This window comes from Acipenser ruthenus, chromosome 6 (assembly GCF_902713425.1).
Source record: "Acipenser ruthenus chromosome 6, fAciRut3.2 maternal haplotype, whole genome shotgun sequence".
Lineage (NCBI taxonomy): Eukaryota > Metazoa > Chordata > Actinopteri > Acipenseriformes > Acipenseridae > Acipenser > Acipenser ruthenus.
The window spans coordinates 5,863,762-6,007,940 of record NC_081194.1 but is presented as its reverse complement, the minus strand read 5'-3'; the positions used below and the strand labels follow the sequence as shown (position 1 = coordinate 6,007,940).

The 144,179-nt window shown below is 38.5% G+C and overlaps 3 protein-coding genes across 4 annotated transcripts in view; all 3 read left to right on the top strand.

Moving 5' to 3' along the window:
• The first annotated feature begins 13,508 nt into the window (after positions 1–13,508).
• Positions 13,509–17,878, top strand: LOC117411502 (T-box transcription factor T-like). The gene is made up of 8 exons (XM_059024852.1): positions 13,509–13,838; positions 14,390–14,654; positions 15,026–15,160; positions 15,287–15,348; positions 15,460–15,521; positions 15,643–15,819; positions 16,465–16,597; positions 16,939–17,878. The coding sequence occupies exons 1-8, from the start codon at positions 13,606–13,608 to the stop codon at positions 17,204–17,206; spliced, it is 1,335 nt and encodes a 444-aa protein (XP_058880835.1). The 5' UTR covers positions 13,509–13,605; the 3' UTR covers positions 17,207–17,878.
• Positions 17,879–42,679: 24,801 nt separating this feature from the next.
• Positions 42,680–140,536, top strand: LOC117411341 (cAMP and cAMP-inhibited cGMP 3',5'-cyclic phosphodiesterase 10A-like). Of its 2 annotated transcripts, none has more exons than XM_034018707.3 (22): positions 42,680–43,891; positions 88,276–88,404; positions 105,866–105,894; positions 108,029–108,149; positions 109,335–109,384; positions 110,685–110,825; positions 111,294–111,449; positions 114,274–114,324; positions 116,414–116,472; positions 118,290–118,341; positions 119,785–119,927; positions 121,025–121,117; positions 121,642–121,828; positions 124,099–124,241; positions 130,027–130,110; positions 131,337–131,487; positions 134,211–134,366; positions 136,177–136,349; positions 136,645–136,756; positions 137,057–137,137; positions 137,725–137,813; positions 138,323–140,536. In XM_034018707.3, exons 1-22 carry the CDS (start codon positions 43,810–43,812, stop codon positions 138,438–138,440), a joined length of 2,400 nt encoding a protein of 799 aa, XP_033874598.2. In that variant the 5' UTR covers positions 42,680–43,809; the 3' UTR covers positions 138,441–140,536. The 2 variants fall into 2 exon arrangements, with proteins under 2 accessions (XP_033874598.2, XP_033874595.3); XM_034018704.3 differs by lacking the exon at positions 42,680–43,891 and adding an exon at positions 69,796–70,610.
• Positions 140,537–144,026: 3,490 nt separating this feature from the next.
• Positions 144,027–144,179, top strand: part of LOC117411282 (myeloid-associated differentiation marker-like protein 2) — a 1,779-nt gene continuing 1,626 nt past the window's right edge. Inside the window, exon 1 of the mRNA XM_034018567.3 lies at positions 144,027–144,179. This exon is cut by the window's right edge and continues 572 nt beyond it. Within this exon, the coding sequence (XP_033874458.1) occupies positions 144,033–144,179 (147 nt within the window). The 5' untranslated portion in view covers positions 144,027–144,032.

Sequence of the window (144,179 nt, the reverse complement as noted above, 5' to 3'; positions counted from 1 at the left end):
GCAGTTTTTTCTTCTCACACAAAGTTTAGCAACCATTGAATTCTAAGTCATTTTAATCATCTCTTCTATTCATGCTGTGCAGGTAAAATCTGAGTAATACATAAATGCAGTAATGAGAAATGACAAAAAACTTAAACTCCCAAGTAACATTTTGTTTCTTCTGCTGTATTTTATTATTATTATTATTATTTCAGTCCACCGGTTGAAATGTATTTAGAATGGTTCCTTTGTTGAACGATAGTGAAACTTACTGAACAGTTTTCTGTTCTGGAAACCAGCTGCATCATCAATCACTTTGTTCATCTCCTTTAACATGTCGTTTACTGTCATTTTGCTCTGGCTTATTAATAGAATGCTCTTTCAGAAGAAGCAGCCTTTGAATGCACCACCCCTCATCAGAGCAAACACAAGAAGGAGCAAGACCAAACTGAGCAGATGTTTCCCAAGGTAAGTGTCAAACCATAGACGGTGCAATCCCTTCTTTTAACTGGCATTCTCAGCGGCAAACACACCTCCCTGGTCTGGGAATAATCCCTCTTTTCCTCCTTGGCTAATTGCCTGGTGTCAATTTAAGATGAGAGGTGTCTGAAAGCCACTTTCCTCTGTTTTACAGCTCACAGGAGGAGGTTTCCTATACGAATAACATAAAATAATACAGCACGTCCTGTTAAAGCAACAGGGCCAAGTCCAGCCTGTGCAGACTATGTATTTGTTTTAAACCTTTATTTTACTAGGTAAGCACATCAAGAATAAAATCTCTTTTACAAGTGCAACCTAGCCAAGAAAGACAGCAGCAACAGAATAAAACATGGTACAAAAACATAGATACAAAAAATAAAATACTTAAGACACAAACAAATCATGATAATACAGTCAAGAATCAGTGAAACAGTCAAAAACAAATAGTAACAGTAACAAGTCTACTCCACTACTTAAAACATGCACAAGTAGATAATCGTGCAGCTTACTCTTAAATTGTACTAAAGTTATTCGGGACTGCAACTTAAGTTTAGATTGTAAATCATTCCAAGACCAAGGAGCAAAATAGGCAAATGATCTTTTAGCAGCCTCTGTACGCACTTTAGGAACCGTAATATTAAAAAAATGTATGCGATCTAATACTGTAGTTATAAAAAGCGACTATAAAAGTATTCATTTATATATGGAGGTAATTTGCAAAGCCTTATATAACAGAATATACCAGTGCTTCAACCTTACCCACCCTTTGCTTCCTTTACAGCTTGCAGTCTTGCAGTATTTTGCAGTATTTTGAAACCAGTTCCTGGCATCTTTCCAGAGATATTTTTGCCCATTCTTCAACACATACAGCTTTGAGTTCTGCAATCGACTTTGGTTTCCTTTTTGCAACAGCAGGCTTCATGTCAATCCACAACATCTCGATAGGATTCAAGTCTGGGGACTGAGATGACCAATCCGTAACTGTAATCTTCCTTTTTTCAGAAATTCCTTTGTAGACTTCGCAGAATGCTTAGGGTCATTATCCTGCTGGAATACAAACTTCCATCCAATAAGCCTTCTAGCACTGGGTATCAAATGAGAGTGCAAAAATTATTGATATTTTGCATTTTTGTTGGTTTTTTAAATCACAAATTTCCAATTTATTTTTCAGCACTTGATAATTTAAGAGCTTTGTGACGGTGGTCCACTATGAAAGGCTCTGTATAAAATAAAGAGTAATTGATTGAATTATGTATTTATTTATTCTATAATTGTCATCAGGTGTTGATTTTCAATCATAATAATTGTCAATAATTAGCAACGAATGGGTTTCATACAAAATGGATTTCATATGTTGATTGCCCAAATACTTTTGTCGAAATATGAAATTAGTTTTTGCATGTTATTTTTCATTTTATGCATGTTATGTAATGATTTGTTGTTTATTATAAAGCTGGATCTCTGCTTTAATTTATATCTTTCAGCAGAACAATCAGAAATTATAGAAATCACTTTCTTTGTGGGTTTAATCTTTTTTAACTGTCTGCGACTGTACATGGACCCCATACCTGCATCTCAGAAGAAACTGAGGATCTAAAAATTTCTATCTGACTTACTGTTTGTCATAGTTTCGGTTTTGCGTACTTAAGCATCCTATAGAAAGAAATTAATTGCATATAATTTGAAGAGCAAGCAGAATAAAATAAGTGTGGTGGAGGAAAATGAGCCCAAGAGGCTGTGTGTGGCAGAGCATGTGCTGAAAGGCATCTTGGGATTGCGGGGGTAATGGGGGCTCTTTTTCTCACACCTCGCTGTTAGAGTCAATCTGGGCAAACAGAAACTGGGGAACATTAGAGACCGCGGCGAGGTTGGTAAACACTAGCGAGACTGCTGGTCAGCGAGGCTGGCGATGGCATTGCTCACTGGCGGGTTAGCACACAGCTCCAGGATCCTTGCAGTAGGCTGCCCAGGAAAAATATATAGAAGACATCATAACTTTAATAAACATCCATCATGCACTGACAAGACATGTTTTAGGTGCCAAGGCCCTTTCACAAAACCTAGCTTTGTATAAATTTGGGAAACACTGAGACCAGGTTCAACAAAGTGCTATAAACCAGCAGAGCTGAGTTTGGAGAAATAAGTAACTGCCGTCCAATGCTAAACTGGCTGGTATGTCTGGGTCACTGTAGTGTCACTTCATGATTCCTTACCTGTGTACCGTGTTTTTTTTTCTGAATATAGAACATATCAAAAATGCCTTCTCTAGTTAACTAGACTGTGTTACTAGACTGTGTTAGTCTTAGCAATGACCATATCACCTGTAACTAGTTCTGCGGTAGTTTATTAGAGAAAGAAGATTGTTTATGAAATAAAATATAATTTTTAAAAAATTAAATTTTGCCCCTGAACAAGTTATTTATGTGGTAGCGACTTTGACACGAAACGTTGCTTTTGTTGTATATTGGTTGAGTAAATTGTTTCTCAGACAAGTGAACATTTGTAGCTTTATTTAAATCCTAAAAGATTTTGTGAAATACTACTGAACTATTAAGTGCTGCAGTGTAAATCTTCCCATATAATAATAATAATAATAATAATAATAATAATAATAATAATAATAATAATAATAATAATATATTCTGGACACAGAGTGGACATTGTCTTTAAATCAATCCATCACACCAATGCATGTTGAAATAATGTCCCCCGATCCACTTTCTGAACACTACCTTGTCATTTAAACTCCATTGTTAGGATCTCTCCGGGGGGTGGTAGAACACCGAGCAGAAATGAAATCCCACACCGCTGCTTTCCACACCTTCCCCTGGTGGCTCACTGGAGCTTTATGGGGATGATCAGGCAGGTTTGACACCGTGAGGCACAGGCCAGGACAGCAGCTGCAGAGAGCAATCCAGGGAGGAAGCAGAATCAGGAGCAATGGCTTCACCTTTGATGTTTACAACAACCCTGCCTGTTCGCTACTTCCTCTGTACCTAATTAGCTCCTGCTCCAGGTATCCTCAGACACAGGCCTCCTTGAGAGAGAGGTGCAAGGGTGCCGCACTGTACTTCATGAATGTCCTCATAATAATAACACAAGACAGTGTTGGCTGAAGTGGCAGTGTCTGAGGACTGGAAGGGGATTTTAATTTGTGAATTGCAATGAGGCATTATGTTAATTATTAAAGTTAATTTAACAAAAAAAAATTAAGTTGTGTAACAGGATTATTTTCTATTCACAAAACAGGAGTTAATCGAAGACTGATTGGAAAATATAGCCCAATGTTCTGATTGCAAACATCAGACAATCCACTGTGCATTTCCACAACAGTGCCAATTATGAGATTCAGTTCAATCTAGAAGCAGGTGATCGTCAAATGACCCTCTCTACTTAAAAATTCTCTCTTAGTCCACTATACATTTTACAGTACGTTTAAACTACAAAAAGTCATTTGAACCTTGTTGTAGGTAGGTAGTGTTTCTCAAGTCAAAATTGACTTTGATTCCCTCTCTGTACAGTACTTGTATTGTTAGATTGGTTGCCTTTGACACAGTTAACCGTGGCACCTGTCTAGATTGACTCAAGTGCTCTGCTGGTATCTCAGTCCAGCCATGTGGTACAGTAGGCGGGAGTAATTCACTGTGACAAGGCTTCAAGCGAGAGGAAGCTGTACCTTCAGGAATGTAAGCAAACAGAAGCAAGGTCTGAATTTGGATGGATAAAAAGGAAACTTGTCACCCAATAATCGTATGATGGTATACAATAGCAAATGACGCCCCTGGACTGAAGCAATCTCTATTCATCCTCAAAGCAGAGAAGCATAAACATTGGTTACGTAAGCTTTCTTACACTGTGTGTCTGCTGTTTAAAAAACAAATTAAATGAAGAAATAAATAAAGTAATGTGAAGGGAGAGCTGGTCTTCTTCTTGTGACATGTAATATCTCTCTTTGACCAAAGCACCCGAAGTGAATGTTGTGAACTATCATTCCAACTGTTCTTTGGAATTAAGCGTGACTCAAACCTGCCCATGAATGACCCCCCTGTTAGGGTGGTGAGGGAGCAGAGTGGTGTCCATGCATTCTCCAATTCTCAATCTCTCGCTCTCTGAGAAGCTGGAGAGGTGCCCAGTGCCAATAGTGATGCATTATGAGGTGAGAAAAATACCTTGTATTGTTTAAAATTGATTAAAGAAATGTAGTTCATTAGCTCACTGTGCCATCCAAACTGGATTACCTCCTAAAACTAAATGAATAAAATACACACATTTTATGTATTTAATAATACCTTCCTTACCTATTACACATGTATTGATTGATTGATTGATTGATTGATTTTCACTGCAATTACAGGTCCCAACATTTTCAACCCTTCAGCCAAGTTTAAGGAAGTACAAGACAGCCTCCTTTCATCTCAATGATGTGTACTGGAGCTCCTTCAGTCCCCCTTCAGGAGGTGGCCAAGGTGTCAAAGCTGAGCTCAGCCACAGAAACTAAGGGTTAAAAGACAGAACTTCTTTTATCATGGTAATACTAATGATGCCCAAAAGAAAGGACCTGAGCATTAACCTGGGTTAGATTGCCCGCTGTAGAATAAACTGCTTCCTGCTTGAAAGATCTGAGCTTGAACTACAAAGCCAAGTCCGTCTCTCACCAAGTATAAGTGCCGTCCATACCAACACTAACCTATGTAGAGACGATATCTAACATACAGCTTTGGTTTAAAATGCCATTACAAAACAGTTATTTTCTGTCATTTTTGTGATACACAGCTATGTAAGGAGTCATGTTGTATGAATTGCATGCATAGTGGATAAACAGTGAGGACCAGCACTGGTTAATTTGAAGTATTCTGTATGTACTAGTTAGCATTGCATATGGAAACTAAACTGTGTGAGTGAAATATAAAATATAATAAATGTATAAACAGACATGCTAAACTCAACAGAAGATTCGCTTCACAACAAATTAATAGGGTGTGAAAAGTTAGCTTACAGGTTACGTACAAAAACCGGCCCAAAAAAAACAAATAAAACCCCTTCTAAAGCTAAAGCTTTCTTTTCGATGTTATTTATTTTTTATTTTTTTAAAGTTTTTAGACATTTTTTGTATTCCCAGGTTAGCCGTGTTTAAAAAGCATGTTTTCTTATTTGGTTGACATAATCATTTTGTCACAATCCAATGACTGAAGTGCTTTTTCTTGTCCTGTACCAGCAGAAGTGTTCTGCACCAGTTCAGAAGTTTAGCCAAAGAGAAGCAAATCTCAGAAAGCTGCACCAGATGTACAACCTGTTACCAATATGGCATAATCCAGGTGGTAAGAGCATTTATAACACTAGAAGAATCACAGCTAGTTGTGGAAGGTGCTGCTGCTGGTGCCACAGCTCCTGCAATTGTTGCCCAATCAGGTCCTTTCTGGGTGGTGTGATCATGCGAAGACCATGTCAGTGTTGAGGGTAGCCCAAGCACTGCTCTCCTGAACAGTGTTGTGCTACAAGAAACTTTAATGTAATGGGCTTGCAAGTATCCAAATGTTGTTCCTTAATAGTTTTTAATTAGTATTTTATATTTTATGAAGCTAATAATGATTTGATACTAAAACTTCGTATTTGTTTTGTTTTCTGATTCCCAAACCACACCATAAAGACTCTGCTCAGCTGTATAGGCTACATGCTGCTGAATGATGAGAGAAATACCTTAGAGCAACAGGGACGTGGATGTTAAACTTTGATGCACCCTGATTTGCAATAATGAGTGTGGCCATTCCAAAGCCTTACTGCGGGAGAAAGTCATTCACCACTTTACTGGCCAATTCAGGCCTGCTGGTATTAGCATCTGAATTGCCGACTTGTCGTCGTTTTGACTGAAAGGACAGATGCCCCCCTTTGTTGTAACAATTAGAGCCCTTTAATCAGCTGCATCAGACAGGGAAATGACATCGAAGAGAAAAGTGTGTTCATCTGACTGTAATGCAAATGGAGGCGTTTTCTCATGAATTTAGCTTAAAGACTTAATATCCTCAGCATGTGTACAAGCACTGAGCAGGCATCTTATTAGTCATATCTTATTTCTTCTATCCTGGCAAACAGCTTGGCAGTTCAGGTGTATGACTATATAAAGTGCATGACCTCCTGCCTGTTTGATCAATTTTAAATATAACTACATATCTTACTTCAGAGGCCCAGAAACAAGTAATGTCAACTGTTACTATCTTCCAGAGGCTTCGGTAGTACAAACAAAAATATAACAAGGCAATACGACTACATTTTCTGCATCAGTTATACATATACAGTTTGTAAAGTGTTTTTGAGTGTATTATTAAAAATAGAATCCTTTGCAAAAGTGTTTTCTGTGTGGGACTGTATTAGAGACTGTCTTGCTGTATGTTCAGTGAGTGATTACCCCTTTTTTCTTTCTTCTGAATTTGTTTTTCTATGTTTGGTGCTACCATGGGCAGACTGCTGCATAGAAACGGGCAGTTTACAGGCTTTGAAGAGAAGTGCAATGTCCACAATCTGGCCAGTAATCAGACTTTTAGTTTAAATCATGTGTATGGCTCAGTGTAGTGCCCTGAAGGACAAGCTTGTATTGGTTTCAAAAAGGTTAGAATCCGTACTGCAGGGTGAATTTAGTTGAGGATATTAAATAATGCTACCTAATTGAATTGAACAAATGCAATAGATGCAATTAATGGTAAAATAAAACTGATAATGCAGTTTATTAACTTGAATGCTGGTTTTAAACTCTTGGTATTTACAGTATGTTGTGTATCTCTTCCAATATACGCAAACACTAACTTTTACAATATTCTAAAAAACGTACTATTGCAAAAAAGTAAATGTTTTGTTTCCCGATGATAATTAAATAATGGGGACACTGAAGGACAGTTCAGCTGGTGAGCCCTCCCTGCCTGAGCTGTGTGGTTCTCTTCATCTGGAGAATCCTTTCCAGCCTGCTGCCCCTCTAAGATTTGCCAGAGTAATCGTGTTTTGGTAAGTGCAACTGTTCTGTCTTTATCTAATATTTACTTGACATTTAATACACTTTTCAGTGCTAATGTGGCTCATAACACGCTCATATAATCTAACAAGATAATAACAACCAACAGGGAACAAGAAAATCCATTTCCATAATGTATGTAAACCATGGGCCAAAAATGGTCCTTACTATTCTGAATCTTAATTGATTTGTTTTACCAACTATGTTGTCTCTTTTAGAAAGCCAAGCAGGCCAGCAAGTTTTTTGATTAACTACACCAGCATGGGCTCCTGTGATGCCAAAGAAGAGTGAACATCACCAGATGTAGTATCTGTGGCCTCAGCCAATGCAGACGTGCCCATGCATATTCAGCTGTAAGTTTAATTAGCTCAAATAAAAATACAAAGCTCAAATAAATACATTTTAAAAATATAAGAAACACTGGTAACGACTAACAGGTACCAATTCCAGAAATCAGATTATCAGACTTTGCACAGCCTAGCGCAGCCCAATTCCTTTTAAAACCACAGTGGAGTGTATTAATAGCCAGTGTTTTTGTCTCATTTATGGCCAGAGGCAAAAAAGTTTCTAATTGTGCAAGCATCTGGAGCGGTCCTAGGATTGATTACAGCAATGGGTAATCCTTATGGTGTTAATGAACAATTTCTGTAATGAACAATTTCTGTATACAGTACTGCATTCTTGAACAAAAGACTCCACTGTGCCATATACAAGAAAAATATCATTATACAATACATGTTTAGATACATTTCAATTGTATAGTTTCTTCTTACAATACAACTATAAGTTCATAGCTTAGTATTAAATTATATAAGATTACTAAACTTCAGAATGGGTAAAAAAAAAACTGTTTATTTTATATACAAAATGAAAATGTGGGTTTCATTTCAACTCTAAACCCATTAATTATTATTGAAAATACAACAAAAAATTATTTTTTTAATAGTGTCTATAACCCATTCATATACTGTCTATCTTTCAGTTCTTACTTAACATTTTACTTGTTAATAAATACAGTTATAGACAAATACATCTGCTTTTGTTACTATTCATCAGACTGAATCTGATAATCAGGTAAATTACATATTTTGCTTTCTGTCTCAGCATACAGTAATTGGTTATTTTTGTATGTTTAAGTTAAGGAATGTCTCTTGGTTATCTTATTCCATTGCACATTCCACTTCACTTCTGCCCAGTAAAGAAAATCTTCCAGCCCTGGTTTAGTTCTAAAGGGAATAAAAAAAAATAAAGAGTTGCTTACTGTCAGCCAAGCATATTAAACTTCTCTTGATTTAACATTGTGCTGTGCTGTATACATGTACAGAGACCAACCTGCAAGATTATTGCTGTTCTTTATGGATAACTGAAGATTCTGAAAAACAAACAAGGGGAAAACCTTGAAGTACAGTAGGCTACTGAAATAGCCTACTCTAATGCCAGGTTACACTGCTGTGTGGTGAACGTTTCACTGCATAAATAACATGCACACTTAACTTAATGTGGAGTGTTACTGTATATAGAAATTGTGTATAGTTAGTTACAGCTACTTTAAACCAGTCTTTCTCTTCTATTTCACATACAAACGATTACCGACTCTCTGATATTTCAATTGATCAATATTACCTATAATTATATATGTGTGTGTGTGTGTGTGTGTGTGTGTGTGTGTGTTTACGATGATACTTCACGTGGTTATTATACTTTACCTGATTAAGACAACCAACCATCTGTTTCACAGCTTTAAGAGAGGAACGAATCTGCTGTAGAGCCTGCAGCTCCTGCTGTAAAAGAAAATAATACTGTAATACCTGTTAGGTCTGGATCCCAATATAGCCTAACGCTATCCTTATTCCTTAATCAAAGAAGATGGGGTCAAATATATGCACTATTACAAAATGTGCAAAACACTGCACTTATATTACATTGTATCAAATCACCGAATTATACATGCAGCGTAGGTATGACCAACACACATTTGATGAGATTAAGAAAAAAAGCATGCACAATAAATATACAATATATTTAAAAAGTTGCATCAAAAAAATGTGTTAATTTACAATAAAGTAAATGTCCACGCCATTACAACATTTCATAAGCAGAAATATGTGGACAGCCTCAAATGAACTGTAGCAAAATGAAAACGGTAGATACTGTGGGCTACTCGAGTCATATACTTGAAGTTCCATTTTTTAAATTATTAGTCTATCAAAAAAATGTTTTCACTATAAAAAGTTAGCTATCCTCGGTTCAGCTGTGTAAAGACTACCGATGGCCCCGTGAGCGGTCGATAACATAGGTTTTGGTTGAGTGCTCAGAATTTAAAAATCGGCATACAACAATCAAACACATTCACGCTTTTACCGTACATTTATATATTCAGTGTGGAATCTTCACGTGTCTTTCAATAACCACAAAATAAATGATTTGTATACAGTATTTTTATTTTTATTTATTTTTCATCTCAAGGTAACTTCTGAAACATCCTGAACTGTACTCGTACATCACAGGCCTGGAATATGCACACGACCTATCGTGTATTCACTGGTTTAGGCCGCCTACCTGCAGATGCTGTAGCTCTCCATCAGCTAGTGCCGATGTAGTTGTACCGCTTTGTCTCTTTTTAAAGTTAGACATGTTGTTATAAGTTTAGTTTTTAGATTACAATTGCACTAACGCCTTTTATCAGAAATGCTTTATATCCCCATCCAGTATTATTGAAAAATCCGCGCCTGTTGCCTATTTCCAGACTTTACGAGCCGAGCTACGAAAGCATCGAATTGTCAAAAGCAGAGACATGGATATTTAAAGAGACAGGCGCGTTTTTTGTAGTACAGCAGCATCATAAGTAACATGTTCAATATTATTATTATTATTATTATTATTATTATTATTATTATTATTATTATTATTATTACTTCTTCACCTACTATTGTATATATCTTTTGAAACATACCTAACGTTATTTCTGGGGACAATGTAAACACTATAAAACGTATGGCAATGCTTGTCAAATTAGATAGCATTGCTCGTATTTAAAAAAAAAAAAAAAGCATGTCTACATTATTTACCAAGTACTTAACCAGTTTAAAAGTGAATTGAATAATTGATTACTAATATGCTATATTTTCTGCACTATTTATTGACAATGTCAATACAGAGCATGTTTAATAAAAGTTTGCTAAATGAATGCGATTCATTCTGGTCTATATTTGTGGTTTGTTATTCTGTTTAAAGTCTTGATAAAAATCACATGAATATATACTGATGAACAAGAAGGGGTATTAAATCGATGGGTTATATAAATAGAACCAACAGGGATTCTATAATGATGCTTAATAACGAAAATCCCATTTACAATGAAGAGGCAGAGGAGGTTCGTCTACACGCTCAATTTAGAATGCATTAGATTAACTATTCCCTATATTGTCTTTTGAGACACTCCTAATATGTGAGGTCTATAATATACCATTGTTATCTGATCAGTCAGTCGATCCCATAACTTATCTAATGAACCGAAATTAAACATCAACACACAACGTGCCACGCGCCACAAAGATGTTGACGCGCATGTAGAAAAATTATTATTATTATTATTATTATTATTATTATTATTATTATTATTTTTATTTTATTTTATTTTATTTTATTTTATTTTGAGTTTCGATTTAAACGAAAAAGATGCAGTTGATTCAAAATAATTTGTAGAATATTATTATAGTCCTATTACATGCATGTGTAACACCTCCCCGGTACGGGAGTGTACGGAAACAGCACAACATGTCTTAAATTTTAAAAATCTGAATGTAGAGCGACTACGCCAGTTCAGTGCGAGAATCACAGAACAAATTATAGGATACCTTCAGATCCTTTTAATTCAGACAACGGATCTAAAATGGCAAGAACAAGGTCGCCAAGAAAATCACACAAATACTCCAGTATAGGTTGGTTTATTATAAATCCATAGCAACACGTTGTTTTAAATGTACTTGTGCAATAAGATTTTTAAAAAGTATTTATTGCACGCGCTCTCTTTATAAAACATATTCATTAACAATATTCGACAATAGGTTTATCTTTTTCTCTTTTTTATGACGTCTTAACGATTCAGCAGGCTTTACAAATTAAAATGGTATATAGCCAACTTATTTTTATTCTTAAAACAAATTAAAACAATAGGGCCTACCTATAAAAACGTCAATTTTGTTTAAACTATAATGCATATACATTATTAACATTATTATTATTATCTTGTTGTTGTTATTATTGCGTGTGAGCCATGTAAAAAATACATTTGTTTGTGTGTATTGTTTTTAGAAAATTATATATTGTATCATTTTGATTTACTATAAACCAGAATTGTATTCCTAAAGTTTAATACCAGTCTATTTATTCTACTCCCAGTTTATATTACATTAAAAATTAAGAACACAATCAATAATATAAATATCACCTTGGCTCCACGATAATATATAATCCGTGATCGTAAAGTCATAGTTCAGAGATTACATTACCCCTTAAATGTTTATTTTATTTTATTTTATTTCACAAAGCCCAGTATAGCCATATGAAATATGTGCAATGGATCTATAATTATATGATGTGTAATTGATCCTAACCTCTCTAATCACTCGATCGACCGTGTTTCACAACGCCACAAAGCATTTCTCCTGCCCGGTCACCGATTTCACGCCTTTCTTATTATTTTATATACGGTATATATTTCTCCTCAAAATGGTATACAAACTTCACATACATTTATCAGTGGCATAATTTAAGAGCTCCACATTGTAAAACCAATATTGAAGAAGTCAAATGTATTCATACAGGCCTACCCTTTAGTATTTAGAATGTAGGCCTACCGTTTATTTGATAGAATTGTGCGTCCAACAAATAAGATACGGTTTTACTGTGTTGTACCTTAGTAGTTTTTTAAATTTTATTTTATAAAAAATGATGCAAATGATTGATATAACCGGCCCTTGCCTCTTCTTTTACCCCATGCTTACAGTTCTGATGTAATTACTGTTCAGCATAGCACAGCATGGATAATAAGATGCTATGCAGGTTACTGTTTTGAGGGAAAGAGTTACACTGAACGATTTCCAGCTCGTTGTCACCTCTTCTCCGATACGACGAGTCACAAAGAAATGAAGCCCAATAATCAACTTGACTCGGCTCTACGTACAGCCACCTGGGATATCACGCCGAATAAACTAAAACCGAACTGGCCTCCGACTCTCCGTCAGTGGAATTTTTAAACCCATCAGAGACAGCTAAAGGCACACAATAATTCCAGTACAAACGACATTCTCTATCTAATAGAATACTAACACAACAAGAATACCTGTAGCGCCTAATAACGTAAACAATAATTTTCATTAGTAAATTATGTATATCCTTACTCTCTGTTTTATTATTATTATTATTATTATTATTATTATTATTATTATTATTATTATTATTATTAGTTTGTTCTAGTTGTGTTTTATTATTGGGCTACTCATACTTGAAGTTCCATTTGTTTCATTTTTAGTCTATCAAATATTTTCTTCACTGAAAAACCAAAAATAAGATGTTGGCTACTTTTAAACATTAGTATGCCTCATAACCTTTTTGTCAAATGAATAATAATAATAATAATAATAATAATAATAATAATAATAATAATAATAATAATAATAATACGTGTTAGGCCTGTTTTTGATTTTCCCGGGACTGTGTTTATTTAGTGTTGTTTTGGGTTTTCATGCCTTCTGAGGCTGTATAAATCCAACAAGCCGTTTCCTTATTGCAGCTACGGGCTTTGATAGGTGTAAACATTTGCAGATTTAAATAAAATAGCTCTATTTCAACATGCCAAGCAATTAACTTCAGAGACTTCGCTCATATTGAGTGATATGGCCGCCTCTGACCAATTCAGACCGAGGATTTCACATCAAAGCAAGCTCCAGCCAACCAGAGTCCTCCTAAAATAGTTTCTGACGTCATCGGGGAAGCCGAGTACTATTTATTGGCCTAATCGAGGTAATGACCATCAGTAACAACTTCATAGACCATTGGGTGCTATAGGATTGGATTGACCGCACTTTACCAAGCATTGAATCCCCAAAGTGAGGAAAGACTTGAAATAAAGTAACCACAATTTCATGGGTCTTTTGGAGAACTTTGACAGAATGACCACCACAGCGACAGAAAACCCAGGGAAGAGTGTCCAGTATAGAGTGGATCATCTTCTGAGCGCCGTGGAAAATGAACTGCAGGCTGGCAGCGAAAAGGGAGACCCCACTGAGCGAGAGCTCAAAGTCTGCCTGGACGAAAATGAACTGTGGCACAAGTTTAAGGAACTCACGAACGAGATGATCGTCACCAAGAATGGAAGGTATGAACATGTGCCTTTACAGTAATAACGCGGGTGCGAACCACAAAGCATTGTTCTAGTAATGTATGTAAATAGTAAGTTGTTTATGCCTATATGAAAAAAAATGCCTTTCCAACTTAACAGTAAAACAGTATGTGAACTAAAATTATTTATTATTTTTACGATTTGTGTATTTTAGCAGAGTACCATGGTCTAATTTTTTGGGGAAATAAATATTACGCTTGGATATATATATATATATATATATATATATATATATATATATATATATATATATATATATATATATATTCAGTTAGATTTTTCTAGATAACTCAAATACAGCTATGATCATTGATTTAGGAGAAATACGTTTTCCACTTATTAAGAAGTGCTTGCAACTCGAGGTAGAAATGTTGAGCTGAATATGATCAACGTGCGTGGGAGGGTCCGTGGTGATTTGCTTCACATGGATTCGAAGTAAAATGTCATTTCATTTGAATGACTGGGAATCGCGATGCTGTGTGTAAGCGTAATACCAGAGCCTTATCTCTTGTGATTGTGTTCCACAGGAGAATGTTTCCCGTTCTGAAGGGGAACGTGTCTGGCCTCGACCCCAACGCCATGTATTCATTCCTGTTGGATTTCGTGGCTGCCGACAATCACAGGTGGAAGTACGTGAACGGGGAGTGGGTTCCGGGGGGTAAACCTGAACCGCAGGCCCCGAGCTGCGTCTACATTCACCCAGACTCCCCCAACTTCGGAGCCCACTGGATGAAAGCACCCGTCTCCTTCAGCAAAGTAAAACTCACCAACAAACTCAACGGCGGTGGACAGGTGAGCGACGTTTCTTCATATTCTAGAAATGTGTAACCTTATTTGAATGTCATTTGTTGAAAATAAAAAAAACGTTTTCTTTTTATAATTCCTTATTATTATTATTATTATTATTATTATTATTTATTATTATTATTATTATTATTTATTTTTTAAATATATATTTATTTAATTTATTTAATTAACCAGGATATTTACCCATCGGAACAGAGGCTGCATTTCAATGGGGGTCCTAACTGTTTTAGAAATAAAAAATATTACTGATGTTATAAAAAGAGGGTGCTTTTCATAGTGAGTTTACTGTAAGCTATCTGTTAACATTAAAGCGATGCATCATGCTGTACTAAAGACATGCCTCATTAATTCCACAGATCATGCTGAACTCTCTTCACAAGTATGAGCCCAGGATCCACATCGTGAGGGTTGGAGGTCCACAGCGCATGATTACCAGCCATTCCTTCCCAGAAACACAGTTTATCGCAGTGACAGCATACCAGAACGAAGAGGTAGAGTAAGAGCCACAAACCCAAACTATTTAAATATTTACAATATACTTTCATACTGTTATATCCTATTAAAATGTCATGCAAAATTACAAAGTCAACTTTTAACCCATTTTTGTTTTTCTGCAGGTCACAGCACTCAAAATAAAATACAACCCATTTGCAAAAGCCTTCCTTGATGCCAAAGAAAGGTACGTTTCTGTGCTATTTATATCTATAAAAATAAAAGTTTGACTGTGTTGTTCAGTTATTTTATTCGCAGAAGTATTATTTGTTTCTTACATGTTATTTTCTTCCTGCAGGATTGATCACAAAGATGTCCTGGATGATGTAGGGGACAATCAGCAGTCAGGGTATTCACAGTGTAAGCAATTTACCTTACTTGTTAAAACTGCAATACTGCAATTTGTTTCATAGTGATGCAATGTATTAAAAGCCTGTACTGTACTAAACACTCCCCCCCCCCCCCCCCCCCCCCCCCCCAGTAGGTGGATGGTTCATTCCTGGCACAGGTAGCTTGTGCCCGCCTGCAAACCCTCACCCCCAGTTTGGAGGGCCTCTGACCCTCTCATCCTCACACGGCTGCGACCGCTACTCAACCCTAAGGACCCACCGTTCAGCCCCCTACCCCAGCCCCTACACTCACCGCAACAACTCCCCAAGTAAGTCAAACAGCAGGCTGCGGGCCTGGGTTTAACACAGACACATTGTCCCTTTAGTGTCCGGCACAGACTAGCAGCGCGTGTCAGACATGCTTCACTCCTGTACCTCTTACTAAAGTCAAACCAGGGATCTAGCAGCCAGGGAGACAAGAAGGCTCTCTTGCAAAGGGAAAGCAGTGTGCTCCTAAATCGATTTAAAATGGGTTCATTTGGATCAGTACATCAGCGTTGAAAGAAGATTGAAGATATTTATTGAACTGAATTTGTTGTGTACTGTTTACAGCAGCTAAAAACATTCCCACCTGCTTTCCAATGAATGTTAGATGCAGTGTTAGAACGAAATAGGCATCCGATTGTGTGCCACCTGCTATTAACTGTATTTGACTGGGTCCTGACTAGTTTGGCAAAGCCTTACTTTAAGTAAGATTGATATAACTTTACAGAAATTGCGTTTGTTTACTGTATTTATTTGATAAGAATAAATACAGTTTTTTTTAGCTGTGTTTTTTTTTTTTTAATTCTGAAATTGTTTACTGAAAGAGCTCAAATACAGTAATGGTAAAATGGATACCTGTAACTCCCAATATGAAACAGAAGCAGTGAATGTAAAGATTTTATCTATGTGGTTGTGCGTGTGTTTTGCAGCAGGTTACACAGACAACTCCTCCGCCTGCCTCTCCATGCTGCAGACCCATGACAACTGGTCCAGTCTGCCGGTTCCCACACACTCCAGCATGCTGCCCATGTCACACAGCACTGGCACTGCCCCCAGCTCTGGGTACGTCTGTTTAGTGCCCCTTCACACTGAATTTTAACTGGCACTTTCAATAGGGCTTGTTTAGAGGCTTTATAGCGATGCGTTTTGCAAAGAACAGTAAGCTTACAGGAAATTATTTGTTTCAGGTTTAAAATGTACTGAGAATCTTTGTGCTTTAAGGATATAGTCTTACGCCCTCTTAAAGTATACTTCCATTTTTATTAAAATATTGTTTTAGTAAATTATCATACAATGACAAACACAACAAAGTAGCTATTACATTGTAATAATAATGTTTTACATGAATTAGGGTTAAAACGGAACTGTGGGTTTTTAAATATTTTTTTGCTCTCTGTTTACAGCCAGTACCCGAGCTTGTGGTCGGTCAGTAACAGCTCCATCACCCCAGTTTCCCAGTCTGGGGGCATGTCGAACGGACTGGGTTCCCAGTTCCTCCGTGGCTCCACGGCGCACTACCCGTCTCTCTCTCACTCCGTTCCCACCTCCTCCGGATCGCCGCTGTACGACAACGGAGCTCCGGCAGACCTGCACGACACGCAGTACGACACCTCATCGGCACACGCCAGGCTAGCCACCACATGGACCCCCATCACCCCTCCTTCCATGTAATACAGCACGCTGTGTGTGGAGAAGCAGGACAGCCCATTGTGAGCCACCTCAAAACTCTACTTTCATCTAGTTTATTCTGTTGTGGCAAAAGGAGCTGGCCACGCAGGTCAAGAGGCCTCCAATGGTATTTGCCAACATTTTATGTAAATATAGAGTCAAATAAATACAAATAGGTACTGCAGGCGGTAAAATTGTTATTTTCATCCTGTCAGTTTTATGTTGGGAGGCAGCAGGTATATCATTGTGCACACTTTTGGTCAAATATTTGTATTGCTATATATTTATAAAAATGTAAATAAGCACAATCTGTTTGTGGTTTAGTATAGTCGGTTATATTATTTAAGACTATAGAAAACACAAACACAGTTAGCATGTAATAATAGTTTCATGAGAATTTATTTTATCATCGAGTCATGCTGATATTGATACTATAGAGTTTGCTATAGCAAACATTGTACAACTGCCATGGTGTAACAGTAACATTTTTAGCAGAGCATTGTATGTTGCCTGTACAGTTCCCCTTTCTTCCCCCTTGTTAATATTGTAAATATTAATATAATCGTGTATTTTATTTTCACCTCATATCTGGGGTTACTGTGTAAATGTTTTACATTTGGAGTATGTTTCAATTATTCTGTAGAAAAAATAATAAACTAAAAAGTGTTTAATGTATTTGCATTACAATGTTTTGTTTTTTTGTTAAATTGTTCAGTTTTGTTGAAGAAAAGTCTGCATTCGTTTTTATTTGCTTTCTCATTTCACAGCTGGTATGTATTGCCTTACATCTTTTTTAAATAGAGGTTTTGTGTTTAACACATTTCAGATACATTACTAAACTTGAGGGTTGCCTTGCCACCAAACTTCGTGTCTAAAAACCGGAGTTCAGGTACCTCCACACAACAACATCCTGCCTCCCGGGAGAATTAATGACATGGGACGGGTGGTCTTTGAAATCCCGGGCACAATTATCTATGGGTAAGGGCTAACTGCTGTAAGCCTCAAGTCATTAAACACGTGAAGTGGTTAGGCTTCTTTGAATACAATTGTCCAATGTGCCTACTTTATTTTCAACTACAGCAGTTCCTAACAAAGGGACCACATATGTTAAAGCAGAGTCAATGAGAAATGTACACACAGTACAGTAAAACATACTGTACCTGTGTATATACCCATAGGATAGCCAGAGTCACTATGACACACCCTGTGGAATCCCCAGAGAAGATAGCCAACGTCACACTGACTGGATACAATCACTGTATGACACCCTGCACACCACAATGTGGTGCCTATGAACTAATCTTATTAGCTACAGGACAGTATGGTGCAATCTAGTATTGAAACAATCACATATAGATTTCATATCCTATTACATGTCACCTGCTTTTGCTTGCATTGTGTTGTAATCCAGCCAAGAATCAGAGCATTAAACCTTATTGAAGAGATGAAATAATATGACATTTAGGGTCACTGGACAGAAGCCTGCTGCACTGGGAACTACAATCCTGCAGAAACTGTCAGTGATTTATCTCAGAGAGCCAACAAATTGCTGTGCAAAGCCGTAGTGTTGTCTGAAGCCATTAGCTGCTGTGTTTGAGGGAGAGGCTGAGGGGTCACAGCTGTTTTTTGTGGATAGCAGAGCAGGCACAAAAAGCACACAGACTTTGTTTCTCATCTGGAGGGAATGTTCTCTCTTCCAGTCCCTTCAATAATAGGGTGCCATACATCATCTCCACCAATCAACCTCCGACTCCAAGGGCACCAACAGGCTTTGTGTAGCAAAGAGAGAGACAAGGAGACAGAGAGAGCAGGCACATTTAATACACAGAACCAGGGAGAACCGCAATCAGACTGAAATATGGGCTGTCTGAATAAAAAGGTCAGGAGAGCGGCAAAGGTGAAATCAGCTATGCTGTTTATCTTCAGAGGGAATACAGTATTACCCAGAATGCCTCTTTCCTTATTCAGCTGCTTGCATTGGTGTAGCAGTATTACCCAGAATGCCCCTCTTTCTGTAGCAGTATTACCAGCTTGCTGACTTACTGAATTCAACCCACAGATCTTGGGTCTCTGAGGGAGTATCCCAAAATGATCAAATATACATACTGTCTAAAACATGGGCTACTGGGCTAAAACAGACACTTCATGCATGACTCAGCGGTTGTTTTTGTAGTAATACTAAAAGCAACTTTGAAAATTCAATGACAAACATTTTGATACACTGAAAAAGTCTTACAGCTGAAACATCTGTTATTGAAAGGTTTATTTTAGTATTACCACTGGTAAGACAGACACATACGCTGGATTTATTTAAAGAACCATGTTTTATGAAATAACTTAATATAACATTGTTTTGTAACATAATTCCCAGTTGCTGGAATTGGGAGATGAAATCACGCTGTCAAGGCAATCATCTCTTTCCAGCCCTCGAACCTAATCAAGCTACTAAACCCTGGAGGCTAAGCCCAGTGTGAGCATCTCCACCTGCGCTGGTGGGGCATCTGACCAGTAAGGTCGCTGAAGTGTTATGAGGTGAACTAACCCAAGCCTATTTTACTACCTAACCCTTTGTGAGTGCAAAGGCCAATGTAGCACTCCTGTCCCTGTGGACTCCCAGCCAATATCAGCAAAGTACAATAGGATTATTAGACAAATGTGGTGAATAGCAGCATTGCATTCAGTCTAAGATTTACTAAATGAATTTATCAGCTTACTGTCCTTTTAGGAATACGTTAGGAAAGTGCTACCTGCACTTAACAGACCCATTGCCGGTTGTAAATGTAATCACAGGGCTTCCTGTGTAGAAGGCCTTGTCTCTTTTTTTGTGTCAATTTATCTTTAGAGAGTGTGAATACAGAGTAAGATTCACATTGGTTATGATTAAAAATCAAGTCATTGGTGTTTGGCTGCTGACAGTGTGTTGAAAAACGGATTTGACATTTTCCTGGCATCAGTAAAGGATAAACTGTGCAGGTCCATGTATGAGAAGTAAATGAAAGGTTTATTTGATTAATTTTTTTCTGAGATGGAACTGACCTGCAGCATGTCGATTCTTTTTACCTTCAGTTTCCATTCCTCACCTGTAGAGGGGCCCTTTGTAGTTTCAAAAACTAGTGTTGATCCTCTTAAAATGTATCAGTGGTTGTACTTCATTAAATCATGGGAACACCCCTATTATACTGTTTAGTACACAGAGAGTTGCTCAGGATGGTTTGTCATAGAGGATGGGGCCACTCTTTTAGGAACATCCGTCACATTGCTTTCACAAGCTGGCGTTTTCTCATCCTAGTTAATCCCAGGGTCTAGCTCAATAACCTGAGCTCTGTGTACTTTCTTCTTATGAGTAAATTCTGCTACATAGGTGAGGAATTACATCCCTGTCAAGTGTCTGCAATCCCAGAGACTGAGCTGTGACTGGGAGAAGCTCTACGAATTCCAGCCAGGACTCTTCACAGCCAAATAGAAAAAAACAAAAATGATGTCGATTAACCTTTGCAGATGATCCTGTCCGAGGATTTAATTCACACGTACACAAAACCAGCTGAGTCTTTTTAATTGAATAATAATTTCTCCACATTTGCCTGCCAACAAGCATTTGGATATAATTGTTGTTTGTACAGCGATGGAACTTCTTTGATAGGTTTACTTTTTACCCTTTTAAATAAATTCTCTCTTTTCCACCACATTCACCACATTGATGGGTCTACAGGTATAGTCAAAATTGTTGCATCACCCTATACAACTAATTAATTTTGCTTCATAAAGTCAAATGAAACCTGCTGAATAATGTTAAATTAACATATTGAATTACATACAATGTTGTAGTTTTCCAGATACTTAATGAAAAACTGACAAAATCAAATATGAAGTACTGTACTACTATTATGGCTTCCAGTAGACTTTTGCGATATCATTTTGTAGTTTATTTGATTACATGATGCTAAATACAATATGTAAATTATGTTCCTATAGTTATTTTTTTTTAAATGATGTCTCAATCCTAAAATTCTAGGTGCTCCAAAACCTTTGGCCATAGCTGTAGCTATAAAAAGATAAGTGGCCATGTACCACTGTAAGAGCACAGCGAAGTATTGAAAAACATATTGAAAGCGTGTAACAATTACTTCTCAATTATTTTGAATTGCATCATAAAGACTAGATTGTCAAAGGCAGTCACAACAAATCGCTATTTGTGCAAAAATGAGAAAAAAACACCATTTGCAATTCTAAAACTGGAACAAACTCAAGACTATTTACAAGCCCCTGAAATAAATTAGGGTTGCTTAATTCTGGTTTTATAACATCATTTAAAGATGAGTAAACAGCTTTGAGCATCTAGCCCTTAAGACTTGTTATAGATTTTATTTTAAAAGCAAACACACAAGCAAAACCGGGTATTTGCTTGTCCGTGCTGTGCCATGACTGCACTGTGCTTTCGCTGCTCTTATACTGCAGCAGTGGGTGCTGTGTGTAAGGCTCTTGGCATGCAGTTCTCTTTGCTGTCGCTCTGTTTGCTTTGAGTCAGAGTGAAGAACCGCACTGTGAGGAGCTTTTTGGAGCGGGGAATCACCTTTGCTCTTGCTTGAAAAGAGCTCATAATTATTGAGTCGCTAGCAGTCAAGTTAGAAGTGCCTTGTCTTATTGTGAGCAGTGTGGCAGGAGCCCATGTTCACCTAATTGTGGAGCTATCATCAGCAAGGTATGAAGTCCTGTCTCAGTGTTCCCACTGCTTTTTAAACTACTTCCAAGTGTGAACCTCTGGGCTTGATGTTAATGGCAAGTAAAACACCTTCAGCTGTCTGTGGAGTAATGACCACACTGTAGCCCAGATGGAAACGCTGTAACTCTTAGAAGGCTAAGTTCATATCTGTATATGGATGGGTTTTTTGTTGTTGTAACATGACCTTCATTTGTGGCTTGACTGTGGTTTTATTTGTGCTGTGACTACACACCTTGCTCACCAAGTCTACTGTATTTTGATGAAAAAAAGCGAATGACAGCTACAACTCAAGTTTTTCCCTGAGTTGAGTCCTGAATAAAATAAAATAATACTTCTCTTTATTCACAACTCTCATTTAGTATGCTAAATACTGACTACTGAATGAATAACAGTATTGAATGATCGTTCGTGTTTACGGTTTTTATTATCGGTTTTATTTATAATCTGGGACATCCCAAGACGAATAAAAACGGTATACAACGAACGATCATTCAGTAACTTCTATTTTCATTTAATATACATGTTCACCAGGCTGGTGAAATGTGGTGTGAGAGCATGACTCACTGCAGATATAATAGGGCAGCAGTGTGGAGTAGTGGTTAGGGCTCTGGACTCTTGACCGGAGGGTTGTGGGTTCAATCCCCAGTGGGGGACACTGCTGTTGTACCCTTGAGCAAGGTACTTTACCTAGATTGCTCCAGTAAAAACCCAACTGTATAAATGGGTAATTGTATGTAAAAATAATGTGATATCTGTATAATGTGAAATAATGTATAATGTGATATCTTGTAACAATTGTAAGTCGCCCTGGTTAAGGGCGTCTGCTAAGAAATAAATAATAATAATAATAATACGAGTGATAGCGGTTTTTCAGAAATAGCAAGGCATTCATACTTTGTACTTTCGGGCAGATCGGAAAGTTACATTTCGGTGCTAGCTTCGAAAAAAAACTCTTAGTTCAAGACTTTTTCTATATTACTTAGTTATTATCTGTCAAAATGTGATTATTACATTTAAATTATTCCACTATCTTCTGTTTGAGATATGTCTAGGGGCGAAGAGGGTATTTTGTTCCTATGAATATTGCTCGATCATTGGTGCTGTAACTTTAAAGTGAACCGACTGCACACATCCAGCCTAAACCTTGCAATTCAATGGATCTCTAGCACCATCTAGTGTCTGGAGTTGTACACTGGGCGAAACAAGTCACACATTGAGCTTTCTTGCAACAAATTATATTCTATCTCCCATCGATTTATTTAGTGTGTGTGCGTGCGTGCGTGCGTGCGTGTGTGCGTGCGGTTTTAATTTATAGAATTTCATAACGTTTTAAGAATGACGTCTCAGGGAGTGCATGGTTGACATGTGGCCTAGATAGAGAGATAATTTGCTATTTATAATCAGCCTCAGTGTATAAAAGCTTTTCATGGTTATGCTACAGTATTGATTTTTCTTTCAAAAATAGTGTAAACGCAGCAATAATGATTAAACATCAATTCATAATACTTTACCCCCCCCCCCCCCGTTTAATCCGTTTCAACACATCATTGATCAGAAATTGCAATTAGCAAATTACTTAAATTGAAGTCACTGTTAGTCACTTAAATTGGCTTCAAATCAACAAAACCAACAATTGTGATGTCTCTAAAATATAATTTCCAATTTAAAGTCCAATTCCATTTAGACAGAATGGGGATAGGAATTGGGAACTGATTTTAAAACAGGAATTGATTACCCCAACCCTGGTCTTACACATGTAATTGTGCAATTATGCATCAATTTGTGTCAATTATGCATTTCATTTTTGTAAATACATTTTTAAAAACCAATTGTAACTCAATTTAAAGATGTATAGTACACATACAATGACCAATTATTAATGGATTCTACAGCTAATCAAAGCTTTAAAACATTTTTTTCAAAGTCTGTTTTTTCATGAATAAAACCAAGTTTGCTTTTCCTGAAACTGTTCTGGATCAACAGCAGTAAGGGACAGTTTAATAAATAACAAACTTCATTTAAACAGCTCACCAGTTAAAGCTTTGCCTTCGTTGTAAATCTAAATTTAGCCTTCTGGGATCAGATAGGATGTAATCAATGATGTCCATTCACTCGTGTCTAATTAGCTCTAAAATGAATATAGTGTTTATTATATACGCTCCATGTATGCACATTTTTTAAGGTGAATGGACTTTCAGAGCATGCATATATGACTGCATCCCTCCCCTGTGTGGTCCAGTGGTTAAAGATAAGGGCTGATAAACAGGAGGTCCCCAGTTCAAATCCCACCTCAGTCACGGACTCATTGTGTGACCCTGAGCAAGTCGCTTAACCTCCTTGTGCTCCATCTTTCGGGTGAGACGTAGTTGTAAGTGACTCTGCAGCTGATGCATAGTTCACATGCCCTAGTCTCTGTAAGCCACCTTGGATAAAGGTGTCTGCTAAATAAACAAATAATAATAATATTTTACTGTGCAGAATTAGCTGCTAAATCAGAAAAAGGAATAGACACAGAACACAGTGAATCGGTAAATGCAGGATGGGCAGGGTTTTTACAAGTTCTTGTGGGTTATATTGAGGATTGCTGGCTGATAGTCGGAGATGCAGTTGAATATGAAGTGAAGGACAGGCTAATGTTTAATGTTGTAAAATAACAAAAGCCCAGGGCTAGAGGGACAGGGATAAAGAGGGCAGGGCATTGATACTGAAGACGCATTCAATATCTTTAAAAGAAATAACGTCACTCACTTTGAAAAAAATAATAACCCAATTATTGAAGTCTGTGAAATCGATGTGCTGTGTACTACTCCATGGAAACGACACCACTGTAACAGATTCATGGCAAGAGTTTGTCATGTTCCAGGAAAATCCTGCAAGTAATTAACATAGAAAATAAACTATAATCCTGCATGGATCCACGAATTGAACAGGTTGCCAATACAAGGACCTAATGATGTGGTTAATAGTTTTACTTCAAGTCAGTTTTCTAGATGAAGATTTTTTGCTGTATATATGATCTTAGTTTGTTTTACAATAACTTTGTATTAAATCTGTTATGGTTTATAATAAATCAGAATGAAGCATGTTGCTTTTATCACTGCAGTGATGTAGTATTATAGTGAAGAGGCCAGGTGTAAACGCTGTCCATTGAATATTATGAAAGCTTATATCACCAAAGCAATAAAATCATTCTCCTTATTATTCGGAGTGGCTCTGGTTCATTGCTCTTCTATATGTTTTACATGGCTTTCAGCTGGTTTGGATACTGCTGCCTGTGGCCTGCTTCCATGCATGTTGCATCTACATCCAGGTTCCATTCAAATCATGTGACGACTAATGCGTGCATACTGCCCCAACCTGGAGATATCTGGGTTAGACTGACAGTATTTTGAATCTGCTTAAAGATGAATGAGTCCATTGCTTTTTATATCCTGTTCTTCTGTACCACAATACAGTATGTATGCTTTTTTAAGCAGATGTCTTACATGTTTGCTATACTAAATTGTATTCGATTGTATTTGAAACTTTATTTTCAGGTTTACGACTTGCTCCATTCTAGCACATTGTGGAAAGTCGAGGTCTCAATGGTGTGGTGCAGAGAAACCAACAGAAGACCAAACAGTTTTAAAACAAACCACCACGATTCGTTTGGGTTTTCATTTATTTTCTTTTTCAGTTAAGCCCAAACGGGCTGTGGGCGTGCACCAAAACAAAATAACAATTTAAATTATATCCCACGAGCCTCCGTCCGTGTAGCCTGGAGGACCTACGATTACCGCCCACCGTCATTACACTCGCCCCGTTACAGCGCACTTCCCTTTCCTACCCAGAGCTCAGCCCCTGTATAAGAGGGATCATCTGACTGATTAGAGTGGCGGGGGACCTGTGCACTCGCGCCGTCTTCCCTCACCAACATGGCTGCCTCCACATGTGAGAGGGTTCACGGTACGGCGGATCCAGGTAAGGGAAAATTCCAGCTGTCTCAGCGTCCTCTAAAATCAGAAGGTCGAGTTACAGACCGGACCCTCCTTCGTCTATCACTCACTCACTCACTCACACACACACACACACACGCACACTTTAGCCCCACCCCCCAGTAATTCTAGAAAAGCAGCTAATACTGATATTGTGTATTCACAATCTACTAGAATTTAGTACATGCATCTGGCACACATGTGATTGTGGGAATGGAACTCCATACATTAATAACATGCATTTAAGTGCACTTCCCTGACCATATCATTTAGTTGTAACAAGGTGTAGCAACAGTAAATATACCTGTATTTTGAAGTGTATCCATTAGAACACCCTTAAATACATGGCTGCATACAGTTTTAACATGATTGCATCTAGACCCCTTTCAGTTGTTTCGCTTAACTGTAGTGCTTATAAAAATGCACTGATTGGAACACGTGTTGATTTCAAAAACAATTACATTTCCGCTGAATATTATATATATATATATATAAAGAGGTTGGCACGGGTACCCGAAAACCTGGCACCCGTCGGATTTTAAATTACCTGGGATTCAATTGATTAATTTGAGAATTTAAAGATAATGTAATAAATATGACAATGCATAAAGCCTTTTTTTCTTAACTGACAGGATATCGATGTTTTACATAAAACAATAACACACAGCGAACGGCAAGTACACCTCAATATTAACAACTGCGGCGACTATTATTCTACTAATTCGGAAACAAAACAACAAGGACTTTACAGTGCGACTAATCGGTCGCACAGGGTCAATTGCAACGAACTTGCAGAGTTAGTACGGAGCTGCGTACTGAGTTGCGTACTAGCTCCGGTACTATCTCGGGATCATCCCAGCTGCGTACTAAACAAGCGGAACAAAGTTGGAGCTTTAGTACGGTACTAAGGATCAAGCATTTTTGTTGTTACCAAACAGGAACTGAAGGGGGCTCTGAATCATTCATTCATTATCAGAACCGCTTCATCCTTTTAGAGGGAGCAATACACGGCGTTCTAAAGGGAGTAAAGGATAACCGGGTCAATACACACGGGCTGTTCCGACACCGTTCTCACTGGACCACAACAAGTACAAAACAGGGAAGGGGTGGTATTCATAAGAAATATCATAGATAATCACTTTTAAAAACACCCTGAGAAGAGCACTGTTTATTTTATTTTTCAAAGTGCCCCAGGTCCTACTACGTAAAATAACACTTAACTCACATTCTACCCACTGTGTCCCTACTCCTCAATATCCCAGCTCGCCCCTAAGAACCACCAGTGTAGAGTCCCTTCAAATTAAAGGGAATGAAAAGACTTGCTGACTACTCGTTTTCAGACAGTTTGAAAACTTGTCAGACTTAAGGAAAATAACAAATTAGTTTCATGTGATATGTCAGATATGTCGGCGTCTTGCAAGAGTAATGAAGGTATGTCAGACATGAAAGCGAACAGGGAACTTCGAGATGGGCCGATATATGTTGCAAAGAATCCCACAGCATGGTGCGCATTTAACATTAATAGCTGTATTCAAACTGATATTATTATTATTATTATTATTATTATTATTATTATTATTATTATTATTATTATTATTATTTCAGTGTTTCCAATACCGTGCTGAAAAAGGTTACACAAGTCTACAGATCTGAAGGGACTAAATGTATGTGTACTATATAGTGTTAAATATGTATCATGCACTTAAAACATACACACACACAGCAGGATTAAACAAGGTACACATCAAAATGGAAGCTGCTGGTTAAATCAAAGTCCCCATTTCTTTCCTGTTGAATGAACTGCTTTCCTGAACACATACAATACTGCCATCACATTTCTTCACAGACTGTAAGTGGAATCTAATCCTATACTGTCTTGTGATCAACACATGGATTTGCATCATCTGTGCGTGTCTCTTAATTCGAGTTCAGTGTTGTGCCCACACATGCTATTTAATTCAGAGAAAGAGGTGTATAATGACATGGTAATGAAGTGGGGACTGTGATCAATCCTTGCTTTGTGTGTTTGTATGTTTATTTGTATTGCTCCATAATGAGTTCCTGCCATGGGATTTTACTGAAAAAAAAAACTAGAATTGCACTAGGCTACTGCCAGTGTGTTAGGAACAAGTGTGATGACGCAGCGACATTGTAGGGGTGTGATGTAATACCCTAGATAAAATGAAATGCATGTTAATAGTACGGTCCTGGAATCCCCCGTTTGGAATCTCCCCCAGTTTGGAACCTCCCCCCCTGTTAATTAAGATAAATTAAGAGCAGTTTGTGTTTTTCTGAACATTGCAGTAACTGCTGAAACAGATATTAAAGACAAAAGTCGTGCAGCACTGATCAAGCACATTACAGATTACATGAAAATCGTTGAAGGTGATCTTGAGGATCAGGGGGTGTCTGTACTACTGGAATTAAAAGATGAAATGAACCAGTTATGTGAGCCACAATTAATAAGTAGTAGTAAGACAAGTGAGACAACAGAGCAGGACTATGCAAAGAAAATAGAATGAATGGAAATGCAGTTTAAAAAGCAAATGGAGGATCTAAAAGCTGAAATGAGGCCTGAAAAAGGAAAATGAGTCACACGTTTGGCTCATCAGATTGAAAGTGGACTCAGAAAGGGTTATAGTGAGCAAGAAGTAATGTATGCAGTAATTAAAGCCATCAACCCTGGGCTCAGTCATAGGAGTTATTTAGAAGGAAAGGGTGACGTGTCCCTACCTAAACTAAGGAGGATCCTTAGATCCTTAGGGCCCAGAGAGACACCTCAATATTTTTTAGTTCAAACTCTAGATTTAAGGCAAAAGTTGCTTTTCGCATCTCCGGAATCTGATGCAGGCCTGAAATATGATCCTATTTTAGTGGAAAGTACATTTCTTCAGTCAGTACTTACTGGGCTGCAAAATGACAGTGTACACATTGTAATGCAGCCATATTTGCAGAATAATAATGTTTCAGATGAGGTTTTGTTTGAAAGGCTGAATGTAGTGAGCAACGAGATGGAGAAAAATGTTAAGATTGGAGCAGGTGCCTGATATAAGACAGCAAAGCTTGGTGCAGCCCAACAACAGGGTTCAGAGGAAGCCTCACATGATGCACAACCCTCTTCACAAAAAGATGAGACACCAAAAATTAACTTTTCAAACGAGATCAAAGAACTGAAAACGGGCATAGCTGAAGTGAAAGAATTAAAGGCTGAATTGGCGATAATTAATGATGCTTAGTCCCAGCAGCAAAGAACAGTAATCAGTACAAATTCCAACCAAAGCCCAAAACAGAAAGGGGACAACGAGAGAGGCTGCCCTAACTGCCAGAAAGATGGGAAAGGCGATTTGTGTGACCATTGTTTCAGTTGTGGGAGTAAAGAACATTATTTAGCAGGGTGTTGTGAGAAACAAAATACCCAGTCAGCAGCCAGGTCGGGAAACGAGGGGAGGTCATTCTTACGGGACCAAGAGTGACTGACCATACTAAAGTGCCCCTTCCTCAGCATAATGAAGAACACCCAAAGCAAGCTTTAAATTGTAATGCCACTGGAAGTGGAAATCAAGGCCAGCAATATCAATCAGCTAAAGTAATGAATTCTGTTCACAATTCAGAGGGAACTGCTTATATTTGCCATTTAACACCTGGACAGTTTTCTAAAGTAACTAACCTTGTGGGGAAGAAATGTATAATGCAGTGCCTTCTTAATGAGGTTAAAACAGGAGTGTTGTGGGATACAGGAGCTCAGGTTCGTATGGTCGCTGAACACTGGTGGAGAGAAAAGTTGCCACATGTGCAGGTTCGACAGCTAGAGGAACTGATGGAGACTAAAAATTGACCTCATGAGCTGTTAATAGTACATCAATTTCTTTCAAAGGATGGATTGAAATTCAGTTTCAGCTGGAACCACATGATGAAGCTGACTGTGCCTGTGTTGGTGAGTAGCTACAACTTAGAAACACCAATTATAGGATATAATGTCATTGAAAAGATTGTTAAAAGTGATAGTTCTAGGGCTCAAGATACTTCATCTCACTAACTATTCCATAGCTTGACAAAAGCTTTGCCTCACGTAAAACTTAACAAAAAGGTGAAACAGTCAACATGAAGTGCAGTGCAGTTTTGATTCAGAGGGGGTGTGACAGACTGGCTCGCAGTGGTGACGTCACGGACCAGGAAGTAACTCAAACCAAAACAGTGGATGGGCGGTTGAAGCTGAGTGCTGGTGCACTCAGCGTATTTAATAAACAAAACAAAAACAAAAGATTTAACAAAACACCAAACAAAAGGGCACGAGGGCCGAACGAATAAACAAACAAGTAAGTTTCGTGCTGGATACTCCAGCACGTTTTAGCAATTGTTTTCTTCCTCTCTCTCTCCCGTTCTCCACTCTCGAACACTCCACACCCCGAGTGCATAGTGCTGCTGGTTTATATACTCTGGCCGAGGGATTTAACTAGTTGGTAATTATCTTATTATCCCCCGGCCAGAGTCTGCACGCGTTTGGTAAGGATGCATGACTGTCAGCTAGTTAAATAATCAGTAGCTGATCAGCCATGCATCCTCACGAGGTTTTTAAATATAACAATAAAAGACGCGGCGCTTTTACCCGCGCCGCAAACAAAAATACAAATAATAATAAATAGGGGCGGGACACTCCGCCACACATGCCCCCCCTTGTGCGCAGCACACATGGCCTTTTCGGCCACCTCCCCCCTTAGTCCCCAAAGTCCCGGTTAGCAGTCCCGGCGCAGGAACAGGGGCAGCAGCGGACCAAAGGTGGCGGCCACGGTGGGATGTCCTCCTCCCACCCAAACAGCCGTAGCGTTCCAATGGCCCGCGCACCGGCCGGCTCCTCTGGCCAAAAAATTTTTGGGGGTGGTCTCCAGACCTGCCCCCCCTTCTTCATGGCCGGCCACCCTTTCTCCTGCAGCGAAATTGCTGCGGGGGAAGCTGGTCTCCTGACCTCCCCCCCCTTCTTCATGGCTGGCAGCTGCCCTTCATGGGGCTCCAGCCACAGTATTTCCTGCCGCGAAAGTGCGGCTGGGGGAGCTGGTCTCCTGACCTCCCCCCTCCTCTTCACGGCCAGCAGTTCCCCTCCGTGGGGCTCTGACCACATGATCTCCGGCCGCGAAAGTGCGGCTGGGGGAGCTGGTCTCCTGACCTTCCCCTTCCTCTTCATGGCCAGCAGTTCCCCTCCGTGGGGCTCTGACCACCCAAACTCCTGCCGCGAAAGTGCGGCTGGGGGAGCTGGTCTCCTGACCTCCCCCCTCCTCTTCACGGCCAGCAGTTCCCCTCCGTGGGGCTCTGACCACAGTGTAGTGACCCCAGGCGAAGCAGGATCCCTGGCGACCCCAGGCGACTGCAGCGGCAGCGGACCCTCGGGAGGTGAACTCGGGAGGGGAGCCCCTGGCCATGGAGGCGGCAGCGGGAGCTCCACTTCTCCCTCGTTCTCTGTAGCTGGTGGCTCTCCAGGTGATGCGGAGCAACAGGCAGCCCCAGGCGATGCGAAGCAGGCATCCCTGGGTGGTGCGAGGCAGGGCAGGAGCAGTCCTTCCCATGACGGTGGATGTGGAACCAGCAGGTATTCACCCTCTGCTGGTGGAGGTGGGAGGGGAAAGCAGTCCTCCCACAGCGGCTGAGACGGAACCAGCAGGTATTCACCCTCTGCTGGTGGAGCTGGGAGTGGCAAGCAGTCCTCCCACGACGGTTGAGGCAGAACCAGCAGGCATTCATCCTCTGCTGGTGGAGGTGGGAGGGGCAAGCAGTCCTCCCACGACGGTGGAGGCGGAACCAGCAGGCATTCACCCTCTGCTGGTGGAGGTGGGAGGGGCAAGCAGTCCTCCCACGGCGGTTGAGGCAGAACCAGCAGGCATTCACCCTCTGCTGGTGGAGGTGGGAGGGGCAAGCAGTCCTCCCACGACGGTGGAGGCGGAACCAGCAGGCATTCACCCTCTGCTGGTGGAGGTGGGAGGGGCAAGCAGTCCTCCCACGGCGGTTGAGGCAGAACCAGCAGGCATTCACCCTCTGCTGGTGGAGGTGGGAGGGGCAAGCAGTCCTCCCACGACGGTGGAGGCAGAACCAGCAGGCATTCACCCTCTCTTCGGGCCGTGGACACACCGACTCCTCCCTTTTGGGCTGTGGACGCACCGACTCCTCCCTTTTGGGCTGTGGATGCACCGACTCCCCCCTCTTGGGCTTAGGACGTTCGGGCTCCTCCCACTCAGGCGCAGGACGTTCGGGCTCCTCCCACTCAGGCGCAGGACGTTCGGGCTCCTCCCACTCAGGCGCAGGACGTGCGGGCTTCTTTGCCTTCTTAGCACCGCCCCTCCTTCCCTTCTTCGGGACCAGCAGTTCCACCTCCTGCCATGGAGGGGGTTGGTCGGGTGCTTTGTGCCCGACCTTGCCGACGGCAAAGCACCACTCCTCCCCTTTGAGGCAGGTGAGGCAGGTTTCCTGATCCACCTGCGGCGATGGTATGGCCTTCAGGTGGATCCACTCCTCCGCAGTCTCCACCTCACCTCGATCAAAGGCCTGCACAAAGAGGGGGTCTTCATATGGGCACACCTCAGGGAGGTGCCCATACTCCAGGCAGGCGAGGCACCATGTAGCCCCTCCTTCCTTCAACTCCCTCTGATGCGCATGCCACCTCTCCATATAGGCGTCCACTTCATCCATTTTTTTTTTTTTTTTTTTTTTTTTTTTCAAACACAAAAACACTATTTGAAAAAACGAACACGAAAAAAACTTCCTTTGCTGTTCCTGGTCCGGCTGTTGGAGGCGTTGTTTGTCCCACGCAGGACACCATACGTGACAGACTGGCTCGCAGTGGTGACGTCACGGACCAGGAAGTAACTCAAACCAAAACAGTGGATGGGCGGTTGAAGCTGAGTGCTGGTGCACTCAGCGTATTTAATAAACAAAACAAAAACAAAAGATTTAACAAAACACCAAACAAAAGGGCACGAGGGCCGAACGAATAAACAAACAAGTAAGTTTCGTGCTGGATACTCCAGCACGTTTTAGCAATTGTTTTCTTCCTCTCTCTCTCCCATTCTCCACTCTCGAACACTCCACACCCCGAGTGCATAGTGCTGCTGGTTTATATACTCTGGCCGAGGGATTTAACTAGTTGGTAATTATCTTATTATCCCCCGGCCAGAGTCTGCACGCGTTTGGTAAGGATGCATGACTGTCAGCTAGTTAAATAATCAGTAGCTGATCAGCCATGCATCCTCACGAGGTTTTTAAATATAACAATAAAAGACGCGGCGCTTTTACCCGCGCCGCAAACAAAAATACAAATAATAATAAATAGGGGCGGGACACTCCGCCACAGGGGGCTTCAGCACTTTTTGAGCCACAGGTAACCTGCATCTTAGAAGACCTGAACATCAATGAAATCTTAGTGAAGATTCCAAAATGACCAACGTGTCACATAACAATCCCAGTTAGTAATCCTACTGAGCATAATATCATTCGAGTCGAACTGTGCTTGGGAAACTGTAGTTAATGAAATCTGAAATTCCAATTGATATTTTGAAGGGCAGCAGTGTGGAGTAGTGGTTAGGGCTCTGGACTCTTGACCGGAGGGTTGTGGGTTCAATCCCCAGTGGTGGACACTGCTGTTGTACCCTTGAGCAAGGTACTTTACCTAGATTGCTCCAGTAAAAACCCAGCTGTATAAATGGGGAATTGTATGTAAAATAATGTGATATCTGTATAATGTGATATAATGTATAATGTGATATCTTGTAACAATTGTAAGTCGCCCTGGATAAGGGCATCTGCTAAGAAATAAATAATAATAAATAATAAATAATAATATTAAAAGGAATGAATGTAGAGTGCCAGGCCAGGTCTCTTCACATCTTCCTATTACATGGACATCGGAGCATCAAAATGATTGTTTAATACAGCCACCAGTAATGGCCTACCCAAATTTCACACTCCCGTTCATCTTACATGTGGATGCCTCAGGTCAAGGGCTTGGTGCAGTGTTATATCAGCGTCAGAATGGTCAGTTAAGAGTGATACTTATGGCTCCAGATCTCTCACTCCACCAGAGAAAAAACTACAATTTACACTCTGGAAAGTTAAGAGTTTTTAGCTCTGAAATGGTCGATTACTGATAAATTTAAAGACTTTTTGTACCATGCAGTCTCTTTCAAAGTTTATAGTGACAACAATCCTTTAACTTATGTTCTGTCATCTGCAAAATTAAATGAAACCGGACATCGCTGGGTTGCTGAGCTAGCTGACTATAACTTTACCATCAAGTATCGTGCGGGAAGACACAATATTGATGCTGATGTTTTATCCAGAATGCCTTGGGATATGGAAAGCTACATATCAGAATGTAGTGAGGAAGCTTCTAAAGATGTTGTAACAGCTGTTATTCAGTCTGCAGGTATCCATTACATCCATCACTACCAATGTACCTAGAGAGTGACAGGGAATTTTTCGGGGTGTTCTTTTAACTTTAAAATCTCAATGCAATGAAGCCAAGAGTTTATCAACTTGAATATAGTTTGTCCTCAGCTATGGAGGCTTTTGCTCCTCCTGAAATGACCTCCTCCAACAAAGTGCAAGCTGGCTCATTGTAAGCAGTGTGTGTTTGCTGGCTTCTGAATATCACACTGAGTGCTGTCTGCTCCCAGGAATGGCAAACAGATCATGGCGGGAGCCAGGGAAGTTGTCCCTGATGCCAGCGATGTGACAGCCTGAACGTCAGACTATCTGGACATGTGAAAGCCCTTCCTGTTCGCAAACACATCCCCCAGCAATCACTCAAAAATGGACTCAAGTACGTCAAGCCCAGATGCAGCTTCTCTGTGTTTTATATCACTTGGGTTGGATATGGAATTTCTGTGCACTAAACTAAACCTAGAATTGAACTTGAGGTATCATTACGTGGGCTTGAAATTTCGAAGATGGATAATTCTTTTGCCAGTGTAATTCAACCATTATCTCAAAGTGTATGGCTCACTGTGCTGTAAATAGTGTTTGTGGTGTTTTGATGGTGGTTGGCAGGGATGGGGTTAATTTCCTATCCCTGCCAAAATACATGTGAGAATGTGGCTGGAGCTAAATTTAATAATTGATGATAATTAGGCTCTAGCCACATGCAGTGGCGGAGGAGTAGCCGGTGCAGCCAGTACAGTTGCACAGGGGCGCACGCACTTAGGGTGCCCAAGCAGGCAAACTCAAAAGTTTAAATTATTATATACAGACGTGCTCAAATTTGTTGGTACCCCTCCACAAAAAACGAAGAATGTACAATTTTCTCTGAAATAACTTGAAACTGACAAAAGTAATTGGCATCCACCATTGTTTATTCCATATTTAATAGAAATCAGACTTTGCTTTTGATTTTTTATTCAACATAATATTGTAAATAATAAAACAAATGAAAATGGCATGGACAAAAATGATGGGACCGCTAACCTACTATTTTGTTGCACAACCTTTAGAGGCAATCACTGCAATCAAACGTTTTCTGTAGCTCTCAATGAGACTGTTAACAGGTAGTTTGGCCCACTCTTCCTGAGCAAACTGCTCCAGCTATCTCAAGTTTGATGGGTGCCTTCTCCAGATTGTAAGTTTCAGCTCTTTCCATAGATGTTCGATAGGATTCAGATCAGGACTCATAGAAGGCCACTTCAGAATAGTCCAATGTTTTGTTCTTATCCATTCTTGGGTGCTTTTAGCTGTGTGTTTTGGGTCATTATCCTGTTGGAGGACCCATGACCTGCGACTGAGACAGAGCTTTCTGACACTGGGCAGTACGTTTCTCTCCAGAATGCCTTGATAGTCTTGAGATTTAATTGTGCCCTGCACAGATTCAAGGCACCCTGTGCCAGGCGCAGCAAAGCAGCCCCAAAACATAACCGAGCGTCCTCCATGTTTCACTGTAGGTATGGTGTTCTTTTCTTTGAAAGCTTCATTTTTTCGTCTGTGAACATAGAACTGATGTGACTTGCCAAAAAGCTCCAGTTTTGACTCATCTGTCCAAAGGACATTCTCCCAGAAGGATTGTGGCTTGTCAATATGCATTTTAGTAACTTCCAGTCTGGCTTTTTTATGTTTTTCTTTCAAAAGTGGAGTCCTCCTGGGTCTTCTTTCATGGAGCCCACTTTCGCTCAAAAAGCGACGGATGGTGCGATCAGAAACTGACGTACCTTCACCTTGGAGTTCAGCTTGTATCTCTTTGGCAGTTATCCTTGGTTCTTTTTCTACCATCCGCACTATCCTTCTGTTCACTCTGGGGTCGATTTTCCTCTTGCGGCCGCGCCCAGGGAGGTTGGCTACAGTTCCATGGACCTTAAACTTCGTAATAATATTTGCAACTGTTGTCACAGGAACATCAAGCTGCTTGGAGATGGTCTTGTAGCCTTTACCTTTACCATGCTTGTCTATTATTTTCTTTCTGATCTCAGACAACTCTCTCCTTTGCTTTCTCTGGTCCATGTTCAGTGTGGTGCACACAATGATACCAAACAGCACAGTGACTACTTTTCTCCATTTAAATAGGCTGAATGACTGATTACAAGATTGGAGACATGTGTGATACTAATTAAAGAAACTAATTAGTTTGAAATATCACTATAATCCAATTATTTATTATCTTTTCTAAGGGGTACCAACAAATGTGTCCAGGCCATTTTAGAATATCTTTGTAGAATAAGCAATAATTAATCTCTTTTCACAGCTTCTTTGCTTTATTCTATGACATACCAAAGGCATGCAGGTATACATGATAAAATAGCTTTTAATTTCATCACTTTTCAGGAGGAATGAAGCATTATTTCAATGAGCTGTAAGGGTACCAACAAATTTGAGCATGTCTGTATGTATTCATTTTCAGGGCCATCCACCTCGGTGATTATTCATTTAGTAATCTGTTTATTCACTCATTCATTCTACAGGGCCCGTCGTGTTCTCCTTTCTGCAGTTCTGACAGGGTCTCAGGACTTGATGCAAAATTAAAATATGTCACACAGGTGCAACACAGTCAACTGTACACCATAGGAGAGAGTGAGTGAAGGCAGCTTGAATCCCATTTGCGATTTTACACCACATACAATCTGATTTATTCTGTGATTTCCAATAGTGTATTTTAAATTGTAAATATACAGTATGCCTCCAAAACACAAAAGTGGAGTACAAAAGTGTAAATTGAAGGAGGCCCACAAAAAACCTGCACCTGGGCCCATCTTTCTGTTCCTCCACCACTGGCCACATGGTATAAAAAGGGAGAAAAATCCTTTGTTTAGAGAGGAGTTTTTGGTGAGTGTTTGTTCTGTATTGTTGTTATTATTTTAGAAACTTTGTAGTGGCATTTTGTTAGTAGTGAAGGCGAATGCCCAGCCTACGTTTTCTGTATTTTGTTTAAACCTTTTGTTTTGGCCCTTGAGCCGGTTATTTTGTTCCTGTTTATTGTGTTCATGACTTGTTTTGTTAAGCCTTTTTATTTAGCTCTGTGAGCAGTGTTTTTGTTTGTACTACCTTTTTATTTTGTGTTTATTAAAAATGTGCAGCCGTGCTTAAACTGCAGCTTTCCTTGTCTCAGAGTCCCTGTCCCTGCCAATACCATCTGGGCCCGCAACGCTACCCTGCCACACTCGCATATCAGACCCACTGGTTTATCTGTTATAGAAGTGTACCATGGTAACACTGCATATTTACAATGCTTTTTAAAAACACAAACCAGATGCTTTGCATTTTATCCCTGCTCATTACCATGCTTTTCACTCTACAGTAATCTAAGTGTAACAGGGCCGAAGCTGGGCAGAAACGGGCAACCCTGTGCACTGCAAGCGTGCATCTTACCCACAGTGCAGAAGAGCCGGACTCATCTGCATGTGTGGTTTTAGAGCTGTTAACCTCATCTCATCTCACTGACGGGACAGAATCCGTATCACACTGCCTGTTACATAGGTATGCGTTTTATTAGGAAATATTAGAAACTAAAGACACAAGATGAGATAATGTTATTGCAAATGATTATTTTATTTATTTGTTTATTTAGCAGACGCCTTTATCCAAGGCAACTTACAGAGACTAGGGTGTGTGAACTATGCATCAGCTGCAGAGTCACTTACAAATACATCTCACCCGAAAGACGGAGCACAAGGAGGTTAAGTGACTTGCTCAGGGTCACACAATGAGTCAGTGGCTGAGATGGGATTTGAACCGGGGACCTCCTGGTTACAAGCCCTTTTCTTTAACTACTGGACCACACAGCCTCCTGATATGACAACCAGTCGCAGGCAGAGGAGGCACTGCCTACTCGATCATTTTTAAATAAATATGTTCTTATTTATGTATTTATTTATTTATATGTAATATGCAACATATCTATTTTATGGGGAGGCATTCACCCGATCTAAATTCTCCACTCAGTCACTGCTATATGTATGGAGGCAGACGTGCTTTTGCTTCCTCTATAGTTATGATTAGCACATATTTTAGCCAATTATATTATTCCATTTCTTTAGCTGGCTAGCATTGAACATGTGAGTAAAGCCGTCTAAAAAACATTGCCAAAGGCGGTATGCTTCCCATCCCCTTTTGCCTGCTTTAGCCAATCACCGGACGTGTGCCATCCCACATTGATGACCTCAGATGCTAACACTGACGAGAGTGAAAGGAAAGAGGCGGGGCTTGTAACAAAGGACATAGTACTAGCAAATACAAATACAGTAGTTTGATTTATTTAATTTTCAATAAATGTTTTTAATTATAATTAAAAGTACTGTTTCTGTTTATTTTTTTTAATTACTTTTGGGAGGAGGCGTTCCATCAGCCACCTTTGCTTCAAGAGATACAGCTGAGTAATGTACCTTGCTCCAAACTAAAGTTTGTCTGAATTGCTTCCAAATAGATGTACAGAATGGTATCTAATTATTTTGTTGGCCTTTATTAAGTTTAACAAATTAAGTCAATAGGGTGTGCATGATTGTTGTCTGCCTTTCTCATGCTTATGAAAAGTGTTGAAAGGTGCTTTTTGAAACATTGTTCAATTATTGTGGTAAAATAACTAAACAAGCAGAGCTTTGTTATATACAAAGAACAAGCAACAATGACTAAGTATGTCAAGGGTACAGCTGGGATTTTGTCAGCAAAATGTTTTGAATTTCATTTCAGGGTTTTTTTTTTCTTTTTTCTTTGGATCCAAACCATTCTGTCTGCTTGAACTAATTTTGCTTCAAACCCTCCAGGTTAAGCTTAATGCAACTACCAATCTAAATGACTGATTGCATTTCTGTAATGTTGATATGTGATTTTGATCCCTGATCCATTAGAAAGGGCACTTTATTAGCTTGATCAAATCTGCTCAACAAGCTTGACACAGATATCAAATCAGAGCGTTTAAACTGCTTTTAGGGTCAGCAATGGTCTAACTGTTGAATGAAGTGTTAGAAAGAGATACACATTGTGGTGGCCATGGGCATTGCTCTGCGATCATGTACCTCAAACAAACTAAACAAACAAACAAAGTTAATATCTTTTAAACAGGTTGTGTATATGTTTGTGTGTGCACGTGTTTTTTTAATGAAATTCATAATACTGCATCTTATATGTGGATAGGCACACCAGACCATCATACATACTGTGGTTAGGGTTGCCACCTGTCCCTGTTTTCCCTGGATTGTCCTGGTTTGGTGTCCCGGGATTTCAATATACCTTCCCGGGACACTAGAAGATCCTGCTTTTTAATCTTATCCTGTTTTTATCCTTATCTTCTATTTCCACATCCATATAGAATACTACAGCAGCACCACAATGCCAGTACTGTAAATTTAGCACAATTTAGATAAAGCAAGATACAACATTACTGTACTAGACACAATATGAATTGGTTATCAATACTATAATAGTAATATTATCAGTGTTTCCTATTGGGTGACTTCTAGAGAGTTTAAACTTTTAACAACCACCCTTTAGTTCAGATGTTCTGTTTTTTGCCCCTCAAAGGTGGCAACCCTACCTATGATACATAAACAATACAACAGTATCATCAAATAAAGAAAGCCAGCACAAGACTAGTCTGGTAACTGTTGCTTTTGCTTGTGTTTTCAAAAAGCCACAACCATAGGAAAAGTCTTGCCTACAGATAATTAAGAAGACATATATAAACATAGAAACCGTAAACTTAACATTAGCTATTTAAGCTGGTCCTGGGAAACACAACAGAAAATGAATGAATCAAGGTTAAAGAAATGTAGTCTGTGTAAGGTGACCAATGAAATACGGTCAAGCAACTTCAGGGTCTGTATTTCTGGTTTAACTTCTGGATGGTAACTTATATATATATATATATATATATATATATATATATATATATATATATATATATATATATATATATAAAGTTAGAGCTATACTGTAACATGTATTTATCCTACTTACGGACACAGCATATTTTAAACATAATTATTTATTGTAAATTAAATTATACGACGTCTTAAAAATGATTGCGAAATACTGGTCGCTCGTACCGATTTACGTTATCCGATTTACTATTCAATCAGGCTTATGACTTTTTTTCCATGTGAAAGTCGTGAGCGAATGCGCAAAGAAAATGTATTTTTGGTGCCAGCAATGAGCTGTCTGGACGTTTTTTTTTTATAATCCCATTAGGATCCAATTGAAAAAAGAGCTCCTTCTGTCAAAGTGGGGCCATTGACGCAAGCAGTTCTGACGTCAGCGACTGCAGTGAATAGAAAAAGGGAGAGAGAGCGAAAAACGAGAGAGCGCTCAGCGTGTTTGCCTAAAGAAAACACTCAGAGCGTCATCAGCAGAAATGAAACTGCCAGAACGAAAGAAATATGTGCATATTAAACCGATCGGTGCTTCGGGGGGAGCAAATCCTTTAACAGACAGGCTTGTGTAAAATATACAAACCTGCGTTTAAAATGTACCTCACCACACGACATTAAATTCCGAGCTTGCAATTAGCCCTTAAAAAGAAAGAAAGAAAGAAAGAAAGAAAGAAAGAAAGAAAGAAAGAAAATACGGCAGTGTGATATCATAATAATGCGTTTCCTAAATCCAATCATGCATAAAGTAATTTGAAAAGAAAACACCTGCAATGAGTAGCATACACGTTTATGCACTGACTGATTGATTAGTTATGCGTTCCTGCATAATACTGTCACCATGATGCTCCTACCTCCTGTTGACAGTGTAATGGCAGACGTTTCTATTGTTTTATTCAACGCCTATATGTTTGCAATGTGTTTCCTATGGTTATAACTGATCATTTTCAATAATAATAATAATAATAATAATAATAATAATAATAATAATAATAATTTCAAGGTCAGAAACCCCTGTATTTAATTTTAGATACAAATCTTAAAAAAAAAAAAAAAAAAAAAAATAGATTAGGCTATTAGGGTTCTGGCCAGTGTTTCCTAGCAGCAGTAGGACCAGCTGTGGTCTGCGCCATGGTTTGATAAATGCCAGACACTTTGATGTCATCAGTGCTGGGTGCTGTGTGTTGTGAAAACGTGTTTAGCCACAGCATGAGGTACCTGGCGGAATGTTCAACAAAGCTGTACTATCAGTGCCTTTCTGTTTCTTTTATTGCCCATGTTCTTCACGCCTTCTAAATATCATGTACTTACAGATCTCTTACAGATATATAAGCAAGTATCTTTAGACATGTTATTTAATGTTATCAACAGGGAAAACAGTTTATAGAAATAGCATTTTTACTCACCAAATAGAAAGCTCCTTTGTTATGTAAAGTTTTCTAAATGAGTTAACCATCGGGATTTCTAACACTACTGTATACGGCGGTACAGCATACAGTATATAGTATAGTATATAGTATACAGTGCGGCACAGCCTGTCTTTATATGGAAATGTGATCCGTGCGTAACTAACTGGCAGTGTTCTGTGCCGCATTCTGTCCTGTCTCATGTCGGTGAGATGAAATTAGGTTAAGCTCTAAAACGCTCGCTTGATGTGCGCTGGGTCACTGGTTTGTGCCCAGTCTGCGCCCAGTCACATTGGTGCCGGAAGTCCTAGGTGTGGCTACAGACGACCGCCAAGGGGAATTTGGAAGAGTGTAACGGGCAGCGTTCCAGTCCCCCTTAGACGAGGTGAGATGAGGGGAGGTTAAAAGCTCTAAAAGCACACGCCCTCCAGTGTGAGAACCACTGATATAGATTAATTATTATTATTATTATTATTATTATTATTATTATTATTATTATTATTATTATTATTATTATTATTATTATTATATACTGTATTTCTGAAACGCAATCATAATAGTTTGCCAAAACACCAAAAATAAATCACCTATTTGCTTTAAGTGTAAAATACTGTAAAATAACCCTCATGTACATTGGTTATTAAAATATTATTTTCTGTTACCAGTATTAAAAATTAGTGCAGGAACAAATTGCATACATCTGAGCAGCACGGCAAGATCTGACCATAGTTATCCCAAAAAATAAAATAATAATAAACAACCTTTAATACTGCATTTTGTAGATTATATGCAGGTACCCTTAAATTATATCTGTGTTGCAAATGAAAGGCAGACGTGTCGGTTTATCATCTTAGTCAGAATGGCAGCCTTGGCACCGTTTGCAACGAATCTACGTCATCGCCTCCTTCTGGACTTGACTTGAGATGCTTCCAAGTGTAGCTCCCCCCCCCCCCCCCCATTTACAGAAAACTCTTAAGTTACAAAGTCTCTGGCAACAGGCAGATTCATAGATTCATCTGTGCTCAGTATCTGTGAAATCCTCTGAAAACTTGCTCTCACACAGCCCGATGCTGAACAATGCCACTTTGGTTATTTTATGGTTCCTTAGTAACTGGATTATGAAGCTCTACACGGGGATACTGACCATGATAACCAACACAAACAATCAGAGCACCTTTACACTACCGGGGGAGGCTGCTCAGCTCAAGGGAGCAATAGAGAATTAAAGGTGCTGTAAACGGATTTCAAAACACGGATCATAGTAGGCTACTACCGCAGTATGTTTTATCTTCTGGTTCTGTACGTCGGGGGGGAGACCAGGCGGTGTGCTTCTTTCTTTATCTACACAGATGTTGAAAGCTGACATCCAAATGTGAAATGCCTTTATATTTTGGTTGGCGCTCGACTGCACTTGACTAATAACAGCAACGTGAAATTACCTGTGTAGGTTTTTGTTTTGTTGTTTTGTTTTCAATACGTAACACTGCCTGTGTTGTAATTTGCATGTTTACCGTTCGTTTTCAGTGGGAGCTTGGTGTTGTTGCGAGAAACATTGTTTTACTAGAAGTGAACACTCGCGTCTGACCACCTTTGCGCGTCTCAATGTTCACAACCTGTCAACACAGCGCCAACCATGCAGATGCCGTTTGTGGAAATGCCAGTGATGCTGATTAAAATGACCCCCGATGACCTGAAGCCCTCGTCTTCTTCACTGATTACAAGGCTCGAGTCCCACTGCATGTTGTTGTTGCACATTTTTGCGTAAAAGACCATTCAAAATAATCTTGAGCACAGTGATACACAGGACATCTGTGCGGCTACTGTATGTAGTTAGTGGTCAGGATACATATTTTCTCTTCAAATAAGCAAAATAATTATAACCATCTTCTTAAAAAAAACAAAAACTTTCCACGAATCAGTAGTATTTCACATTATTTATGCGTACCGGTACTGTACACCATGTAACTTTTTACGTCCTATTCGATTCGCGGAGTAAACGAAACAAGCAAGACGAGAGAGGAGAGCGGGTCGAATTGATGAGGTTGCTACGATTTCCCCACTACTAGTTCCTGCCTACTATTGCTCTTTCAGCCACTCAAAAGACTCCCGTCTTCAACAGTGATTTCTTTCACTCTTCTTAAAGCACAACCCAGCTCCTAGTCTTAGCGAACATCAAAGGCATCAAATGTCGAAGAAACGGAAAACTGATGATGAATTTGAATTCACAAACGAGGATGCCTCGCCGCGCGCTGTCGTCAGCGGTCAAGGTAAGATATCCCGGCGTTGCTGCTGCAAAATGTGAATGTTTTTATAGTCAGTAGTACGGGTGGGTAATAACAGCATTCTCTGGTGCTGAATTACTGGTGCTGTGAGGAAACCAGCGCGTATTAAAAAAAACAAACAAACAAAAAAACAAAACATTTCTCAGTGTATATTACTGAGGAAAAGTATAACATAAAACAGCACATTTTGTATCAGTATACTTTCAAAACAAAATAAAGAATATGCACACACACTAAGAAAAATGGGGCACCCGTGGTCTGTTGTTTTGGTTCACATCAAGCACTGGTTACATTCTACAGTATATAGACTGGTTTAGTACTGGACTTACTGCACTTAAGAGAAAATGCGCGTGCCTTTATTTGAAACGTTATCAAAAACTTTAAAAACAGAAGGCGTATGTCAAGGTGTTTGTATGGATTGGTGCCCCCACAATGGGTATTAAACGTCATCCTTTGAGGGCATTTCTGAATACCCTTGCTTTTTATTGTCAAAAAACAAAACAAACACCCACACATTTATTTTTATAAGGTATAAGCCCCAATATGTATACATTTGGGGAAAGCAAAATATGAAGTAAAACTTATTTATATTTTGAAGTATTATTTTAATAGGTTTATCCAAATGTTGTTAAACTGTGATACAAAGCAAACACAAAGCAGTACTCCACCGGTGGAAGTCAAGGAAATCTGGGCCAATGGAAATGCTATGGGTCGCCAGCATTACAATAAAGGATATAGGGTGGTTTGAGATACATGTGATCTTTTAGAATTACTGGAGTATGAACTGCAGATTAAATTGGACATCATGAAAAGCAAAGGCTATCACTTATTATTCACAGCTATTGACTGCATACAGATAAACAGTGTTCCTGTGGGCACATATAGAATGGACCTGCATTGTAAGTGAGGCAGTGTCCTCCCTTTCAGGCCTCACTCTAGTGACCAGATAGCAGTGTTGATAAAAAATAGCATTTTGTTCTTTTGTAGTTCTTGTTCCTGCCCCCCAGGTGGTGGTGTTATTATGGAGCTGGCCCGATGGGTCAATGTACACAGGTCACACGATACTTAGCCTGACACGATACTTAGCCTGACACTCTTCATGGAATAAGAAGAACAGTAGTCAGTGCATTTGGTCGTGCTCCTTGTCTTGGTGGAAATACTTTATTCAAGGTAATATTCATCATTATAGTAAGTAAGACTCATTAGCTTAGCAAAGAGAAGTATTTAAATACATAAAAAGAAATCTACGGAGAGTGTACAGTAATGTAATATATAGTATTGTATAATGCATTTTCAGCTATCTATATCAATGGATCTTGTATAGTGTTAGTATTAGCTGGTGGCCCAAAGGTAACCTCTCTATACGTATATAACAACCAATCAGACAATGCCTTTATGATGCGTGTAATTTAACCAATCAGACAATGCCTTTATGATGCATGCTTGTAATTTAGCCAATCGCTGCTTTCAATCCAATACTACATAGCTCTGTGCATTCTGTTATGATAACAACAGTGAGTGAGCAAAGGTCAGCATGGTGTGCTTCTGTCAGCTGCAGTGCTGCACTCTTCATATCCCCAGACAGAGAAATGTAAAAACTACCTAATTTCATATATACAGCTGAAGATATCATTAACCCTCTGGGTGGGCTTGGGGTTGAGTCTTTAAAATGTGCTCAGATGTGACCCAACAAACAAAAGGTACTATTATGATTAATACATTTTACAATTAGATAATTTCAGCAATCTAAAGAGCAGTATATCTTTATCTGTGTACCGCTGCCCTTTAACATTGTATATGATTTTGTAAACCCTTGCGGTTCACAAGGAATTGAGTTGTTGTTCAAACGGTTTCTTCTTAAAAGGTTTGTGCAAGTTCATGCTGGCCTTAAGTGACAAATCACAAACAAACACAGAATTAGACACGACAAAACAAATAAACACTCACGGTATCACCACACAGTTCTTCTTTCAGTTAGATTTAACCATTTACAAAGGAACAGATCACATCGCTCCATCCCCTTTTGTACCATCTATCATGACCCCTTTGTTAACGAGTGCAACAGCTCCTCCAATCCGCGGTTGCCACACCGTTTCCCTTCCGGGTCGATGATTTAGTTTCCTCCCCCTTTCTAGATGACCAACTTCCGCCTAACCCTGGGAATGAATTGTCCGGCCATCCAGTCCAGGGTATGCTGTTCCTTTTACACAGTGCTCTCACAGGTCGGGAGGGAGATGTATCACCAAAAATCACTTTGTCTCTGTCACACACTCCAATGAGAGACAATTGTGGTATTGTGGGGTACAGTACATAAAATTCAAGCTTTTAACTCAATATTATTTCAAACTGTGCCTATCCTGGAATGCAAACAAATTACTGTATGTACCATGTTCTGTTGTATTTGCATACATTTTGCATATTGCCTTTACAAGGATTACAGAGACACAGTTAAAACAAGCAAGGAAAACTGATGCAAATTGATGGGTCAGTGTATAAAACCTGAAGACAGTAGCATTAAACAAATAAGGGTGACATACCCACCTGCTTTACATTTACAGTAAGCCAACATATCCGTGCCAGGTTTCTCTAATGAGTAGATTTTCCCAGTATTACTAGACCTGAGATTTAAATACACACTACTGTGTGTCTGCCTTTCAGTGGTGCAAGAAGATGCACCTCATTCATTAAGAAAAAACAGGACAGAGACAAATTGCACTGAAGAGGCCTCTTTAATACCACTGATGCATCAAAGCGTTTTCACCACATGGTTACTGCATTCCAGTCACAAGGTGGTTGCTACAGTACTCCCAGTTATGACAGTTAATCAGATGCATTATAGAATACTGTAAACCTTGCAACTGAGGGAACACAAAGCCACTTTTCCAGGAACAGTGGCTCTAAACCTGGTTCCAGGAGACCTAATTACTTTGCTGTATCAAACCCCAAGTCTCCCCTGGTGTGCCATGCAGTGTGTGCACCAGTTATACAGGAAGGTGAGTGAGGCCTACGAAGTGATGGAAATACACATGAAGTAAGAGTTATATGTAGTGGAATTGTTTTGTTAGCTCTTTGTATTTAAGGGGTTTATGCATGAATATATATTTTTTTATTTTGCAAACTAATTAGGAAAAACAAAATCATTAAAGTGAAGAGCACAATAACAAGCATGATCACAGTGTTATCAAGCACAGGTGACTCAGACTCACTGCCCCTTGGTTCAGTATGAAAAAAGTGCGCACCCCACAAAAGCACCCATTTTCATTCACTTTACTGCTTTTTTTAATATTGGTCATCAAACAGTATACACTGCCTGTATTCTTTCATCCTAATGGATTTTGATTAGCCCTTAACCCTTTCAGTCCTGAATTATTTTTGTTGAGCTGAAGAATGCAAAGTTAAAGTATATCATTCAAAAAGGAACTCCTTTATCAAGTATACAGGAGAACAGGACAAAAACCTATTGTTCACATATATTTTGGTAAAGTTGCCTTTTATGACAGAAACCTTTTTGTTTTGAGTGTGGTCTTGACTCTACACAGGAGTCCTGTGAGGCTCCAACGTGATTTCCAATGGCACTATGATAAGGACTCAAACCATTAAACATGTCAACGCAACCTTCTTGTTCTTGGTTTATATAGTTTAATGCATTTTTTCCAAGTACTATACAACATTACTTCCTAGTATCCAATCACTTAAATACCAGCATCAAATGGTGTGAAAACAGGTAGACCATTGGAGTGAAACTGAGAAACAGTACAGGAAGTGGTTTTCTTCCAGGAAGTAGCAGCTCCTTCTATATCTGGATCTGTGAACACTTATTGTAAAATTAATTATATTCAAATAGTAAACGTGTTTATCTTCTAAATTGAAATGCTAACCATGTTTATCTTTCTATAGATTGCTTCTTCTCCATTTTGTCACATTATTAATGTTTTTTCCTTTCACCAGAAATACAAGTGACATCTTGACAGTAAAAAGTGTAAATAGAGGTCTTTTTGCTTTGCTCATGTGCAGCTGTTGCTGCAACCGTTTCCAAAGATACATTTTTGTTTTCCTCCCAAGAATGAAGTATTCATTTTATCTTCCCTGTTGGGCCACAACTCAACAAACATGGCTTAGGGCTCTGAACTGTGTGGGTTCTATCCTCTGGATTACGGCTCTGACCTGTGGGGGTGCTTTCCTTTCCTCTGTATTAGGGCTGAGCTGTGGGGGGTGCTTTCCTCTGGATTAGGGCTCTGAGCTGTGGGGGTGCTTTCCTCTCGATTAGGGCTCTGAGCTGTGGGGGGTGCTTTCCTCTGGATTAGGGCTCTGAGCTGCAGTGGTGCTTTCCTCTGGATTAGGGCTCTGAGTTGTGGTGGTGCTTTCCTCTGGATTAGGGCTCTGAGCTGTGGGGGTGCTTTCCTCTGGATTAGGGCTCTGAGCTGTGGGGGTGCTTTCCTCTGGATTAGGGCTCTGAGTTGTGGGGGTACTTTCCTCTGGATTAGGGCTCTGAGCTGTGGTGGTGCTTTCCGCTCGATTAGGGCTCTGAGCTGCGGTGGTGCTTTCCTCTGGATTAGGGCTGTGAGCTATGGTGGTGCTTTCCGCTCGATTAGGGCTCTGAGCTGTGGTGGTGCTTTCCTCTCGATTAGGGCTCTGAGCTGTGGGGGGTGCTTTCCTCTGGATTGAGGCTCTGAGCTGCGGTGGTGCTTTCCTCTGGATTATGCCTCTGAGTTGTGGTGGTGCTTTCCTCTGGATTAAGGCTCTGAGCTGCGGTGGTGCTTTCCTCTGGATTAGGGCTCTGAGCTGTGGTGGTGCTTTCCTCTGGATTAGGGCTCTGAGCTGCGGTGGTGCTTTCCTCTGGATTATGCCTCTGAGTTGTGGTGGTGCTTTCCTCTGGATTAGGGCTCTGAGCTGCGGTGGTGCTTTCCTCTAGATTAGGGCTCTGAGCTGTGGGGGGTGCTTTCCTCTGGATTAGGGCTCTGAGCTGTGGTGGTGCTTTCCTCTGGATTAGGGCTCTGAGCTGCGGTGGTGCTTTCCTCTAGATTAGGGCTCTGAGCTGTGGGGGGTGCTTTCCTCTGGATTAGGGCTCTGAGCTGTGGTGGTGCTTTCCTCTGGATTAAGGCTGTGAGCTGTGGTGGTGCTTTCCTCTGGATTAGGGCTCTGAGCTGTGGTGGTGCTTTCCTCTGGATTAGGGCTCTGAGCTGCAGTGGTGCTTTCCTCTGGATTAGGGCTCTGAGCTGTGGTGGTGCTTTCCTCTGGAAGACTAAACCAAGTTCCTCTCTACTTTTGGGGTATAACCCATCAATCACTGTTTGTCAGGAACAGCGTAGCACCTGGCATCACAGCTATCGACAGCTTTATCTCTAAATTGTTCCATTTATTTTCAGATCATTGCTTGCAGTACTCAAATAAAATACTACAAGAATCACAGTAACATGGTCTTCAAAGCATGTACTCTCCTTCGGTCTTATTGATAGCATCTCTGGCTATTTAAACAGTTAGTGTGATTTCAGGTGTTTAAGTCAATATTCAGCTATCAAAAGTATACAGACACCAGCTGAATACCCGCACCTATTTTCTCCAGAACCATTGTGCCTTACAGTCAGAGAAGAGAGGAGAAATCAATTATTAAAACAGACTTATTACACGACAGATACAAAAAGAATCAGTACAGTATGCCATTTAAACCATTACAACTATTTGATAAAAGTGGTAATTTGACTGGCTTATAATATATAAAATCTATATTGAGACTCTTATGCATATTAAATGAATTCCCAAATGGAAAAATACTGTATCCAAAAAATCTTTCGTATTATGGGTACTATAGTATTTTTTTCCTACAACTACAGTATAGAATAGTATATTATTTTTTCCCGTGGAAAGGTTACTCACAATCACCATGAGCCGGTGACTTTAATAGACCACACATGCAATTAATTTAAAATAGTAAGAGAAAAGGAACACATATCCACAAATGGTAAAATGCATGAGACTTTTTAGAAGTTGCTTAAGATGCCTAATTAAAGCACAAAGTGGACTAACATTATCACACACAAGTGCCTATTGTTTCTATCTCACTGATTACTGACCAACAATTGAAATTCTCACACCAGAGGTTTCCATGCAGGTAGGTGTTCTAATACATATGCACACTACTGTAGCGGTTGCCAACCTTTTCTGACACCTGCCAAGAGGAACTCCTAACTGTGAGTGTGGTAAGAAACCGCTCTCTACTCTCACCAAGAGGAACTCCTAACTGTGAGTGTGGTAAGAAACCCCTCTCTACTCTCACCAAGAGGAACCCCTAACTGTGAGTGTGGTAAGAAACTGCTCTCTACTCTCACCAAGAGGAACCCCTAACTGTGAGTGTGGTTAGAAACCCCTCTCTACTCTCACCATGAGGAACCCCTAACTGTGAGTGTGGTAAGAAACCCCTCTCTACTCTCACCAAGAGGAACCCCTAACTGTGAGTGTGATAAGAAACCGCTCTCTACTCTCACCATGAGGAACCCCTAACTGTGAGTGTGGTTAGAAACCCCTCTCTACTCTCACCATGAGGAACCCCTAACTGTGAGTGTGGTAAGAAACCCCTCTCTACTGTCACCATGAGGAACCCCTAACTGTGAGTGTGGTTAGAAACCCCTCTCTACTCTCACCATGAGGAACCCCTAACTGTGAGTGTGGTAAGAATCCCCTCTCTACTCTCACCATGAGGAACCCCTAACTGTGACTGTGGTTAGAAACCCCTCTCTACTCTCACCATGAGGAACCCCTAACTGTGAGTGTGGTAAGAAACCCCTCTCTACTCTCACCATGAGGAACCCCTAACTGTGAGTGTGGTAAGAAACCCCTCTCTACTCTCACCATGAGGAACCCCTAACTGTGAGTGTGGTTAGAAACCCCTCTACTCTCACCATGAGGAACCCCTAACTGTGAGTGTGGTAAGAAACCCCTCTCTACTCTCACCATGAGGAACCCATAACTGTGAGTGTGGTTAGAAACCCCTCTCTACTCTCACCATGAGGAACCCCTAACTGTGAGTGTGGTAAGAAACCCCTCTCTACTCTCACCATGAGGAACCCCTAACTGTGAGTGTGGTTAGAAACCCCTCTACTCTCACCATGAGGAACCCCTAACTGTGAGTGTGGTTAGAAACCCCTCTACTCTCACCAAGACGCCAGCTTCATGCAAAGGAAACATTGATAATGTATAGATAGATATATTTTATTTTTAATCGCTAGCGTTTCGTGTTTCAGCTCTTTACCAGAAATCTATCAAAAATATTAAAAATTGTCATCCATTGGTGTACAATCATAGTCTTCTTATTATACATGAATTCATATCATACAGTTTTGCAAGTAGGGTATCTGTGTTGCCAAGAAACACCACACACAGTTCAGTACTTAGCATAAAAACTGATTTCTTTGAATTCTTTTCTATTGTCATGAGCCTAATAGTCTTGCTGATGTGCTGTTTTTATAGTCAAGAACTGGTTGATATACTGTAGATTTAGCTTCATTATAGAGTCATCTTTTTAAATTATATATTTTATAGACAATAAGATGAGGTTTTGACAAATGATATGCATAATAAAGTATGGAATGGCTCAAACCGCTTCAGTGAAATGTCTGCCAGTTTGGACCCTGTATTCAGTATGTGCGTCAGAAAAGTATCTTAATCTCATAAATGTGTCACACGAGAATACCTTGCACTCGACAACTCAAATAAATAGCTGAACAGACAGTGCTTACTGAAATGTGGAAGGGAAAGATATTCTCAAAAATGCAGCTGATAATATTAAACAAGCAATCGTGATTCGTTCTGCGGTTCAGTATCATAATTTGAAATTTGCAGCAGCTGTTATATATGCATTCACAGATTGCTTAAGGACAAAGCATTTACAGATGCAAGAGTATTTGGAACATAGGAGCGTATAATCACACCGTTTTTAACAAGCCAGGGTGCTGGCTGATCTCCACTTTATTGTTCAGTTATTAAAAATATGTTTTGTGAAATGTTATGTTGTGTTATACAAACATGCCAAACGGAAAACGTTTTCAATTATTACGTAATTACAATTTGATTGCATCAAGTTGTATGCAAGTATTAATTAGATTCCACGTTTAACTTTGTAAGTATGTTGTTCCAGATTTCTATTTTATGACAAGTCTTGTTCTGTATTAACCGCTGGCTTCTATCATTGAAGTGGAGACAGACATACGTGGCGCGGCACCGCTGGGCATTTTCACGGTGCGATATGTTTCAAATGTTATAAAAACGCCTCTTGCAAAATCAGAATCAATATTTTTTTAAGTAAATGGGCAACTTCTCAGATGGAATGTGATATTTGAGTGATTGCAATACTACTCAGAAGGATTTCAATCACAAAAAGATATAACGAAACAGTAAAACATAAAACAAACAAAAAAACCTAGTTCTAGAACTCGGGTTTAACTTTTTTATATTCTCATGTATTCTCAAGGGTCTAAATTGAACAAACTATTCAGTACATTTACATGATTAGATGTTTTTTTTTTCTTTAACACTAGATGGCGCCGCTGTGATGATCAATCAGAGGTCAGTGTCTAGATTTTCATATTTTCTTTTGTGAAGCTCGCAAAGTGATACAGTCTAGTCAGTCTTTGAACTACTGGACCCTATTCACAAAACTCTTTATTTGTTTGTTTTTGCCTTAGGTAAAACAGTGCTTTACAAATGAAAATAAACTAATACATGCTCTCTAAAATGCTGAAAAATATTTCATGTACAAGAAATTGTATCCATTTAATTAATCAGATTCTGTCCATAACCACATATTCCTTCAAACAGTCCTCAAAGCCTATTTATTTCAAATTATCATTAGAGCAATTTGAATTCTACACTGGATAAGAAGATCCTAAATGAAATATCAGAGTTGTGTATTGCTGGTTTCTTATTTGAAATACAGTGAAGCTGGAATTGTCATCCTATGTCCCATTTCTTTTTGGAAAATAGTGTACACATCATATTTAGGCACTCAAGAGCTGGTTTATTTTTTAGTCATGAATAGCCTATTTTTTAACACATACTGTAGATTTATAGAAATAGCAAATCCACAATTACATGTTTACTGTTTGATCGCTATGTATATCATCAGCTAATGGGGCACTACAGAACCGCATAACTGTTTGCAAAGGAATAGTTATCTTATTTTGCCTGGATTTTTTATATAGCTTCTACAATGGTGCAATGTTTAAATACAAGTTTTCTGTTCGTTTTCTGTTAATTTAAGAACATATTTGCTTATACATATATATAATGTAGATTATACTATTCATTTTTGTACCTGATTTATTTATGATTTGTATTGTTTTTCTCATTATCAAAATGAATCAACCTGCAGAGATGTACTTTTCACATTCCGGCACTAACCTCACATGGAACACACAATTAAGCAGTTGTACTTTTAGCTTCGTCTCCCTGGGCTGGATGTAGCATTTTTTGTATTCACCTGCCTATTCAGAGTCCTTGTTTCTCACATGGCTAGACTGGAGGAAATCAGTTCTGTCAAACACATGACAGGGTTCCCCTCACTCTGCCGCTGCATTCTCAAAACGATTCAGGATACCATTAGTGGACTGAGGTCCATGACTCTATTTTAATGGTGTCAGTAGTATTTGTATTTGTGTTATAGTTACAGTACTATAGTTTTGTACTTAATAACACGTATTATGTTAATTGCTAGCTGATTACATGCATAATAACAGTGTAATAAATATAGGGCTGCTTATGGCTTTATGATTTCCATTACATGAGAGTAGATGTTAAAACTTCATGCTGATTTGAACTCGGCTCTCACCAAGATAAGCACCAACTAAGACGTAGCTTTACAGTAAACTAATGTCATGCATCTGTGTCTCCATCCATTTGTGTTTCCTTCCATATGATGATGTAGATATCCTTCTGCCTGGTGTTGATGGCTGAAGTGTGTAATGCTAGCTCCAGGGATCAGCTTATTTTGCCTCCCTGGCGCATCAGCACACACAGCAGCTGCAATGCTGGCTCCGGGGATCAACCACAGCGCGGTCTCCCCAGCGCATCAGCATGACAACCGTCTGGATTGAGCTAAGTAGGGTACATCTCTGGGGTCTTCAAGTGGGCACCTTCCATCCTCAGTGTTTCGTTGACTAGCCCACGACACCTCAAGAGGGCTCAATGGTGATACTGGCATCCCAGCATCACCCCCCCTCTGTCCCCCACTCAACTCAGCCCAGTTTACTTACCCGTACATCAGCGTTTCTTTCTTTCTATTGTGCTTGAGATCCCCAACCAGAATCTTTCCGTCTCAACCGCAGCCAGTTGCTGCTCCTCGCTGCTGCTTCAGATAAGTTCTTCACTGTGCGACGCAACTCTTGGCCACTGAATCCGACTTCTCTGAGAAACCACAAATCCTTGACAACCCACCTCCACTGGGTAAAATTTGTGATCCTTACTGTAACTATTTCTACCGTTGTGAAATGTCAACCAATTGGAATGTTAATAGTGTCTATTTTGCACAAAAGAATAAACTATTGAACAATGTTGTAAAATGACAATTAAGTGCAGTTTTAACACTTTTTTGACAACTGATGCAGTTAAAATGCAAAAAACAATCTTTAAAAATGGAAGTCAGTAAATGGCTTTTTGGTAGGTATATTTGGGATTTAAACAGCTTCCTACTAACAGAGTAAACTTTCTAGGATCGTTTGAATTGGATGTGATCTCTGTGCAGTCAGAGAAATTGGAAAGCAAGTTTTGCTGTTTGTTCTGCGATAGCAAGACTGTAAACACTGTGAAGGCAGTGAAGTCATCAGTGAATTATATAGCCAGAGACGCGGTCTAGAGGTTTTGTATGACATCAATGCAATTCCAAGATCTTAATGCTTATAAACACTGGTGTGTGTGTGTGGGGGGGGCAGGTATTACTATCAATGTGCGGCCAAAATTTGAGCAAATGTCCCCACAAAGACAGTAACTCCTGAAAAATCGACGTTGTGGGGATGTCCCCACTTTGTAAAACACCTTTTTAAGAACTAAATATGCCTTCAAATAAAACAAACGGTGCCAAAATATTTACTTTGTTGGCCACTTTCACCCTGTGTGGAGTTTTGTCTGACTGGAGTTAGAAATAGTAAATAAAAATATAGTGAGAGTCAATGAGACGTCCCCACAAATATGGGAATGCAAAAATGTGTGCGTGTGTGTGTGTGTGTGTGTGTAAAAATGGGAGTATTTACACAAAACCCTCAAAACAATGACAGTACCTTCCACTACCACAAGCCAACTGACTTAGGGTCAAATGGGTTCTATAGTTTTGAACCTCCATAGTTTTGATGTTTCAAAGCCAAGAAAACATATAACAATGCATTTTGTCAAAGTGCTCCATGATTAGTTTACTGAAGCTTTGAAAAAGACAGTAAAAGGCCAAGGCACATTTTCTGAAAGCAATAAAACAAAAACAATGAAGAGCAATATAACAGTAAGACACTTAGGAATGTATTCTTAAAGCTATTTGCTCTAAATATGAATTAGCCCAATTGTAAAACAAATAAGAAACACTGTAAGACTAGACTTAATAATGTGTATATTTCTGTTTCTTTGTTAGTTGCGTTTTTCATTTCTAAAAATAAAATGTGCTAATGCTGATTTGGTGCAAATAGCTTTGAGAATGGAGCCCTTACTTGCAGGTGGAATGAAAAGCACACAGCTCGCCAGGTGTTTCTACAGATTAAAAGAGGGTGCTGTTCCAAGCGCTAATTTGCTTTTAATCATTATGCTTCACACAGCTGATATATAATGAAGAATAGAATAATGGAATCGGATTTAACAAGAAAAATGAATGGATATGTTTCAAAGGACAGGGTTGTTAAAGAAAGCAATAAACAACAATTTAATCCAGAAAAGCACTTTACAGTAACACGTCATTGCATATGTGATTGAAAACAGCACAACATGAAACTTTACAGTCACTAACAATCAGCTCAATGTAGCGTTGGTGATTTATCTGAGCTAATGGGGCAGAATGAGTTAACACCAAAGCACCATGAACATGTGAATGCGTGTCTGATTAATGCACGCTTTTCAGCCTGATGAAGACTGCTCTGGTTTCATACTGAGATGCAGTGAGCCGCAGCCCCTTTTCTAATGAAGTCAGTCTGCCTGTAAAGCCTTGTCTTATTTTCATTAGCTTCACTTCGGTAATTGATCAGAGGGATGTGTCGATTAATTACATCAGCCCCGGAATGAAGCCATGCCAATAAAATCATCAGGGGTGACACACAGCGGTGGCGCAAAAGAGACATGCAGACGGCTGAGGCTGCTAATTCATGCCAGCGCACTGACGTACTTCACAGGGGGGGCCTGACAGCAAGGGAAGTGTAAGATACAACATTCCATGCTCAGACAGAGCCCAGGGATGACTGCATTGGCAGGAGCTCTGACGCAGGTCTAACCCTTATAGCTGAGATGCTGTTTTGATTCATGGGCTTCTGTCAGGCTTACCGCTGCATTTAGCGATTCTGATGATTTCTTCATTAAAAGCCTGCATTGCTGGGGACTGACTTCCCTCACTTTAACAGATTTGATTTTGTGCACCTTTTGTATTTATAGACAAGTGTTAGCGTTGGCACTAGGGGATGTTTACACTGCAAAGCTCATACTGTAAAGTTTTATAAAAGCTAGATTGAAAAAAATGTACATATAAACAGTTTACATATACGGACAAAAATCTGTTATATTTGATGCATCACATGACAGTAGAGTATATTATTTATCTGTTTTATTGCACAGTAACATTAAATATATAGTGCAATATATTAATATTTGACATTTTCACATAAAAAAAGTATTAAACATAAATTGAATAGTTTATCAAAAAATCTGGCCTATTGAGCACTATTTTTTTTTTTTTTTACATATTTGTATATCGTTTCAAAATATCCCCTAGTATTATAATTTACAGCAGCGGGTCTGATTAAAGAGCCATTTGTTACAGGGCAATGCTGGAGTAAGCAGTCATTTTGTACCCTGCTTTGAAATAGAATTTATTTGTTCATGCAGTAAACTGTTTTATGTATTATACTCTACAGTGATTCATACATTAATGAGGTTTTTTTATATATGTTTTAGTAGTTTACTAGGAAATTCACCAGCAACTTGAGGGTTTTTTTTTCATTTTTATTTGCATTTATGCAATAACCGAGAGGAATTGCAGGCTAGGGTTATCATTTGAAATGATCATCCTGATTTTGGGCTCAAACTAAACTGTGTTTTGTTTTTAAAATGTATTAATAATTATGCATAATTATGCATTTATAAATAGATATGCAAAGAAATTTAGTTTTTAACCAGTTTTAACTGGAACTGCATTCCTGTGTGTATTGTATTTATATATTTTATATTGTATTTGTACATGCTTGGGGTTATGATAAGTATACACCAGATAAGATAAACAAATCATAAGGACACAGAAGGAAACTATTGAATAATATGTTTTCATACATAGCGTAAAGGTAAAGCCAGGGAATGTGCATCAAAATACTCCAGGAGGAGGAAGATGAAAATGTTTTATTTAGAAAAGGCCATGTCAGTTTCTTAGAAACTAAATACTTAGCTGTGGCAAAACTTTATTTGAACAAACCTTTGCTTTGTTATTAAAACAAATGTGACTGCACAGCTGGGAGGGAACGGTGTTGTTTTTAGTTTACTGGAAGCATTTTAAGTGCCAGTGCTGCTTGGTTGGAGGTTAATACACAGAGGATACAGAGTGAAAATGGGTTGAATTTTTAAATGGTGGAACTACTAAATACACTTTCTCCTTGAATAGCATATCTTGTATGGAGAATAAGTGAGTACAGTTTTGCAAGCTGATAGTGATTTTAAGATTAGGATTAGGGTTAAGGTTTGAGGTGGTAGAATTGTGATTCGAGGTTTAGGTTTCTTACAGTATAATCATTTTTCTAGCATTTTAAAATGTGATTTATTTGTTTGTGAAGTAAACTGCAGTGAAAGATTAAGCTGTACAGTGTACATGATTCGTGGATGAAAACGTTTTTGCTCTGAAAACATGTTTGGCTTTTAAGAGATTTGTAAATGTAATATTTATCTGTGAAGCAGATTGTTTGTTTTTTAATTAATTATGAGTGGTCTATTCAGTTCACTGTTGTGTTTATGTTAGAATATGCTGTTACTTTGTTTTAAGGTGTGGTTTATTACAACTGTAGTGTAAAACTAGTTTTATTCAGGAAGAAACATAGCCAGTAATCAATAATTTATTATGGACTGGTTAACCAAATTAACATCACATCAGATCATGCAACACATAGATATGGCTGAATAATCTATTTGTCATATAAGCCAACCACAATGTAAGATTACATAATAAATTCATGCACTGGTACATCGGAAAGCTTTAAATATCTTTAATAGTCATTTTAGAATATCTTCAATGACACATTACTGTAAGAACAATATGTGAAAACCCTCACAGGTGAAAAGAAGTAAGTGAAACCAGCTTGTGAAAAGGAGTTGGAAAGTGCTGTGTTAAGAGATGAACTGATCAGCCATTTTGTTGGTTTCTCACAACAAAGCTGCCTGTGGTCTTACGCTGCCAAGATTTTTTATCCTTGAAATAAGATGGGGCCCAAAAGTACTTCATTATCCCAGTGTCAATGCAGTTGTGCTAATATAATGAAACACATTGGGCCATGTTTTCAAAGTGTTTCCTCCATTCTTTAATGAATTCCCATTTACAAAAGGAGAACAAAAATCATATTCATGTTACAAAACGTGAAACAGAACACCCTGAGAGTGCTGAAGAGAACTGGGATTTTATCACTTCTGTTTGGGTCTAGTTTTATAAAATGAGCTGGCGTTTCAACTCAGTCAGAGTTAAAGACTGGAGTAAACACTTTGAAAACATTATTATTATTTATTTATTAGCAGACGCCCTTATCCAGGGCGACTTACAATTGTTACAAGATATCACATTATTTTTTACATACAATTACCCATTTATACAGTTGGGTTATTACTGGAGAAATCTAGGTCAAGTACCTTGCTCAAGGGTAAAGCAGCAGTGTCCCCCACCTGGGATTGAACCCACAACCCTCCGGTCAAGAGTCCAGAGCCCTAACCACTACTCCACACTGCTGCTGCAGACATGGCCCATTTTCTTTTATTAAAAAAAAAAAAAAGATAACTAGAAAATGACCTTGGTTAACACATATATACCAGATAAAACGTTTTTTGAATTTGACGGCAACTTTTTATTTGGCAGGTTGGGGACATCAGAAACACACACACCACGGTTACCAGGTTTCTATTTCTCCTTTTTTCATTCTAATTTTTTTTTTTTGGAGAAATCTTCATGAATAGTTTGCACCAAGACAAGATTAATAACATGCGTACTTTTACTGTAAACACTGACGCTTTTGGTGGCACGAAAAGTAGGTCATTTATTTGGGCAGTTTTGTGACTTCCTCAAACAGATTAATAAAGTATAAAGGTAATGTGGTATCCCTGTACAAAAGCATTCTATGTATTACCTACAAGAGAATGGTGAAACGTGTTATTGATGAATATGGAGTCTGGTGGAGTTAGTTGGTCTCAAACCAGCTTGATTTGAAGGCCCACCGTCTGACTGGTTAGATGAGGCGATAGACCCCCCTCCTCCCCCCCTGTGATTTAACCAAGGAGGAAAAAGGGGGAGTTAGGTGATTAGGGGAGGTAGAGGGATTGATTGTGCATAAGGAGGGGGAAGAATCTGGTTTATTTATAATCTCCTGATTGGTTAGTGAATGGTGTAATGTCTGGGGGGCAGTCCTTAATTCCTGTCGCTGCATTTGTGTTGATAAACATGTTCTGTTTTATAATATACATTTAATAGGGAAAATCTAATTAAATGGACATTTGTTTATTCTGCTTATGAAGGGCAATTTAAGTAAATGCATCCCCCTGGTATGTTATTGTTGGACTGAGTTATTGAATTTACCCATTACACATTCATACAAAATCTTTGGAAGCTTCATCGGGAATACAACACAAAGCTCCAGTATGTACTTTTTTGATGGTAGAATGAGCATGATTAGTTTAATAGGATCAAGTTTAAAATGTCCATGGATTTGAATTCAATATGAATTATCATTAGTACAATATTTTTCTGTAATGAATTACAGTGCTAAAACAAATAATAAAAAAGCTGGACAAAAGCTCTTAAATTAAATGTCTGAGTTGTTTATTTCTGGTATATTAATCTTATTAGTGTGTACATTTTTCCTTCCGGAACAAAATGGTGCAAATTACTATCTGGAATAAATAGATTTATGAAGCTACCCCCATGTGCTAATTCACACACGTTTAAAATTGAATTTAGAAGGAAGTGCTGTTGTTAGAGGTACCTCTAAATACTCTGTGTAATATACAGCTGCAGTGTTTTTAAGTCCCTGTATAGAGCACCAGACTCAAATGGCACATAAAATGGCCATGCTTGTTCTCCTTCTGCCCTTGGTTACAGAAACACCTGATGCAGTCTATTCCTTTTAACTCCCCCTGGAAATAAAGAGTGTGTTTGTTTTAAACTGGCGTATATCTGTGAATCATGAAGAGTGCCCTTGTAACACAGAATGCCATACCCTGTACACTGTTCTGACAGAATCTTATATGAACTGCTGCAGTTATTCCATTCCACTACACTAAGCATGAAAAACAGAACATTTGGCAAATGGCACTGTATGCGTAGGAACAAGGACTTTATTTTCCTATTCAAAGCATTTCCCCATGTGTCTGCAAGTAGGCTTTATTTATATAAAGCCACCCACATCCTTGTCTGTGGCTGGCATACATGAACCCATTCTCTGTAACACAGAACTGAAGTAAAATTGTACACTACAGCTTTTTCTTCTTGGTATTAAGGGTAACACCAGGTTAGTTTAACCCCTCGAATACCAATTCTTTGTTATAATTTATATTTTAAACAGCTAATGCAATCTTAATATGTGCAGAAGGGTGTGCTGGTTGATGGAATTATTCAATTATCATTGACATTATTTTATTTGAAAATGAAGAATGTTTATTATTTCCTGGATTACGTTTGTCTTTGTTATACCATACAGTCCATCTCTAGGAAATACATCTTAGCCTATACTAACAGTTATTGCTGCATAAAAAATCTTATACATTTTTTCTACCGGTATATAAAAATAAAACCAGGACAAGATCTCATATTGAAAAAGGCATCTGTATGCACACCTGTTTTCAGTGGATGTTTTTCTGAAATAAACAAGTTTGTCGGTAACATACATTCAAAACTAGAGCTTATCAGTATGACAAAAAAGTTAACGACCATCATATTTAGAATAGGAATTAGCAATGAAATGTTTATTCGCAATCTGGTGAGTGATTCTCCAAATGTATGTGTGACATATAGACCTACAGATGTACGGACAGACAGACATCTCCATATATTGACAGAAACCATAATAAAAGCCTAGAAAAGTGTAATAAAGCACAGTGAAAGCATGTTAAGCAGAGGTAAGCATTGTAACAACTAGTGAAGTATGGTAACTCATGTTAATTAACATAACAAATCAGGACTGACCATAGTAAATGCATACTACAGCTATAGCAAAGTGCCCCCCTAGTGGACATGGTGGTAATTAAACATGTAGCCCAGCACATGTCTGCTGTATCTCATGGGAGACTTGCACTGTAGGGGGCGCTGTAGTACAGTGCAATGAGATGACAACGTAGCTGACGATTTTACCTCTTTGGAAGTATCTGGGCAAATGTGACAGGCTAGTCAGATCTCTAGCCAAGATCAACCAGACGCGAACCTGAACCAGGACTGTGTGACTCACCCTGCACACCATGTAGTCAGGCCTATACCAGGGGTGCTGCTCTGGGAACCTGAAATATTGGGGTGTAACTCACCACACAGTTCCACCTGGTGACGTTTCTTTCAATGGGGTTTTGGAATAGAGCACACGCAGTCCGGGTGCCAAATGTCAGTAAAGTTTCTCTTTAAATGGGGAAATCAATTCCAAATGTCTTCTCCTTTCTGCATGGGGTGTGGCCACAATGCTGTAGCTCACTCAGTCTGCATGTATATCTTGTGGAGTCGATGCACCCCACCCCATAAATACTCTACGTATCCCTCACATAACACATATATTACTATATTACCTAGTCCAAAAAAACAGGGATGCACTGCGGATGCATTTCCTTTCTGTCAGTCCAACTGACAATGTCAAACTTACATTTTTTATATGAAGGCCATACGCCCATATGTCACTATGTCTTTTTTACATACTGTACGGTGGTGATTTTGTTGAAATGTAAAAATAATATGGTGGCTGTATACATTAAAATCACAGAACACAAAATTAAACACAATTAAAACACAAAATAAATAATAATAACAACAACGTTTAAAGTAAAGCATGGGCAGCAGTGTGGAGTAGTGTTTAAGGCTCTGGACTCCTGACCGGAGGGTCGTGGTTTCAATCCCAGGTGGGGGGGGGACACTGCTGCTGTACCCTTGAGCAAGGTACTTTACTTAGATTGCTCCAGTAAAAAAAAAAAACAACTGTATAAATGGGTAATTGTATGTAAAAATAATGTGTAAAAATAATGTAATTGTCTGTAAAAATAATGTGATATCTTGTAACAATTGTAAGTCGCTCTGGAAAAGGGCGTCTGCTAATAAATAAAATAATAGTAATGAAAAAATCTAGATTGTTTTTCTTGCACATATGATACATAGATAACACTATGTAACACAATTTTTGTTCCAGGGTAGTAAGTGTTATTTCCTAATTGCTTATGCCTCAAAAGTATAGAAAATGGCTATTATTCCCCACAAACTTTGCTTTTGTGACCAGGACAGTGATATTTTGAAATTTACCTATTTCCAGTGAGAAAACGGGCGAATTTGTGTCTTTTCGTTCACATAAAGTCAGAAAAAAACAACATATGAATCCAAATTAACATGTATTTATACTAAAGTAATACAAAAATGACTACAAAAGATTTAGAAGTGAGTAGTTTTTCGAGATTTACGATTATACTGTAAATCACTTTCACGAATCAGCCCCCAAATGTAGTCTCCCATCATATTCTCGTTATACTGTCCTTGGTAGCGGCTTTCAAAGTTCAGTGTATCCTGGTGGAAGCGCTCGCCTTGCTCCTCCGAGTACGCTCCCATGTTCTCCTTGAATTTATCAAGATGAGCATCAAGGATATGGACTTTGAGGGACATCCTACAGCCCATTGTGCCATAGTTCTTCACCAGAGTCTCAACCAGCTCCACATAGTTTTCAGGCTTGTGATTGCCCAGGAAGCCCCGAACCACTGCGACAAAGCTGTTCCAAGCCGCTTTCTCCTTACTAGTGAGCTTCTTGGGGAATTCATTGCACTCCAGGATCTTCTTTATCTGTGGTCCGACGAAGACACCGGCTTTGACCTTTGCCTCAGACAGCTTAGGGAAGAAGTCTTGAAGGTACTTGAAGGCTGCCGACTCCTTATCTAGAGCTCTGACAAATTGTTTCATAAGGCCCAATTTGATGTGCAGTGGTGGCATCAGCACCTTCCGGGGGTCCACCAGTGGCTCCCACTTGACGTTGTTCCTCCCCACAGAGAACTCGGTCCGCTGTGGCCAGTCCCGCCTGTGGTAGTGCGCCTTGGTGTCCCTGCTGTCCCAAAGGCAAAGATAGCAGGGAAACTTGGTAAAACCGCCGTGGAGACCCATCAGGAATGCCACCATTGAAGCTTCTTGATGCCATCTCAGAAAAATGCAGATATGTATCCACTTAGGCAGCTGGAACTAAACTGAACTGGTGGGCTTAAGGCCCCTGTATTTATACTACTATTTATATTACTGTAAAGTTCTAGAAAGTTCTAGAAGTTACTCCAAGTTTACTCAGCACTGAATCTATCTGGAATGTTCTGGAAAATAGGTAAATTTCAAAATATCACTGTCCTGGTCACAAAAGCAAAGTTTGTGGGGAATAATAGCCATTTTCTATACTTTTGAGGCATAAGCAATTAGGAAATAACACTTACTACCCAGGAACCAAAAAAAAAAAAAAAATTGTTACACGGTGTAATGCATGACAGTTATGTTTACAGAATTATATTCCTAGCCATAGACACTTGTTAAATTTGCAGATGACACAAAAATAGTGGCAAACACTGTTGCAGCAGCAAAGGTCATTCAAAATGATCTAGACAGCATTCAGAACTGGGAAGACACGTGGCAAATGACATTTAATAGAGAAAATTGAAATTGAAGGAATCTATGAAAAAGACATAGAAGTTTATGTTGACTCAGAAATGTCTTCATCTAGACAATGTGGGGAAGCTGTAAAAAAGGCCAACAAAATGCTCGGATATATAGTGAAAAGTGTTGAATTTAAATCAAGGAAAGTAATGTTAAAACTTTACAATGCATTAGTAAGACCTCATCTAGAATATTGTGTTCAGTTCTGGTCACTTCGTTACAAAAAGGATATTGCTGCTCTAGAAAAAGTGCAAAGAAGAGTGACCAGAATTATTCCAGGTTTAAAAGGCATGTCATATGCAGACAGGCTAAAGAATTGAATCTATTCAGTCTTGAACAAAGATGACAACGCGGTGATCTGATTCAAGCATTCAAAATTCTAAATGGTATTGACAATGTCGACCCAAGGGACTTTTTCGACCTGAAAAAAGAAACAAGGACCTGGGGTCACAAATGGAGATTAGATAAAGGGGCATTCAGAACAGAAAATAGGAGGCACCTTTTTACACAGAGAATTGTGAGGGTCTGGAACCAACTCCCCAGTAATGTTGAAGCTGACACCCTGGGATCCTTCAAGAAGCTGCTTGATGAGATTCTGGGATAAATAAGCTACTAACAACCAAATGAGCAAGACAGGCCGAATGGCCTCCTCTCATTTGTAAACTTTCTTATGTTCTTAAACACATTGGTGTTATCTGAATGGTAGTGTAAACACTGCAACATTAACTCCTAAACAATCAGCACACTTTTTTGATCCATGTGAAAAGATAAATTCTAATAGAACAAACACTAAATGTAATTTTTCATTAAACATTCTTTATTCACTCGAATATTGAACTAGGAGCAGGAGCCTACCATAAATAATAACTTTGTTTATGTTTTAGAAACTAGTAAAGGAAGATTTTATTCAACTGAAAATGCCTGGTTAATACCGTAGCCAACAGAACACACGTTCTTATACAGTATGGTTTCAGTGCGGCTGCTATCGTTTTAGTGCGGCTGCTATCGTTTTAGTGCGGCTGGATAATTCCATTGCGTTATTCTTTGCTAAATTGAATATGTAAGTGATAATAAATGCTCTCGTGTAATGTTGCAAAATGTAAAATGACTGTTTAGGTCTGCCAATATAAACACTCGTGCTTTGTATAATGTATAAAACCGCACAGAAACCCTTGGTGCGTTGATGGGTGTTCGGAGATCAAAGATGACATGTTTCTAATGAGACTGTGTGGGACCCAGAAGACGTCAATGAAACGTCAAAAATAATACAGGAAACACTTTGTATAAGTTGCCTGTGATAAAGACAGCCTTGCAGAAAATTCAGTCTTGTAATTAGAAACAAGTAGTGAACACACAAAGTATTTTCTTTTTTTTATTTTCTATTTTAGTTTGTGGTTAAGATTAATGATAATAACGATAATAACACTAACTCAATATCCTAGTCATTTAACACGTTATACTTCCAAAATGTAATTTTAGTTACATTTTGTCAAATTTTTCATTAAAAAGTTTATTCCTCTTTTTTTCTAGAGATTTCTAATCCCGTGATGATGTTGCTAGATACAGTAATATTTTAAAATGTACACACCCCGTATGAGACAGTTTAAGTATAAATAATAAAGTTTTATTTCCATGCATTTGATTTATTTGACTTAAATTGATTTCCATTACACGAGAGTAGATGTTAAAACGTCATGCTTTGAACTCGGCTCTCGCCAAGATAGTAATGGAAATCAATTATCGTATCTATAACAAAGACCATACAATATAAATAATATTGACATAAACGTCTTTTAGATAAATGGGATAAGCTATCGTTCAAGTAATAATAACATATAATAACAATAGTTCCGCACTAGGAAAACAAAAAATACATATTTTTGCTAGTAGTCTATTTCAATATAAATTGATTTTAATTTGTGAAAGTAAAGACAATAATAATAATTTTCATGTTAGAAAACATAACAACTCTGGAAAAATATCAGTAATCCTTTTTTGGGGTCTATTCGTTTCCCATAGTCGTTTATAATAAAATATGCTATTGAAAGAGTAATTTGTAATACAAATGGCCAAATAAAAATTAAGCACCATTTCTTTTAGTGTAGATATACATACAGTTACACAAATGTAGTCTACTGGCTGTTTAATTTTGTACTGGCTGGTCGTATCGTTTTGAAACATTTGTATAACTAAAATGCCGCTGAAAAAAAGAAGGTTAGACATATTTGTAAGATGACAAAACGCATTATTTAAAAAATAAAATAAAATAAAATGATGTGTCAGTTGTAAATGAGGTTATGTTTTTCACTCTAGGCAATAGGCTACACATTTAAATGAACGTGACCTTATAAGTTCAGTTTAAATCGCCTGTTTCGTTTCGGTATAATGTTGCATTATAATTGTGTGGGGGCTTTGGCAATTAAATGATGTAAAACACTATTACAAAATAATATAGCCCGAGAAAAACTGCAAATAAATTAGAACTCTGTTTACAAAAGCTTTAGCACTACAGAAATACAACTCGAATATGCAGTGGCTGATTGCAGTATGTTATCTCGCACTGAAGTAGCAACCCCTTCGCGTGCAGGCAGCTATCACAACAGGTTTGTTCAATTATAACTTACAGCAGGACATCATTGGTTGAGTAAGTACGGTCATTCGTAAAACAAAACAAAAAAAAAGTATCGTGGCATCAAAAGTAAAAGTTGTCTCTTGTCTGAATTAAATAAAAGTCTATTGCGCCCCTATTTTATGGAGGCGTCATAACTTTTGACTTTATCCAGGTGTCTGTCAGTGTGTGCTAATATGTGCAAAATGAGAATGTGAAACTAAACAAACGGAAATGATCCGTTCGGAATTGATTTATCATACAAGTATTGAATAATAATACAAACGCGTTTTTCTTTAGGAGCAAGCCGTGTACAGGGAATGTGTTTCTGTTGTCTTATGGGTAGAGTTAGGGAGATGAAGTAACCCAGTGAAATGCAAGAAAAATAAATTGATCATCGACTTCTATTCTCTGAATAAGTCGAGATGGGCTGTATTCCGTGCATATTCCCAAAGCTGTACGGGATGTGTATTCGTCAAACATACCGTACTATTATACTATTACTGTGCATGACATTTCTACATAATAATAATAATAATAATAATAATAATAATAATAATAATAATAATAATAATAATAATAATAATAATAATAATAATAAGTGAGAATAGATTATATCAAAATGGATTTGTATTGAAAGAATTAAAAAATGACATGCTTCCACAAAATACAAGAACAGGTTTGGTTAGAGGTAACCCAAAAATGCATAAAGAAAAAAAATACAATGCAAATGATTGTTAGCACAACTGATAATCCAACATATGCTACTGTGGAAATAGCTGAAAGGCAGCTGCAGCCACATGTTGAAAGCTTACCTAGCTATGTTAAAGATACAACACATTTTCTGAAAAGGATTAATAATATAAAGGTTAATCTTCCAGAGAATACCATTTTATTTTTACATGGATGTAAAATCCCTGTACCCCAGTGTTCCCAGGCATGAAACTTTAGAAGCATGTAAAGAGGCACTGGGAAACAGAGTAGATAAGAACATGATACCTACGGAAGAAATATCACATATGATCATGGAAATAGAAGTTACAAACCGAATTATGGCACAGCAATAGACTCAACATTAGGTATGCACTTTGCAGGCACGTATATGGGCAAATGGGAGGAAATGTCATTGAGTAAAGTAGAAAAGAAACCATTTGAATACGTCAGATATGTGGATGAAATGTTTGGAATATGGGCACATGAAAAATCTCTTGTACAGTTTCATAACTTTGCAAATTATATCCACCCTAAACATTTCAGTGGATTTAAGGTGGACACATTCTGAAACTGATTTCTTAGAAACCTTGGTTAAACTTGAAGGATCTATTAAAACAGATCTTTACTCAAAACCTACTGATATGCATCAGTACCTGCACATGACATCTGCACATCCTATCCATACAACAAGAGCCATTCCTAAAGGACTGGGTAGAAGGATAAAAAGAATCTGTTCTGATGAAAATCACTACAAAAAACTGAGAAAGGAATTAAAAATAAATTAAGAATAAATTAAGAAAGAGGGTATAAAGAACAAATTATTGAGAGAGAATTGAGAAAAGTTGACAAACTCAATAGGAATGAACCACGTGATTATAAGTAAAGGGGAGAGAGGGTTAAAATAATTACATATTCTAAATTATTACCCAACATTTCAAAAATAGTTTGGAAGCATTTACATATACTTCATAATTCAGAAAAAAATGAAAAAAATATTTCAGAAAGCACCGATCGTAGCTTTTAGAAAGGATGCAAATTTAGCTGACATTTTAGTCCACAGTAAACATAAATGGGTTACATAAGGGACACTGAAACCTGTAAAAGCACATGTAAGGTGTGTAAATACAGTGGTTAAGATAAAAGTGCAATTGCAAATAAAGAAAATAAATATTCAGTCTTAAAAAAAATCTGTCATGCAATGCTAGCAACCATAAAATGTAATAAAGTAAAATCTGTAGGAGAGACAGGTACATCATTATATAAAAGAATACAGAACCACCCATCAAATATAAGAAATAAGAAAGTAAATGAACCAATAGTTCGGCACTTTACAAGGAACAGACACACTATGGATGGCCTAAAGTTTGTGGTTTTAGAAAAAATAAAATTAGATAATGTACAGTATAGAAGAATAAAAGAAAATAAATGGATAAATAGACTAGATACCATGATGTCTGAAGCTTTAAATAGAAAGGAACAGTAGATCGTTACAGTTATAGTTAATGACATCACAAAGACGTTAGATTTAAAGAGAAATAAATGTGTGGTTACCATGGCGTCAAAAGCCTATCCACTGTTAGTTTTCAAACACACTTTCCCTTGACAAAGGTATGTTAAACAAACCGAAACGTTGGGAAGTTGGCTCTTTGAGCAAACACACACACACGCGCGCAAATCGCACAGGGTTAATTTGTTTTCCAGGAATAAAGTAAACTATTTGCTAAAAAGAAAATGTAAAAGAAAAACAATAATTTCAAAATTAATAAAAGTTAATTATTAGAAGGTATGATGCTTCCTACTACAAAGCACAGTAATTGACACGAAAGGGTTAGTGGTGCATATAGTTTCACAAAAGTTAAACCTGATTCGAGTTTTTTTTTTTTTAATAATATTTTAAAAAGTTGTACTGTTGGTGATCAGTACTATGATGTATTTAATTTTGAAAAAAATAAAAGAATACATACAGTTATACGTCACTGGGAGGTAGGCTACTGCTGCCCCAAGTTAGCACCTCTCTTGATCACGCACACCGGCTCTTGCTGACGTCAGAAATGCAGCAAGCCGTGTCTGCAGCCTCAGCCACTGTCAGGTCTTATTTATGCATGTAGTTATTTTACACTTTAGACCTTTGAGGGACTGCAGCATTAAAGTACTGCTCTTAACTTTGATGTAGACCGTGTGTTTTATTTTTGTTAAGGATAATTTGAGGCCGATGCTTGGCAACAGTTTGCACTTCACCAGTGGGCGTTTTCTGAGTGCATGGGGCGTGGGACGATGCAGTCTTTTTGGATGCACACAAAACAAACAAACAAACTAACTAAAAAAACAACAACAAATTAAGCAACACATCAGAACGTTGTTTATTGTAATTAACACGTAACAGTCGCGTTCACTGTAAGAATGTTTTGTGTTTGTTTGTTACTGCTGTTTAAAACACCAAGGATTATTGCTGGCTCGTTTTGTCCTCCCCTTTTTTCCATCCTTTCTCATATAATTCCTTTCTCGATGTATCTCAAACGTCCTGCCTCAATGCTGTAAAGAAGGGAGGCTGTCCAACCCAGAAAAATTACTCTCATCACGCCCCCAAGCCCCCTGACTGCAAGGAAACAGCACAGATGCAGAATAACATCCACATTTACAGCAGCTTGTCTCTGGAAAGCGGTTTTGAATGCAGCTCCCTTCGAACTCCCAGTGACAACAACAGCCAAGGAAGAACCTCCGTCCCCGCAAGATCTGCGGAAGCTCCTTGTTTTTCTCCATCTGTGTACTCCTCCTTTTCTCGCTCGCCGTCTTCAAACAGAATCGCTGGACTGCAACACGGACGAGTGGAAACGGCGCTCACAGCAACCCTTCTGCTAGCGCCAGCTGCTTTTACCAGCAGCCTCCACAACTCATTCCATTCAAGGATTTCTGCCGTCGCCGCACTACCACTGGTCGAATCGTGTTTTTAAGCAGCAGGAATTATTCTTACAGCAGGAATTCTAACAGAACAACAGGCTCGTTTTCCCCGTCTCCTCTAAACCCTTTTCTCCTGGACTCAGACATGGGTGATGGACCTGCTACAGCAAGCTGCTTTAGAAGGTTTACGGACTGCTTTCTTGCTGCAAGTAGGTGTTTCCTATTTATAAACAAAACTTTTTTTTTTTTTTTAAATGTGGACTAAATGTCTAGCTTTTTTTTTTTTTTTTTTTTTTTTTAAGCTATAGCTGTTGAATGAAACCATCACATTTATATAACTCTTAGATTTGTTTTTGTATTCAAATATATACAGTAGTTTTAAAACTTGCTGTCAGATGCTACTGGTATCTTGCAGGCAGGTAGGTATTCTTATGTGATGGGTAAATTCTGAAGGTCTTACCCACCCCTGAATCATTTTATAATACATTTGTTCTCTGTGTACAGAAGATCACTTTGGTTTCATAGGGCTACGCATAGTTTTGTACAATTTGGCCACTAGGCATTCACAGTTAAAAGTTCTCATTTTAAATAGGACCAGTGTGTATCTGTTTTATGACATGCACACCAACGACTCTGGATGTGGACACATTTGACGTTACAGAAAACTAGCCCACATTTAAAGATGCAGTGTGCTTTTTCTACTGTGCTGTCCTTTTGGGTAGGGCGTTTGCGGCTTTTCTTTTTGCGTGGCGTGCTGTTTTTCTTTTTTGTTACCGTTAACACGCACGCACGCACACACACACACCCACCCACACCTTTATTGTATTATGTAATCTGTGTCCCAGTGTATATATCAATTGCAGCATGCAATAACATTCACATTTTGGCATCAAAACGTGTTCTGTAGGGTAGTCGTGCATGTTGGACTCATATGAGTCTCATTGGCAGAAGCTGTAATGTGATATACTATATAAGTGCATTCGCTTTGCAGGCTACTGAAGAGGTGGTGAAATATTTAATAGAGCACATTAACAACTCACTTTTCTATTGGCTTTCAATGGGATACCTATAATAATTCATACCCTCTCCATACAGTGGGGAGCATACCAACCCATGTTGTTCTGTACCCCACAATGCAAGCAACTATTTATTAGGGCAACTATTTTGTTGTATACAAAAAAAAAGCCAAATGACGCAAAACTTGAGTTTGATGCTTATCTGTTGACGCCACTAGTTGCAAGACTTTGATTGCGATAGCATGTAGCTGTACTCTGTGCTCGAAGCTCAAATCGTGGGGTTGGTGTGGTGTGCATGTAATAGAAGAGTTGTGTGAGTCTTGCCCCACACAGTGAGAATGTCCCGAAGTTTGCAAAATCGCCCATTTTCTTGATCTTTGACATCATTTTTCGGCATGTGGGGATGACCCAGACAAATAACATTGGTATCATTTTCAAGCTTGTTTCAAGGGCATTCCAACATTAACAGACTCAAGACATGAATGTATTTGCATTGTTTTTTTACTGTTGTATTTAATGTACTATGCCCTGTATTTCACTGTATTTAATGTATTATGCATTGTTCCTCACTGTCTTGTAAAGCTCTTTGTGATGGTGGTCCACTATGAAAGGTGCTATAAAATAAATATTGATTGATTGATTGATTGATTAGTGTAAGCCTGCAACCTCCCTCTGGTCCAGGTGGAATGACCCTTAACCCATTACAGATATATCTCTTCATTTCAGTGAATTAGGTTTTTCAGCAGTATCACTGCTTTCTAGAAAGAAAATCAAACCTGCTTTTGAGTTGGAGGTAACGTGTTAATGTTTCTGCCTAGTGCAAGCAAAACAACCTTTTTACACCTTGCTCCACAATTTACTTTGCATATTATATTTTAAGCTGAAAGCACTCGCAGTCGCAGCTTATCGGATCTGTGCTGGGAAACGTCATTTTTTAACCCATGAGAAACACTCAGATTTCTTAACTGGGAGAGCAATACATTGTTACAGAAACTTGCAAAAGTTCTAATTTTATACAAGCATATTTGTCCACAGTATTCATATTACTTCTTATTGGTGCCTGCCCTTCCCCCTGGGCCGCCATGCTAAACAAGGTACTTGAATGGCTTTTTCAGTGAATAAAATGTTTAAATAAATAAATAACTTTATATTAACACTTTCAGTATTAAAATAACATTTAGTGACTTGATGTTCTGAACAGGAAGCCAGAAACATTATTCAGGGATAATGTCTTTTGTTTTAGTGGTGCTTACAAGAGTTTGAATTATTTAAACTGATTTTCTTTCCTAAAGAAATATATAACCAGAGTACTCACTTAATTGTATTTTAATTGAACAGTACTTGATAACCAGTACCTCAATAAGAAACATTCAACTTCAAATATGCGCTTTGTTGTTTTTTTATCGTTTTGGTTTTCATTTCTCAACAACGTTGAAGTTTTTTCCAATGTGAGTTGTGGTTTTTTTTTTTTTCCCCAAAGACTGATATTCCCAGACTCCTGTTTCACATTCGGCTCCTATTACTCAGTCCAAACAATGAAAACAAACAATTTGACTTGTGAGCTCTAAAAAGTATTTGGAACTTTGTTGTCCCTGGTTTTGAAGCAAGTGCAAAGTTTCCAACAATTTGTTTCTACAAGGAAAAAACAGTATACATTTTCTTGTTATTGTTTTGAGTTGTTCTTTGCTAGTTTTATATTTTTCATTCTATTTTTTTCCCCATGTAGTTCAGTACCATGCACAGCATATTGGATGCTCATGGATACCCTGAATTGTCCACTCTGGAGACGCTCATCTCTATTTAAACGCAGAGCAGTGCAAACAGTGTTTTTGTGAGGTTCCACACCTTGCCTGCCCTCGTCTGGGCAGGGCACCAGTAAAGTTCCATGCCAATCAGGCCTTGGCTGTTTGTGAAAGTGCTGTAATTTGAACGCTACTGAAGGCTGATGTCGTTTTATGTTTTTTTTTTTTTTTTGGGGGGGGGGGGGGGCATTCCAGTTCAAGTTGGCCGAATTCTTGAGAGCTTTTTCATCCCTTTTTGGTAAGTCACTGACGTAAGGCATCGAGTGACACAGCTTGAGCTGGAATGTCCTTTTGTGATTGTCAGACCCATGGCTGGACTGCCAATGCAGACTTGCACGTTTACAAGGCAATTGCCCACAATTTTCTTCCTTTTCTTCCATTGGCCAGCTCCAGTTTTTAAGGATCACAAAATAGCTACAGAAGTACCAGCCTATTAGTCCAACATGCAGAAAATGTATTTTGCTTTTAGAGCTTCCTCAAACTGGAATTTGTACAGGAGGCACAGAGACTCAATGGGCCATATTTTAAGAGTTTACTTCAATTTTTAACTCCTATTTTTTGAAAGGCAATATATATATATATTACAATAAATTACGATATATTACGATAAATTACGAGACCGAAGATCAAGTAATTTATAAACTGTCACAGAAACCCGAGATGGAAATTGTTTTCCTGTAACTCACTGAAGAGGCCCATCTATTATTTTTTATAATACTGTACATGGATACCCTTCTGATGCTAATATTAAAGAAGACAAGGTTCAGCAGTACAGTTGGGTTTTTTAATTGATCATTAATGAACAGTTCTGTACTGTGGGTGTTGCCGAGTGATTGAAAACGAGACATTTATGATTTAATTGAAAGTGATGGTCTCGGAGTCGAATGGGTCAATGTTCAAGTATATTTTCCTCTAGAGGAATTATCACATTTTGATGTCACTACTGTGATGTTATGCCTTTTTTTCGAATGGCTCAGATGCAAATATAGCCTTCCTCCATGTGCGTGCGTGTGTGTGTGTGTGTGTGTGTGTGTGTGTATATAATATATAATGTTTTTTTTTCTGGAGATTTTGAGAAATCTGTGCTTTGACTACAGCATGGTGCGTTAGAGAGGACGTCATGTTACAGTACAACTCTGTTCTTGTTATATCTCAGTGTGAGATGATAAACTTGCTTTTGTTTTGTGCTAAACACAGGTTTTTTGCATTTTAGTTTGTGTTCCCTGAAATAAAGTGGCAGTACCTGCACACCAGTGACATTCTCTCTATCCACTATGTCTCAAAATGTACCCCTAAAAATGATTGCTGTCTAGTAATTAGATTAAAAATGGCATTGCGCATGAGTTAAAAAGTGCATACCATTGTATATACCCTTCAGATGTCACCATGACCTCAAGTGGGGAACGCAAGATGTGTTTCTGTGAAGAAAAAAAAAAGAAGAAGTAAAAACTAATTGTGCCATTTGTCCTCTTTTTTAAAAAAAGATTTGTGATGGTTTTAATATGACTAGTGACTTCAGTGTCAACCTAAACATGTTGGTTTGACACTTTTTGATTCTGACAAATTGTTGTACTGTGCCTTCCAAGTCATGTTTATTTAAACATTTTGTAAATATTTATAGATATTGAAAGTGGGCCATTTAAGGTCTGGAAAGGAGCGTCAGTCACATGCTTGTCCTTCTGTGCTTTTCCTTTCCTGGTTTAGTTTTATGACTTCATAAATTCATGCATTTAAATGGCTTGGACTTAGGTACCTTGAAACAGGTGTTGCCTTTCATTACACAAATACCTTTTCAAAATCTTCCTGTTGAATGTAATGACAAACAGCCAGCATACGGATACTCATTTTCACCAGTTCATTAAGTCTGGCGGCAGAGGTATAATTCACAAAGTGAAAACACAAGAGTGTTGTACAAAAACAGGAGCTTTGTAGCTCCCTCATGAAGATCTCAATCAGTGCAAAGCAGTTCAGTGAAAAAGGAAAAAACTGTCGAGTACATGTCTGTAATAGACAGGCATTACTCTAACAGGGATGAGAATAAGACACATTGCATAGCAGTTTGAGCCATTTCAGGTTTTACTTTTATCTGTTTGTGAGTGGCAAATTAGGCTTGCAGTTAAAACCTGGAATGGCTCACCTTGCTATGCAATGGGAGTCTTGTTTCCATCTCCTTCACACACACGTGCACACACGCACATACATTTTAAGAAAGTGTTTGCAGCCAGGGAAACTGAAACAAAAATTGTTAATCTGAATTGATATTAATATAACTATTAGTGCATTTCCACAGAACCATGTGCAATTAGACACTCATTTTAGAACATGTCTCTTTGTCTTAATTATTGTGTAACTATTGCTATATTTCAGATATTGTGCTTCATGCAACAAGATGTTGAAAGATTTAGCGTTTTAACTTTTTTTCATGTTCAGCGCTACAGTGTGAATATTCTATTTTTAGTGGCTCTGATTCTTGAATTTTCTTGCATACAATTAAATCCAATTCCAGAAAGGGTTGACATGCTGTTCCAAATTGCCAAGCAGATAAAGTAATTCAGCTGTTTTAATTTAGATTTAAACAAGTAGATTCTGTACCACAGTAGTAAAACTCCATAATCGTTGCATGCAGAGCACCCTTAATATCAGTTTACAATGCACTCCCTTCTCTGAAAAACACAGTGCCTGCGTTATTGCATATACTTTTATATGCAGGACCTGAATAATGTGGCGGGACTGACGTGGTTGTTTAACCACAGTGCCTTGGATGCTACAAGGTTGTGAGCATGTGTAAGCCCAGGATCTGTGGAAGGTTTCAGAACTTGGAGATGAATGTAGTTAAACGAAACCTATTTGCTAACTTACTGTAAATGGTAAGTACATCACAGATGTATTTCTCAAAATTATGCAGCATTCATGAATTACTTTTTTTTGTATTGTGCATTATTACCAACAGCTCTATTTTTGTAGTACAGTATTGGAAACATAAATGGGGGGGTGGTGGGGGATGCTGTAAAGAATGATTGCAGATTCGTAAAAATGACCTTAAAATGAGTGAACTTGCACAAGTGGGCTGTGTGCAATTTTTGACCATCACTTGAAGGCAAAATTATTATTGGATTTGATAGACCCTTGTCCTTTAAGCAAAAGTCTGTTGAAAAAAAAATCACCCTAACCTCAAAATATACCCTGTCTCTTCACCCTTGATTATGCTGGAAAGAGAATTCCAGAGCTGTGGAGCACAGCAGTTAAACATCCCAGCACCACTGCTCTTTATTAAAAAATCTAGCAACTACCAAAAGATTAGCATATTTCCTTTTACTTTGGAGACAGTGATGAAAAAGTGAAATTCGGGTCACTTTATTTAGTGTTTTCTTAGTGTTATTTGAACCTTGTGAAGTGGTGACACATAATGTAGCACACAGTCTTTAGATCTGGTGAAACTGAACAAGTCCATGGGTTCTGACCTGTGTTACCCCCTTCCTCTCCATCATCCTCCTTCATTGAGTTTTTTTCGCACTTCGGAATCCAATAGTGCTGAAACCCTCCAACAGATAAGATAAGAAACACATGGTCTGCAGCTTCTGGCTAGAGGGTGGGTTGGGGTGAATGTGGAGGTCCCAAGTGGTCCTGCTGACGCACACAGCACAGCTTCTGATGTCAGACAGCTTAAAAGTAGCACCTTGGCTGGTTGCCCTTGCCACTGTGCCAAGAAAGGTTTCCTTTGTTAGAGACAGAAGATTCCATTAAAAATAGTTTCGTTGCATTACTACTTCTCTATTTAAAAAGAAATCCAGAGAGAACTGCTTGGCCTTATTCTAAAAGAATGTGATTAAATAGTGCTTTTGGCTGATTTACTTTTGTTGCGACAGTACCCTGAAAACATGTAAACTATCCGTGCTGTATAGATAATCACTGGCAATTCTCGCGCTTTGCTGTAACATGGCACGAGGAACTACTGTTCCCCTCGATATGTTTGGTTCTGTTTTTTGTTTGCTTTATATTTGTTGTTGCTTTTGGTTCAAATATCCTGCTGATTTGGTTAAGAAATACTTGATGTATAACATTTAATGAAGGGTTAACCGCTAAAAAAAAAAAAAAAAATTCTCAGAGTTTAAGAATTCCTGTCTGGCGTTGGTTATAAATCAGGCTTTTCTGGGTTTAGCCCTGAAATCAGAACCCCAATGTATTTTACTTGTCTCCACAGTGTAAAATATAACATCACTTTTCTGTATTTACATGATTAATGATAGAAAATCTAATTAGAATTCAACTGTATACATGGATTGAAGTTTTCGGAAAACACAGGCTATTTTCGCATGCAAAGTACTGTAGTACCCTTACGATTTGAACAGACCGGACATTTTTCCTGCGATAGAACGGAGACCAATCCAATATAGTGCTTTATCAAAGTGTCAGGTCTTAAATTCAAATATTACTATCCTGTACCTCTATTCAGATTCCCCACAATGTGCAATCAGCCTTTCCAACAGCTCATCCTGTTCTATATTACCAGTTTCTTTTGCAGACATTCTTTTAAATTCTCACATCATTTTAAAGCTGGAAAACATGTGCTGATTCAGTATGGGCTATTAAAAAAAATACATACGGACTTTAACAAATGTATTACTTTATCCCTAACTAGACAAATGGCTGCATGCAGACTGACTACAGATTATTATTATTTTCTCTGATTTCTAAAACCACGTGCAGGAATGAAGGTCAGAGTTTGCACATGTGCAGTACGCTATCGGAATAAGTTTTCTGAAAAGTGTGTTTACATGACATACATTTTGTTAGTTTTCGGAATTTAATCGGAAATTTCTAGGTGCTGTTTTCCAAAAAACAACTTTCGGAATATTCCAATACATTTTCTGAAAACTGTGTTTACATGACTTTTGATATCGGAATTAGTTTTCCGAAAAATATTGGAATTCTTATGCTCATGTAAATGCACTGACTGACTCTGCAAAGAAATTACGTTACTTATATTTTAACATTAAAGTCTTAAACTCAGTGGACGTGTTAAAATTTCAGTATAAAGCTATACAGATAAATAATATAAGGAAATGCATTAATAAGTTATAAAACAGGTTTGTTTAATATTATAGGCACCTTTTTTTAGCGGTTGCCTCTGACAATGGTTCTAGTTGGATTTGTAGCTGGACTGTGTAGCTTCGGATTTTTCTTATTCTTACTGTGATTGGCTGCAAAGACAACAGGGCTAGCCAGAGATTGGATAATGTTTGTTAGGTTGGTTTTTCTTGTGTACAGTTTCCTAGTAACTGAAGACCTTGTATTCGGGGAGATGGAGTTGTTAGTGGAAGTTTTAAGGGAGACGGGAGGGGAGGCAGATGAGCTGTGCAGCAAAGTTGCTATACATATTTTTACACATACATTTAAATTTGGTATGTATTTCGGTTTTTTTAATTCATAAAAATGGCAGGTACGCAGATTATCTGGACCGCTGATTACAACATACAAATCCGATTGTTAAGGAGGTCAGGGGCAGACTCCAAACCAACTGGAACGTAATTCCACATGGCTGCCATAAAGCAAGGCCTGTTGACCTCTCGTCATTGATACATGTAAGACGCAATGGCTCTTGTCATGGTTATTGCAAAGGTTTAATAAATACACATATGCCCCTTCTAAACACGTTACTTGTTATAACATGACCCTTTGTTTTGTATTGAGATTCCATTTCAATACTCTGCATTTTGCTGTGCTCCAGGGCCTACAGTGGCCTACTTAAAGTTTAAAATTCCAGAGTGAAGAATCTCTTACTGAAACATGATGCATTTCACTGGTGCTTTAATGCAGACTACAGTATGGTCTAAAGAGTAACGGCAGCAAAGTGGTGTGTGTGTGTGTGTGTGTGTGTGTAGGACTGGCTTTCATTCAGAGTGTTGGTGTTGGTGTTGGTGGTGTTGTTGTTGTTGTTGTTGTTGTTGTTGTTGTTATTATTAAGGTGACAAGATTTACTGGGATAGTACAGAAATATTATGAATAACTTCCAACTTTCAAGCTACGGGGAAGCTCTAGGGTTTTTATTTTTACTTTGGCAATGTTTGCACCAATATCAGATTGAAAGTGAATGCAGAGACTCATGGTGATAGTGGAATCTTTTACTTTTAAAACCTTTTTGTTTTTATGAATAAATGATCTTATTGTCTTTGTAATTTTAATTTCTAATTTTTGAAGGCTAATTTCTTTGCTGATCTTGGCTGGTTTATTTTTTTGAGTTAACATTATAGACTGAGATGTGGATCAAGCTGCAATAAGATGGTGTCACTTCTTTACTTAATATAAGTGTCAGCATTAGCCTGTGTCAAATGCAGTTTTGAGACTGTCAGGAGACGCTTCCTCATTTTCATTGATTGATAGTGAAAAAAATATCATTGGTACTGAAAAACTGCATACACAAGGCAGGACATGTCATCGTACAATTAACACATTTTACAAGGTTCTTTTCTGTGATACCTGTCATCTTAAAAAAATATGTTAAAAATGACATTTGGAAATAAAACTATTTGGAGAAACTTTTGCTGAAGGAAAAACATAAAAAAACATTTTATCAGTGTGTTGTTTTTCTTCTGTTGAACTAATAGCAGTGATAAAGTAAAATACCTTATTTAGCTAAAACACTTATGCAACAGATAGCATTAATCTTAAATATGAGTACTCCATTGTCTCTATTTTTTTCTTAAACTTTGCAGCATAAAATGTACTGCTTCTATAATACATTTAGCACAGGCATAAAAATAAGGGGTCACCAAATTAAATAGAGATGTATCCTGCTTCTAAGGCAGCTTATTTAGATATTTTATTAAAAGGTTAAATTAAATGAGGTTGTGATTCTTTTTTTGTTGTTGTTTGTTTTATTGTTTTAAACTATTTGTATCATATACAGTACTCAACTATCAATGTAAATATATTTTTTAAAGAAATTAAATGGGCACCTGGAGACCTGAGATGATTGGATTTCATTATTGCTTAAACATAAAATGTATACTGAAAAGAAATACAAAAAATATTCTAAAACTTTTAAAACATTTTTACAACATGAGTTTCACAAATGTGAAAATATAGACTTATTTCAATAGAAAATACATTTGTGAATACTTGTGTCACAGTTCATAGCCCCTGTGTTGTAAAATGTGACATTCAAGTCATTGTTGCGATGGGCTATTTTGATGCACAAAGTGTTCACCCATGACAAGCTTCAGTGCACTGCGTTGTATGTATGAGCCGTTGTTGTTACACTAGTAGTCTAACCTCTTCACGCATCGAGAGTGATGATTCAGACGACATCCGCCAGTTCGTTTAAGCAACAGTCAGTGGATAAACCCACCCCAGTTCTGTGATTGGTTGCAGATATGACTGTTCAGTAATTGTCCAGATTTGCATGGCACAGTATAGTCCCTTTTTAATGTTACTGGTCGTTCAACCTTCCTTTTTGTCACATCATTATCATTGTACTGTAATAAGTTAGATATGGTAGCAACACAGCAGCCTGCATGAAAATACAATATTCTGTTTCCAGCGCAACGATGCTCTGGGAAAGAAAATGGGACGAAATGATGGTCCCAAGAAAAGTTCTGGGGAGGGACCAGTGTTCCAAAAGTGGGACTGTCCCATCTAAAACGGAACGTCTGGTCACTATTATTATTATTATTATTATTATTATTATTGCATCTCTCTTTTAACTATGTGGATAGAAATCTGGAACGACTCCATTGATATGTTTGTTGGCGGTTTGACCTTATTTACACATGTCAAACACATGGCTCTTGGTAAATGCGTGTCCATTTCCAACATCTGCCCACTGCCAGCAAATCGTCCTTTTCAAACCAGTGGCAAATACTGTACCAGTCAGTATTTGAACCATTTGTCACCCACAGCCCTTTATGTACCTGGTCGCTAGACTGCTCAAATATCTGCAGTTTATTGTCAACATCTTTGTGAAACTGTATCAGTATTGTTGTATTCACAGCAGCAGTGTGTGTGTTATAATGTTAAAAGCCAGTTCGTCCAGCATTTCCAACCTACAGTGTTTGACATCAGCTTAGTAATGGGAGATCCAGAATGTGCTGCCAATGACTGTTTGCCAAAGTCAACAGTTAATGCCTGCATTTTTCAGGGGAGTAGGCAAAAGTTTTTTTTTTTTTTGGTTTTTTTTTTACAAACAAAACGACAAATGGAATGAATCACAGCCTGTCGGCTACATAAAAGTCTTGCTCAATAGATGTATTTGTTCTCGGCCAAGTTGGCACACACAATTGGTGGAAGAGGACTTCAGGGTCACTGAATCATTCCCCCAGTGTTTGAACTGAATGGGGCTGAATGTGAACTGCTTTTTGTTCAGCGGCGAATACATTAACATTAAACTGAACGAAAAATAAATACATTAATTCACTAATTTCAAAGCTTTAAAAATCTTCAGCCACTAACAGGGTGTGCAGTGGCTAAAGGTCTCATGCAGTAAGTGTGGTAAGTGCTTTGTGTAATTGCTTTTGTGCTTTGTGGTGTATTTACCAAACTAAATTGAACAAAGCTTGTTTAAGAATTAAAAGTGGGCATTCGTCCAAACACTATCTAACAAGGCTACAGATAACCATGGAAGTGATTCTACTATGCAGAGATTGCTTCAAGTCTCAAGGTTAAGACTTGAGTAAAATAAGAAATTGCTTTAAATGAATGTCAAACCCACAAGGGTACTATTTTATGGAACTCTTAAGTTCACACAAACTTGGTCATGGGTCAGCTTTTTTAACATATATGGAATAAACTGAAATAGAAAAGCATGGGTGTTGAATGAATAATGAACTCTCAACATTTTATGGAATTGTCTCCTCTGGGAATGTGTAACCTTGGCAACATCCAAAGAGGATAATGCAATATGAGGTCAAAACCACAGATTATACTGTATAGACTCACCAACAAGGCCATCTCAGAACTGACAAAGGAAACTGAATGTGTGCTAAATATTTTTTTGTGCTTATTTTGCAACGAAGAAACAATTACACTATTACAGCGGAACTACTGCATCTGAAACACATAAATGAATAAAACCTAGACAATGGCCCTCAGAAGCACTCATTATGACTACAGACAGTAAAAAGTATTGATGAGGAATGACACAAAGAGCGGAATCATGATACTGTTGTCATCTGACTACTTTGGTGTCCTCAAAGCCTGCCTTTGGCCATTAATATTGCATTACCTTGCATGCTTCTAATTCATGCTTAATTTGTGTTTCAACCAGGCTGTTACACGTTTTCTCACCACATATAACAGATCTCTAACAAATGTAGAATATTTGTGTAGCATTTATTATAGTTTGTGGTTTTTAAATGCACTGTAAATGCGTGGATTTAGAAATGGTAATTTAGTAATTTTTTAAAATTTGTATTCACTGTATTGAACGTAAATTCTTACAGTTTAGCCTCTTATATGATGTTAAAAGCCATGCGAAATGCATGGCTTTCTATGCTTTTGGAACTGGAATGTGTCTGAAATGAAAACGTTAGCACACATAGGGCTAAATTATTCCAATTCGTCATAAGCACACTTTTTTTTCAGAAAGGAGATACTTACTCAATAAAGTTATGAAACCAGAAATAAACAACTAAGACTTTTAATTCAGGTGCTTGAATGAAATATTAAGTGGTTTATTATTTGTTTTAGACATTTAATTGGTCCTCTTTATATATATATATATATATATATATATATATATATATATATATATATATATATATACACACAGTGCCTTGCAAGTATTCACCCCCCTTGCTTGGACTTTTCCATATTTTGTAGTGTTACAACCTGGAATTAAAATGGATTTAATTAGGATTTTTTGTCACTGATCTACACAAAACAGTCCATAATGTCGAAGTGCAGAATAAAATCTACATATTTTTTATTTACAAATAAAAAACTGAAAAGTCTTGATTGCATAAGTATTCACCCCCTTTGCTGTGACACCCCTAAATAAGCTCTGGTGCAACCAATTGCCTTCAGAAGTCACATAATTAGTTGAATGGAGTCCACCTGTGTGCAATTAAAGTGTCACATGATCTCAGATTAAATACTCCTGCTTCTGGAAGGCCCCAGAGTTTGTTAGAGAGCATATCTAAACAAACAGCATCATGAAGACCAAGGAGCTATCAAAACAAGTCCAGGATAAAGTTCTGGAGAAGCACCAATCAGGGTTGGGTTATAAAAAAATATCCCAAACTTTGAACATCCCCCGGAGCACCGTTAAATCCATTATTAAAAAATGGAAAGAATATGGCACAACCGCGACTCTGCCTAGAGAAGGCCGTCCACCAAAACTCAGTGACCAGGTAAGGAGGGCATTAGTCAGAGAAGCAACCAAGAGGCCAATGGTAACTCTGAAGGAGCTGGAGAGATCCACAGCTGAGATGGGAGAAACCGTCCATGGGACAACTATAACCCGGACGCTCCACAAAGCTGGGCTTTATGGAAGAGTGGCGAGAAAAAAGCCATTGCTGAAAAAAACCCATATCAAATCCCGTTTGGATTTTTGCAAAAGGCATGTGGGAGACACAGCAAACATGTGGAAAAAGGTTCTCTGGTCTGATGAGACCAAAATTGAACTTTTTGGCCTTAGCGCAAAACGCTATGTGTGGCGCAAAGCCAACACTGCTCATCACCCTGAGAACACCATCCCCACGGTGAAGCACGGTGGTGGCAGCATCATGTTATGGGGATGCTTTTCATCGGCAGGGACTGGGAAACTGGTCAAGATTGAGGGCAAGATGGATGGAGCTAAATACAGGGAAATTCTAGAGGAAAATCTGTTTCAGTCTTGACAGAGATTGAGCAATTTTGCCAAGAAGAATGGGCAAAAATTGCAGGATCCAGATGTGCAAAGCTGGTAGAGACTTACCCAAAAAGACTCACAGCTGTAATTGCTGCCAAAGGTGCTTCTACCAAGTATTGACTCAGGGGGGTGAATACTTATGCAACCAACACATGTCTTTTTTTTTGTTTAATTAACTTTTGTGTCACAATAAAAAATATTTTGCACCTTCAAAGTGTTAAGTATGTTGTGTAAATCAAATGGTAAAAATCCCAATTAAATCCATTTTAATTCCAGGTTGTAACACTACAAAATGTGAAAAAGTCCAAGGCGGGTGAATACAGTCCAAGGCACTGTATATATAAAGAGAAACGTATAAAGACTTCTAGAACGGTCTGTGAAAGAATCTTCCGAAGTTTCTTTCAGTACTACAGATTATTCTACCCTCTACCATTGCTTTATAGTTAATGATAGAATGTAATGAGGATAAAGAATAACACTCCTACTTCAGTGCTACCCACAGTGCTTTGGCTTTACCTACGGTTATGGGCATGGTTAACAGCACAAGTAATTCAGCTGTGACTTGGCTTGGCAAAGCATGGAACCACATTTACTATGCAATCCCTCTATTCTTGTTTCAGCTGATTTGCACATTTTATTTCATTTAAGCATATTCAACATGTGTACTCTTTTGCAGTCCTGATTGTGTATTTTTGTAATTTCTGGAATCATTTGAGGTTTTAAAAGTAATTTGCGAGATTTCCTTCCTTGGCTTTTTATTAAGAATGTCCAAACCTTCTCTTCTCTATTACCCACATATTGAATATAAAAATGGAAAAAATATTGAATCAAAATGCTGATTAAATCTATACTCTATCATCAGCTATTGATATTCCCTGTAATTTGTAGTAAAGAATGTTAAAACCAAATTGGATGTGCAGATCTCTGCAAACATATGAAAAGCTCTGTATTAGCGGGTGTTGTAATCAGGATGATCGTGTTTCTGGAGGACGTCTCTATGTGTAACACAACGGATGGCGCGTGATCCTCCAAGTTCAAACAAGTATATTTTACTAGTACAAAGGCACTGTATTTATGTATTTCAAACATACATTATTTTTTGTGACTAATGGTGGTTTGCGATACATGTACATAGTATATGGCAACATAGATATTCAATAAACATTCTTTTGCACAATATTGTAACAGAACTACAACGAGGATGACTTATTGACATTGCAGAGGGTACACACTACCTGCAGATGGCTTCTAATACTATGAATACAACACATACAAAGCATTCCCTTGTGCCAGCAACTGGATTTAAAAGCTACTTCAAACTTTTTTTCAAACCAAATCCATCCCTTTCCTTCCTGTTTTGTGTTGTCAAGAGGGTCTGAAGCAGCAAATCAAGCAGTTGCTATGGAAACGTGTTATGATTTAAATATACTGCTTGAGCCTGAGCCCCCTGTTTAAAAACTACAGGGCTAGATCAACTAAATGGGTGTGTGAAGTGGTCAGAGAGAGCATCATTCAGGGCTTAACTAGTGTGAATCAAGAATCCTTCATTACATAGCCGTTGGTTAAATAAAGTACTGTATCTCCTCTAAAACAGAATTTAGGGACTGGAATATATGTGGAACAACATGAAGGCCAGGACTTCATGGTGCCATTACTTCTGAGATTTTGGAAATAAACTATTTGAAATATAACTAGGGTTAAGAAAATGAATGTTGTTCAACACCTTTTAATAAATGGCTTGTCAAACATTTGCATGACTTCTTTACGTTTTTGAATCACTGCTGTGCCCCTGCTCTGTGTTCTGTACATGAGTACCCTGGAACAATGTGTTTCTTCTCATGGCAGTATCTAAATGTTTACTTGCTTGTAACTGAAGTAAGATACTTTGCAGACCTATAGATGAAAGTGCTGTATACAGTAGAGCCGTGCCTGTTTGGAAATCTGTGCGTGTGAAAGAGTTCCTGTAGAAGAGTTCAGGATCATTGCTGTGCTGGATGTTGTGTGCCAGGCATACAGAGTCTCGAAACTGCCGGGTACACCATCGCTGCAATGCCAAACACCAGACATATAAAACGCCTTTCACTACACAAACCACTCACTACCCTGCAGAGTTTACATGGAACCACTGCGCCCTGTTAGCTAAGCCTTGAGTTATTTAATATATATTGTACTATATATACAATTTGATCTGTTTTGTTGGATATTCCAAAGTTCTGTATATTATGTTTGCATGCAAATTAATCAGAACAGTTTTTAATAAAAGGGTTGTTAATAATCTTAAAAGGGTATACCATTACACTTATCTACAGGGGTCTAAAAGAGGCAGTGATTCTTGAGGAATCAGACTTTCATATTCCAGTATTAAACACATGCCTCTTGCAAATGGTATAGCGAAGTCCCCTTAGTTAGGGGTTTAACGACCCTTTCTTTGCCGATGTACAGCACAGCTCACTGTAGATCACCAAATGCTTCTTGAGTGAATGTTTTATAGTTGGTTTGAATACATACAGTACTGTGCTCTCCCTATCTCGTTACATTTTTTTAAAAATCCTTTAACAAAATAGTCCATCATTAAAGGATCATCTGATCTTGTTATGCATCATTCAAGTAGCCAATCAGGGCAATCACAAGTATCGTGACACATATCGCATCGTAACATTAGAGTAGAGCTACACCCCTACTTTTAGTACAAATACTGTGAACTGCTCATCGTCTTCTAAGAAATGAAGCGGCCCAAGCTGCTGTGACAGGATGTCCTATCTGCTGGGAATCCCATATGTCCTAAATGATCATTCCTTGTCAGAAAGGTTAAAATAATCCAGGTTGTATTATTGTGATGGAAGGAAATCGTTCCAGCTGCTGAGGAGAGAAAGTGTATTTATTTATTGTATCATGTGGTCTCTGAGGTGAAAGCCAGGCTGAGCTAGGGTTTACTTAATAGACAATTAAGTACCTGAGAGCTTCCAGAAGTGCAGCTGTTTCTAGAGTTTGCAGTTAAGCAAACAACCAGGTGTTAAACTGTCACCGTTGTAAAGTGTATCCTTAATGTAAGCCTTGTGTCGGTTTCTTCTATTGTAGAAATAGTTTGTCGCTGCAGTTTTAGCTGTGTTTATGCAAAATAAGCAAGATCCAGCAGCTTTGGTTAAATATGTGACAGATAAAAGCAATCCTACCCAGAAGAAATGATAATTTTTGGTAGGTTGTTTTATAGAGTCAGAAAGTTGAACCTTGCTCTCTGAATGTCAGAATAATACAACAAATCCTCAGTATTTCTGATCGCTGGTACAGTAGGAGATGATGGGCCATATCTGTTGTTGTACAATATAACAGTCATATTGAGGACTGCAAGGGTGTGCTGGTATGTCTCCCAGTATCTTTATGCATATAAGACGTGCACCTTGTGTAGGAGAGTCATGACTGGGCAGGTTTGGGTTACTCAAGTATACTGAACTGTGTACCTTGTACACAACTTGTATAAACCGAGGCCTAATTATTTAAAAAGAGGGCACGTTATATTTTGAAAACTAAATATACGTGATTTTAGAACACAGAATATAGTGGCAGAATAACACCACCCTACCCTAGTACATTATTGAAGGGATAATGGCATTGCATGCATGACTGACTCAAGACTTCCATTATTACCAAGGAACTTCCCACGACAATGTCGTTATCAATATTATACTACAACTTGTTAAAGTTGTTTATTTATTCACCCCTGTTTGTCTGAAATAATCATTGCTGTCCACAAAAAGAGTTGCAGGGCAAGCACATCCCTGAGGGTATTATTGAGTTAGAACAGAAAAGCTGGACTCAATAGAAAGCAGTGTCTGGGTGTTGTATAATAAATAATAATATTTCTTATGTACGTGCATGGCTGGAGAAATTGGCTTGTTCATTGTTTTTGGATTTTGTTTCACTAAGGCTGTGAACTGGTTAAAGCACCTGTTTTACCTTCACTGTTGTCTGCATTTCGTTCTATAATGTACAGATTATTACTGTACTAACCTTATTTCACCTAAACAGAGGCCTGAAATTATTTTAATAATACAAAAATAAGGTCATTGTTTTCAGTATGTGACAAAATAATGTTACCCCAGAGATCGAACTACATATTCCCCTGCACTTATGAGGTTAGGTCTGTATAGGCAGGTCAAAGCAGAGTTTATTTTTTCCAATCCATAACCGCTCTCTTTATCCTCCTTTCCAGGTCTGACTGATGAAAAAGTAAAGGGATACCTTTCCCTTCACCCGCAGGTATTGGATGAGTTTGTGTCAGAAAGTGTGAGTACAGAAACAGTGGAGAAATGGCTGAAGAGAAAGAACAGCAGACATGAAGGTAAGCAGGCAGTCTGATGTTATATTCTATTCTGCATTATATACTGTAGCACACCAGAGTTGCTACAGCTATGGCATCACCCTATAGAATTAACTAATTTTGCTTCACAAAGTCAAATGAAGCCTACAGAGTAATGTTACGTTAACATATTCAATTATATTGTAGTTTTCCATAAAACTGACAAATTAAAAAATGTGACATTCGAAATACTGTACTACTATTATGGCTTCCGGTGGACTATCGCGATTATCATTTTGTAGTTTCTTTGATTACGTGATGTTAAAAAAAAGATCTAAATTAGAATCCTAAAATTCTAGGTGATTGCAAAACTTTTGGCCATAGCTGTACTACAGGGTTTCACGTAACAGTTAATTGTGAACATGGGCCAAACAGAGGTGTGGCAGATGGCTTGAGTGGTGCGTGTGAAACTGAGGCGCAGGGTTGAAACTGAGGCGCAAGGTTGAAACTGAGGCGCAGGGTTGAAACTGAGGCGCGGGGTTGAAACTGAGGCACGGGGTTGAAACTGAGGTCCTACGCCGCTCAGCGTGTTTATTTAACAAACAAACAAAAATAAAGATTTAAACAAAACACAAAAGAAACTGACACATTGGCCAAAGCAAAATAAACACAAACAATTAAACAGAACGAGCACCTACAAGGTCTCACAGTTGGTAGTAATCCTTTGTCTTCCTATTCCTCACAGTACCTTTCCACTATCCTCTTAGCTCTCACCACCTTAATGAGCCAAGGCAGTCTCTTTTATGTCCTGTGGCTGGAGCCTTCACTACCCATTGATCAAACAATTACCTTATTAAGGCTCTAGCCATATTCTCACAGGTTTAATTAAGCATGGGGAAGTAACCCCATCCTTGCCAATTAATAACAATAATGTCGGCTTTTCGCCGGCCACATAATAATAATTAATAATGACGGACGGTTTTTGTCTGCCCTCATAAAACACAATACAATAATAATAATACAAATGAAAACATAATCATACATAAAATAAATATGCAAGGGGTGAGCACCCTGTCACAAGCTGTTACAAAAATAATGCAAAAATAATCAACGATAATCAGTGAAGGGACTGAGGGACTGACACACTGTTGCACATGGCCAGTGTTCTGGGTATTTCAACTTAAAACATGTAGTGTGAAGGCTGCTCGACTGGAGCTGGCCATTGAAAATACAGTAAATTTACATGCATAGCATAACAATCATTATAAGAGGTGGATCATTTACAGAAAAGAGAAACATGAGGGCATGAATTATTGCTTTATTATTTATTATGTGTGAAAATAGTCCAGGTTCTTTGGAATTGTATGTTTTTATTTGTTTAGGGGTGGAAAACTCATTATGGATAATCAAGAGGTCACAATTTCAGATCCAGTCTATCGGACATTGTAAAATGGGCAATAGAAAAACAAATGTGCTGAGGTATTGTCAATTAAATAAGCATTTCCTTGTGCCAGCAACTGGATTTAAATATCCAAACCCTTAAGCCTCTTTCACACTGACGCTCCTACCCGGGTTCTGGCTACTATCCTGTGTAGCGTGAAACCATCTACCCTGGATCCCAGCAAGACAGAATGCATGAGGTGCGCTTGTAATCGGAGGGAGTAACAAACAGCCACGCCTGCGTGAAGGTTTCACTTCCAAGGAACTTGTGAGCTATTTCTGTTAATTCAAGGTTTGTTGATTGAGAAACACCATCAGCCAGATTATAATTTCTGTACTACTAGAGCAGTCTATAGTCTTTATAAATAGAAATAAATGAAATAAATGCATAGGGGGGTAATGTTACATATTAAGTGAGAACCAACTTAAAAGCCCTGAAATGAGTTGTTTATAGCTTGTTGTTTTTCTCCTTTTACAAGACATGATGCAGTGTTTGCTCTGACTTACAGACTGAGGGTCAATGTAGCCCCCTCTCAAAATTTTAGGGGGACATTTTCTTCAGTGAGGGGGTCAATATGTTTGATGATTCAGAACCAACCACCATTTCTTATTTTTGTTTGTTTTAAATATGCCAACAGAGTTTACTGACCTTTTGTTTCTGAAGAACAAAAAATAAAACTGTAAAGCTGTAGATACAACCAAGGTGTCTCTACAATACTCACTTTTGGGGAAAATATTGGGAAATGTGTCACATTGATGCTGGTGTATCACTGAATAGAGGATATTTATTGTACCAAATCACATTAGAACAGGGGTTTTCAATCTTTTTAAGCTGTGTACCCCTTCCAAAAAATGTAGTCCACCACGTACCCCCATCTGAGATAGAGTCATAATAAAATGAAAACAGAAAAAAAGGTCTGTACAATAACATGATACAACAACACACACAAGCCCTGGAGTGTGTAATGGAAACATCAACATGAACGCGCACAGGAAATAAAATGAGTTAAAGACTATGCTTTTAGTTTTGTTTTTAAATACCCCAAAGACAGACTGCAATATGTAACTGCAACTGCCCAATTGTTTATATGACATTTAAACAACAGGGCTTATTTAAAAGTATATATTTAATATGTAAATTAGTCATATGTGCAATGAACGCTCTGTTACAGCGCAATAGTCTGGTGTTAGCGATTAAACGTTGATTAATTGACAAAAGTTTGCAATAGATTGGCAAGTGGTACAAAATAAAATGTGTTGTCTGCCATTTCAGAATTTTTCTCACATACCCCAGTTTGAAAACCATTGCGTTAGAAGAAACCACATTACCAACAGATACAGTTTAATAGTAGTATTTTAAATGCCATTGTCCTGACTGGTAAATTCTTACCTTCCAGCTTTTTATTTTGACAATTTCCATATCAAAAATTGCATTTTTTTTTCTTGACATTTTTCATTCTTAGCCCCCAGGTAAATATTTTGGACAATTTTCAAAACAATTTTTGCTTTATTTTTACAATACACGTTGGTGTTGATAATATGATAAACGCGTATCTGCTTCAGGTACTGTATTTAATTTTTTTCAAGGTTAAACGATGGCCCGTGTTAGACAGAACACTAAAAATAAAATGTCAAATATACAATATGTATTTCGTTAGTTTTGTGGATTTGCTATATTTTAACATATTTTAATACTGCACATAATGATATGGTTTTGAAAATGCTACTTACCGAAACCGTGACTGCATGAATTGTATTACATAATAATGTCCTTTATTCCGATTCCAGTGGTGTTTTCTCAATGCAAGATGTGTTTATATACAGTGCTGTATAAAAGCACATATACTGTATATTATATATATATAGCAGTGTGGAGTACTATGGGCAGCAATGTGGCGTAGTGGTTAGGGCTCTGGACTCTTGACCAGAGGGTCGTGGATTCAATCTCTGGTAGGGGACACGGCTGCTGTACCCTTGAGCAAGGTACTTTACCTAGATTAACAAGCCTGATGTTGTCGTCCAGGCTTTACTGTGAAACTGACTGTAACCAGGGAGGGTGTGAGCGCATTCTACTGGACTAGAGAATAAAACACGGGAGTTTAATTATGAAAATGCAAGTGTAAACAAACAAGTAAAAAAGATTAGCCTGTCGTCAGACATGTCATGTTAATACAAAATGCATTAATTTACTGCGTACTGGTACTGCGTCTGGTCTGGGAAAGGGGACACACATGTTTTATTTCAGGGGGGGATCGGCGCAATGGCGTGGCCTAGCGCGAACACAGGACATAGCTATAAAAAGATTTTAGCATGGCCCCTTTAGCTAAATTTTATGATAGTGCATATGATAAATAACCTGAATGTATCAGCTAAACATAAAACAATGACTATGATTACATTTATTTTAATGAGTCAGTTCCAAGAATTATTGAAGTATTAATGTTTCTGATCCCAGATTGAATGTATGATATTGTCTTTTTAGCGTGATGTTATTTTTAGGGTTGTGAAATTACTGCTCTATTTTCTGGTCATCTTGCCGGGACACACTTGTAAAAGAGGCCGCGGGTCTCAATGGGTTTATTCCTGGTTAAGAATGAATGAATGAATAAATAAATTCAATAAATAAATACAAATCCCAGGTTTCTTTTCAACAATGCTATCATTGTATCACCTATACATTTTTATTTTCATTGATTTAGTCTGGGGTTTTGTTTTCTGATTTCGCCAATAATCGCATAATTTGAGTCTTTTAGATTGACATAAAAATTATTGAATTATAAACCCATCATGGAGCTTGGTAATCTGTAGTTCCTATGTATTGTTGTAATGTATTTACTCTTTTCTGGTGCGTATTGTGTGTTACCTAATGCACAGGAAAGAAACCTTGCGTCTGAAATGTTTTCCTTTTTAGTCATTCCATGATTAAATTTGTATTGACTTTGCTGAATATCACAATTCAATTTGAAAAAGAGCAGTGAAAAAAGAGGGGGTTAACTTCATTACATTTTCCTGGGAGACGCCATCCTTTCTCTGCGCCGAAAAATGATCCGGATGAAATACTATTAAACGTATCTCCAAAACAACTGTGAAATTTGAATTGAGGTTGGAGTTTAGAAACCAGAATATTTAAGATGTCTGTCTGTCTGTCTGTCTGCCTGTCTCATTTTGCTTCTAGGATGAAATGGGTATTTAAGGCTAGATTCTCAAAGCTACATGTATTCACTCCAAATCGTCATTAGCACAATTTTGTTTCTGAATGGAAAAAACACCAATTAAACATCTGAAACAAATAAGAGACAACTTAATACTTAATTCAAGCCCCTGAATTTGAAGTCTTCGTAGTTTATTTCTGAAAGCATTGTGCTAATGACGATTTGGAGTAAATACCTTTGAGAATGTAGTTCTTGTTGTTGATCTCATTTTGTGCTATACCTATTTAGTACTGTGTTTCAAATATTTTTTTTAAAGTTTAAAAGGCTCTAAATTTCCATCAAGACAATCTAAAGTTACAAAGAAGCTGTGTAGTGATGCTTGGAGGGTGTTGAACCCAGTAGAGAAGGACTACACATTTTTCTGTCCTCTACATGAATCATTCTCTAGAATTGACTATTTTTTGACTTCCAGACTGCTTTTAGATAGAGTAAAAAAATGTATCGGTATCATATCGGATCATGCTCCAGTTAGCATTGACATCGCTCCCACTTATTGGGATCCTGTCTCACGAAGGTGGCGTCTAAACACATCCCTTCTAAATAGCCCTGCATTTTTTTAATACTTAACAGAGCTATGGAATCTCTATATGGCTACTAATAACACATCAGAAATGATCCCTTCTACCCTATGGGAAGCAGCAAAGGCCTTTCTTAGAGGTGCTATAACCTCATATGCAACAGCAAAGAAAAAGAAGACATTAAAAATACAATTAGAGCTAAAATGTAGGCTACAGGACTTAGAGACAAAATTAAAAAATACACCATCTGAAAATGTATATAAAGAGCTACAAGCTACCCTCTCAGCTCTAGATAAGCTATTAACACGTTTGGTTAGGGGCAGAACTGCCTCTAACCTGATCTCCTCACTTAGAGATGGGGAGAGCAAAAGACACTTTGCAACTAGGGAAATAAATAGACTTATGAAAGATTACTACTCAACGCTATATAGCTCGGAATCCACAAATTCCGCCGACAGCATTCAGAATTTCATGGATAAAATTTCCCTCCCATTTCTTTCAGAGGAAAATAAGACCAGTGTATGTAGGGACATGTCATAAGAGATTTTAGAAGTTATTCACTCTTTAAAGAGTGGCAAAGCCCCTGGACCTCATGGGTATGGCCCTCTGCTTCATATGTATTCAGACTCCTATCACAAAGGCTTTTTACCCCCTATACTTAATCAAGCAAATATTTCTCTAATATTGAAAAAAAAAAAAAACGCAATGATTGTGCTTCGTAACAGGCCTATCTCGCTCATTAATGTGGACAGCAAGACTCTAGAGAGGAGACTGGAAGATTTTTTACCGATGCTGCTCAAACCAGATCAAACTGGTTTTATACAGCAGAGATATTCTTTTTCAAACATTAGACGTCTTCTCAATGTAATTCAATTTTCTAGTCATACTCAGCGGAGGGCTCTAGTTGTGTCTTCGGACGTTGAAAAGGCTTTTGACTGCGTAGAATGGGGGTATTTATTTGAGGCTCTCTGTCGATTTGGGCTGGGCCCTGAATTTATTAGATGGGTCAGGGTGATTTATCACTCTCCAGTGGCCTCAGTATTGACAAATGGCATATGTTCTTGGGCATTTTCCTTAGGCAGAGGTACGAGACAGGCTTGCCCCTTATTCCCCCTTTTATTTGCTTTAGCACTTGAGGCGCTTGCAGAAGCTATTAGGAGCCATCCTGACATAAAGGGGATTTACATCAGGGATTTACTTCATAAGATAGCTCTGTATGCCAATGACATTTTATCATTTATCTCAGAGTCTGAGATATTGGTTCTGGCCCTGACTGCTTTAATCAACATATCTGGCATTTTTTCAGGTTACAAAGTTAATTACAATAAATCAGAGACTATGCAATTAGGCAACTTCGGCAACCCAGCTGCTTTGATTGACTTCCCTTTCAGATGGTCACATGCTGGGTTCTCTTATCTGGGGGTCAGTATTTCACCTAACTTGAAAAATCTATTTAAACTGAATTTCCATCCAGTTATCAGAGCAGTAAGGGGCGGCCTGGACAGGTGGTTGGACCTCCCAATCTCTTGGATAGGGAGAAAGAGTATTATCAAAATGAATGTCCTTCCAAGACTTCTATATCTAACAAAAAAGGTGGTGACAGATTTAGAGAGACACCTCTCAAAATGTATTTGGCATAGAAAGAAGCCCAGACTACAGCTACCAACTGAAAGAGGTGGCTTAGCGTTACCAAATGTGAGTTTTTATAACTGGGCTTGCCACGCCTGCATTATTTCAGAGTGGATCCGTAATGACCCAGAGTCCACATGGGTAAGCACAGACTCATGGTGTTCCTCACCATTCTCACTGCTTAGTGTGTTGACTAGTACTGGGACTCAAGTCACTCCTGAAATAAAGTCTAATCCTTTAGTACAGAACACTATCCGGGTATGGAGGAACATCACTACATTTATTGGTAGAAAGAGATTCTCTTCAGCACTGGTGCCTCTAATTAAAAATAAGTATTTCCCTCCTGGTGTAAAAGATAATATTTTTCATCTCTGGCAGCATAAAGGCTCAAAGAGTTCCAAAAAAATATGTATCCGCTTTTTACTCATTAATCTACTCAAACAGTACAAGCAATATTAATGCTGTTCTTATATCTTGGGAAAGAGACTTGGGTGGGAACTCTGATGAAGAGGCCTGGGAGTCATGTGTGCTGTGGGCTGCACATTTATTTGTAATAGAGCAAGGGAGACCCAAAATAGAATTTTGCATCGTATACATAGAACACCTTATGTTCTTCATAAAATTAACCCACAGAACTCACCTGACTGTTCTAAATGCAAAAATGACTCTGGAACACATGTGCACTTGTTTTGGACTTGCCCATTGATAGCTAACTTCGGGAGTGGGATAAAGCAAGAACTGGAGAACATGCTAAATTGTAAACTAGATATAAAGTCCATGGCTTTTCTCCTTGGATTGACCTCTGATATGATATGACTGACTCCATCTCAGATAAAATTGAAAATGTATTCTAATTAATTGGATAATCCACCAACTAAATCAGTGGTATACTGACATTTTTAAAATTCTTCACCTACAAAAACTGAGTGCAGTAATGAGAGGGGATGAAGATTCATTTTTTTCTTATGGAGCCCATTCTTGGCTCAACTCCCTAATGATCTTGCAAGTGTAATAGGCAATGGACAAGTTTTTCTGAGATGGAACATATTATTAATATTTATTTAGTTTACATTTTTTTGATTATTTTTTAATGAAAGTGGCAGAGGCCTCTAGTGATACTCTTTATCTGAGAGACTGAAGCAGAGGAAATCCTTCCTTCGCTAGGAAGTACCATATATTAGGACTATGTCTTTACCTGATATATGCTAAGTAATATAATATGCACTGTTTTCTTTGTATCCATTTGTATTTTTTTTTGTTTTGTTTTTTCAGTGAACTTTAACGACCTTTGTTAATGGCCAAACAATAGACACACTTAACTAGAGACACATCTTGAACTCTGCTTCAGGCTACAGTAAGGGCTGAAACAGAAAAGGGACACATTATAAACACTGATCCTGCTCCTTGGTATCTCGCTGGGCATCGTGTGTTGTGGTTGTGTGTCCTTATCTGCCCTTGTGTGGCTCCACTATGTATTACAATATTATTTTCAATAGAACGAGCAAATCGAGGAGAGAGGGAGCTCTGAGGGTTTCATTTACACCAGGAACTAGAGAGCAGATGTCAGCGAGCTACCAACCTCTGGAGGACAAGGGTGTCCGCCTTAGCTCACTAGGCGTCTGGCCAGTAGGATCCGCTGTACCGCGATGAGGAGAAACAGTTCCTTCCGGTTTTGCCTCCCTAAGCCGCAGGAGAGCCAGAGACAATGCGACAATCCCTCTGGAATCTCCAGCGAAGACCAGCGACTTCTCACAGCCAGGACGCGAACCTGCGCTCCCCTGCCTGTATGACTCACCCTGCACACCATGTGGCCGTGCTTTTACCAGCTCAACCGCTTGGGGACCTCCTCACGTAACACAGCTTTGATCAAACAAGTAATGAAACTTTAGTATGAGTAGTATAACAATTGAAGGTTTATATATGTTTCTATAGTCCTTAAGAAGTTGGATTGTACATAAAATTAAGCTACAGTGGCAAGATGCCAGTTTCCATGGGCAGAATGATTTGATCACCCACAGTTTGCCAAATGCTGTGCCCAAAGCAGATTGACAGTTAGCTCTTTAAAAGCAGTAATAAGAAAAATGACTGTGTTTAACTAGTGGCAGCTTCCCAAAAGCAATGTGATCTTTCAGACTGGAAAGGGTTCTTATCCAATAGCACGGTATACAGTATCCATCAAAATGTGCATTGCTCAGCAATGATTATTAGACAGTTTTTAAATGTTAAACGTGATCCAATTATTAAACCGTTAACCATTAATGTCAAATATAGATATTAACATTAAGGACCAAGTCAGTAGGGGTATGAAAATACTGAATGGTATTTACTCACGAGTGGTTGGCATTTTTTATTAAATCGTGGCAACTTTGATTGCTTTATGTTTAAGCCACACCTCAAAGATCTCTGGGACATGCCAGCGTAAGGATGTGCTGTGGAGACCCCATTACAACGTTAATTTTCCTTTTCAAATGAAGTATAATTTTTAACCTTTTCTGTGTCTTTGATGAGAGGTCCTGTCCATTCACTGTCACTCCTGACGTGTAAATGATGAGAGGTCTGGTGGTAAAAATATTGTTGATCATAACGACTGCAGCATTGTGCAACCTACCAAAGAAAACAAAACAAACAAAAAAAAAATGGTGTGGCCTCTTTAAAAACCGCCAGGGCCTATCGCGAAGGTTTTATTGTTTGAGTTTAAAAATTGTTTTTAAAAGCTTGGAATAAAATGCTGCATTGGCAGAAATTAGCTGTAAAGAAAAAAAAAGTAGATTTAATGAAAACTAAACCTGTAAACAGGAAAAGATAATGACTAACAAGTATGTGAGTGACATCAATCTCCCGCCATGCCATGATGTACATGATGTGCACGTCAAAATGTCAGTTTGATATACTGAACAACCAGATTGTGATGCTCGGTTTGTTCCAAACTTTAGTTTTGGCAAAAAGCCATTTTCTTTCCATCTGAGGATGCAGGTTCTCTAGATGCGTGTAGAAATTGAGGTATGTACTCTTCCCCAGTGGAGGATAATACAGCTTCAGAATGTAGGAGGAGAAAAGCGTTTTGCAAATGATGTAGAGACTGCTGTAGGATTCGGAGTCGGAGGGACCCTTGAAATAGAAGCTGTTTCAATAGCTGTAAAATCATCTTATCAATTCTTCCATGTGGGATAAAGAACTGGCTGTAAATTATGGATGGCAGACAAAGAAAACAAATCATTGCGTAATGAGACATTGTTGAGCTGTGTCCAGCGCAGTTTGACAGAATCTGCCTTCCTCCCAAGGAACATTAGAAATGTCTGTCTTTCTTCCCACAACAAAGTAAAAGGGCCAGGGTTTGCCAGATGTCTGTTTTCAGCAGGTTTTCTTCATTGTATTCCCTCCCCCCCCCAGTGGCAATAATTTAGGTTAAGAAATGTACTGTATTAACTATGGCTATTAAAACGTAGGGTAACTGACTGTTTTAATTGGTAGCACTTAAGAGTTTGCATTACCCCAGGTGTTGCATAACCCTTCTAATCCTCAATACAGATGAAATACCACGACAATCACAGCATAAAAAAAAAAGAGAAAGCAGCATAATCAAACATGTTTCTAATGATGCCAAGCACATCTCTTTTGGGATTAGGGTTTTGCGTCATGACTACAATACCTTGCTGCACCCCTATTCCCAGTGAGCCTCATGCTTAGTTAACACTACATACTTGTTTTAAGTTCCATGCTCAAAAGATTTTCTTTATCGTAACATCAGCACATTCCTTAAAGTTTTAATGTCATCACTGCTATTCAAAAGAATCTAGGCCGCTCTAAATACATTGCACATGTGTTGTTTGTGCAGCTTACATGGGTCCCCATTTTATTTTGTACTTTTATTCTGCTGCATGCGTGTTGAAATAGACTATGAAAGTTGGAAGGTGCTCCTAATTGGTAAGTCTGTTGGCTTTTGTTTTTATTCCAAAGCAAAGCAGTGTGCAGAGGCAGGCAAAGCTGTTTGCCTCTGAAATATCACTCTGCTTTAAGAAGTGAATGTGTGCATTTAAAAAGCATTATATACTGTAACAGGACAGCTCTGATGACGACCCAGACCAGAAAGCTGACAGAGACACAGGTACTTGCAGGGTTGAAAGCGCTGGTGCACGCTTATTTATTTAAAAATAAATAATTAAACAAAAACAACGCCCACAGAGTAAAATAATATTTAAACAAAACAAATCACGAACACATAAAAACAAAACAATACCTAGGTGAGGCTGGGCAGTCGCCTTCACTGATCCTGTACTCCAGTTTTATTTTTATTTTTGATTTTCTCTCGTCTCACTCTCGTTCCTCCTCTCAAACACCCACCGGACCAGCAAAAGTGGCTGGTTTTTATACCGGTGACCATCTCCAGATGAGCAATAAATTAATAAATTAATCTGGAGATGGTCACATTCTGCACAGGTTTTTTAATATCTGCGTGGTCGACAGCAACTCTGCTGACCACGCAGTCGCACAAGTTATCTGGCAGAGACAAACTGCTAACAATCACCCCTGCCAGACCACATCCAAACAGTAACAAACCAAAATATCATTCTAAATAAACACAAACAATACTCCAGACAATAATACATTTTAAATCATTGTACAAATCACCAGCAACCCATTATTTTAAATAAAACCACAATAAACATATTTAACAGCACTATACATTTATTTACAAGCAGGGCTTTGCCCAGCCCCCTCTAATTATGTGCAGGGCTTTTCTGCCCTGCCACATATATCAATATGCTTTTGAGTCTTTCCACTGTATTTGTCAGCAGACATGGAAAAACTTATCCATGCTGGCATAAATTTGTTAATACAAACATTTTCCAAATTGTTGGAGACTATTAGTCATTTACTGTCAACACGTTGTATCTCTTAGTAATGGTATTTGTATATAAAGTTGTTGGACAAACAAAATGTAAATACTTGCCACTTGTATTTAAACAGACTGTCCCTGACTTGACCTTTTCAAGCGGTAGGAAAAATGGCAGTTTTAAAACAGCGGTATCTTCCTGTTTTGGTCACGATGTGAAAGACAGCATATCTAACAAGATCCATCCTGGCTGCCCGTGGTGGACCTCTGGCAGGTGTTTTCTACCCTGGTAGATATAGTACTAGTGGAGCCGACAAAACGCCTTGAGGATTTCTAAAGTTTCTTCATCGGATCACTGCAATATTCACCAAATATTCCGTCATCATTTTGAATGGTATTTCAGTATGGATTTAAAAAGGATTCAAGTGCTGTGAAGCCAGGCAGGAGCTAAATTATCATCAGGGACCTATGGAATCAAACCTGATCTTCCAGTGCATTAACACCAACAGGGCAGTGAGTGAAAATATATTTGTCCAAAATCGCTCTTGCAATCTCTTTGTATCCCCCACTGCTGCTATACATAGCCAAGTGTATTCAGACCTACAAAAAAGCATTATTATTATTATTTATTTCTTAGCAGACGCCCTTATCCAGGGCGACTTACAATTGTTACAAGATATCACATTATTTTTACATACAATTACCCATTTATACAGTTGGGTTTTTACTGGAGCAATCTAGGTAAAGTACCTTGCTCAAGAGTACAGTAGTAGTGTCCCCCACTGGGGATTGAACCCACAACCCTCCGGTCAAGAGTCCAGAGCCCTAACCACTACTCCACACTGCTGCCCGTAGCATTGGCTACAGTAGTTAATCTGGGACTAAAATCAGACACCCCTGAATACTGTTCCTCATGATCTCGTTGACACACGCATAGGTGTACAAGAAAAGAAGGTTTCTGTGTTGCCTTTGTGTTTTGCTGTTGTAGCAGCTCCGCAGTTGGTTTGGTGAAAGAAGCTGAAGTTTTTTTATCCGAGCACTTGGACGTCGGCCATAGTTTCACAAAGCTGCTGTCGTTGATCACATACTGTATCCTTCAGTAATAAAAAAGTCTTCTTACCTGCAGGCTACAGCTGGTAGCCAGGTCGTCACATGAGCACGCTAGCAGTGATGCGCCTTATTATACTTTGGTGGTCACATGGTTTGGGGTTTTACAACATAGGGGCTATACCAATTTGTAGTGTGGGGGGAAACGTCAGTAATATGAAACATCTTGCACAGTTAATCATACACACAATTTCAATTTGCTTGGTTTATCAATTTGTAACTACTACCAATGCTTTAAAAAAAATCTTAATTCTTATTAGAAAACTGACTTGTAAGTCTCAGAATTTGAACCTGCCTCCACGTTGAACAGTAGATGTATTCCCTGCGCCAAAGTTATTGGGTCCCAACCTGAAACTTTGGAGTTGAAACAAAGGAGAAACACTGTTTGAAACAAGTTTTGAGACAATTTCTGTCTCTAGAAGGATCAGTCCTGGCTCATCAGCCCTGGGGTGTGTCAGCTGGACAAGTCTTGTCTCCGGGAGAATCGGTCCTGGCTTATCAGCCCAGGGGTGTATCAGCTGGACAAGTCCTGTCTCTGTGAGAATCGGTCCTGGCTCATCAGCCCAGGGGTGTGTCAGCTGGACAAGTCCTGTTTCAGGGAGGAACGGTCCTGGCTCATCAGCCCAGGGGTGTGTCAGCGGGACCTGCCCACTGACAGGTCAGGAGTCCTCGGTCGGCCAATCTCTGGCTCACATTCCCTGTTAAAAAACACAGTGGGCAGCACGCCTTGTTTGTCTCTTTCCTGCAGATGCACACATGCGCCCGAGAAGCCAGTGATGGTACGCTGTCCCTGTTACACATTAGTGTGCTTTTCCTTGAACAAATGTGCTTCCAAGTACATTTTTTAGGCTTTTGAAAACATTGGATCTAGAATATAACCTCTTTACCCTAATTATGACAGCTGATGAGTCTGGGGCCTCCGTGATCCACTTAGCTTAAATATCAAAGCACCCTGGGCATCTCCACAGTTCTTCAAGCAAAACATGCAAATACTGAATACCCCTGTGATTCCAGTATACAAAGCATCAGTTTATTAATTGCCCAGGGCATTTAGCTGTTAAACTAGTAGTTCTATCATATTCTTTTTGGAATCCTGCCACATGGAACTCCCATGTTCAACTGACTGGCTGAAAAGTAGCGTAGTCCGGTGCCAAAAATTGCCTAGATTCATATTGCATTTTTCCTTTTGCTACATGTTTTAAAAATATAAATAAAAATGTTGAGATGGCCCTTGTCAGAGTTGTGAATGATCTGCTGATAAACTCTGACTCTGGCTTTCCATCAGTATTCATTCTTCTTGGTCTCAGTGCTGCCTTAGATACTGTAGACCAGGGGTGCCCAATTCTGGTCCTGGCGGGCCGGTGTCCCTCCTGGTTTTTGTTCCAACTGTACACTAAATTGCTTAATTGGACCAATTAAGCTTCTAATAAGTGCTTGCTTGGTCCAATTAAGTAATTTAGGGGGCAGTTGGAACAAAAGCCAGCAGGACACCGGCCCTCCAGGACCAGGATTGGGCACCCCTGCTGCAGACCATTCCATCCTACTGAATCATCTTGAAAGCATAGTGGAACTGTCTGGCCTTGTCCTATCCTGGTTCAAATCTTATCTTTCTGATAGGTTTCAGTTTGTCTCTATTGGGGAGGTAAATTTGGCATCATCGGAAGTTGTCTGTGGAGTTCCACAGGGCTCCATTCTAGGTCCCTTGTTGTTTTCATTATATATGCTACCATTAGGTGACATTATCCATAGACACGGAGTGAACTTCCATTGCTATGCTGATGATACCCAGCTATGTTTGTCCCTAAAGCAGGAATGTCTTCTGCCTGGGTGATATTAGCTACTTGCCTTACAGGCATCAAGCATTGGATGTCACAGAATTTTCTAATGCTGAATTCAGATAAAGCAGAGGTTATGCTAGTGGGATCACAGAACCAACTAAAAGGAAATGTGGGACTACATGAGCTCGACCCTTGCAGTCTCTCATCAAAACTTAAACTAGAAATGAAGGCTTTGAGGGTCGTCTTTGATTCTGATCTATCATTTGAGACTCATATTAGGGAAGTTACTGAAGTATCTTTTTACCATTTGAGAAATATTTTTTAGACCAATTATTTCCATATCTGATGCCAAGAGACTAATTCATGCCTTTGTTTTTTCTAGAACTGATTCAAGTCAAGACTAAAAACGCACTTTTATAAAAAGGCTTTCTTATCTTAGTGGGTTTTAATGTAACTGTAAAATTGCAGCTTTTGTATTATGTGTATACTGTTATTTAAATGGTCTGACTTTGGCAGTTGTATGTGTGAAATGCTGTACAAATAAATGTATTGTGTTTTTTTTTCCTGCTATGTACTGTACAGTGCTTTGCAATAGTTTAGTATAAAAAGCACTATATAAATGCAATAAATATAAATAAATAAATAAATATATTTACATAATATCTAGTGGTATTTTACTTTCATATTACAGTAGAGCTCTGGTTGGTTGATAATATTGCAATACTATCTCGGGGGTTCCCATCCGCGTATCCAGTTGTAATGAATCTTGGTGAGGGCATTCTCAAGTATTTCATAAGTTATTGGGATGAGTTATATCAGAATCTGAGAATATAAAGAGTTGTGTCCCGTGCTTACAGTTTACTTTTATCAAGGGAACAGCTTTTGTGTTGGAACTTGAGGTATTTGAGTGTGTCTGTCCATTCTAATTTTGTATTTACACCCGTGATGGGGGGATGCATATTGCAATCTTTTGTTAAGAATGAAGAAAGATATAATGCATTTTTGTATTTTTTTTTTTTTTTATATCCCTGTGAGTCACTGCGTGTATAACTGTAACATGTTAAGTTTCCTATCTGTGTATCTATTTTAAAATGCTTTTTTTCAAGGTTTTGAACTCCACAGAGTTCTGTGACAAAAGCCTCACTTCAGTTCAATCCAAGTCCATCTTATATATTTGTTGTCTTTATCCATGTAGGATGTAGGCTAAAGGTCATGACAGATACTGAGAAGGACAATATAAGTATTTTATGAGATTTAATTTAGGTAACCCAAACAGGAATTCATTCACATACCCAGGATTTTTTTAGGACATGTTCATGTTTCCAGATCTCTACAGCAGCCAGTCTCCAATTGGGCAGTACAGCTTCCTTTTTGTTGCATAGCTATCTCTGTGGTGTTCTACTGTAATACCTCAGTGCATTTAGCATTGACGTCACTCTGTTAAGATCTGCTTTTTAGCTCAGTTTGGAAATTCACCATGCAGCTATGTGTGGTATTAGCCCTGGAAGAATGTGTAAAGTAACAAACGTGTAAAGTAATAAATGAGCTCTTCTCTTATTTCAGAAGGATAAGTACTGTGCATGCTGTTAGTTTGTGTTTCAGAACAGCGCTAGTGCTTTTTGGATTGGTCAGACTGATGAAGGATATATATATTGTTTCCGGCTTCACCCCAGCCTTGGTTATATATCTACTAGGTACATTGTAATTTTGTTTTTGTTTTACTTCACTGATCTTCAGTAGAGATATTCAAAACCTCTGACCGTTGCAGGTAGTAAAACAAACATGTCTGTTTTAGTTTTATAGATTTAAATAGTTTTAAGGCTTAAAGAGGGAGTATGTTTGTGTTTGCAGCTGAAAATACCACCAGGGAAATAAACAAACTGGGCAGCCATCAAGATCTGTTATTGGTGTGAATGATGGTGGTCTCCCAGTAACAGGTCTTAGTGTCACATTGTTGAGGCAAATCGGTATCTGAATTCTAACCATATGTTTGTTTGTTTCACTAGTGATGGCAGACTGCACAAACCTAATGTTTTAACAACTTGATCTTCTAAAGGTTATAAGCAAAAGTCAAACCCAAGCACATCAATGCAACTTCAGTTTCCTGACCCCCGGAGGATGGATGACAAACAAAATCAGAAACTGAAATCCCCTAAGAAGATAATGAGCGAGTGACTGAAGACTGGCGCAGGATTTTGACACATTTAGTTTGCCTTTTCTATTATATACCACTTTTAATCACAGACAGAATGCTTCTATTTATCTATCTATCTATCTATCTATCTATCTATCTATCTATCTATCTATCGTTCGTGAAAACGTGTGCTCATGATTCCCTGATTCCCTTTGGAGAGCCTCTTGTGCAGTTGTTCGCCGAGCTGTCATCCTGAGTGTGTACCACGTTTCCATGAACCACATAACCCGAGTACGTGCTCGAGTTGCCCCCCCACACCTCCGTTTCCATGTTTTTAAATTGCTCGAGTTGGCTCCCAATGCAGGCGGTAGCCAACAGTTGCAGTTTACAGTGCCTCTGGGTTTCTGATCGCATCAAATCAATTCCAGATTTTTTAAATCCTTTGATGGAAATGTTTGGGCTACTTTTAATCACTGCCATTCATATCCACTTTGACATCAGACACATTATTTCCCTTGTCCAGCACTTCTTTCCTGGTTCTGCTTACCAGTCTGACAGAGGTATATGTACCGCGTGAAACAAATGCAAAAGAATATCAAGATGGATTTATCTTTTAAATCTTTGAGAATTTGACTGTAATACCGTCTGCAGCGAATGCACATCTTGGCCTTTAACTCGCAAGTATTTCCTGCCCAACTCACGTGATAACTCAGAAAAGCCTCCTTTTTCACAAACTCGAGTTGTCCATCAACTCGAGTTCTGGGAGAATTCAGACCAATTCGGGTACACTCGAGTCGACTTGAGTTGGCTGTCTGTGGAAAAGTATAACTGTTTGCTTTGTTTCCTCACAGATGACTCCACCGCTGAGGAGGTCAGCAGGGTAAGTGTGATATCCTTTCTCTGTTCCCTCTGGGGAGTCTGAGGTGGGTTATTCTCTTGGGATGGGTCACAGCGTGCGCATAAAGACGTCAGTCAGTCCTGGAGAGACTCGCTGGCTCCCTTTTGATGTACTCACCACATTAAACCTCATGGTGTACATATTGTGATGCCCTCACAAGGGCCTTTAAAACACTTTAATTAATCACAGTAGTTTGTCTTGTTCAGTCCATCTGAACAATTTTGTTACCAACTTTATTTGACCATGGCTACAACATATGCAATATGAACACAGTACTAAAAGAAACTTATTAAAGTCTTTCTCATTGTCTTCAAAAATGTTTGTCCTAAATGTTTAGTTTTGTTTATTTTTTCTATGACTGTAAGTGTTTTATAGTTATGGATGCCCATCACATCTTTTATGTTTTCAATCATTCTAAGTACTTCTTACTGCATTACTCAAATTGTGTGTGTTTTTATTTTTGTATATATTCTTTGTTAAAGTGCTTTGGCCTTAGCTCAGGAAGTGATTATCTGTTCTATTTGCCTGCCATAGACATTTGTAATCCAGGTTAGATCAAATCTTGTGCACACTACATTCTGTACAGTATGTTTGTGGCAGGCCTCTAGAACAGAAGAACAACTCCTGAACTCACAGAAAATATCAAAACGAGAAAACAAAAGGATTTAGAAACTGTAATGGTAACAACTCAGGATGGTGTCAAACACAATTAAAAGGCAAATAAAATAAATGTAATTTGAAGCTACACAGTTATAAAAAAAAAAAAAAGAAAGGCGTCACTGAGACGTATGCATTTTCCATTGCTCATTCAGGTAGCATTCATTAGGGATTAGTTATCCTAGCCGGGGTTCTGGGTAAACAGGATGTTTCTGATCCCTGGGTAATTTCAAAGGCCGTTCACATTCACAGGCCTTGTCATTATTAGTACTTTGGGACCAACATAATAATATAGCTCTAGATTATCTGAGATTTTAATGAGAGAATAAATGTGATTATCCCCTCCCCTCAGGAGCAGCTCTGTTTAGGATAAGGGCAAGAATGAATGAAAGAGATTCCAGGGGAGATGTATCGAGCTGTTTTGGATCTTGGGAATACTGAACTTACTGTAAATTATCTCAAAGTAGTTGCTTCTGAGACTTTTTTTTTAAAGCCCATTCTGCTCCTTAAGCATCACTTGAGGAAGAAATAAATAAAACAGCTTTTTTCTGGAATTATATTTATTTTTTTGACAGTGTGATGCTGAGCCTACACACCAGATAAGAACTTAAATAATTGATAAATTGTGCACAAGTATTGGATAGTACATTTTATAGTATCTTCTGTAATACAAAATTAATTACTTTACCACTTCTAAAGGTGTCAAATTAAGTGGAAATTGTGTTTAAATGTAACAATAGATAACATTTATATATTTTTGTGTGTGTGTGTCTCATCATTTTAACGAAATTACTTATGTCCTTAGTTATGAAAATGAGTAGTTCAGGGGCTCCCGAGTGGTGCATCTGGTAAAGGCACTCCACCCAGAGTACAGGACGCACCCTATAGCTTGGAGATCGCTGGTTCGAATCCAAGCTATGCCACAGCCGACCGAGGATGGGGGTTCCCAGGGAGCAGCGCACAATTGGCCAAGCACTGTCTGGGTGGGGTAGGGGTTAGGTTGGCTGAGGAGTCCTTGGCTCACCACACACCAGCGACCCCTGTGGCTGGCTGGGCTCTTGCAGGCTGGCCTGTACGCGATTCAGAACGTGGTCCTCCGATGCTCTAGGTTCTGAGATGGGTGCACGGAGGGCTTGCAGAGCAAAAAAAAGTGGATGGCTGACGGCACACGTGTTGACGGAGACGTGAGCTTATCCTCGTCTCTCCCAAGTTAGTTCGGGGGTTGCAGCAGTGAGCCAGGTTGAATAATATTAATGGGAGAATGAATTAATAAAAATAATTGTAATCAAAAAACTCTTGACTTTGGTTCAACAAACAAAACAGGGATACCTCCGTCAGCCAGCAGCATCATCACAAGCTGTGATCATTGAGCATGCACTTGAAATAGGAACATTATATTAAAGTGTCCCCAAAACACAAAAAGGGCTGTGGTAACGTCTGTATAATCTTTGATCGTCAGTATCAGGACTCAAACATGCAAGGAGTTGTGTACGAGCTGAACAGTTACATGGAGCAGCTGCTAGAGACAGGAGGTGACAACAAATTGCTCCTCTATGAGTTGTGTAACATCATCAAAACAGGTAAGAGCGGTTTCATTACTGGCCAGAAAGCTCTATTACTTCATTAGTACTGTTAAACTAATTTTATAAAAGCTTTGATTCATTTATGACAGGAAGGGGCATTGGCAAATTGGCAGGAAATGGCAGTTGCAGGTGTAGTTTTTAACATTTTAAAATCCATTATCCTGCCCATTTATTTATTTATTTTTATTATTATTATTTTTTTTTTTTTTGCTGCAATGCTAAATAGATAAATGCCTCTAATGCTGTTCCACAGTCAAAAAAAAATAGTGATTTATTAGTTATTAGTTTTGGAGAAAAAGCTTCAGTGCAGTGATCAGATATATATTTGTGACAGTTGCTTGTGTTTTATACATTTGAAAGGGGTTACTGTTACTGTTTTCTACACATATCCTTCATGAATATAAGATAACAATTGTGAATTCAAACTATCCATTGAACTAAACTTTAGTGTTGTGCATTGTGAGAGATCCACAACTTGGAAGGCGCACAATCTCGTGCCTCACTCTTCAAGTACATGCAAAAGACATAGTGAGCAATACGTCCTATAAGTGCAGTGGTTCCCCAAATATTATACCTGTTCAACCAGTACAGAATGACCTGGGTGCGTCCCAGTCCAAAGTGTGAATGTGGAAGTTTGCCCATAGGCAAAATGAGAATCTTACCCAGATAAATATAGCAGATTATATATACATTTTATTTAAAAATGTGAACTAAATACGAAAAAACCCAACAGAATAAATATAGAAAACCCATCTAGACTGGTGGTGATCCATGTAGCCCTTTTTAAAACCATTAAATAGAATATAGGTGCAGGTCTGCAATATAGGGTTTAAGGCAGAATGGTATCTTGCTGTTATCTTGCCACTGGCAGATAACATTCTTCCTTAAAACCTGTATTCCCTCCATAATTTCCCAATGGCCCTGTGATATTGTGCTTCTGTGAGGTTCATTGTTGGCATTGTCTCCTAGCTGAGCTCAGACTGACTTGCAGTGTTGGTTTGGTCTCACGTGAACAGTAATGTCATTGACTTTCAGCCTGGCTCAAACTCTTTGGTCACACAACAATATCTTTGAAGATTCTGACCTAAAAAAAACCAACAATATTATTTGCATCATGCTGTCTAGTTTATTGCTTAACTCATATGAGAAACCAAACAAGTAACACTATATATTATCTTACAGCGACTAAAGCAGATGGATTTGCACTTTACTTTCTGGGAGAATGCAACAATGTAAGTACTATTACACTTTATTTATAAACGATGTATTCGATATGTCTATTTATTTACCTCCTGTGGTTAGTCTATCTTAGAGTTCTAGAATTATGCTGTAAAGCTTTCAATGCAATTAGCTTTCTATCCTCTATTTTCCTGACCCATTCCCCTAAGAAACCTGTGATCAAACTAAGACTTAGAAATAGACTTTTCAATCCAGAGGTTTTCATTGTCACCAGTTACTGTACTACCCTGGTAAATTGAAAACACTTTAATAATGGGGGGGGGGGGGAGGGGGGAGAGAGTTAAGAAACAATGCCACTTCATTTACTCTCAGCACTATAAGGGTCTACTCTATGTGTGTGTGTGCGTGTCTGTGCGCATTTGTGCATGTCTGTGTGTGTCGGTGTGCATTTGTGCGTGTCTGTGTGTATATGTGCATGTATGTGCGTGTGTCTGTGCGTGGGTGTCTGTGCATATGTGTGCACCTGTGTGCGTGTCTGTGCCTATGTGTGCATTGCTGTGCGTATGTGTGCATGTATGTGTGTGTTTGTCTGTGTGCGTGTCTGCCTATGTGTGCATGGCTGTGCGTATGTGTGTGTGTCTGTGTGCATGTCTGTGCCTATGTGTGCATGGCTGTGTGTCTGTGTGAGTGGGTATCTGTGTGTATGTGTGCGTGTCTGTGTTATTACAAAACGTTTTTTGATCTGTAGTAAATGTTAATTTTGGTCCAGTGAGTTTGTAGTCCATGCATGCTTCTTAAATATTCTATAATATTCTACGCCATTCAAAGGCTTACAGCAACAATGTCACATCAATCTCAATCTTAGACACCAGCTCTCCCCTATAGTAATGTAAAGTTTATGTGTAGATAGATACTCCTGGGGTCACAGATGTTCCTGGAGCATTTTTCACCAGATAATTAGAGAACGTGCTGAAGATTACTGGAACCAACAGTACACCACAGAACAGAATATATTGCTGATTCTTGCATTTTCATTTTTGGTTTTCCTGACTTTTTATCCATTAATGGGAACCACTTGGAGAAATGCTAAAATGCTAATGTGTCTGGGGAAACCATTGAAAAAAGAAAAGCTTGCAACAGTGACAGGACGAATACTGTAGCTTTGCAGGCAAATTGACTGTGCCTCACTGTCCTAAGCTATCTATTTACCATCACATACTGCATTTCCAACTTCTACCAACCCGGCCCCTTATTTCACCTCTAAAGTATCACATTTACTGAAGAGTTTGGATGTATAAATGTTGGATATAGTGCCTTAAGGTCTTTTTTTCCCCTGTTGTCTATTTACTGCAGAGTCTGTGTTTATTTACACCAACGGGAGCAAAGGAAGGTTTGCCAAGACTCATCTTGTCTGGTCCCATTGCTCTTGGAACCACAATAGCAGCGCATGTAGCCAAGACTAGGAAAACACTGTTGGTGGAGGACATACTGGGGGTAAGTCATTGTGCACGACAAGGCTGGCGTTCCCATTCATCACCGTAGCACTGGCTCCTACACAACACCCGAGGTCATTCGATCCTAACTGCTTAGAGCCAATGAAACAATCTGGTTCTTATTCAGTATTACCAGTCGTTACAGTGCTTAAGAGTGAAGAGCAGACCTTCGTGGACTGGTTTCACAGACCCCGATTAGCACTAATGTTGGACTGACTTACTTTTTTTTTTTTTTACTACTTTACCTTAAAATGACCAAAATACGTGGTACATGTATTTTGGCTACATGGTATTCAATGCACATGGAAAAATAAGAATAAGGCAATAGACAATTCATTTCTCCAAGTATACCCTTTATTAGTTCAATTAAAGCTTGAACAGCAGTTTCTCTTCTCGTAGATCTTTAAGCCCTTTTTTGTTTCCATTAAGCTTGCCCCCCTGACTCCCAGTGTCGGTACTTCCTCTGCAGGACGAGCGCTTTCCCAAAGGCACTGGGCTGGACTCAGGGACTCGTATCCAGTCTGTTCTTTGTTTACCTATCCTCACTGCTATTGGAGATCTCATCGGAATCCTGGAGCTGTATCGAAACTGGGGAAAGGACCCCTTCAATCTCAGCCACCAGGAGGTAAAGACCCAGTCCTCAATCACCATCAACTAGTCCGAAATAAGGAGACTGCCAGGAGCTGGATTCTGAGAATCAATGTTACAAAATGTACACCAAAGTTCAGTTGAATATGTATATAAAATATATTAGCTTTCAAGATCAAAAAAAGGTCTCTTTTCAGGTGAGAAGAGGAAACTGAGGTAAAGAAAGTTCCTTTTACAGGACAGTTCAGCCTCCAACAACGAAAAAAAAAATTATAATAATAATAGCAAAGGTATCTGGAGATGAATGAGGTGATTCCTGAAGTCTGCTTGTAGTTTTTGAGGGTTATTGATCTGCTATCCTTTAGGAAAGCTAGTGTATTGTAGACACATATTCATCTTAAATAACTGTGGGATAGGCATTTATACACATGTAGATTTATACATGTACTGGGGTGGAAAGTTCTAAAGTATACATATCAAGGCTGAATGTCAACAGAGAACACAATTTGGATAACAATGCAGATCTGCTAGGAAACACTCCATCGTCTTAAACAGTGTCTGGCTGTCTGTCTGGTCACCTGTGTGCACTTTTAAATATGAGATATCCAGTATGTGAACAGCACTAACTACATTAGCTCTAAACATCAGCCCAGACAAACTGTCTAAACATGCATATCGCTGTCAGTAGATACTGTAAAACACATGCTTACTTTTTTTTTGTTTTGTTTCCGCATTGGGTTTAAGATTTGGTTTAAGATGAATGTTAAGTCTTCAGATGAGATGTAAAACTGAGGTCCAATTGTAAGTGACTCTGCAGCAGCAGTTGTGATGCATAGTTCACCCCCTAGTCTCTGAAAGTCGCTTTGGATAAAAGTGTCTGCTAAATGACTGATTAATAATAATAATAATAAATAATAATAATAAATAGTAAAGAAGTTTGTTTTTTGCGAGGGATTTTTTTTAGCTTGTTACCTCTTTGTACAACAACAGCTTCTTTTTATCGCTTGCTTTAATTTCAGCTTCTTTTTCTTTTTTTACGAACCATACTGTAAGTGTATAGCCTGCTCTGAAATGCTGTTGTTAAGCACTCAATAACTATATCCATTCCGAACCATATTGGCCAAATGTAACAACAGAGTCATTTGTATTGATCACGAGGAGAGCTTCATGCCTGTTCTTGTGAATGAACACATGTGAACCTGTTGATGTTATTGCAGAGGAATGGAAGAAGAGCTGACCTGAAGAGTTCAGTTCACAAAGCAGTGGTTTAATCAGAGACAAGGGTAGCTGAAAGGGGGGATTTGTGGTGAAAAAAAGAATGCTTTTGAGTCATTATGTGTTTGTGGTCTCATGATCTGCTTATCACGAAGTCATCTCCTTGTTTATCACCGAGTTTATCATTCTGTTTCAGTTAGAACCCTATTAGCTGCCTTGTGGCAGGGCACACCCCAGGCAGGAGCTCTGCATTCTTTTTATTACGATACACCTAGACTATGGAACTTGCCTTCCAAATGGGCTTGATTGTGAGTCTCCAAAGTTGTTTTTAAGAGCAGTAGACTAACGTTGTCCTTGATTGCTGTGGTATTTGCTCATTGGTTTTGTTTTATTTATGCGCAAGGGCCTTCAATTTTCATTTGAACTGTTTTACACTGTCTCCCGTTGCTGTTTTACACTATCTCCCCTTGCTGTTTTACACTGTCTCCCGTTGCTGTTTTACACTATCTCCCCTTGCTGTTTTACACTGTCTCCCCTTGCTGTTTTACACTGTCTCCCCTTGCTGTTTTACACTGTCTCCCCTTGCTGTTTTACACTGTCTCCCCTTGCTGTTTTACACTGTCTCCCCTTGCTGTTTTACACTGTCTCCCGTTGCTGTTTTACACTATCTCCCCTTGCTGTTTTACACTGTCTCCCCTTGCTGTTTTACACTGTCTCCCCTTGCTGTTTTACACTGTCTCCCCTTGCTGTTTTACACTGTCTCCCCTTGCTGTTTTACACTGTCTCCCCTTGCTGTTTTACACTGTCTCCCCTTGCTGTTTTACACTGTCTCCCTTTGCTGTTTTACACTGTCTCCCCTTGCTGTTTGTCACTGTCCCCTCTTGCTGTTTTACACTGTCTCCCGTTGCTGTTTTACACTGTCTCCCCTTGCTGTTTTACACTGTCTCCCCTTGCTGTTTTACACTGTCTCCCCTTGCTGTTTTACACTGTCTCCCCTTGCTGTTTTACACTGTCTCCCTTTGCTGTTTTACACTGTCTCCCCTTGCTGTTTGTCACTGTCCCCTCTTGCTGTTTTACACTGTCTCCCCTTGCAGTTTTACACTGTCTCCCCTTGCTGTTTTACACTGTCTCCCCTTGCTGTTTTACACTATCTCCCCTTGCTGTTTTACACTGTCTCCCCTTGCTGTTTTACACTGTCTCCCCTTGCTGTTTTACACTGTCTCCCTTTGCTGTTTTACACTGTCTCCCCTTGCTGTTTGTCACTGTCCCCTCTTGCAGTTTTACACTGTCTCCCCTTGCTGTTTTACACTGTCTCCACCTTGCTGTTTTACACTGTCTCCCCTTGCTGTTTTACACTGTCTACCCTTGCTTCTCTTTCTAATGTATTTGTGGTGTTTGCAATCATTCTAAGTAGTTTCTGCTGTCAGTTGATCCCAAGTGAGTGGAAACAGCTTGCCCAATGTAATGAAACTTTTTGCAGGGACATTTATTATACGAAGAGCAAATGTACCCTAATGTTCAAAAACTGAAAGGGGGGGGGGGGTCACTATTTTTTTTTACAATTTTTGTAAAGAGTAATGTTCTTTATGTCTCGTCCATATTTTGTCGTGTTTACTGTGTCACATGTTTGTTTTCCTCCTATTTAGGTTGCAACAGCACATTTAGCCTGGACCTCTGTGGCTATACACCAAGTCCAGGTAATGTGGTCTGTCTCCTTCTAAATCCTAAACAGGTTAATGAAAGTGTCTAGACATTGTTTTGTATGTGTACAATTATTTTTTTTCAGGGGTCCTTTTTATTTTTGCTTATACCTGAGGTAGGCAAAAACAACTTTTATCATTTCTCATATTGTATTGTCTTGAACAGAAAGTACTACTGTTTTATGTCTTTTTCTTTTAGATTCATGTCCATGACTTTCTGGGCTTCAAAGCCAGGTCCTGCATGGTTTATGAATTTATTTTATTTGGTATTAAATATATTTCACATGGTGTAACTCAGGCCTGCCAAACGGATGGCTCCTAAGCCATATAAGGCTCATTGAGCTACATAGTGTGTGTGTGTGTGTGTGTTTTATTATTTTGATATAGGTGATGGCTGGACAATCTTTTCTTTTTGGTAGAAGCAAGAATGCAAAAAAAAAAAAAACAGTGACGGTGTGTGTAAACATTAAACATGCTTAATAAGTCTAAAATACTGATGCTGTGTGCAGTCTGGTTAAACTGCCTTTTTTCTTGTTTGTGTTTTTTACTTTTGTTTCATTGGCTCGTTAAGAACTTTAAATATATGTACATTTGTATGTACTGTTCATGGCAGCCAATTTTTAATGGAATAATAAAAACACACACACACGACACACAAAACCCACTGTTGTAATACTGAGACATGTTATGAATTACAATACTGCCCTCAAAAAACACATAATTATTTAGAAATAGTCTGTTTAATATACCACTGCTATATAGAGTTTGTCATTTAATGCATTGCTGTAATGTATACAGTATGAACAAGCCTATTACGATCCACGTTTAGTTTCTTAAGTAAAAATAACTGTTACTGATTAGCTTCCATTGTGAGCAACAGTGCATTTCTAATTGGTTAAAACATGCGAGAACTACGCATACAAGAGAAGAATCTGTAGGGCCGGAACCGATTGGTCAGCTTCATAAAGAGAAACGTCTGTGCTCTGCATGGATAATAAACTTTTTTTTTTTTACTAGGCATTTCTTTGGAACAGTAAGATGCAGCACGCTGTTTTTCTATGAAATGCCAACACTTTCCCACATGTTACAAATTGTCTACATTCAGTATTGCTCACAAAAGTCTGTAGTATCACTCCCAAAACCATACGAAAGCTTTGACTGTTGTGGGGTTTGGGCCTCAACCAGACTCTGAAAAGTCAATTACAGATTTGATACGTGAACATGATGTTACCATCAGGGGTTGGGGTCAATTCCTGTTTTTCCTTTTTAAAATCAATTCCCAATTCCAATTCCTTCGAATGATTTATATTTTAAAGACGTTAATAATTGTTGTGATTGTTCAGCTGCTTTAATTTGAAGCCAGTTTAATTGACTAACAGTGACTTCAATTGAAGTAATTTGTTGCCATTGTGAGAAGCGTGTTTTAACAGAATACTGCTAATTGCAATTTTGGTCAGTGATGTGTTGGAATTGATAAAAAGAGAATGGGGATTGGAATTGGGAATCAATTTTTAAAAGAAATTGGAAATGGAATTGGAATTGAAAAACAGAAACAGACCCCAACCCTGGTCACCATGGCATATACTACCCAGTCTCATGTTATAAACATCTAAAGTTAACTATTATTATGCTAAAATTAAATTTGCTGCCCAATTCTGACCCAGTCCTTACACAAGTTTACGACGTCATTTTGCAGTGTTCTATACTCTCTGCCCCTCTATACTGCACTTTGCCACATTTTGCACAGTATGCCTTTACTCTTTTGTAAAGGGAAAACAATTTTTTGGTGATTTATTTATTTTTTTAATATTGTGTTTGAAATGAAAATGTTGATTCTGTTACCAGTGTTACCAGATTATATCCTGCAGCTGCACTGTTTGGAGTTAACTAAATTGAAAAGAAAGGGATTATCGTCCAGGCCGTTTGGGTGGTGGCCTGGAAAAGCACCAGATGTGATTTAAAGAGGAGAAGAAGAATCAAATTCAGCTGTAGTCTGTGGGGAAAAAAAACATGCACTGATTCTGCTGGGGGTGTAGACACTGGAAAAAGATGCCCTTTTGTTTATGGCTCTTGGTCTTCTCTGCAGGTGTGCAGAGGTCTTGCCAAACAAACTGAACTCAATGACTTCCTGCTTGACGTCTCTAAGTAAGTGGCATGCTTTTAATCATATAGGCAAGAACTTAAAGGATGTGCAAGCTAACTCAGAAAGTATGTGGGTGGCATAAGAATATAAGAACATTTACAAAAGAGAGGCGGACATTCAGCCAATCAGTACTCACCCGGTTCCTCCAATAGTAGCTGATTCATCCCAAAACTTTGTCAAGTCTGGTCTTAAAGGATTCCAGTGAATTAGGATCAACTTCACGGCCTGGTAACTGGTTCCATACACACACACACCACAAAAAAGTGTCTCCATATGGATATAGGATTGTGGCATTAATACAATAAATACATTCAAGACAAATGTAACAGATTAACTTACCCATTTTGAATGGTACATTTCCTGAAGATTGGAAACCTGCTGTAATAATTCAATACATAAATCAGGGGACTCTACAGGGGCCGGTTTTCCAAAACTTTGGTAATTGGATTTCCGCGTTTGATCTGGATTATGTTGTGCAATTGGGTTTTTCAAAACATCAAAATGCGATCCGGATTACCTCGATATGTGCACTAACATTAAAAGTGATTTAGATTTTATTAAAAAATAATAATATAAAACAAAATAAAGTTGTGTATTAATCATTATTACCACAATCTTGTTTCTTTTGTTAAATTAGGTTATATCATTAATAAGGCCTCAAAAAAAATAAATAAATAAAATAAATATATATATATATATATATATATATATATATATATATATATATATATATATATATATATATATTAAGAACTAGCCTATTCAAAAACTGGATTTTGTAATTGTGATTATTTGTTATCTGAATAAATGTAATCCAGCAGTGACATTTTCTGAAAAACAAGATCAAAACGATCCAGATAAAAGATTTTGTTTGACTCAAAATGTGAAGAGAACAGTCAACTTGTGTTTCTCCATAAAGCAACCACCAACTAATCATTTTAACAGTCAAATTGATGGGAAAGCCATTGAGGAAGTTTCAGAAGTCAATTTTTTCAGAATTATCATTGACTCGTGTTTGAAATTTGATAGTCACATAAAAAAGGTTAGTCGGATACTGCAAATGAATCTAGCACATTTTAGACATATTAGACCTAATGTAACTACCAATGCTGCTAAACTGTTTTTGCATACCATAATTTCCCCCCATATATCCTACTGCATTACCTCTTGGTCTCAAGCTAGTGAATCAGTAGTTAAACCAATACTCTTTATAAGCAAGGCATACAAATTTTGGATAAAAAAAATACCCTATGCGATACCATCACCATCATTGTAACATTCTGAGTAAATACCAGTTATTGAGTTTTGACAATTCTGTAAACTTTTCCTATGCAAAACTGGTATTTAAAACTTTGGAAGGCTTAAGTGCTCCACCGTTGAAGGAATTCATGAAAAAGATCTCTCAAGACTCTAAAAGGCTCACAAGAGAGGCTGTGTGTGGGAACTGTAGAGTGCAAAGACGTAGAACAACATCTGCTAAAACAGCTTTTTCAATAAAAGGCACTATTCTGGAACTCACTTCCTTCTGAAATTACGGTCTTAAAACTGAAATCATGAAACTTGGTGTGGACATATATTAGCAAAGGTTTTTTTTTTAAAAAAGATTCCTAATATACATTATATTTTTCTTTCAGTATCTGGCGTTCTATTGCCAAATGTGTACAAAATCTAAATCATCTTGAATTTTTTTTTTTTTTTTAGGTATAATAGTAATTGTTAACGTCACAATATTGTTATATGTAAAAAATAATAATAATAATAATTCTACGCAATATATTAAATCTGTTAAGATTTATTTTTTCTCTTTCTCTTTTTACAGAACTTACTTTGATAACATAGTGGCAATAGATTCTCTACTTGAACATATTATGGTAAGTGCTTCTGTAGTGGAATACATTTCTCGCTGCGTCTCAAAGTCTGTTTGCTGTTTTCTCCTGATTATATGACTGTGTGGCGTTCTCATTTCTGTAGCCCTTTCCTGCACATTGATGGATTATTTTGCCTGTATGCAATGAAACATGAGCACTGACTGTGAATGTGTCACCAGTGAGGAATCCGCTTCTGTGACTGTAGGCCATTGACAAGGGACAGCATGACAAGACAAACTTGGATTTCAGTCAGACTGCACTCTCTGATTTGTAATTAGAACTTACACAGACCACAAGGACGCAGATATGTAACAAAGAGGCCATGTGTAATTAGCATTGCAGACGAGTAACGTGTCTTATTCCCAGGAGAATGTCATTATAGGGTCAGGGTGGTCAAGGTTCCCCTTTAACCTGTTAAGGACCACATTCATTTTTCTTTTGTGGCTTAGCGGTCCCAAGGTCAAGGCTGGTCAGGGGCAACAATAGCAACCCAGACGGAAAACTGAGATTCAGCACTTTTATTTTTTCATAAAACAGGACCAAAACATTTTAAACCAACAAATCTAAACAAAACCCCTTCATAAACAGCACCCAAACTTCAGCTATCTCCGTGCACAGACCGGGAGCACAGCCTGCTGAGACCAGGAGCACAGCCTGCTGCTCCCAGGCTTCTCTCTCTCTCTTACTCTCCACACAGACGGGAGCACAGCCTGCTGTTCCCAGTCTTCTCTCTCTCACTCTCCACACAGACCAGAGCACAGCCTGCTGCTCCCAGTCTTTCTCTCTTACTCTCCACATGCCTTCACTGAACTATCTCACTGTAAGCAAGCATCTCTTTGTCCTTCAAACAGCATGTGGCCTGGGGTTCATTGACAATCAAAAAATCAATCAACACCTGGCCACATTCCACGTTTTTTCAATTGAACTTAATTTACATGTGGGTGTGCACAGGGTGGCCATCTGGGCTTCAGGCTGTTCCTCACACCTGAGCCAAGATGGCTGCCAGTCACAAAATAACATTGTGCATGGCCTCTGCGTGGCCACACTTTAAAAAAAATCAGACCACAAGTTGTATTTATGTAATTTGATACATTACATTTAGACAAAACAGTTAACAACGGTTAACAAAACTAGAGTAAGTTATCATAACAATATACAGTAGTTAAAGAGACAATTTAAACAACAGGAAGCAGACAGGTGGTGTCAGTTAAAAATGCTCCAAAAAATGACAAGGTAGCCTGTCTTCAAATAAGGACACTGAATCGGTTAAGGGCTTCTTCATAGAGAGGCAGAGTTCATAATTTTGGATTGGGTTAAATTCTTCATTTATTATCTTCAGTTCTCTTGCCTACATTTTCGTACCGTTAAACAAAATTGAAAGGTTGCGTGATCCCTGTTATTGCAGTTCGTTTTATTGGATCTGCTTCTCCTCTGTTTCTGTTTCAGATATATGCAAAAAACTTGGTGAACGCAGACCGGTGTGCGCTCTTCCAAGTTGACCACAGCAACAAGGAGTTGTACTCTGACTTGTTTGATATTGGGGAGGAAAATGAAGGGAAGCCGGTCTTTAGGAAAACCAAAGAAATTAGGTGAGTACCACCTCACTGTGGGCTGGGTGTATACTGGTGATTGAACACCCTTGATGGCGAAACATTATTAAAATGTACTGTTTTCACTTGGGGATCTGGTGTGGTAGGAAGACCACAGTATAGACAGAGAAAACTCTTAAACCAAACTAGTATGGGTGACATATTGGAGCAGTAGAAATGAAGAAGCTGTACTGTAACTAAAACTATTTATAGTAACTTAGACCGGTCTGACATTGTTGTTACCTCCGGATATATTGCATTTCAAGCTTACAGAATTCCACTGTCATCATTTTTTAAAACATTGCTGACAATTAAATCCTCAAATTACAGATCTGTTCCTTGTACCAGATTATGCTTTAAATAGTTATGTCTACCCTTTCAATGTGGAGATAATGTCTTTTTGTCAGCCTTCTTGCTTCATCATCATATCCTTTTTTCCTCTTAACGTTTTCTTTCTCTTTTTCTTCTACCAACATACGTAAGTTGCAAATAGTGCTGCACAATCATTGAGCAAGTAACCACTGATAAGCAATTCAGGGGCAGAACGTGGCAGCACATTGTCACTAACACACTATAAATTAGCTTCCATTGTTTGAATGTGCCAAGGAGAGCACCCTTGTCTTTTTTGAAACGGCGGGAAGTCTTCCATGACCGAAGAATATCTCTAACACAATTTAGAGATTTTGCAAAAAAAAGTATTGTCAAAGTTATACAGCAGTTTTGCCTGTTTATGGTTTTACTTGTTTATGGCATTTCTAGTCCATTCCACCCATGTCTTTGGTTGAACCAGGAATGCTCCATTCAGTTATTTAAGTTATTTTTTTGTAATTGGGCTGGAATGGGTTGAAAGAGCCAAAAGGTGCTCAGCTATCTAGTGTTTGTGAGCTGACAATTGAAATATGGAAAATCAATATGCTTTGGAAAATGCATTGTATTAAAAAAGAAAGCCTGGCAGAGGCTAGTATATAGAAATGGTTATATTAGAGGTTGGAGTCATGGGTATGATTAATGTGCATAGAGAGAGGTATTCTGTAGAGGTATGCTCTGATTCACCAATGCCAAAGGAAATTGAAAAGCTCCAACTCTTTTTTGTTCAGGTTTTCTATAGAAAAAGGAATAGCGGGGCAAGTGGCACGAACAGGTGAAGTCCTTAATATTCCCGATGCCTATGCAGACCCACGCTTTAACAGGTAAGCAGGTGGGAACTTGGATTAAGATTTAGAAATGCTTTGTAAAGCTAGCCTGGCTGCTGGGTTTGTCCCGAGTTACAGTTTTGGTAGAATCCTGGCAGTTACAGGAATCTGGGGAATCAGGTGACACAGAGGTAAGCAGCACACAGATATCACACAATTACAAACTTGCAATAGTTTTCATAACTGGCCCATGTACATTAAGAAGGGGCACTTATTTTAGGGTTAAATCTCATACAGCCTTATGGGTACCCCTTCCCCGTATGACTGTTGATATTGGGGTTAAACCCTATTCAAAATGTTGCTTTTAACTTGATAGATCCCTTCATGAATAGTCTATGTCTACTGTGTGACGGCTATTAAAATGTAAAGCTTCTGGTGTTTTTTATTACGAGTTTGATCGAATATAACACAATTTCACAGAGTTTTATTATAATATTTTGTATTGCCCAAATAAAAAAAATTAGAAAAAAAGACCAAACCCCCCTGCCCCTTTAGTATGTGTCTGTTTCCTGTTTCTACAGAGAAGTGGATCTTTACACGGGCTACACAACCCGGAACATCCTGTGCATGCCTATCGTCAGCCGGGGGACAGTTATAGGTGTGGTACAGATGGTGAATAAATTAAGTGGAAGTGCCTTCAGTAAAACAGACGAGAACAACTTTAAAATTTTTGCAGTCTTTTGTGCTTTGGCCTTACACTGTGCTAATGTAAGTGGACCTCCATTTTTAAACACAATGCTGAAAGACTCGAGTGAACTGTAACATAAAACTATACTTTAGATAACTTTATCAGGAGTTTAGAACACCTGTTTACCCTGTTTTAAAATGTGTTTTTTTTGTCCCACCTCAGACACTGTTGTCCCTTTTTCTTTTGTGTTCTGACTAATACACACTCTATATATATATATACGTTGAAGGCAGTGAATGGTGAAGGATCCTTGCACAGGGAGCATTAAATATTTAAATATTCACTGTCGACTTGGCCTAACCGTGAATTAACTGAAATTGTAAAATAACAAAGGTGCACTGAGTTTACAAAGATTCATTAAGTGGGGACCACTAGTAGACACTCTTACCACTCTCATTTGCAGGCTGTTCAAAACAATTTTGGGCCAGGTTTGTCAAAGGGAAAATAAAAATGTAAATGGTTTGTTACAAAACTAATAACAAACAACTTAATAATATGTTGTTATTAGTTTTGTAATTTGACCAGTTTTTCTTGTAAATTGTAGTTCAATTGTAAAGACCTTGATAAACCTGGCCATGTATGTCACCATACATTTAGGTCTAAATAACTGCGAGTAGCCTATTATAACATATCACACACTGAAACCTCTGTTACAGAGCAGGTAATCCTTGTCTGCTTATCTTGACACACCTACCTGTAGACAGGCGGATGGGTTTGACTATTTTTCTTCAGTTTTTTCTGTCATAACAACATGCTTCTGGGTGTCTGGTTATGCTGATTTATAAAGCACACCAGCTCATAAATAGCCACGATGTAAGCAGGCATCAGACATCCTTTCATGACGTTAAAGAGTAAGTAGCGGGGTCCTGAAAAATATAGCGTTACACCTCCCGATGCGTTGCTACAACTGTTTAAATAACATAACCTGCCATTTTTATTTTCATTGTTAACATCCTGACAACTTTTTACACTTATAGCTTGAAACTCAAAGCTCTTTTCAAAATGTCCGCTCTAGTGCACTGGGTTTTGAGATCTGGCCTCTAAATCACTGCAGGATGAACGATTTAAAAAAATAATAATAATAATCTAAAAAACATAACAAGTGCTCTGGCTTTTCTGTTCCGTATCACATCATGGATCGTTATTGCTGTGTTACCTGTTTGACAATGTGGGCAATAATCCTTACACTATCAGTACACTAGAGCGGACATTTTGAAAAGAGCTTTGAAACAGACTTTAAAATTAAAAGTGTAAAACAAGCTGCTGTGCAAGATATACATAGTTGTAACATTCCTCTGTTTAGTTTGCAAACTTTCTCTCTTGAATTGAGCTCAGTGTGAAGAGCTTTGGAAGTATAGTGAAGAAGGAGTTTGGTGTAACTTTTCACTCCAGCTGAAGGGTGTTAATGTGATTCCACAAATGAAACTCACAGCACTCATGAAAATAAGATGCCAGGGGTTTGTTTTCATTTCTTAAGCCCCAGGTTCAAGTGCAGCTAAGACACCTTATAAAATAAAATAGGTTTGGTGGTATTAGACAAGTCTATGAATGTGTAAAAATGCTGTGAATTAATATTGAAAGCCAACGGACCACACTTAAATCAAAGATCCTGATTTAACGTTTGTCCTAATTATTGTTGTTGTTATTATTTTTTAAACCAAAAAATGATATATTTTACCTGCAAACAAATTGTGTTTCTTGCTAGTTTTAATAGAGTAACACTGTTTTATTCTATACAAAACAGAGCTATAAGTTCCTTATTGACCCACAATTGAGAGTTTTCACAGCATCATTAAAATACTTGGAAATGTGATTCCAGTATTGTGTGAAACCAATTTTTGTTATCAATGGGTTACTAATTAGTGCCCAGTGTGATCAATCAGAATATATCGCCTGTCTGTGAAAGTGATTCAGTCACTTATGCCTCCCACTCCTGCTGTAAATTTAGTAAAAGCAGGAAGGTGCACAACTGAAATCCTGGTAACTTGATAAAATACTTGTCGGGTTGTCATGTACATTATTTTGTTTTAAAAATAGTGCAGACAGAAAAGTAAATCCACAGGTTTGAGGCCTACATCTTTAATTCTTAGTGCTGTGTTTATTAAAGTTGTTTATTTTTCAAACAATTTTCATGTTGTTATCAGCTTTATTATTTTAAAAGCTTTCTACATATTCCTAAATGGCTTGATATACATGTTTGGCATTGTATTTCACATGGCCCAGCCTGCTGTAAAGGGTTATGTTGTACACTGTTGTTAAACAATTGAAGTTAACTTTGTGTCATTTACAGATGTACCACAGGATACGACATTCAGAGTGCATTTACCGAGTGACTATGGAGAAACTTTCTTATCACAGCATCTGTTCTTCAGAGGAGTGGAAGAACCTCACAACTCTGACACTTCCTGTTCCCATGTATAAAGAAATAGAGCTGTAAGAATCGTACCTGAGAACTGACCTGCGTTAGTAATTACTTCTGCAAATATGTCATATTTCATACAGAAGAGTGCATGGGATGTTTTCATTAAAGTAATCGTAGCAAACAAAATAGTTCCATACAATTTCTCCACTATGCACATCTGTTCATTTGTATAGGTCTCAAATGTGCAGTTTTGAAAGAAACACCTGCTATAGTAAACATACACTAGGTTAAAGAAAACTCTGTATGGAAGCCATGCTTTTTGACTGTCTTGTACCTCCTGAGTCATTTCACCTGGAGAGTGAAATTGTCCCTGTGACAAGGATGACAGAGGTTTGAGACTCAGAGACAGTATAAAGTTCAAAATAAAGCTTTTTAATTCAACAAAAATAGTCAAATAAACAGGCACAAGGGCCAAACAAAAAGGTTTCAAACACAAAACAAAACTTACAAAAATAAAGGTTTCCAGGCTGGGCAACGCCTTCACTGGATGATAAAATTCACAAAACCAACAACAGCAAACACCAACTTGCTTCCTCAGCTCCCTCCTCCTAATGGGAAGCTGAGGCATCCTTTTGTGTCAGGTGGCTGGGTGCTGATTGATCGTTAATTACTCTAATTAACTAATCAACCCCAGCCACCTGAATTTAACCCCATAACTGCCAATTTCTAAAGGGCAGAGTTCTGCTCTGCCACAGTCCCCAACTCTTCACTGGCTTCTTTCCTGTCAATAACCAATCAGCTGCTTCCCTTGTTGACTAGCATGCTTTCAGCCACTAACATGCTTTGACCCAGAAGACTGCAATGGTGAAATGACCCAGGGAGTACAAGTGGAAACAGATAATCCAAGAATAAGGAATAAAAACATAGCTTTGTATTAAGCTAAAATGGTACCAGATAATCCAGTTTTAAAAGGAAAATCCATGTGTGCTATAACATGTGTTTCTTTTAAAACTGCACATTTGAGACAAATGTAGCTAATGGAAGTGGAAACTGGAATTATTTTAATAGCTACAATTACTAGGGTCCTGCGTATATACTGGTATGCTAATGCATGAACTCGGCATATATAGATTCACAGGCTATTTCCTAGTACTGATATGATACTATCATAGGTCTCCGTTTTGTGCAGCATTATAGCAAACGTGCATTTTAATTTTTTTATTTCATGTTTACAATATATACAGTACTGTGCAAAAGTTTTAGGCAGGTGTGAAAAAATGCTGTAAAGTAAGAATGCTTTCAAAAATAGACATGTTAATAGTTTATATTTATCAATTAACAAAATGCAAAGTGAGTGAACAGAAGAAAAATCTACATCAAATCAATATTTGGTGTGACCACCCTTTGCCTTCAAAACAGCATCAATTCTTCTAGGTACACTTGCACACAGTTTTTGAAGGAACTCGGCAGGTAGGTTGGCCCAAACATCTTGGAGAACTAACCACAGATCTTCTGTGGATTTAGGCAGCCTCAGTTGCTTCTCTCTCTTCATGTAATCCATGACAGACTCGATGATGTTGAGATCAGGGCTCTGTGGGGGCCATACCATCACTTCCAGGACTCCTTGTTCTTCTTTACGCTGAAGATAGTTCTTAATGACTTTCGCTGTATGTTTGGGGTCATTGTCATGCTGCTGAATGCCCCTTCTTGCAAGGAACCTCCACCATGCTTCACTGTTGCCTGCAGACACTCATTCGTGTACCGCTGTCCAGCCCTTCGGCGAACAAACTGCCTTCTGCTACAGCCAAATATTTCAAATTTTGACTCATCAGTCCAGAGCACCTGCTGCCATTTTTCTGCACCCCAGTTCCTGTGTTTTCGTGCATAGATGAGTCGCTTGGCCTTGTTTCCACGTCAGAGGTATGGCTTTTTGGCCGCAAGTCTTCCATGAAGGCCACTTCTGACCAGACTTCTCTGGACAGTAGATGGGTGTACCAGGGTCCCACTGTTTTCGGCCAATTCTGAGCCGATGGCACTGCTGGACATCTTCCGATTGCGAAGGGAAGTAAGCATGATGTGTCTTTCATCTGCTGCAGTAAGTTTCCTTGGCCGACCACTACGTCTACGGTCCTCAACGTTGCCCGTTTCTTTGTGCTTCTTCAAAAGAGCTTGGACAGCACATCTGGAAACCCCTGTCTGCCTTGAAATTTCTGCCTGGGAGAGACCTTGCTGATGCAGTATAACTACCTTGTGTCTTGTTGCTGTGCTCAGTCTTGCCATGGTGTATGACTTTTGACAGTAAACTGTCTTCAGCAACCTCACCTTGTTAGCTGAGTTTGGCTGGTCCTCACCCAGTTTTATTCCTCCTACGCAGCTGTTTCTGTTTCAGTTAATGATTGTGTTTCAACCTACATATTGACGATCATTAGCACCAGTTTGGTATAATTGTTTAATCATACACCTGACTATATGCCTACAAAATCCCTGACTGTGCAAGTGTACCTAGAAGAATTGATGCTGTTTTGAAGGCAAAGGGTGGTCACACCAAATATGGATTTGATGTAGATTTTTCTTCTGTTCACTCACTTTGCATTTAGTTAATTGATAAATATAATCTATTCACGTGTCTATTTTTGAAAGCATTCTTACTTTACAGCATTTTTTCACACCTGCCTAAAACTTTTGCACAGTACTGTATATATATATATTTTTGTATCTGTTGCTATACTAGGTTAAAGAAAGCTTTCTTGAATGCCTGACTTTGAGGTAGTCTTGCACTTCCTGGGTGATTTCACCTTTATGGTGCGTTTACACTGGCCGTTTTTAGGACGGCTTTGGGCCGTCTCAGGCTTTTTTCTGCAGTGTAAACGCACACGGCCGACTCATCTGTCCTAAAAACGGCCAACTAAAGACGTGGCTCAGCACCAGTGTAGGTCCGTTCGAGAGGCAGTGTAAACTCACCCGACTTTAGGACGGCTCACGCAGGACGTGAGTGCCACTCGGCTCCTCCCCCACAGAATCTAAACAGGAAGGAGCTGCAGTGCCGTTGCAGCGTCACAAAGAGAACAACAACTTGTGGCACATGCGTCTTGAATATTTGAATGTATTACCTGTTTATATTGTGGAGTATTTGTAAATATTTACGTTTTATTATTAAGTTGTCGTCAAAAGTGTACATACCCCAAATATCCATACATTGGGCTATGTAAACTTTTGACGATAACTTTTATGCTTTGTTAAACAGGTGCAGACGCCGGTGGACGTCAAAGAAACAAAAGGTGTAATATATTTGAGTATATCGGTGAGAATTATTTAAAAAGATGCTATCAAAAATAATTTTATACAAAAATGGTTTTTCCCAGTTATTTTATTGTAAACCACTTAGTTATTGGTTTAGCTTCAAACACACCGTCTTTTTTGTTGTTTTTATAGTTATATATATATTTTTTTGTTTGTTTGTTTGTTTCTGACAACCGCGGCGTGAACTGGGGAGAGCAAGAAACCAGAGCTGTCATAGCGTTGTGGGGCGAAACTCAAATCCAGAGTGCACTCTAAGTGGAAACACAAAATAAATACATATACCGAGAAATAGCGGCAGGTCTGGCGAAATATCTGTGCAACCCCCTCTCTGCACTTTTTGATTATAGTTGATCTATTACACAATTGCGTTTTACATGTTATGTTATAAGTTTTAAATAAAAATTGTTTTAATAATTTGCGGTCCCTGTCGTTTAGTTTTTTTTTTATGTTTTCAATAATTACAAACAATTTAGATAGTGTACTTATATAACACATTATTATTATTATTATTATTATTATTATTATTATTATTATTATTATTTATTTGCAGTAGTAGTATTTGTAACAAGGCTAATTTGAAAAATAAAATTTGTTAACTGCAATTGCATACAGTAATTTTTTTTCCTCTGGTATTGCTGTGGCTGCTTAGCCTATTTTAACTAAAAATAAAGGACTTAAGCATCATACAGTTATGTATATATACAAGGTGAGATAATATTGGTGAAGAAACAGAATACATTTATTTTGAAAGCAAAAGGGTGTTTATTATTACAGTAATAAACAGCAAATTTACTTATCTTACTCAAGGTGAAATCCTTCACATAACAAATGGGTCAGACCGCTATGTTGTGTCAAACACTCAAAACGAATACACATTTTTCTCGTAGACTGCAAGATAAGTATATTTTTCAAGATGAGTCCCCGCAATATGAAATTGATACTGAAATTGAAGAAGGAATCTATGAAAAAGACTGTGTGGTCCAGTGGTTAAAGAAATGGACTTGTAACCAGGAGGTCCCCGGTTCAAATCCCACCTCAGCCACTGCCTCATTGTGTGACCCTGAGCAAGTCACTTAACCTCCTTGTGCTCCGTCTTTCGGGGTAAAATGTAGTTTTAAGTGACTCTGCAGCTGATGCATAGTTCACACACTCTAGTCTCTGTAAGTCGCCTTGGATAAAGGCATCTGCTAAATAAACAAATAATAATGTTGACTCAGAAATGTCTTCATCTGGACAATGTGGTGAAGCTATAAAAAAGGCCAACAAGATGCTCAGGATATATTGTGAAAAGAGGATATATTGTGAAAAACAGGATATATTGTGAGAAGTGTTGAATTTAAATCAAGGGAAGTAATGTTAAAACTTTACGATGCATTAGTAAGACCTCATCTAGAATATTGTGTTCAGTTCTGGTCACCTCAGGGGACCCAGGGGACATTTTCCACCTGAAAAAAGAAACAAGGACCAGGGGTCACAAATGGAGATTAGATAAAGGGGCATTCAGAACAGAAAATAGGAGGGACTTTTTTTACACAGAGAATTGTGAGGGTCTGGAACCAACTCCCCAGTAATGTTGTTGAAGCTGACACCCTGGGATCCTTCAAGAAGCTGCTTGATGAGATTCTGGGATCAATAAGCTACTAACAACCAAACGAGCAAGTTGGGCCAAATGTTCTCCTCTCATTTGTAAACTTTCTTATGTTCTTATGTAATATGAACACGACACTGTATTGTTTGTTTGTAATACCACTCTGCCTCTTCCGCCTTTGTCATCCGCCATCCCTTCTGTGGTCGTTATGACGTCACCAAGCACGTATTGTAGTTTAGATGGTATGCGCGGCGCACATTCGCCCCTAAGCCAGGGCACAACCGCAGTGTAAACGCTACGTGAAAAATGATAAGAATCTCCGGGATCAGTTGGACCTGAGTCGGCTGGCAGTGTAAACACAGCATTAGAGTCACCTGGAGGTCTGCACGCCTTCAGTACCTTTTCTCCTGCTAATAACCAACCAGCCACTTCTAATGTCATATTACCCAGGAAGTGAAACAGGAACATTGTACCTGAAAGTAAGGCAAGACAACCGAGAGCTGTATTTAATACATGTTTATTAATCAAATGGCCAACTCCACGTCCATTACTAGATGATAATGGCCCTTAAAATGCATACAGTAGTAAAGTGGGTTGCCTCCTTGTGAATTATTTAATTCCAGGACCATTATCACAGACTGGCTTAATGCTTTGCCTCCATCTAGAATGTTTAAGGACCCCTCCATTACCACCTTGCTGTGATAGCAATGCCTAAAAATAACTTTAAAATGTCACTGCCAAAGAGGATTCTGCATTTAAATATGTCAGACTTGTTGCGTACTAACATTGGCTTAGTTTTAGACTAACCTCAAGTGATAAGAGTTTTGTTTTCAGTCTAGTTTCAGATATTTCCGTCTCAGGTTTGGATGCTCTATCATTGTGTGATACACTTGCACACAATCTTCAGTACAATTTAGGGGGAGCAACATTCACATTGCAATTCTCAATTTGTCATTTCTTTCTCCTAGATTTCACTTTGATATCAGCCCTTTTGAGGAACTGTGGCCAGGCATATTTGTCTACATGGTGCATAATTCTTGTGGAAAAACCAGGTTGGGGCTAAAAATATACTATATCTATATATATAATTTTTTTATTATGATGTTTCTAAACAGTAGTAGTAGTAGTATTAGTAGTAAGAGAACAGTTACTGTATGGCCAAAAGTTTTGCATCACTCTATAGAATAAACTAATTTTGCTTCATAAAGTCGAATAACACCTGCTGAATAATGTCACGTTAACATATTGAATTGCCACTTTGTAGTTTTCCAGATACTTAACGAAAAACTGACAACAATTGAAAAATGTGACATTTCGAAATCTAACTGAAATACTGTACCATTATTATTGCTTCCGGTAGACTCATTTTGTAGATATCATTTTGTAGCTTCTTTGATTACATGATGTTAAATAAAAGATCAAAATTATGTTCATATAGTTTATTTTAATTTGTATTATGTCGCAAACCTAAAATTCGAGGTGATGCACAACTTTTGGCCATAGCTGTATTATTATTATTATTATTATTATTATTATTATGATTGTTATTATTATTGTTGTTCTACTTATTTCCATATTGCAGAGGTTCCATTCAATCTCAATCTATATTTAAAAAACTATAGAAATTCCTTGATATACATTTTTGCAACTCTCTTCGGATCACAAAAGAGTAATTACAAGAAGCTTAAAAGAAAACAGAGTCGGCTCTCTGATTAACATCCCCGAATAATGAGCACCCAGGCACCTGGGGAGGAAAACAGATCATTGTACCCAGTAGAGCTCTATAATATAGAAACATGGCCTTGATCTGTTCCATCAAGGACTCAACCAAATATCCAGGCTTTGTATCCCCTGCCTGCAAACAAAATAGACGTCTTGTTTTTTGTTTTAAACAATGCATATTAAAAGGTGCATCATTATAATAATATTGTGTGCCTGTCTGTGGAACAGATGCTTTGCTGGTTTTTAAAACCTAACACGTCATTCCCGTCAGCAGTGTCTTACCTGTTCAGACTGACAGCAGTCCTGGAAACTTGAGCGTGTGAGCGCACTCCCAGGGTGGGGTGCAGGCCAGCCCCTTGCACAGAGGAAAGCACAGGAGCACCTTGAGAGATTCATCACCTCGCCTATTAAAAGCCAAAAGCGGCCCATCATTTTGACAAAGTGCAGCGAGGGACCACGTTATCAGCTTAGTTATCTGGGGCAGGTCTACTCTGCCTGATTAATAGGTTGCCTTGTCTTTTTTTTTTCCCCTGTCACTGTCTATCTCTCTGTCCAGCTTTGAACTTGAGAAGCTGTGCCGATTCACCATGTCAGTGAGGAAGAACTACCGGCGCGTTCCCTATCACAACTGGAAACATGCGGTTGCAGTAGCACACTGCATGTACGTCATTCTGCAGAAGCACCAGGGGCTCTTTACAGAACTGGAGGTATGTGGCTGGTGGATGGCGTTTGTAAGGCTGCGGCCACAAGTTTTGCGTCACCTAGAATTTTAGGATTGAGACATAATAAAAAAAGAAACTATATGAACATAATTCAGATATTTTATTTAACATCATGTAATCAAAGAAACTACAAGATGAAAATTGCAAAAGTCTACCAGAAGCCATAATAGTAGTACAATATTTCGAAATGTCACATTTAAAATTTGTCAGTTTTTTCGTTAAGTGTATTGAAAATTACAAAGCGGTATGTCATTTCAATATGTTAACGTCACATTAATCAGCAGGTTTCATTCGACTTTATGAAGCTACCTTTGTTAATTCTACAGCATACATGTGAATAGGGTGTATGACGAGCATGCTACTAGTGAGGGACGGGAGAGTTGGCAGTTAAATTTAATAGAGGATTCTGTTTCTATGTAATATCTGAGATATTTCTGAAGCCTGCAAAGGGCCGATTCTGTTGAAGGTGTGCTGCACAAAATAAAACTGTTAAAGGAAATGAGAAAACTGCAGGGTTATCCTGTGTTTTTGAACTTGTCAGGGTATTAAGAACATAAGAAAGTTTACAAACGAGAAGAGGCCATTTGGCCCATCTTGCTCGTTTGGTTATTAGTAACTTATTGATCCCAGAATCTCATCAAGCAGCTTCTTGAAGGATCCCAGGGTGTCAGCTTTAACAACATTACTGGGAATGGCTTCAAAGTTTCAAGCTGCTTGTTTTTTTTGTGAAAGATATTCAAACATGATAAGGGAACACTTAAGTAAATATTCTTCTTGAGATTAGGTCATTTTTCCATTTAGTATTTGATTTTGTTTGTGTGAATGAGAAGAACATGGTTTATATACTGAAGGCCTTGTCTTGTTTTAGGCCTTAAAAATAAACAAACCTAATTGAACATGAAATCCATCTGACCTGTTTTCAGTGGCCCCCACACATTCACAGCCTCCCGGCACTGCATTACAATTTGCCACTGTGATGGAATGAATTATTAATAATTACAGCAATGATGGAACAGATAATGTTATATCTAAAAGACTTGCTCCCAAAATGACAATATATATTTTAAACACAGGACAATCACATGTATAAATTACTGGCTTTCATGATAGGCCTGTTACAGTATATGCATGTGGAAAGTAATACCTTGACTGTGCTTGAATTGGTTTGAATTCTCCCAGAACTCGAGTTGATGGAAAAGGTGGCATTTCCATGCTGTTCCGAGTTACCCAAGCTGGGCAGAAAATACTACCGATTTTCCCCAGAAATACTTGCGAGTTTAAGGCCAAGAAGTGCATTTGCTGCAGACGGTATTACAGTCAAACTCTCAGTGATGTAAAAGATAAATCCATCTTGATATTCTTTTGCATTTTTTTCACGCAGTACATATACCTCTGGCAGACTGGTAAGCAGAACCAGGAAAGAAGTGCTGGACAAAGGAAATAATGTGTCAGATGTCAAAGTGGATATGAGAATGGCAGTGATGAAGCTAATTTGCTTGAAAACATTAAAAGTAGACCGGACATTTCCAACAAAGGAGTTAAAAAATCTGGAATTGATCTGATGCACTGTGAACTGCACCTGCTACTGTAGTAGGACTGTTCATTTTTATGTTAAACTTTTTTTTTTTTTTTTTTTTTTACAAGCGTTTAATTAAGTAACAAAATTGTTCATGCCAGGCTTGTTAGAAACTCTATAACGAAATGGTTGATTGTTATACCGTGCAGGTATCGCAAAGTCCATAAACAAAACAAAATGTTAAAATAAATGAGTTTGGACCATATAAAACTGAGCTGATTTTACAGTGCTTGCTAATCTAACTGATTAGAAGGTCTTCTTTGTTGTTCTCCAAGTTGCTGCAGTGACATTTTGGAATTTAAAGTATAAATGCAAAACTGGGTGGCATTTCTCTTTGTGACCATGCTACGTGAAAAACGGCAATTCAGAAAATCCCCCAAGGCAGCAAATACTCTGACTTTAATACCAGACACAATGTCCCATTATACAGTATGTTCCCGCCCCCTACAACACTTTTGATTGACATTTAGTGATGTAATTTCCTCCCAGCCCAAATTCAGACTTTAAAATTCAGGCCAGCCCGAGGAGTGAAATCGGACGGGAGAATTTGGGGTTCTGCCCAAATTGGGAACCAACTCGAGTAATTTAAAAACATGGAAACGGAGGTGTGGGGGGGCAACTCGAGCACGTTTCGAGTTCTGTGGTTCAAGCACATTTGGCCACTGATACAAATGTTTTCAAAGTCATCACTATCCTGCCCATCTGTCATTCATTACCACAGACAGCATTACTACAGTAACTTTAGTAAGTACATTTTGACAAAACAACCTGAAACTTGGATACAAAAATAAAAAATAAAACCAAAGCCCAGAACCCTGTTGAAAAGCAGTTGGATCGATCTGATTTACCGTCAAACAGTGGCCATCTGTTTGTCAGGTACCATAGCTCCAGTTTGAAATATTTGATGAAATGCATTCTCAAACAGTACAGTATACCATTCACCCAAAAAGTGGCAAGAAGGCAAAATGAGGCTGGGGTTCACTGGGTAATCTTGGGCAGATCTGCTGTTCTCTCATAATGCATTGAAGAATGCCCACCCCTGAGAATGTTTTGATGTTGAACTTTAAAGATGAGAGTGTAGAGCATTGGTAGTTGATAATGGCAACCTCTTCTCTCTCCTCTCTTCCTGCAGCGGAAAGGACTCCTGGTGGCTTGTTTGTGTCACGACCTGGACCACAGGGGCTACAGTAACAGCTACCTGCAGAAGTTCGATCACCCGCTGGCCGCTCTGTACTCCACCTCCACCATGGAGCAGCATCACTTCTCCCAGACAGTCTCCATCCTGCAGGTAGAGCTAACACACAAACCACTGCACTCTCAAGAGCCGTAACGCGGGCTATGTTGGTCACAACATATCACAGCATTGATTACATTAATCAATGAGTATCATCTTTTATCAACTTGAATTACTTTAAGTTATGCATTCTTACCTACAGTAGTCTGCAAATTATTATTATTATTATTTATTTATTAGCAGAAGGCCTTATCCAGGGCGATGTACAAGTGTTACAAGATATCACATTATCTTTACATACAAATACCCATTTATACAGTTGGGTTTTTACTGGAGCAATCTAGGTAAAGTACCTTGCTGAAGGGTACAGCAGCAGTGTGCCCCACCTGGGATTGAACCCACGACCCTCCGGTCAAGAGTCCAGAGCCCTAACTACTACCACACACACACACACACACACACACACACACACACACACACACACACACACACACACACACACACACACACACACACACACACACACACACACACACACACACACACACAGACAGACAGAGTAACACCTAATCTAGAATATTGTGTTCAGTTCTGCTCACTTTGTTACAAAAAGGATATTGCTGCTCTAGAAAGAGTGCAAAGAAGAGCGACCAGAATTATCCCGGGTTTCAAAGGCATGTCGTATGCAGACAGGCTAAAAGAATTGAATCTATTCAGTCTTGAACAAAGAAGACTAAGCGGTGATCTGATTCAAGCATTCAAAATTCTAAAAGATATTGACAATGTCGACCCAGGGGACTTTTTCGACCTGAAAAAAGAAACAAGGACCAGGGGTCACAAATGGATGTTAGAATGGAGGCATTCAGAACAGAAAATAGGAGGCACTTTATTACACAGAGAATTGTGAGGGTCTGGAACCAACTCCCCAGTAATGTTGTTGAAGCTTACACCCTGGGATCCTTCAAGAAGCTGCTTGAGGAGATTCTGGGATCAATAAGCTACTAACAACCAAACGAGCAAGATGGGCCGAATGGCCTGCTCTCGTTTGTAAACTTTCTTATGTTCTTATGTTCTTATGTTCTTATGTTATGGATTCTGTCGTGTCCGCTGTCAGTGAGATGAGATGAGGTAAAAGGTCTAAAACCACAGATTGCACCCGAGCCCGGCTCTTTTGCATTGTGTTTAAGAAGCTTGCTTGTGATGCGCAGGTCACTGGTTCACGCTCAGCCACCGCTCTGTACATTTAGCTGTTTCAGTAAAATACTATCATCATTATTTTAAAACTGATTTCATTTGTTTGCTGAATGAGATGTGCTTTTTAAAATATATTTGTTGGTACATTTATTATTATAATCCAGTCGGGTCAAAATTAATTGAAATAAGAGAAAAACGGCACAGCTTGAGACCCCTGCAAACCTGACCCATTGTGAGTACTAATACCCATACCCAGGTAGTTCTGTACAACCCTACTGTAATCTGTGAAGCACTCCTTGAGAACTCACTTGATGATCTTGGAACTCCTTTAGGAAGGAACTAAACACATCACCCTGTAGCATTCCAGTACCACCATTGGATCCTGCATGATACTCGGTGCAGTAAATGCAGGCAATACCTCTGAAGGCAATACCCCGTCTGCACCTATCTTTCATTCTGATGCTAGAGTTTCTATACTGTTCTTCTGGATTAGAACAGGCCTGGATACAGTAGCTCATAACCCCCTTGTCAGTTAAAAAAATCAAGAGTATTAGTGAAGGAGACCTCCCCCCCCCACCCCTTCTTCCTGAAATGTCCATAAGAAAACTCTGACGCAGAGTGCCTTCAAAGTAGAGCTTGTGCTTTTTATTGATCTTTTTCTTTCTCATAGCTGGAAGGGCACAATATTTTCTCCAACCTGACATCAAATGAGTATGAGCAGGTGTTGGAGATAATTCAAAAAGCCATTATCGCCACGGACCTTGCACTGTACTTCGGCAACAGGAAACAGCTGGTAGAGCTGTTGAGCTCGAGGACACTGGATCTCAACAACCACGCGCACAGGTAGGCAGTCACCTTCACTGTGCAAACCCTAGGATCCGCTTCCTCACGCAGAGCATTTGCAACGTCCTTGGCTGCAAAATTAACAACTTTTATTTCACTTTACACAAGGCATAGTTTAGTTTTGAATTAAATACATGTATTATTAAGTTATGGTTACCGAAAGGAATATAAAACTGATATTGTCTTTATTGCAGCATAAGATAAGACGATTACAAATGACATTAGAACAAATGTAAACAATAACACCACAAAAGCAGAAATATACATTTTTTTTCTATTTGTTTTGCCCCGAAAGGGATCGTGTGATTGGCTTGATGATGACTGCCTGTGACCTGTGCTCTGTCACAAAGTTGTGGCCGGTTACCAAGCTGACCGCTAATGATATATATGCAGAATTCTGGTCTGAGGTATGGTTTGCAAATTTAGAGCAGAGGTTGTCTTTTTTTTGTTCTACAAAAGCAGCAAAGGAAGACATTCCTAAAACAAGATGTAATTTCATCAGCTGCTTGTAAAATATATGTACAGTACATTGTGTGGAGCTGTCAATGCTGGAGACTAAAAACCACTTGTTACTGATCAGCAATGGCACAATAAGCACAGCAATGTTAGGCTTTCCCACACAGTCAATGGGCAATGCCTCTACAGTATGCTTCCAGTGTTTGTTTTATTTTTAACTAAGATTTCCCTTTCCTTCCTACTCTGCTCAGGGTGATGAAATGAAGAAGATAGGCATGCAGCCCATTCCTATGATGGACAGGGACAAGAAAGATGAAGTGCCACAGGGTCAGGTAAAGAGTGTTGATGCTGTTGTAAATATATAATAGAATGACCTCCAGTGCTTGACATAACAATCGAGACAGCTTAATCACAATCTGCATTTGTGTTTCTGTCATCATGCATATTGATTGGCACCTATCAATGTCACACTCCTCTGCAGCAGTTATTACAGACTGCAGGTAGACGCATCAGGAAATGCCTTAAAGGGCTTTTGCTTTTCATTAAAGACACATGGCTCATTAAAGACACATACTGTAGTTCAGCTCTTTCTATACCCATGCAGGGTGCATATCCCAGTCACTGGAGGATATAGTGGAGTTATAGGTTTAAATACAAATATCTATCTTTAGAACCACCCTCTAACTTGTCATGGTGACTGCCATGGTCAAGTTCTTAAGGGTATCAGAATCTAGGTTACAGTGACCTATATATGCATGGCTTCTGATTGGCTTGGCTATTGAATGTTGTATCTTGGGACCACTTGTGTAAATTTGGTGGACTGACAGAAAGGTACTCCATGGTACAGTGGGGTCAGGTGTATGCTTTGCTTTTGTTGTCTTAAACACATGTCTGTTATATATTCCCTGTTTTGTTTCAGGTTGGTTTCTACAATGCTGTCGCAGTCCCGTGTTACACTACACTGTCAGAACTATTTCCTGCATCCAGTCCCCTTCTGCAAGCCTGCAGGTATATGCCAGTGGAGTTTCTGAGTGGAACAAAGTTTCCATGTTGTTTTTGCTGTTATATATATATATATATGGAACCAAACACATCCATCTAAACAATTGCATATAATTTCCTTGATAATCAAAAGAAGCCACAGTGCCCTTGAACTATCTGCAATGCAAACAACACCCTCTGTAGTGATATGGAAAAGCTAAATTCTGTGTCAAACCAAGGTTCTGAAATGGAACTCCTGGACACTTGTCCCAGACACATTGAAGCCATGTTAGTTGTGGGATCAGACAGATGTACAAGCTACAGCAACTGCTAATTCAAAGGAATGGTCCAACTGATTTAGACCTACATTTTTTCAGTTTTTTTTGTGGACTATGATGTAGTAGTAATAATAATTTGAGAACATGTGATGAAAATCTGCAGATTGTTTTCACTCTAATCTTACACAAAGCTTTAAAAACTTGGTTTTAGTCACAAAGAAATGCTGCTTTAACACATGTCGTTGCTTACTCTTTTAGGGATAACCTCAGTCAGTGGGAAAAGCTGTCCTGCAGAGAGGATGCGTCAGTGTGCATTCCTTCCCAGTCTCTAGCCTCGGAATCTGCACAGACCATTCCCGTGAAAATCGACAGTTAACGGGAGAGTCTTACTGCGACTCTGGGAGCTTCTGTTCTAAACGCCAGGCTGTGAATGCAGGGAAACGAGACACTGGCAAGCAAGGTGATTCAAAGAAAGAACACATTCAAATCCAGTTACCTCACCGGGTGAGTCTTTGGACTGAAGGCATCACCGACATTAAGAGCTGTGAAGAAACAGAAGAGGGGCTAATGATCTGATCACCAAACATACTGCTTGTGAATATGGCAGATCGGATTACTTTTTGTTTTGCGGTCTGCAATTGCTGAGGTTTTAATTTGAACCCCTAACCCAAGACAGGTCCTTACTTTTAAGCCTATCGTTTTTCAAGTTTTAGGGGTTAATTCCGTTGAAATGGTACTTTTTCATACTGTGGTTGGCAGTGCTAATGGGACAGTTTGTGGAAGACACCTGTCTTGGTCTCAAGGTTGTCGAAAGAAAAATATCAGAACAGTACTTGAATAAAATACAGCCTATTCTTGCTACACAAAACAAAAACAAAAGGCATTTTAAACCATGTTGGCCCCACTGAAGCTGTTTGTCACCACTGTATCGTACTGAACGGCAACGTTTCTAACATGACCTTTTCTTTTTGCCATGGGACCATACTTCTTTTTTTTTTTTTTTAAGACTCAACACCTAAACCGCAGTGTGAATTTTTCCAATCGGAAACAATTATCTTCCTAAATAAGGCAGAATCCTCAGATATGTAATTCCATATACAGTAAAACAAGTTTGTACATCACATATAAAGTGAAAAAAACAAAATGGGTAAACAGTACCTCTTAAGGTTAATAAAAGAAGAAATGACTGGTCTCGAATAGATAGTGTCTGTTCATAGATTTACACACCCTCTTCACAAATTTTAACCCATGCACTTCATTATCACCAAAAGTAGGGGGATAACCCCAGCATCCCTACATATGACACCTTATTACCTGGATCTCAATAACATCCGTTCGAGGTGAAACATGGTGTTCCTCAGCACATGTTCTTGAGCAGCACGTGTTCAGAATATTTTACATGGGTTTTGAGCTCTGTTGGGTTGGGTAAATGAAAGCTATATCTTGGTAAACCAGTATGGTCGCATTTGTCCCATAATACCATTCCACTAGCACTTGCAGTTTTATGAGCCTGATAAGCTAAAGTTCTGCTTAGCACTCTACTGCCTGATACAACCTTCAGAGTAGCTTATAAACATAAACAGAATGCGGAGGGAAAAGGTATTACATCTGATTGAATGCAGTGTGTTGCACTCGACCAACAATGTCACGCCAACCCCTAAAGGTACTTTTCTTTCCTCCCTTTCCTAGAAGATAGCTTCTTCATCCTACTCTTCTGGAACCTATAAGGGGCTTTCTTTGTGCTCCAGTGTAATGCAATTTAATGCTTTTTCATGCATGGGATATAAAATAAACATAAAGCAAAACAAACTGGAATTTAGCATTGATACCTGGTTGTAACTGCTGTGAAAAGAGCTGTGTAAAGTATCACATGTATATACATAGAAAAAAAAAGGCAATGATGCGGTGTTGCTTCACTATGTCAGTTTCCTAAGTATAATATCGTACCTAACCGATACAGTCTCATAGGGCAAGCACTGTTTGGGCATTGGGGTAACAAAGGGTTAAAATGAAAGCTACTCTTTCCTTCTGGTAGTCTTGGATATGTGCATTTCCTATGTAAGAATAAAGTGCTAGTGTATATTTGTACACACATAGAGAACAAAAGGGCACGATCTGTCCAAAGCTTGGGGTAGGCTTTTTTTCACAAGAAAAAGTGATTCAGGGTAGAATATCCTTGATTTAATCCTTGATTACTTCTACTAAAAAAAAAAAAAAACTGATAAACTGTAAGATTATTCTTTTTTTTGTTTGTATAAAATATATATGCAAGTGCAATAATTACAAGATGTCTTAACTTCACATTTATAAATTATACATATTGTATATGTTGTGTAAGAGTTTTTTTTTCATGTATTCATTTGCAGTCTTTCTATTTAAAAACAAAAATACTCTTTTATGCTTGTACTATAGAACATGGAAACCATGTATTACGATACATTTGTAAATAAATGCACAAACCAAACCGCCAAAGTGCTTTTGCATTGATGTGTCTTATTTGACTTACTGTATGTACCTGGTTCAGTGGGTAAAATGATGGCATTTAGTTTAAATCGGTTGTCATGAACAATGAGAATGAGGTTACCTATGACACTAACCCTTTGAGATTCACAAGGTCCTAGAGGAGAAATTCAGTAAAATATTACAATACAAGAAAATGGCCTGATATGAATGAGTCCATGCAAAGTTTGTTTTTTTGAGGCAGGCAAAAACTTAGCAAGACTGATTCTTAAATTACTACAGGATACAGCCCTGACGTTTAAAAACAAACAAACAAAAAAAAAACATTGTTTTACAGATGATGTAGGCCCCCACTGCACCTGCATGATTGTCTAAAATATCATTAAAACATTACGTAACCCTGCTCTTACCTTTTCATCGCTTACACAGCTAAAGTTTTGTGTTTCTGTTTAAAAATCCAGGGCTTCAGACATGTCTCTTATAAAAACGCTTCATAATGGAAAGCATGTGAGCAACGGAACATAATTGTAATATATTTGGGAAATGCCAAGTATTTCACCCTTGCACTTTCTTTAAAAAAAAAAAAAAAAAAAATTTCCAGGTGGCACTTTCCATTGCTAATAATCCAATTAGACTAGAAATATTGTGTGTACATTTTTTCTAATATCCACCTAATCTCTTGTCTAGTCAGAAGCCTTTGAAAGGCTAGGAGTTTCCTACAAGTTGCTTTCCAAAGTTTGTATTTCTTATAGGTCTATGGCTAGCCAATTGATTTATAATCCCTGATAATCTGCCGAAAACAAGCAGCAATTAACAACCTTTGTTTTGACTGAAATACAGGTATTACAGATAGACAGCTGGGTTTTATTTTGGTTGGAGAGTTAAATGCAACGCAAGTGTTTTATAAAGTATTACTGTATGTTTGGCAAGGTGTGTGTGGGGAAAAAAAGACAAATATACTTAATTTTGCAAGTGGGTGTACCTATATTGTTAATAGTGTCGAAGTTTTAGCAATTCAGAAAAAAAAAATATTTATAAATAACCTCCGGTAATTCCATCTGTGTATTATATCTGAATTTATACTGCGCATACTACTGTTTACAGCAGCTTGTTACTCTTCCAATGGTTTTATTGTAATTTGACCGAGTGCACTATGATGTGCACAGCGTGTACGTTGCTTGCTGTGTTTATATGATGAGGCCTAATCTAAGAGCTGCAGCTTGGATAGTATTGTCTTAAACAATTAAACCAAAAATAAAACTAAGGAAACTACAGAGCAAGGAAATCTAACCCTTTTAAAGCACCGCTCTCCATTGCTGATAGCCTGGTGGTGTGCTCTATGCCAGCATGGCATTAGAACGTTAAGGTTCAAATACAAATATATTTGAAAGGAATTCCCCTTTTTTACTTAAGGTACACAAGGAATTGAATGGTTTCTGCTTAAAAATACACTTGACTCGGTTATCACAAGGAAACTGACAATTTGGATGACTAGATCCAACCTGTCAGTACATCGTAAACCCTGTTTCGTGCAACTCATTGGAAAAATAAGAAAGTTAGCTTATTTGTGGGACACATATGTTCCTTGTACCATAAAGGGTTAAATGTAACTGTCCTCTCAAAAAGCTAAAGAAGACATGCTTTGTGAATGTTTTTGAAAAGCTGCTAGTCCTCGCCTGTTGACCTTATGTTTAATTCACTGGTTGTTTTTTTGTACTGGTTCCTTCTTTTAGACTGCCTATCTGTTTTGTGACGATACATATATTGATGATTATATTATGTCTTCCTTGTAGATTTACACATGAACTTCATTAACAAATACTCCACAATAGTTTAGTCTGTGATAATATTTAATGGCAGCACATTTCAGACAGAGTATGGGTGTTTGTTCCAGTAGATACACAATGTCTCTGAATTAATAATCTTTTAGTTTACACATCCCATTCATAATTTTAAAAATCTTGGCTTTTTCAGAAGACAGCATTTCCTTTTTCTTAGTTGTTTAATACAATTGTACAGACTGACTCACCCCCCAGTTTGCAGTACATTCTGTAATTATGTCATCAGATGAGTTTAACATGCTGTCAGCGCCATCTAGTGCAATATAGTGGCATGACAATACAGTATGCGACTGCCAGAGCACCCATTGAGTCCCATCAACACAGATGCATCGTTTAGGATACATTGCAGACTCCTTCTCAATGTCTGGTTTCACAGATAATTAGTTCAACTGTAAGGATCTGCTTCAAAAGTATATCACCTCCCTAATATAGTAACTGCAGACTGAATCTTGGACCACAAAAAGTAAAGCCTAGAAAGATTCAGGTAAGGAAGTAGTCAATTAAAAAAACAACAAACTTCTCTGTTGTTAAAGATTCTGCAATTATTACTATTTAGTTTTGAATTTCCAAGTTTAAGGCTCAGATACATCAGTGAAAGAAAAATTCCATTTGTTTCTGTCTGTGGCATGACTTGATGGTACAGTATTCTCCTCACATTAACTTTATGAACAACATTCTTCTTAGAAAACAAAATCTCCATGATCACGCCTGATTTATTTGTTTGGTTTTAGTCTCCTACTGTGTTAAATGAGATGCCATCTCATGCAGTTTGGGGTTGGCTGCTCAAACTGTAGGATATTACTTCTGTTATAATAAGTGACACATGGCACACATATTAACGTATTATAAAAATCACAAAACACGAAGACTGTAGTGAGGAGCTACTATTAATCATATACAAAGATGTCTTTTTCACTTCAGAATTGTGTCATATGCTCTGTGCATGGGATGCTATACATACACAAGGTAAGATGTGGGATTTGGACAGATCTCTAAAGAGAGAATTCCATTCATTTTCCACGCTATGCACCTCCAGTCACTTCATCTGTCTCAAATGTATAGTTCTGAAAGGAACACACTTTCTAGTAAACATTTACTTTCATTTTAAAACATGAAATCTGCTGAATGGAAGTAGATTTATTCTGGTATGTGATTTATAATAGTAAGATCGGTGAGATTTGTGAGTATGTGCCTGAAAGCAAAATAAAACCAGATGATCCCTTGGTCTCAGTACAATACTGGACGTTGTTTACTTTGTTATTTGGTCCATCATGACTTTGTACATATTTGACAGTTTCATGGTTTATACTCCTGGAATGCAGCTGTTACACCAATACTCACACACCACACCTTCATTCAAATGGTAATAGTGTTGTAAACTCTTAATAAATCTTCTGTGCACGCTAGCAGGGGAAGCATTGCTGCTTGGATTATATATGGCTTCTCCAGACTGTCTCTGTTTACCATCCATTCCATTATAGCAACAGATGTAAACTTATATATGCTTGTGGATATCCTAAGAAGTTCCAAGTCCACTAACTTTGCTGATGTTTACTGGGTTGCCAAAGCAACCACCTCTTTATATAACACCCTACAAGCCTCCACTTCAGTCAACTTTGGTTCGGTTTGCCACTTTTGCTTTCTTCATCCAAGCAGCCAAACTCAGAATGGGATTCAACCTGAACGCTGTCACTCAACCTAATGGTATCATCCAGCTACTTGAAGTTCTCTTTGGCTGTGTGACTTTCTCCATAGTCGCCGCTAAGTATCCATTTGGTTTTAACAGTAATTGGCTAGTGTGGTGCATGTTTGTC

Coding starts and splice junctions, on each gene's coding strand:
- LOC117411502 (XM_059024852.1), top strand. CDS start 13,606: ATGGGTCTTTTGGAGAACTTTGACAGAATGACCACCACAGCGACAGAA. Junction 14,655..15,025: donor AACTCAACGGCGGTGGACAG/GTGAGCGACGTT, acceptor TTAATTCCACAG/ATCATGCTGAACTCTCTTCA. Junction 15,820..16,464: donor TCACCGCAACAACTCCCCAA/GTAAGTCAAACA, acceptor TGTGTTTTGCAG/CAGGTTACACAGACAACTCC.
- LOC117411341 (XM_034018707.3), top strand. CDS start 43,810: ATGTCGAAGAAACGGAAAACTGATGATGAATTTGAATTCACAAACGAG. Junction 105,895..108,028: donor CCGCTGAGGAGGTCAGCAGG/GTAAGTGTGATA, acceptor TTTGATCGTCAG/TATCAGGACTCAAACATGCA. Junction 136,757..137,056: donor ATGCAGAATTCTGGTCTGAG/GTATGGTTTGCA, acceptor TACTCTGCTCAG/GGTGATGAAATGAAGAAGAT.